At 39.8% G+C, this 144,179-nt stretch overlaps 1 protein-coding gene and 1 gene segment (V, D, J or C); one reads left to right on the top strand and one right to left on the bottom strand.

The window, feature by feature from the left end:
* Positions 1–35,095: 35,095 nt before the first annotated feature.
* On the bottom strand, positions 35,096–104,508 carry LOC113988477 (ephrin type-B receptor 5). 2 transcript variants are annotated; one of them, XM_027722128.2, is made up of 17 exons: positions 104,307–104,508; positions 85,399–85,617; positions 75,634–75,698; positions 72,231–72,927; positions 59,674–59,829; positions 57,262–57,600; positions 46,497–46,621; positions 45,274–45,436; positions 44,353–44,467; positions 41,556–41,611; positions 41,321–41,440; positions 40,682–40,929; positions 39,535–39,750; positions 38,592–38,741; positions 38,250–38,443; positions 36,858–37,013; positions 35,096–35,803 (listed from the first exon to the last, which is right to left on the bottom strand). In XM_027722128.2, exons 2-17 carry the CDS (start codon positions 85,490–85,492, stop codon positions 35,695–35,697), a joined length of 3,003 nt encoding a protein of 1,000 aa, XP_027577929.1. In that variant the 5' UTR covers positions 85,493–85,617; positions 104,307–104,508; the 3' UTR covers positions 35,096–35,694. The 2 variants fall into 2 exon arrangements, with proteins under 2 accessions (XP_027577929.1, XP_027577928.1); XM_027722127.2 differs by lacking the exon at positions 104,307–104,508 and adding an exon at positions 103,827–104,206.
* A 20,513-nt stretch (positions 104,509–125,021) lies between these two features.
* Positions 125,022–125,540, top strand: LOC113988489. The segment is given in 2 exon segments: positions 125,022–125,070; positions 125,161–125,540. Coding segments are annotated over 2 exon segments (429 nt in total).
* The last annotated feature ends 18,639 nt before the right edge of the window (positions 125,541–144,179 follow it).

Genomic DNA, 144,179 nt, shown 5'->3' with positions numbered 1-144,179 from the left:
TGTATAATGTATATAAAGTTATATTAGTCTTGGAGGAGGCATGACTTTCATAGGATGTTTATGCATAAGCAAGTGAAGGTCTGCCCTACATCACTGGTTGAACAGTTACTGAAGGACTTGAGTTCATACAGCCTTGGCTTGAAAATCCCAAAAAGGGAAACAACTTCTGTAGACAAGCCCAAGAGAGTGAGGGTGAGCTCCTGCTACAGACAGCTCAGCATTGCTAACTCCTAGCATTCATTCTTTCTCATCAAAGCAATAAAAATTATCTGAAGTATTTTCTTTATGAAAGGACAGCTTGAAGGAATCTGTTTAGCATCTCTTAAGTTTGTTCCAGAGCTGTGTGTATGATTTATTTTTCATTTGAGAAAACGTGAATCATTCCATCTGGAGATGTGGTTTTAATTATTCCAGTTCTTCTACTGATATGTGGTGTCCTCTTTGCCAATTTTCCTTTCCAGAAACTATTTCTTCTTCTGTTTGTCAGACAATACACAAGACAATAGACATTGTTTGACAATGTCTATTGTCTAGTAGAACAATGTTGGGGGGCTTCCAAACATTATCAAAAATACCCAGTACTTAGAAAGTAAAGGCACCAGTTACTCTTTCAAGCTACAACTCAAAAAGAATAGGTGGAAAAGAAAGGAGAGAATTGATGATTTGTTAGGTCCAACATTTCCCAGATTTGCTAGAATAGGGGTGCAAATTATTTTCATTAACATATATTGAAATCCTGGCACAGCAGAGATCCAAGTTAATGAGGATTAAAAGACATTCTGAAATTTCCATTTGTGGCTGAGGTTTTCCTCATCGGCATCCTTAGCCAACCCATGGCTAAAATGAGCAATGAAAGCTGAATCTTGTGAAAGTTGTTTCCCCAGCTTGGAGACTGACAGTACATATGTGAGAGAGAGATGTTTCCCAAAGACGTGTAGCAAATGTGACAGGAAACCCTAAAACATTGTGACATGAAAATGGATCCCATACATTGCACACATCAGACTTTGCCAGGTCTTTTTCTTTATGTTTTCTGCTTAAGGCATAAATAGAAGACAACAACAGTCCTCAATAACTGATCTGCCAGATGTAGTGTGAAGTATGGTTTTGGCTTAACCTTAAAAAGTCTTAAAGATAAAAGTAGAAGATAACGAGAATTGGAGGGGTTAAAGGCAGATGCACTATTTATGCTTTTTTCTACGAACTCAGTGACTCCAAAGAATGCAGAAGTGAAAAAATCCTGCATAGACTGAAGAAGGTAAAAGAAGAATATAGCTCTGATTTCTCATTACAGACAGAGGAGTGGCCACGGGGACATGGAGTGAAACAAAGAAAGCTAGAAAAACTATTGACTGTTGAGGGGGACAATGACTCCTGGCTGTACCCACAGTGCTTGTTAGGGACAGCAATTTCCTAACAGAAGATTAAAATAAAAAATGTTATCCTTTAGGTAAGCATGTAAAGGACTCTGAGCTTTGGTCTCTATTCATATCTGTGTGCCTGTCACTTTGTGAATATTCATGTATGCACGCTCAGGTGCATGAATTCACTTTCAGCTTCTGTAATAATACTTTCAGAACCTGTGAAAGGTGAATGTCAGTCTGGTGGCAGTCTTTTAGGGATACCTTTATATCTTGATGATGCTTTTAACTGAGTGGTGTCATATTAAAAGCTTTTTCTCGTAACAGCTGCCTATTTTACTTCATAAACTGTCAAATTACAGTTGACGGTTCCAGTACCTGTTCATATTGTGTTCATGTTAGTATTCAGACCTCCATGCTTCAAAGAGAAAAAATGTATGAGTGAGGCTTTTACTCTGAGGAAAATATGAATGCTGCAGAATAATAATGAATAAGTTGAACTGAAAAAAAAAAAGAAGAAATTAAATGCATTTGCTACATCAAATAAATTAGGACTCAGAATTGCAAAGTTAACTTTGGAGGTAAGTGTGGGAAGAAAGAAAGAATTAAATTCGTGTTTGTGTATATATATTGGAGGCTGCTGACTGCTCTGACTAAACCAATGACAAATGTAAAAAGTAAAAGCAGATTTTTCCTTTTTAAAAAAAGACCATTGGAAGGTATAATTTTAAATAAATATGCAGAAAGTCTACAGCTGTTGTTAGTGTAGGCAAACCTAATATATAGAATTGTCATGTCCTTTTTTTCAAAAAAACTGATGAAACCTACTGGTAGGGTCACATCAGAGCAAAATTTTCACTACAAAACCAAACTACCAGTCATCCCTCTTCTTCATGTGAAAATACAAGTAGCCTGGAATAAACTGTTTTACTTACCTTACCAAGGAAATGGTAGCTTAACTTGGTAAAGATATACTTTATAGCACTGAGTTTTCTCAATGCTCTGGAAAACATAATTATAAAGGCAAAACCAAGAACCACACTAAGTGATCAGCGTACAATTGGATTTGCATGAAAAGGATGATTAGTGCTTCATTTGTTATGAAGATCCTCATATTCAAAATCAACAGGGAACCTGGCTGTATTGACATTCAATGATGTTATTGAACTGTTGAATATGGTATCTAGAGATAGTGGTTGAATTCTTCAGAGAAGGATTTGTGAACATCTCATTCCTTACTTCATTGTTCTTCCTGGAATACTTTTTTTCATCAAGAAGAGTTTGCTAATTTGAGGTATTTTTTATTTCCGTGCTTTAAAAATGTCAGTAATCCAGTCAGGGAACAGGTCCATTATTATATAATTTTGAAAACCACAATTAAATACTTATTTTGATATCTGCCATACTTTACAAGGCTTTATTTTATAGGATGACTAAATGTGAAGAACAAAAAGCAAGATTGCTTGCCTCTTAGTCCTCAGGTTACATTTATAAAATAACATTTAATGTGGAGCTAGATATTTTTAATTTTGAAATAAAAAACTTGAATAAGAGATGGTACTACAGAAGAGTGGATTATACGTATGAAGTTCTGTGTACATGCCATTTTTAGGGTTCACTTCCCAAAGTTGAACTACACTTGAAAATGTCTGACCAAGAAAATAACAAAATCAGTCTCCTCAAATCCTCTTCGAATGAGCCGGGAGGGTGGTTGCAAAGATGATCAGAGGGTTGGAGCACCTCTCCTATGAAGACAGGCTGAGAGAACTTGGGTTGTTCATCCTGGAGAAGAGAAAGTTCCAGGGAGACTTCATTGCCTTTCAGTACTTAAAAAAGGCTTAAAATTAAGGGGGAGAGCGACTTTCTACACAGGCAGAGAGTGACAGGATGAGGGGAACAGTTTTTTAAACTAAAAGAGGAGAGATTTAGGTTAAACAACAGGAAGAAATTCTTTACTGTGAGGTTGATGAGGTACTGGAACAGGTTTCCCAGAGAGGCTGTGGATGCCCCATCTCTGGAAGTGTTCAGGGCCAGATTGGATGGAGTTTTGAACAACTGGTCCAGTGGAAGGTGTCTCTGCCCATGGCAAGGAGGTTGGAATTAGCTTGGAAGCTCTCTTCAAAACCAAACGTTCCTATGATTCTATGAAATACCAGATTTTTTTGCTCTTGGCTGTATTTATGAAGGGAAGGGAGAAAATGGAAATTCAAGAATGAATTTTCATCTAAAGTTAACTAACTAATGATAAAATCCTAATTGAGGGAAGGTTCTTGTTAATATTAATTTTAAGAGGTAGTACCATAGCCCACTTAGGCTTAATCTTGCGTTGCTAATTCCAGGGCAAACTATAATCTTCCCACATCCTGCAATAGTTCATCAACACAGCAAATTCAGTATGTAATTAATTGATACTCTGTCTGTGCCATGCACAATAACTCGTAAGCATTTTCTATATCTCTTGGTTACAGAGAGTTGCAAATACTAAGAACATAAAGCTAATTTACCATAGTAGTATTTGTGATTATCATTGGAGATTGGGAGCTAATTGGTCACGCTAAGACAAATAAAATTTAGTGTTACTGTTCCCCTTTTTTATGTGATGGAACTGAGATATAGATCTGAGCTGCTCAAGGAAATAATAGTATTTGGCAGCGTGGCTGCTGTCACATTAATGTCACTTTAATATGTAATGTAATGTCACTTTAATATATACCTAAGATAAATATAGTGGTATAGAAAGTAAAACATCTTTTCTTCAATCCATTCTACTGGATATATACAGTACATACCGAATGGGCTCAGATCAACTTCAGAGCATACAGCCATCCAGAGGAATGGTAGGCTGGAGAAATAGTCTGACAAGTCTCTGAAAAGTCCAACAAGGGGAAGTGCAACCTCCTGCACCTGGCGAGGAGCCATGCCATGTATCAATATATGCTGGGAGTCACTCAGCTGGGAAGCAGCTTGGCAGAAAAGGCCCTTGAGGTTCTGTTGGACACCAAGTTGACCTTGAGCCAGCAAAGTGCCCTTGCTGCAAAGAAGGTTGCTTTAGACAAAGTGTTACCAGCAGGTCAAGGGAGATGATCTTTCTCTTCTACTCAGCTCCGGTGAGGCCACACTTGGAGTTCCGTGTCCAGTTTTGGACCCCCAGTACAAAACAGACATGGACATACTGGAGAGAGTCCAGCAAAGGGACATGAAAATGATAAAGGAACAGGAGGATCCTTTGTATGAAGAGAGACTGAGAGAGCTGGGACTTTTTAGGCTGGGGAAGGGAAAGTTCTGGGGGGTATCCATCAATCTGTACAAATATCTGAAGGAAGGATGCAAAAAGGACAGAGCCAGGCCCTTTTCAGTGGTGCCCAGAGACAGGCCAAGAGGCAGCAGGCGCAATCTGGAACCCAGGAGGCCCTGTTTGAACTTCAGGAAACTGACATTTCTGAGTAAAGATAATGGGCCAACTCTTTCAAAGCACCTAAATGATCGATAGGGAGTGAGAGAGAGTATGTTCTGAGTGGGCAGGACAGGATTTTACCTCTCCTAGGCCTTTTCCTTGTCAAAAGTCAGGCCCTTGAAATTTAATCATTTTTCAAGGGACTATTCTTCAACTAAGAGGACTAAAACAAATTATGTTTGCCTGATATTTCTAACAAGTGCTCCTGAGAACACAAGCGTCACTGCTGTCCCTAAAGGAATGGCTGGTCACAACCATGAACAGAGCAGTGAAACATAACGAAGGTTTGCTGGTGTGAATGCATGTGTTCCTACCTAATCTGAACCTGATCTTACAAAGACCCACATGTGACAAACATGATAGGCAGCTACACATACTGAGTTACATAAGTTCCCCTCACCCCTTTAAAGCCATTCATCTGTTTGGACAAAGACAGATCTCTCATCCCGACTGTCTGCGAAGCAAGGAGGCAATAGAGGTTTATGTTCCTGGTCACTAAGGTTCTCACACTTGTCCATGTACATCTACCCCTGGCCGCAATTCCTTTGAAAGGAAGGCAGTGGTCTTCCATCGACAAGGGTGGTGAGACTCTCTAAGTTCACAGGGTGTATCCTCATGCAGTTCAGCAGATAGGGTGTACTCAGAGACCTGGTTCAAGCCAGCCTGCCAAACCTGCAGCAGATTACAGTCATTCCAACTCATACTTTACATATCAAAACTAGTTTTCTTTGATTTCTGGTCGTGATTAGAGTATGAAGCTGCCATCTCTGGTTTATGGTGACAGAAAGATGATACAGCCTGATTCCTGGGGCCTCACACTGGGTTTTTTTTCCCCAATCTATCATGATCAAATTTTCATTCAGGATTAGCAAGTATCTGCAGATATATTTTTGTAGGCGTAACAGAAATCTGCATTATAGAGATCTTATGGAGATAGTTCCTTTTCAGTCTCTCTGATGATAAACTTTTGGTTTAATGACTCAGAGGAAGAAGACCATCTTAAGACGGCTGAAGGGCATGGGCAGCTGCTATCCAGGACTGGGTTTTAAGTATATGCATGTGGGGTTACTTGTGGCAGAAAGAGGCACGAGAGAGAAGTTTGCCTTGAAATTAAAGCAGAAGAGCTTCAAGCGAACCTTCACATTCATTCTGCTATTGCAGACAGGGACAAAATATACCTCAGAGAGAAAGAAAGTGAAATTCAGAGGAGGTAAAATGGAGTCCCTGACAACTTTGGCACTTCTCTTGTAAATCTGCTGTTTCTTTTTGAAATTTATTCTTGAAAATAGATGCTGCAAGTCCTATGTGGAGTGTAAACAAGACTATTTGGGGAACACAGTAGACTTTCTACAGCTCCTGAAGAAAGCTACCTCTCTTTAAAGCAGGAAGTAGTTTGGGAGAGAGGTGTTTGCTTCCTTTCACTCAGCAACTCTCCAGCAGGCTGTCTCTGAAACTCAGCCAAGTTGTCTGCTTTAGCCAAGTGTTGCAACTCCCTGCCACTCTTCTGCACCAACATTTTCTACGGAAGCATGTTTCCCACTTGGCTAGTCTTATCCCAGGTGGAAAAAGGGAAGTGCCATTTACACATTAGAGGGAAAAAGAGATGGAGTTGATGATTTGAGCTCAGCTGAGAAGGGCACAGAACCATGGTAATGGTCCTGCCGAAGTATCATGGGTTGCTCTTCTGGCTCTGGAGCTCTTTTTTACACACCAGACAGGGTGAAAGAACTCAGGTTAGGTGCCTGGATGAAATCAACTTATTGCAGAGGAAAAAAGGTATGTCCAAGACTTGCTGTTCCTTTCTGCCTTTTGCTTCAGTTTTTTTGGGTTTGTTTTTTTTTTTCTTGTCTGGTGTCCCCACCTAGTGTTTTTCTGTTTTCTGCCCTGAACTCCTGCCCTAAACTTGCCCTAGAATTGCTGTTTCCAGGCAGCTTGGAAACAGTTCTTGCTTAACACCCATATTTCATTGGGTGTTAAAAAATGGGTATTCCAAAGATGCTAAAAACAAACCAAAGGACACTTCAACTCAATGGCATAGCTGATTTGACAGCTGAGAATTCAACAGCTCCAAATTGTGAGGGAAAGCACAATAGAGATCATAGGAATCTTTTGCCATCATTAATAGTGTGTGGTCTCGAGGGAACCATACTCTGAACTTTGGCTCAGTTGCAACCAGAAATTTTGTGTGTCACACCCATAATTATTATTACTTGTCTCTGACTCCTCTCTGCTGAAATGTTTGTGGAGAGGGAAAAAATTTTAAAGCATTTTAAAATTATGTGACTGTGGAGAAGAATAAAACAGAGGTTACAGGAATGTTCCACCATCCCCATGCAAGGTCCTAGGGGAAGAAAGTGAGCCAACGAGAAACTGTATTTCCCCTTCAGCGAGGCTGAATTTATGTGGACACAATAAGGTGAGGTTATGTGCTTTGACTGCCACTGAAAGCAGAAGTCTTCTCCCTGTGTCCAAAACAACCTACATCTACTCTATTACTTTCCTTTTGCCAGCACCAATGCTAATGCTGCTCTGCTGCAAGCTGAGGCAGAGATGTGAGCTTGTTGCAGAACAGAAACTTGAGAAAAATGTTTGTTTTCAGCTGGATGGGCTCTTGATGTGTTGTGAGCTGAACAAGAATTAACACTAGCACAAGGAAGTACAGGTGACTGCATACTTGAGGCAGAGATAAGAGTGAAGCTGAATCTTCCTGACTCTCCTGCTTCCCATCTCCAGTGCATCTGCATCCCAAGACACAACATACCAACTGTTGATGCACCTTGCTCTGCTTCCATGCTTTTGGTATCCTTCTTTTCTGATAGTGACACCCAGTGGGGGGGAGGGGGGAGGATAGCCAAATAGTCTGAAATTAGGCTGATGAAGGGACTACCAATTCAACACTGAACTGTGCTTGGTGAATGGTAGCAAACTAGTTCCTCTTGAGTTTTAGCTCTCTGAGAAGTATCTCATCCTTAATTGCAGAGAGCTACACATAACAATCATCACTGTGACTAATTTTCAGGATCCATAGAATAGGGACCATAGTATCAGTGTTACTGAAACAATATATAGGAAAGAGAGGGGATGACCAGTGTTACCTGGTGGTCTATAGTTGGATGGTCAGAATACAAGCAGAGGAAAAAAACTATTGTTAGGGTAAAAAATTTTCACAATGCTAACACAGTACTTGCTGTGGACCCTATTCTTGCAAGGTATTTGGGGAAACTGAGTACTGCCATGTGGGTGATTATTTCCTGTGGGTTGCCAAACAAGTGAATCACAGGACTGGCTTGATCAGTTACTTATTCTATTAAGTCTTAGGGTGTGCATACCGTAATTCTATTTGGCTTAATCATGTTCAAGGCTTGCACACAAGGAGCTCATGAACATAGAGGAGGCAGTAAAACTTGGTTTGAGAACTGAAGTCCAGACGGCCAGTAATTGCACAGTAACTAGAAGGTCAGCAACTGGAAACCTTTCCTCTTAGCCCTCTTGCTCTATTACCAATGTTCACTGCCACTGAATTAATGAACCTTTCAAAGCAAATAATGAAATTAATGGAATGTGTCTGAAAACAGGAAAGAGGTGAGATGTTAGAATACTTTCATTGTTAGCAACTTAATTTTTTAAACTTCGGCCTATTTAAGAGTAGGAAGAGAGTAACAATGAGAATATTATAATGCTTAGGGTGAGAAGTAGCCACAAACTGAATGAGAGAAGTGAACAGTTGCAGAGCCAACATCCTTCAGGAAGCTTGCTCCTGTCCCATCCTGTAAAGGAGTGACACAACTTTCTGCTGGAAAGTTCTGTTGAGCCTTGGTTATGGTATCTCAATAAATGAGGTGAATGTAAGAATGGGTGCAAAAACTTATTCAAAGTATAAAGCAAATGTGAATGTGAGACAGAGTTTAAATTGTTTGATTTAGAAAGACTAGAAAGTGGGAGGGTGTGCACATAGAGGGAAGATTTCCTAAAATCACGAATGAGAAAGAAGATGATGATCCTGTCCTTCTTATAATGAAAGAAATAAGAGAAGTTGTCAACTAAGACAAAATCTGCTTTTTGCAGGAAATAAATTTTACTTCTGGAACAGTAAATTTTCTACAAGGAAAAAAATTAAAGTGTAGAGAATCCAGAGGTTGAGTTTTTTCTTTGTTTTGTTTGGGATTTTCTGTAAGGTAGATTACATTCATACCATGTTTAGAAGCATAAATCTACTGTATGCAGTTGGAGATTCGAGAGACTTGTTCAACAGCATTCTCAAGTTGAAGCTCTACCAGGAAAGGGACAGTTAAATGTACTGCAGATTCTCCCATCATTGGTACTGGTATGCTAGTTCACAGGACACTGACCCCACCCCCCAACAGGCACACTTAAATGCCTTATATACTTGAGCATATACATAAGTTATATACATGAGTGGATCTGATCCTGATATAAGCATTTAAGAAGCCACTGTCATCTTTCTGCATCATACATGTCATTGGTCAAGTTCTCTGACAGAACACTGAGTGAATGAACTGCCATTGTGTCACAGTATGGCCAAGGCTATGCTACCCTACTTTTACAAAATAAAAAGGGAAATCATTACAAGCATCAGGTAACCCTGAAATTTAATTGTGGTGAATGGCCTTGGATAACTTGTATTACCTCTCCCCATTTTCAACCTTACAACCTGCAGGGTAGAGCTTCCATTTTGGTTAACTCATGTCTCCCAGTAGGCCTATGTTGATTAAAAACTTTGACTGTATCCTAAGGGGATACTGTAATTCTTGTCTGCATTAAAAATTGGACTAGGTTGATTTTCTCAAGGATTTTATTTATTTAAATTATTATATATATTTTGACTATACATTTTCCAATTATTGTATATCATTAGATTACACACATATCAGTAGAAAATGCACAATATATTTTTAACAATACATGTATTCCCGCTGTAGGAAAGGTCAAGTGCTATCAGTTCATGTTTCACGTTACACCGAAGTTGTTTATTCAGATAATCTAAAAAGCACCCCACTACCTAGCAGGAACTGGAATTTCATGTAGAACTGTCTGGGACATTCTTCTAGATGATTACACAGATAACATGCTGAGGAATGCAGCACTGCTAATAGAGTATTAGGAAAGTAGTCATTACCATAAATGACCGTATTTTTAAGAGTGACTTTTTCTAGCAGGTTTATCTAAAGGGTTATTATGTAACACAAACAGCCCACAGCCGTTGCATTTTTATGAGGTAAATCTGACTCTGTGACACTGTCTAAACCCATTGACCTCAGTTAGCCCATTCAAGTGGGTCCAAGAACAGATGACTTTTTGACCAACATTCACCTCTTCTGTTGTCTCATGAGGTTACACAAATAGTTTAGGGTTTTTTCATGTTTGAAATACAGCCTCATGTTCTTTTACATTAGAATAGAATACTATAATTCTAGTTGGAAGGGACCTACAGCAATCATATAGTCCAGCTGCCTGACCCCTTCAGGGCTGACCAAATTCAAGCCTGTTATTAAGGGCATTGTCCAAATGCCTCTTAGACACTGACAGCCTTGGGACAACCAGCTCCTCTCTAGGAAACCTGTTTCAGTGTCTGACAACTCTCTCAGTAAAGAAATGTTTCCTAACATCAACTCTAAAACTCCCCTGGTGCAGCTTTGAACTACTTCCATGTGTCCTATCACTGGATCTCAGGGAGAAGAGACCAGCACCTCCCACTCCACTTCCCCTCCTCAGGGAGCTTTAAAGAGCAAGGGGGTTGCCCCGCAGACTCCTTTACTCCAAACCAGACAAACACAGAGTATTCAGCTGCTCCTCACAGCATATGCCTTCCAGCCCTTCTACCAGCTTTGTTGCCCTCCTCTGCACGGATTCAAGTGGGGCACCCAGCACTCTGTGTGGGGCCACACCAATGCCGAGCACAGTGGGATGATCCCCTCTTCTGACCAGCCATGTCTGATGGTCCCCAGGACGTGATTTGCCCTCGGGGCTGCCCGGGCAAACACTGCTGACTCACACTGAGCTGCTGCCCAACAGCACCCCCAGGGCCCTCTCTGCAGTGCACTATCCAGCTACTCCTCTCCAGTTTATACTTGTGCCCGACATTAGCCCATTCCAGGTGCAGAATGTGGCGTTTGTTTCATGCCATTGGTGACTGCCCAATGCTCCAATCTATCCAGATCCCTCTGCAAGGCCTCTTATCCTTCCAAGGAATCAACAGCACCTCCCAGTTTGGTATCATCAAAAAACTTGCTAATGATGCACTCAACTTCTGCATTCAGATCAATCATTGATAAAAAGAATTGGCCTTAGAACTGAGCCCTAAAACACTGCTGGTAACCAGTCACCAGCTAGATGTAGCCCCTTTCACTAGAACCCTTTCAACCCTGTTGTCCAACCAGTTCCTTATGCAGTGCACGGTGTACCTGCTCTTCTCACAGCTGGACTTGTCCAGAAGGATACTGTGAGAAACAGTATTGAAAGCCTTACTAAAACCCAGAAAATCTACATTCACTCTCTTCCCTTCAACCACCATGCAGACAATATCATAGTAAAAAGATACCAAGTTGGACAGCACTTTCCCTTTTGTGAATACCTTGACTGTGTCTGATGATTTCATTGCTCTTTAAATGCCTTTCAATAACACCCAGTATGATCTCCATAATTTTCTGGGTACCGAGGTTAGACTAACAGGTCTGTAGTTTCCTGAGTCTTCACTTATGCCCTTCTTGTAAACTGGAATAATGTAGGTTAGCTTTCAGCTCCCACTCAGTAATGAATTCCCCAGACTCTTAAGGCCTTTGATAGGTTATTTCATCAGGTAAATGGACATGCATATTAAGTTCCATACTAGCTGTATTTTAGAAGAGAACTCTGGTCTAGGAAGAAAAGATCATGAGTTTTATTTGGAACTTTCCAAGCTTTAAATTTTCATGACCATAGTAGAGAAGCATTTGTAATTGCTTCTTAAAATTGTTTTCATCTAATAGATCTAAAATGTTGTACCATTATTTTAGTGGTTTTAAACTTAGACTGACCATAGGCTTTTGTAACCCAGTATATACCACCTCTGCTGACATGCTCTGCTATATAGTTCTGAAGAAGATAAAAGAGCCCTCACAGTTAATACCTTGAAAAATAATTTATTCACCTTTGCCTTTAATTTTGAAATAAAGGCTGTGTTTTCAAGGTTTACTTGATTGTCCCTAAAGAATTGCCCCAGATTTATTATTTTTAATAATATACTGACTATAACATGTTGGCAATTCTGATTCTGCTAAAAAGCAAGCAGATATGATCCATCTTGTCACTCGTTCCTTAGGAGCTGAAAAAATGAAGTGACAAATTGTCCATGAAATTAATTTGGCTACAATAGACACCAAAGTATGCGCTGCTTGGCATTATACCTGAAAGGCTCCTGGTGATGTAATGCTATTTTTTCTTACACTTCCAAAGCACAATATTTATTTGAATCTGGGAAAAAGATCTATGTTTTTCTGGGATAGAATACCTGTTACATAAGAGATTACTAAGACAGTAATTCTAATCAGGGTACAGATACTTCCTAAATTACATGTAGGTATGTCTGGAGAAGCAAGACAAGGAAAGGAGCCAGAGGGGAAAGACTATAGTTAGGTTTGCTTAATTTCTTGCCAACTAAGTCATCATAGCATATTCAGAGCGATAAATAGAAAGGCTAGCAGGAAATATTAATATATCAAGAAATTATAGGTTTTGATCAGAAGCAGATGTGCAGAAATTACTCAAAAGGGTTGTTAGCATCAACAAGTTGTTTAAGATACGTCATTATCAGTCAACATATTTCGAATTGAATAGTTTGAATTGTTCCTGATTAGAAGCTGTATGGACTTTGCAGGACCACTTTTTAGAGAACACCCACTACTACAAATAATGGCAGTGTTAGAGAACCACTTCTACTCTTTTTTGTTATGAAAATGGTGAAAGTCATTGCAATTGTAAAAACTATAAGTAAGATTTGTTATTCATCTAGAACAGCTGAACTATTTTTGATGGAGGTCTTCATTCAAAGGAAACTTCAGATACGTATTTAAACTATTTAAAAATATGTTTTGTTTATGTATTATTGTAGTGTATATTATGAACTCTGCAAGTTTTATAAAGTTCTGTTCTCTGAAAGGAAGCATAAATATAAAATATTTATATTTTATATAAATATTCCAGGACACTTGTAATTATTCTGTGAATTCTTAAAAGTATTCACAGAAATCCCATTTGAATTGTGACTGGGATGGATGCAAGGATTCTCTGCTAAACCCCCTGATGTTCTAGGGAATCAGGTTATCAAGAAGTCATGGCGTCACCAATGATCTCAGTGAAGCACAGAACATTCCCTAGCAGCAAAAATATCTGATAGTGTGGTGCTACTGGTATGTTTAAGATCTCTAGTAAGTTCTCTGAGGTAAGAGCCACATGATCCAGTTAAATTGCTCTTGAACCCTGTGACTTGCCTGGTGATCATGAAGAGCACTGGAGGTGTGCCTGTAGCATACTAGAAATCAAGTTCCTTTCTGTGTATAAGGCTAGACACAAACTAGAAGCTGTGGCTATTTGTTGCATCATTCTGTTCATGATACAAGATTACTGTCAGAAAGACAAGCTTATTTGAAAAGAGAACACATTATTTTCACAGTGTTTTCCATGTCAAATACCCAGGGTGCTTTTCAAGGGTTCCCCAAGTACCTGAGACATAAAAAGATGTGTTCTATCCAGAACTACAGAGTCCTATAATTGGTTCAGGCCTTGTCCAAATCCACTGTGCTGTGGCAAGTACCAAATCTTTTCCCAAGGACCTTGCTGAGTTTAGTGTTAGAGGATTGGTGATTCGGTACATAACGCGACTTAATCCCATTCCAGGATAACTTGGTCCTTGTAGACTTCACTGTCCTTCACTTGTGATCCTCCTTTTGCATGGAACAATAGCAGGACTGTGCTATGCCAGAGAAGAAAATGTAGGGCAAAAATTCTATAGAAGCAGAAAATTTTGGATTGCCATCAGGCAATCCACTGAGTTCAGACACCCCCCAATATCCAGAGCATGAATGAGATATACACCTTTGTGAAGTAACAAAATGTTGTTGTTTATGACCCATGTGCACAGTGTTTGCTGAACAGCATTGGAGCAATAAGATATCATAGATATAAAATACGATAGTGCTAGCTTCAGTTCTGTGCTGAGAGATGATCTGTAGCTGGGGATAATGATAGAGAATGGGAACAAATTAAGATAACTCCCATTAGTCTGCTTTTTTATCAGTCTGGAATTGCTGTATCCCTGGTCCGAGTCATAGGCAAAGAAGTGAAAATAGTGAATTGCTCCAGAAAAAGTTTCTATGCTGAACTCCTCTTCTACCCACAGCTCTTCAAACTTCTTTTCTGATTTGATTTCTAAGAATCAAGTCTAAAATAAACACTCCCAAAATAATTTTGAACTAATATCAAAATAGATTAAATAGCATTTTTATCATGCAAATTCTGATTCTGAAAACTGTGTGCCCTTGGGGTTGCAGAGGAATAATCTGGGCACTATGCGTGACCGGAAGCAGTTGATATTTAGAAATGCTGAAGTTCTAATAGATGCAATGGATATCTCTATAAATTTAGTCACATCATATGCCTTTTTATGTATGACTTTCCTCATGTGAAGATACTGTGATATTGTGTAGAAGGGATATACATTCTACTTTGTCACAATTATTTAACAAACATACCATCAAAGCAGTGTCTGTTCTAGTGATCACCTTCCTGTCTTCCAGCCTTCTTTCTGTCTTTCTTTTTCCAAAGAAGTTTTGCCACAGGCCCATGGAAATATTTTTCTATTAGCTACACAAAAGAGCATAAACAAACAGAACTTCAAACACATCAGTTCCATTGGTTGCCTTTGCCTTGGGTATAATTAAATAACTGAAATGACTCAAGCTCAATAAATGCCACTGGGTCTGTGTGTGTTTAAACTTTTCCAGACTCTGTTTCAAAACCTCTATAAAGTGCAAAGAAAAAGACCTAAAATACAGCTTAGTCTAAATAGCGACCTAACTAAAGTGAAAGAAACTAATCCTTTGAATTAATACAATAATTGACTACATATGGACGCAGATTACAGGGCTACAAATTGAGAGCAGACTAACTGCTGTTTTTTAGAATTAATTATTTTATTTTTATTTAGAATTAATTATTTTATTCCAGAGGGACAGAGAACCACTTCTATTCTGTTTTCAAACAGTGCAGAGTGGTGAATATGTGATGTGGGAGCATTGGCACTGAAAACCATTTTGGGGTAGTAGAGTACAAAGAAATCAACATGACAGTCAATGTGAAACTCTTGGTATGCATATTAAAAGTATTATGCAAGAGAAGGAATGTAAATTGTTAATTAATATGTAAATTGTTAATGCATCTGAAAAGTTAAAAAACTTGTTGAAGGGAATCCTAAGAATGAATCAATGATTGGAAAAACATGACTGGCACTGAAAAGCTTAAAAAGTACAGTTCATACAAGTACTGAAAAAAATAAAAATGAGAAGTGCCACTTTACAACTGTTAAGTGTCTTCATAAGGAGAAAATGCCACCTTGGCAACAGCTCTGTAAAGTACCTGAGAATGACGTAACAAGAAACAGTGGCTTAGAACTTAAGCCAATGTTAATTTTAAATGAAAGGACTGATATTATCTGTAACAGCAGCGTTTATTAACTGGGGAACAAAATTCCTCAACAAATGGTAAATTTTTAATCCTCAATACTTTCTGGAACACAGGTTCTATCTAGATGTCTTTACCCAAATCCCTGATACGTGGAGAGTTATAAGGATCTAAGATATTTGGAAGGCCAGCCTATGTGATTTTAGGGTTGCTTCTGGCCTGAAATTGTAGTAATCTCCTTAATTTGTAAGAAGCAGAGAACTCAAGCTCAGTATATGTGAGAACAGGGGTGGAGAGTAAGGATAGTGAGAAAAAAAGGAAGGTAGAAACAGATACACATAGCCAAGATCAGAACTTATCATGTACAAGTGTCACCTTCTGCCAAAATGGAAATAAAGTACATTTTGTGTTTGACTTTTTTCTTGTCTTTGACCTCTTGTCCTGGCTAAAGCCAGAGGTGGACAACAACCTATATTCCGAGGAGTTTGTCAATGCTGTGCTAGTCAGCTGGAGAACTATTAAGTCAGTAGGAAAAGTGCCTGTGCCTCATTAAACTGTTCCTTGTATGTTGAAGCTGAAACTGCTTTGCTCTTTGTGCTACCATTGCAGTGTATCCTCCCTTGTTTTATAAAACAGAGCACAATTCCTAGAAACATAGAATTATAAAATGTTAAGTGGTTGAAACGTACCTTAAAGATCACCCAGTCCCAACACTGCCAGGGTTGGGGCATCCACAACCTCCTTGGGCAACCTGTTCCAATGCCTCAGCAACCTCACCAACCAAGTAAAAAATTTCTTCCTAATATCTTACCTAAATTTCCCCTCTTTCAATTTGTACCATTGTCCTTTCACTACAGTTCCTATCAAAGAGTCCCTCTCCAGCTTCCCTGTAACCCCCTTCAGACACTGGAAGGTTGCTATGAGGTCTCCACTCAACCTTCTCTTCTCCAGGCTGAACAGCCCCAACTTTCTCAGTTTGTCTTCATAGCAGAGTTCATGTAACTCTAAACTAGATGTCTATGAGCCTTCTGTAATAGAAGACTCGTACCTTGGCCTCCATTTGCACAAGTGACAAAGATTAATGATCATGTAGAAATCGAGCTCTACACCTATTCTACAACTCTATAGATGAAATCTAACATTAATTCAGATGAAACCAAGATTTAGTTTTTTATCTGGTATGTTAACTCTGGTATGATCAAAGATTGTCAGTCATATGAGATGTTTTGCTTATCCTTTGTCTCTTTGAATTACTTATGTGCACCTTGCTGGCTTAAAAATAATTACATATGAAGTTACTTCCTATGATGTTGCACCAAATAGTGATGAACCTACATATTTAAAAGCTAATAAATCTAGTGAAGCATTTTGTGTCCTTATTTAGATAGTATATTGTGCAAAAAGTGGTTGCAAAGTACACAACTAGTTGAAATACACATCATCACAGGCTTCTGTCCTGACTGTTTCTGGGTATTGGCTAGTACTGTAATACCATCTTGAGTTGTAGTGACTGGGGCTAAGAGAGTTAGTATCTACTGTCTCATAACTCTTACACGCTTCTTTACTGCACATATTAAAGGTATTTGCCTCAAAAGTTATACAATTTAGGATTCTGGGCACAACTCTGTGTGACAGAGAGAGGCCACCCCGCTTTGTTGGAGAGTGGACTGACTACAGCAAGACCCACTTACGAAATAACTGTTACTCAGGATAAAGTGAAAGCTAACGTAAGATAAGATTTGCAATTTCTGATACATATTATTTGATTCATCTTCTCTTTTCTAGCAGTGTTACTTTGATGTGATCTGTACTGTGACTGGGGATGGGGTTCCATATCTATAGAGTACAAACCAAAAGAAGGCTGCTGCAGTACCAGAGCCCTGTGCTGTCCATGAGACCATAAACCTGTATTTTGAGCTGGTCACTAGTCACTCTTTCCTGAGAGAAACTCTCCATGCAAATATGTGAATAACAGCACTGGTATAAGGGAAAAAGATGGACTAAAGATAGGCTTTTTCATATTGCTTTAGAATTTCTCAATCAGCTTCTTTTTCTCAGTATTTTATAATTCTTCTAACTATTTTCTCATTTGCAAAGGTAAAATTCCATCTTTTCCTTCCTGTATTTCAAGGCCAAGGTGGCAGCTTTCTGAGTGGTTATCTGTTTCAGGGTTTTTTTTTAAGCAAGAGACTAAATGCTGCACCAGCTTTGATGTGTGGTAGACCAAAAATTAGAAAGACAATAGAACAAGAAAGTGTGAAGAAACTCCCTATGAGAAAGGTTTTATGTAGGAATGTTTGTGGTAGGTTAGTTGACTGGAATTTACTCAGTTTTTTGAGCAGGTTTTCTCACCTGTAGTGATGTCTGTGATGCCTTCATTGCATTTAAAGCTTGCTCAGGTAAATAAGATGGAAGACACAGTAGTGACATCAGTTTAAAACTCCCCAGTAGGATAACATTTTCGATTACTCAGAGAGAAAAATAGCTGTATTTACTGTCAGTTTAATGGTTCAGGTGTTTGGAAGTGCAGCACACACAGAGAAGAGATATGGAAGTCATAGGACTACACAGTCTGTATTCAGAGACAAGATGCATTTTGAAAATTGTTTGGTTTGTATCACCAAGAGGCAGAATTTGAATACTTCTGTGATGTGTAAGAAAGAGGGCTCATGTATCAGCTCCCTTCAGAAAAAGGCTCAAAACATTCATTCCTGGCCTTTGGCATCTTGAACAGGCCCACAGTCTCTTTTACTAGGGAATACAAAAGCCCAAGGATCTCACCTGGATCACAGCTGATTGCAAACAAATATATATTCAGCATCTATAATCAGGGAAGTAGGATTCTGGCACAAATTGGTGTAACTGATCTCTGAGGGATTGGCCCAGATACAAAAAGTTTCCTTTTTGTATAGAATCAGACTTCACTTTGTACCAGAAACAGACTAAGTAAATGTAAACTCTCTTAAGGGTGCCTCAGACCTCTGCTTTGAGCAGAAAAGTTTTAATTTCAGAATTGTCTGAATTTTTCTAATAGTCATAAATATATTCAGAATAAATTGTCACATAAAACAGCAAAGCTTTATATTCGCTAACACAGAACCATCTTAGGGTGAGAAAAATAAAAACCAGTTTATGTTGTGCTGTTATTACTTCTGAACCAGAACTCTGTTTCAAAGGAAAGTATCATTTCAGCAGGTATATAGGACATAGATATCAGAACTGTTCTATGTCCAAATACACGTTAAATAATTTTCTGTTTGACTGAGCCTTTTCAACAATTATTATCTTCATAGTCAGCTGATTTAACTTTCAGAAAAGCTGAACTCCTATGAATTCTGATGGAGAACTTAGCTATAGAGCAATAGATATCACCCATATGGAAGACTTTTTGCTAGTTAGATGGAGGACATCTGCTAACCATCACTTACCATATTGTGAGTCAATGGAGAGAAATCATGCAGTAAATGATGCTTACCATGATTAGTTTGAATCATCTGCCTCATTCCTCTCTGCTGCTCATCTATGTATGTGATTTTTTTTTAGTTACAGAACAATGTAACGTGTTTTGTTCAAGGGTGGCAGGATTTTTGTGGGGAAAGAGGAACCTCACTGAAAACTTTTTCAAGGAGTCCCTCTGTGTCTCAGATTGCAAATCATTATGTAGAGCAAGACATTATTTTCTCCCAAGCTGAATCACTATGTTCCAGATATTTTGGACGAAACTTACTCTAGCTATTAGTCCTCGTTTCATGTAAATGGCTTAACTCTGAGGAGCATGTAGGACTTTGTACTCTGGGCTCAGGAGCCAAAAGTGTGGCACAGTTCAAGAGAATGTAAATAAAACAGGCAGACAAAGAAGGGTGTATTTTAAAAAAAATATTTATTTCTATTACAAGAACTCTGTTAGCTGATAAAGTAGCATTTTCAAAATAACTAAATGAGACTCATTGTCTGAGCCAGGGTGCAGTCAAGCCTGGGAATGAGAACAAGGTATATAATTTTATGGACAAAATCCCTGACATTTAGGGGTAGCAGCTGCATTCCAAGGTTGTAAATCCGGTCTCATAAAGCCTGTACACTTTTTATACGTGGGCTCTGATAAACACCCAGGTGTCAATGGCTTAGCTAAAGATGAGAGTTTAGGTGGGGATTAGGTTGATGTTTGTAGCCACTTGAACCAAAACCTAGTTCAAATGGCTTGTATTTCATTGGGGTTGCCAATTATATATCTTCTCCAAACAGAGATATGCTGAGCAAGTATCTCAAGTTCAGGCAGAGATGAATTCCCTCAAGCCCTTCCTGTTCTCCACTCAGATCTCTGCTGCTGCCTTGTGTTCATTTATTCTCATTGCAGCAGAATGGTTAAGGCATCCTCACCGCCGAGCTGCCTGTGGTCCTAGAGTAAACCAGTAAGACTGAGAGTTTAAAGTTTAAATAAACATTTGAGGTAGTTGTTTGAGGTAGGCCTTTTTGTGCTGAGTTGTTCTAGGTATCTCTCAGTTCAGCACATTTTTTTTTAGTATTAGAAAAATAAAATAGACTGTTGTTCCTGTCTCAGACCAAATTCATTACATTTACTTTCAAAAAAATAAACCAACACCAACCCTAAATCTTGAGCCTTTACATGGGAACTGATATGAAGGATTGCTTTCTGGATGGTTAGGATATTTAGGTAGATTTATTAGTATTCAGGTCATTTTCAGTCATCTCATTTTTCACATGTGTCTTTGCATTTGTAGAAATTTATTTAAAAAGTTTTCCCATTTAGGCTAAAAAGCCATTGGCCCTGCCCACATGTGTTGCTTTGGATGTTTTTTCTCCCTCTTTAGCATGGAGGAGCCCATAGAGTCTTCCTGGCCCAGTGGGAAGAAAGAAATACAAGTTTTGTGCAAAGTAAGTGTATTTCTGTGAAATTCTCAAGTTCAATTTTTGTAGTCCTGAGAGGTTCACATACATCTGTCTATATCTGACACCTTTTCCATAGGCCATCAGATTTGCTGCCATTTCAGTGTTGGGCCTGTTTTCTCAGGGACAGTATTGCTAAGTCTTTGGGGGAAAAGAGGAGTAGAAGGGAAGGGAAGGGAATATACACCTACCCCTCCCCCCCCCAAAAAAATAAAAGAACTACAAAAAGAAACTGGTCAATATATGTATCCTGCTACTCTTGCCAAATCCATGCTGCTCGGCTCTGTGTCCTGGACAAAATTATGTGTTTATCTTTTGCAGGTCACTAACACACTTGTCAGAACTGTTGTTACCTAAATTATCAGCCAAGACAGTCCTTGCTGGATTGAGGCAGCTCTTTGAGTAAGAGATGGGTGAATGAAATGGCACCACTTCTGAGACCATCACTAAAGTACTGTGTAGCAAGCTACAGCTTTCCTACCACAGGGAGCAGATGCTCTGTTCAAATAAAAGCAAGTGGAGTTCTGTCCTTGTTTTAGTACTGTGACACTGTTACAGTATTTAAACAAACATACATGGAATGATACCCTCAAAATCTGGAAGGGCTATCTGAAAGTCAAACTGAAATCATAATTAGTGACCAACCTTCAGGCCTTAAGGATTGCTTTGAGGGTTAATAATGAAACAAAAAGAAGCTTTCATACTGGTATGTACTTCCAAGAGAAGTGACAAAACCTCATTGCTTGAGTCATCTTAATATGAATAATTGGTGACTAACACAATCAAACATGTCTGGGAAGAGTAAACCTAGTGAGGAATGAGCTGAGATTAATTCCAGTATTGAAAGGTAGGAAGGACACAAAAGGAGGGAGCTTCTCCCTGTTCTCTTCCTTTGTTGACTGGGACTTCCCTACAGATTAACAATAACATTTCAGAGCATGGAAGTCCCAGGCAAGTGATATTTTGCTACTCTTCATTATAATTGTAATCAAAATATATTTAATGCTTCTTTACTAAAATGATCAGGTTTTCACCATTTTCACATTTGGGCTTCTGTCACCTGAAGAAAAAAAAATCTGTAATAAAAGAACCTAATTTCATAATTCTGGGACGCTTCCACAGCCTTGTTACCAAAGTTCATCAGATCTGTACAAGTATCTAGCCTTACATGTGCATATCCAATCAGGTGATGAGCACCTACTTTAAAAATAATTTCAAATAATATATAATATATTTTACAGAACTTTGATTAACATTTTAAGTAAGGGATTTACTGCATCTTCACAGAATTTTAATGGTAGACTTTAAAAATTCATTTTAGGCATTTTAGTATCATGAACAACCTGCTGAGAATAAAAACAAGAGCATGTTAGGCACAGATGCAAACAATTTTAAGGCAAAGGTAAAAATATACAGTGACCTTATTCTTAAAAATAAAGCAAAAAAATTAGTTAGAGTGGCCCAAAAGAACAGAACAGAAGCCCAGAAGATTCAGGTACAATGGTAAGAGATCCTTCTGCACAAACAGAGCTCTGTAAGGCCACAAAACAGTCCCCTCAAGCATAGAAGCCCAAGCATTTGTAATCTAAACGATTTAGACTTCAGAAATGGCTAAAAGTGTGATTTTGGACTACCTAAAGTAGATCCTAATGAAATGACATTCCAGGATTTCATGTATATTTTCTCCTGAGAAAAATTATTACTTTAAGCTTGACTTTAGGCCATATTTATAATCAGCTGGTAGGGCTTTTTTTTTTTTTTCTATATATAGTTCAGAGTTAATCTGAGTTCATTCTTGACTCTCTCTAGGAGTAACAACTGACAGGAAGAGCACCAATTTTCTTGAGGCTCCTGCTAAACTGAAGAACATCTACATTGTCATCATTGACATTGCTGCCTATTTCTAACACTGAAGACATCATAGTCTGCATGGATAGACAGAAGCTGTAATGACTTCAGAATAGCCCTTTTTTCTATGAAGTACTCAGAAACCATGGAGAAACATATGAAGGGAACTTAGAAGTCTTGGTAGAAGGGTTTCTCCCATCTTTTTCTGGTACACTTGTGAAGGATCAGGACCTACTTTCCATAATGGATTTAGCGTAAATGATGAGCCCTAAATCTTTCAATGTTTCATTGACACTAACATCCAAATACACATACATGATACCTTTGTTTCCTTGTGCTGAAAGACAGCAAAACAGAGGTCCTGGATTGTAACTGCATATGTTTATATCACCCACTGGACTATTAAGGACTATTACAACCACTTAATTATCTTTTTAATAAATCAGCTATCTCACTGCTGGTAAAGATAACACCAGCACTACCTGGTGTTATGCAGAACCAGTGAATGCTGAACAAGTGCTAACTATCAATTCAGGCATACTCCAGTCCTTTTCTGTATCCTTTCAGCTCTTTCTTCTTTGGTTTCTGTACGGCACTTGGCAGATGCAGGTCAGAGAGACTGTCCTTTTTCCAATTTGGTTCTTCAGCCTTGTGTACCTGTGGTGCAATACCTGTTGGCAAGATTCTCTGTTACCCCAATCTTGCCCTTTCAGCATGTTTGTCAGTAACTGCAGGCTTTACTTCTCAATTTCTTAAGCACAGCCCACCCAATTAAAAGCAGGCAGAAGGGTTTTCATTTGCTCCCTTTGAAAAGCGTGATGCCGCATGTTGTTATTACATTTTCTTAGGGTATCGCTTTAATTTACTTAAGTTAACAAACTGATGAAGAAGTTTTTTTCTTTTTCTTTTTTTTTCATTTTGGCAAATAAACCTGGCTGGATCCATACAGGGAGAACCCCTGTGGCTCTCAGTATCAGAGATAATTACAACGGGCATGCAGCCAAGCTTTATTTTTCCTAAAAATTATTTATTTCTCTTAACAATGACATCTTTATCTTCAAACTTTCCAGAGGGGTCATTATGTATTGTATTCAGCTAAAGCTCCCATGCTGGGATGGAGCAAGATGAAAGGTTTGAATATTTAATTAGGATTCTTTTTTTACCCAGATTTCCTGGTTAGAGCAGAACGATGGGAATCAAAGAGACAGCTTTGTGTTCTCTCAGTGTATTTCCATCTGTCAGAAAGAAAGCATTTGGTTACTGAATTTTGTACTACGACAAGAATCACTGATCCAGTTTACTTGAGACTGGTTGATGAACTTGAAATGGGAACAGAAATCCAGAAATAATGCCAGGAATATGTGCGATTTCTGCATGGATCTCAGATGTCACATGCTAGAAAATGATTTGAAGGTAATTTGACACCTTGTACAAAGTCTGGTCAAGTGTAGTAAATGTGCAATAACCCTGGAATGCTGAATTACCACCTGAGTCAGAATTATACTTCCTTTGTGACACTTTCATCAGCTCTCTAGTAATTTAAAAGCTGAATTATCTTCTAGTTGTGCAAAATGTCTATAAAATGATCTATAAAAGGCAGATAATTTATATATATATATTGAGAGTTCTTAAGTGTCTGCTGTCTTGAGAACAAAAACCACTAACCAAGTCTGGTTTGCTGATGCAGCAAAACTCATTTCCTGTAACAAATGTATTTATTTTAAGACTATGAATAGGCAATTTTTATTGTTCCAGGCTCTGGCAGCCTCCCCTGCTCCAAGCCTTGAAGGGTAATGAGCCATTCAGAAACTTCTTGTAAAACCTGTGGTATTTTATCAGAGGGATAATATGCCTTCTTGTACTAGTCTAGACTGAAATATTTTTTTAGAGGAAAGCTTCTGGGGCCTGTATATTTGGATAATGGGCACAAGAATGTAGCTGTAGCAGAGAATAAACTTGCCAAGCTGGACTGGAAATGGCTGAATGGTGGGGATTCAGCACTGAGATGGTTAATTTATTCATATGTCTCTAGGTGCAGTGAGGGAGACAGCCTTGTAGGGCAAAGTGGATGCTGCCCAACTTTGATGGAGGCAGCCCCAGAGCTTGTTAATGAAACAACATCTGAGCTGTAAGCAGGTATAAATGCTGAGCTGAAAGGTATCAGGATACCCAAATGATAGAAAATGATCCAATAATGGTCCTGAACCATGTTAGAGATTCACTGAGGATCTCAAAGAGCTACCAAAAATTACCTACTAAAGGATGTTTTATTGTATTATCCCATGACTCAGTTTCTTGATACCTCTGGATACTCTGCTTTCACTCCAAGAGGTAAACTGTACCTACACTGTCTAAGAAACCTATGTACCTAAACTGTGTGCTTACGATAACTTAAAAAGACCATAAGTTAATTTCATCCTTGAAATGTAGCCCATTCTCAACTCTTTTTCACAATTTCTCATTCTGATTTGATTTGTCTGGATTGATAATTGAGAAAGATCACATTGTGATAACCTCTGCAGACATGTTTCAGTGCTGTGAGAAGCAATATGGATTCAGATGCTGCTGCTTTTCCTATCTGAAGCTCATTCTCACAGATGTTGCTACAGAGACATGCCAGAGGAAGCAATGTAAGCAGTCTCAGGGAGGAACCTCCTCTATCACGAACACAATCCCTGAGAGGAGAATGCATCCGAAGTTCTTGTACATCCATATAGCCCTCAGGAGCAGTAGTATTTTTTTTTTAAATTTTAAATTTAAATTTTAAATTTTAAATTTAAGGGTGAATATTACATTTTAGTCTGTGAATTTTTTGAAGAGGATATAATTTTTTAGAATGATTTCACAGCAACTCTGCGCATTGCATGAGAATTGCATCCTCCTGTTCCAGAAAAAGTCTGAAAAAAGTAGGGAATATAGTGATTTATGTGCAAAATCTAGCTATGGTCAATTTCCTATTTATGAACAAGATACTTCATTTCTCTGTGCCTCAGTTTCTCCATCTGTAAAATACAAATTATTTCAGAACCATAAACAAAGGTTGATGCAAAATTTGTTGAAGTAACAATTCCAAGTACTTGAGGTACTCACATAGAAGCTATCAGAGAAGTGTAAAAATATGAGTGGGAACAGAAGTTGAATAAACAAGGTGCTAAAACACTTTAATGAGAAATATTGACGGTGAATATTGTTCATTCTGAGTGCCAATTCATTTCACAGTTGTAGTACCTGCTTTTGGGTCAAAGTAAAATGAACACTGCACAGATGAGAAACTAGACCAGATCTTACAGTCCTTCTTACAGGACAAAATCCAGATTGTCTTCTACAAAGTCACTCCTAACAAGAAAATGAGATGAGAATCTTGAGAATTTCCTGAGACTTCAAAGAAATCCTACACTTCATCTCCCTTGTTCCATGGATACTCATTACTTATTCTCATGGAAATCTTTGAAAATCCTGTATTTTCCCAAGTATCTCTTGGTATATCTGTGGCTGTGTTGTGGATTTCTAATTGTTGAAGTGCTCCTGGCACATTTGATATGGTGTGATAGACAATAAGGAAATCATGTGTTGGAGGAGAGGCTGCTCCTCACAGTGCTGTGATGAAAGAAACCAGCAGTTTGGTGAAGGAGATAATGGAAAAAGGAGATGATGTCAAGAGAAGATCAGCACAGTGCCTTGTTGCATGAGAGAATCATCTTTTCACTGTACTGTTAATCTGAATTATCCCTGAAGAGCAGAAAATCTCTGCAGGACAGATGGAAAATAATGCAAATCCAAAACAATTGTTTTCATTTCCATATTTCATTTCTATTTTCATTTCTCCAAATTCTATACCTTGCACATTGTATTTCTTCTTTCTATAAAGTTGTGTTTTTCCCTCAAGATGCTACTGGGTTGAATTGTCATTTGATAAAAACTGGAATAGTGCAATAAATGCCTATAGTTAATTTATGTTAGACAATGATCTGGCCACCGTATTTGGTAATTGTCAATACCACAACCTATGAGTGTAAGGAAATAAGTTTAGATGAGAAATTTCCTACTACTTTTCATACTGACCCATCAATTCCTTCTCAGTGTCTGTGGTGTATATATATATATATATACCTGTGGTGTGTATATATATACATATGCATTATGCTTATATATGACTGTACTATGTGTATATTAGAATTTACTTAAATTTCTTTCCTGGTAATATCAAAATCTACTCCTACTGAAATTAACATCACAGATCTTTCCATCCCATTGAGTTTTCAACATTCTCCTTTAAAACTGTTACTGGTCCATTGTCTAATTTCAGATTAAGAAAGCATGAAAGCTTCCAAAAAAGGGTCACTTATCTCTCCATCTACATGCTTAATGAAAGCAACTTTTCAGACAGTTAGACATTTTTCAGATCAAATCTGCTACAGATGGTGGTCTAATCTTACTCTTGATTACTTCACTGTAAATATAGTGACATTTCATTGAAGGCATTTCAAATGAACTACTTTCATGAGGAAAAAAAAATCTGTTTAAATAGAACCATTATGAGGCTGATGAACTCCTTTACATCCTACTCACACTGTAAAATAAGATTGAAGTGGGACATAAGCCTTGCACTGCTTCTCTGTGCGTGAAGAACTGCTCTTACTTACATGATGAATGCTAAGTAGGTACATCCACTCAGGTTCCATTTTGCCCCGTTAATAGAGACTGTAAATAGGAGGTAAGATTATAAACAAGGATTAATATTAATATTTATTTCTCCCTTTGTTTGTCCTTTTTAATGTTTGCAAACAATTATTATCTTTGTTATGCTTCCACTTGCATTTCATCATATGAATAGTTCTTTTTCGTCATCCCCCAAAATCAAGAGGAAATTTCTCCTTTAACTCCTGCATCAAAATGTAACACTAAAAAAACCCCAACCCTGTTATAAATTATGCCTTTGGCTGTATGGCTTTGCAGAAAAGAGTCTGGGGGTCCTGATGGATCAGCTACATTAGGCAGAATGCTACCAGCAGGTCAAGGGAGGTGATTCTTCCCCTCTGCTCAGTTCTGATGAAGCAACACCTGGAGGCCTGTGCCCAGTTCTGGGCTTCCCAATACAAAAGCGACATGGAGCTGCTGCACAGAGTCCAACAAAAGGCCACTAAGGCAGTTTAGGGAGAGGAGATTCTTTCCTACGAGGTGAGGCTGAGAGAACTGCGACTGTTCTACATGTACAGAAATTTGAAGAGAGTGTTTAAAGAAGGCAGAGACAGCCTCTTTCAGTGGTGTCCAGTAGCAGAAAAAGAAGTAATCAGCACAAACTAAAATATATGAGGCTCCATCTGAACATTAGGAAATGTATTTTACTGTGAGGGTAATAAAGCACTGGAGCAGGTTGCCTAGAGAAGTTGGGATTTGCTGCATTTTCTGTTATTTTGAGGCTGTAGGTCCAAAGCAGTTTCTTACTTTTAAAATTCTTCATGGGTTTGCTTGTTGTTTGTATGTTCTTTCTGCCCAGTCTGGAAATTCTTCTTACTCTGTCTACCTTCTCCTCTGATGAACATAAATCTTTCATGTGCTCTGTCTTTACTCTCTGCTGTGACTCGATTCTTTTCAAAATCATTTTCTCTCTTTCTCAAGCAAAACCCCTAGATTCCTCTACTACTTTTGCCTTCAGCAAATAATTTTGGAATGTTGTTGTGGGAATTTCAAATGAAGTTGTGGTGTGTAAATGGAGACAATTTTTGGCACAGAGTCCTCCCCCTGGATCATTTGAATGGTGCTTTTCAACCTCAGGGTGAAAACTATTCAATCTAAGCCACTGGTACACTACAAACTTGAAGAAAATGAAATTAGTTCTCCAGTTTACATTCATTGGATTAGGAATAAATCTATACTTCTTTTTGCCTAATGCTGCCATCTAACCAGATGATTGAACAAGACAGAGGAGATCCAAGAATGATCCTTGATCTAGCTTGGTATGTTAAAAATGAAAAAGCAAGGGAGATTGATGACTGGGACATTACTTAAGAAATTAAGAGTAGTTCATTATTGTGGGATCTTGATTATAATGGATCAATTTGAAGAGAGGACTGGAAAGAGTTATTTTTTAATTCTATCACCAGATTAAAAGACTCAGTAATTCACATGGTTACATGCCCATGTGAATGGGATCACAGATCCCAGCTGATGTGTGGAAATAACATTGAATTGCTATGATGGAACACATACACCATAGTCTTGTGCAATCCCAACAGCCCAGTCAGAGTTATATAACAAATGACAGGATAATTTTACAGCATGACCATCCAGATCCACTAAAAGACTAGAACACCTAAATGCCCAAACCTGTGATCCACAGTTACTCTACTGAATCTATTTCAGCGAGAAGATGCAGTTGTTTAAGATTTTGTTGACTGATTTATTTTAGATCCTAGGATACCGCTGCTATGCTTGCCCATCAGATCACACATATGTGACTTAAAACCAATATATGGCATGTCGTAAAGCCTATCTTTGATAAGGCCATTAAGGAGACTAAAGTTCTGGATCAGTTTAGTTTTTAGGCATTTTATATTTGTACATTCTTACTTGCCATTAAAATAACACTAAGCAATAAGGCCCAGGATTTGTGACTTCTGCCCTTGGAGTTTCAGAAAATTGAAGTCATAGGTTCATTCTGTATTGTATTTAAGAAGGGCTTACAACCCAGGAATAGCTAGATGCCTGATTCTTCTGACAAGGTCCCGAACACGCAAAGGAAAACTGTGTTTAGGGAGGAAGTGGCAGACAGTGATATATTTTCCTTAATTAAGGTGGCTCTTGTGAGCATTTAGTTTGAGAATTGGATAGCAAGGTTCTCATAAAATTGATCTCATGTGGTCTAAACTTGACTTATGGACCATTTTATGGTCTATTAGATTGACAATACTAACTAAAGACTGCTTAGCATTGTAAAATGCCAATATATGTGATTCCACGATTATATAAAAATCTATTTTTTGAAAACTCTCACCCAGGGTTAGTCCTTGACAGCTGGGGGAAAAAGAGTGCACATTCTATCTACACGGAATGTGTTTCCTAAAAAAAAATTATATCAGAAGGATCAGAATGTCCTAGTAGTCAAAGAACTTAATTTTGAAAGGCTTACTATGATCTGTGGGTGAATATGTCAGTGTAAGAGGCTGGTTTCCTGTCCATGTATAGTAATAGTGAGACTGGTTTTGTCTGTTCTTGATATTCTCCTCTTAAAAAGGAAGCCAAAAATTGTGATGAAGAAGAGAACCATAGCAATGAAGGGAAAACTAAAAAAGATGTGTGACAGGGAGACATTTAAATATTTCAATTTTTTAGAGTATAAAGAAGCGAATATGTGACCCAATGATGGTGGAAAATGCAGAACTATCAGATCACAAACAGCTCTTTATCCCAATTGGGTAGTGTAAAGAAGTGTCAGGCAAACATCAATTAAAAATTATCATAGCCATGGGAAAAAACAGTACAACGTACCTTGTAGATTCATTATTCCTGAATTAATCAAGATGAGATGCCTTTCTAGCAATGATTCTTCAGTCAAGTGTAAGGTAAACTCACTAGTGGGTCAAGAGGTGAAATGTAATGTCCTTGAGGGTAAAGATCAATGTTCCCTCTTCTGCCTTAATTTCCATGGCAATATGGTCATGGCTTTTTGTGAAAAGACTTGGTCTTATTTCTAGTACTTTGTATAACCGGCAGATGATATTTGGAGGCCCCATGTTCAGACTCGGGTCCGCAAAAGGAGAGCTTATTCAGAGGATCCAAATTCAGGATATGAGTTCAGAAGAAGAGAAGACATTTAGTCTCCTACTTGGTAGGTCTGATAGACTGATCTTTTATTTTGCAATAATATTTTACCTGTCCAAAAAAATCCAACCATTGCTTCTCAGTACAAACTGCAGGCAACTCAGCTGTTGACTATTCTTACTGTAGTCCTCTTCATTGGGGAAACCCACACTTGTTTATCATGATAACTGTTATTATCGTTATTGGTATTAGTTTGCTCTTGTTATGAGTCCACAAAGATGACAGGTTAAAATAGCAACAGTTTTACAACATATAATAGAGACAGTAAGGTTATATTATAATTACTGTCCTTTTTAACAGAGCAACATGAATAGATCTATTTTTAAATAGCTTATTTCAGATAGTGCCTTCTCATTCATATCTGTCGAACTAGCTGATTTGTCTGAGTAAACCTGATTTTCTTATTTTTAATCTCCTGTTCACTTGCAGAGCTAGTACACTTCAAAGAGGACTAGAGTCTGCTCTCAGCAACAGAATTGTTTATAAATGACCAATCTGTTACAGATTGGGCAGTATAGGTTTGGTTAAAAGTTACCAAAATGCAGAGAGAGAGAGTTGTACAGATGCAACTAAAATTCTAGTATTAACCAGCAGCATGTATGATTTCTAGAGTCACTGTAAACTAGAAAAAAACCCCAACCTTACTTAGCATGGCCTGAATTTAAGGGATTAATTTTAAGAAGCAAACAGCTTTATCACTGTTAGCTAAGTACACTTGGTCTTGTATAAAAGATATAAATAACAGACCAAACTGTATTAACTAGTTGAGGCATAGATGCCAACCCATTGCACTCATACTTGTGACTTGCTTTTACAGCAGTTGACTAGAAGACATTACATTACATTACTCTGTTCATTCAAGGAAAAGAGATTATGGAAGAAACCAGAAAGAAATCTCGACATGTTTTCATGAATCTGCATGTTTCAACTGAGAATATTTCAAGAACAGAGTTTTCTTATCACCTGAACAAGGGAAATGAAATAGCTAAGCTCCAAGGCTTTTTGAGAGCAGCTCTGTATTTCAGCACACCAGGGGGAGTGATTCCTCTTTGAACACGCCCCAGTTACAGATCGGCAAGGTGATTTCTCATTAACTCAGTGCAGCCCTTTCAGTAACACTGAAGTGGAACAGCTTCATACACACAGCACGATGACCTTGAATGCCACAACAAAATGTAAATTCTGAGAGAGGTGCCATTTTTTCCACAGATTTGAAAAGTGAAGAATTAGACTAGTTTTTTAGTTGCACATGAGGTTTGCTCTTCCATACTGTCTTTTATTGATATCCAGAGATTCAAATTTACATGTGGTCTGCAATCCTTGGGATGCTCAGTACCCATGAATAGTTGCTAGCATGGAAAACGTGATCAGCTGATTTCATTGCTCTTCTAGCATCACCTGGTTTCAGGAAAAGGAAAGAACCCAGATCTCTGGGTTGAACCCAGATCTATTGCCTAGCTGCATCTGTATGTGTAAAAGTTATGTAGCTGACCGGTGAGAAAGCAAGCCAAAGGCAGAATGGATTCAATCTGGCTGCCTTCACTTAGAGTATCCCTCAGGTAGACTTGGCTGGAATTCCTGACCAAGGAAGATCCAGTGGTAGGGACAGTTCTATCCTTATTTGCTTATTAAAGGTGAGTTCTTTGGTGTTGCTCATCATTTCCCACCACACCCAGAGGTTTCATTCAACTTCATAACATATGAATTTTCTGGGACTAAAGAAGCTACAGCAGCTTCTTTCTTTCTCGATAGCCCTAAGTGCTGAATATATTTGTACTAAACAGACAGCCTCTTTCAGCATTTCTCTCCACAAAGCAGCTTATGCTCCCTAAATTAGCCTTAATATAGTGTTGTACTAAGTTTACATCCTTCAATTAAAAAAAAAACAAACACAAACAAACAAACAAAAAAACCCCAAACAGGGTCTGCAAGCCATTTCACCTGCATGTGCACTGAGGATACTCAGGTTCAAAACACAGAAATCCCTCTGTAAGTCAGACCATCATGGAACCTTTCCTCAACATCATTTCAGGTATGGATGCAAAAATCTTAGTTTACATGTTTGTCTTTGAACACTCTGGTGAGCAGGGCCTGTTTCTGAATAAACATGCCACGGCTTAGTGAGGCAGGGAGTGCACAGGCATGTAGCTCCTGGCTGAGAATTTCACTTGGCTGCCAAAGCGGCATAGGTGGGAACTTGCTTGCCCGATGTGCTCTTTGGCAGCACAATACATTAACTGACATACTGGTGTAGATCCAATTATCTGTCTGGGAGGCTCTCCAGCAACTGACACTAAAAAGGTAGGTTCAAGGAACCTCATCAGGAATAATTACAAAACAACTTGCCTTAAGGTGAAGTTTCTTCCTGTTTCCAGACAGTGAGAAGTTGATGTTCAAGCTATTAGTCTTAGCAATATATTCTTTTTAACTACAGGTATGACTCTTCTGAGCTTTCATTAAAAATACCTAATGCCCTCAAGAAGGTCTATGCATTGATCCTTGTGCATTTAATTTACTCATTATTCTTATGCACTGCATACTATAGAAATCATACAGAGTAAAGGCAGGCAATAACTTGTTAATCTCCCATTACTCCTCTGGCAAACAATATGGCTCTGTAAGACTTTTTGGCATTGTTTCTCACTGTTCTGGTGAAGGACAGATATCAGGTGCCTACGTGAGCCCCACTCCTTTCCCTCCTGATCCTTATCCCTACCCGTTGAGGGTGCTCATATACTATAGGACATCCCAGATGACTACGGAAACAGAATGTAGCATTTCTGTTTTCTGACAATTGAGAAAAGTAAGGTCAGGATATTTCTAATGCTTTTGCCATGACTGCCTTTCCTCCATGCTTGGAGAGTTGAGGAGTGACATGATGACAAACAACACAAGTTGCATTACAACATTAGAACCTTTGCATTCCAAGCTATGGAAGAAAATAAGCACTTGAAAATAAGGAACAGACTGGGAATAAAGAGAATGGAGAGACTTAGAGAAAAGAGTTATCCATTTGCACTCACTTTGTGATGCCAAGTCTGTCCCTGTGCAGTTCTAGCCACAGCCATGACACCTTGACACTTGACTTAGAACTATCATGGGGAGATTTCAAAATGCCTTAGAAGAGGAGGAAGAGGAGATCTATGACGGCCAATCACTACATGCCTTCCTTGGTATAGCAAGTAAATCCCTTTCCACTGACTGTGAAAACAACTTTGCAATACACTTCATATGCTAAAGTAAATGTTGTACTGCCTGAACTACCAGTGAGCAGGTTAATTCACTGCAGCTCCCCACAAGGGGCTACTAAACCTCATCGACAATAGAATAAGATTCAGACAAGGCTCCCATAGTGTATTTTCTGCATATAAATTTCCGCCACGCTGAAAAGAGGTCGTAGGATTTGAACTAGATTGCTAATTTCTCCACTGATCCTGGCCACCCAAGGCATGGAAAAGAAAGGCTGCCACGTTTCCCCAAATGGCACATAGAACTAGAATACACTCATATATAAAGATGCATATATGCACTGTTGTCCTCTGGTGAATATATATGGAAGGTGCTAGAGACCACAGATTCCCCTCAACATCTTGTGCTCAATATGCTTTCTGAAAAGGACAACACTTGTTCTGTCTCAGATGCCGTGGGTGGAGCTGACAGTCAGTCAGCATACATGGGACTGGATGTGTGAGTATTACAAGTTTACAGAAACCCCTTAAAAAGCACAGACTGAAATTTTCTAGGGTTGGACTCTAGTTTGATGTGCGGGTTTTTTTAAACCTTCACACTCTCTTTGTACTGCCATGAATGTTTTATTCATGTTTCCTTGTATTGTTTTTGCATTGACTTTTTTATATCTTGAAAGAATGCCCTGCTGTTTTCCCTCATCAGCTAAAAAAAATTAATTATAATGTTGCTCTAATGGCTTAACAAAGAGCCTGAACTGTGTTGGCTATTCTAGAGCAACTATTCTGGAGCACCTCCCATAATATTATTGGACTCTTCAATCACTATTAAATATGCCTTTAGATCGAAAGTCTTCAATTGCTGGGTTGACTGGGGGAATCCTTAAATCTGTACAGGAGTAGTATCTGAAGTAGTTGTGATATTCTAACCTTGACAGCTGGAGAAATACAGTAAGTTCATGACTAGTTCACAGTGAGCCAGCAGATGAGCACAGATTGGAACAGTCAGGGTTATTTCCTCTCTAGACACAAAAAAGGTACCGTCATTGGGGTCTTGTTTAACAGGGACATTTCTATTTCCCTTCCTATGTATTAATGAGGTAGCAAGTGTATAGTTTTCCCCAAGTGTATGAGTTTTCCTCTCAAGCTCAGCTTCATGTTTTCTTACTCCTGCATAGGGATAGACAGAGAGATATAGTCCTGAAACTCTGCCCCTTCTCAAAGCAGATCTTTCCTTAAGTCTGTCTGAAGGGGTATACAAGCTCTGCCATTCTGGTCACTCTCATGTACCTCTACCAAACAACATAGTCAATCTCAAGAACATTGTTAATGATTTTTAAGGACTGACGTGACTTGTGGGACTGATACCATTCCCTGATCACTCTTGACAAAAACTTGTGAAAGAGTTTCACTTTCCTTGTTCCAATTGTCTATTTAAAGTTCACTACCGCGGGTCTGCATTTTCTTCAAAACCAATATTCAAACAGCTGTGCCCAAGGGCCAAGGTGAGAAAAAGAAGTATTTTTCAAGAGCAAAGGGCTTTGGATTTGTCCCAGTCTTCAGTGTCTGTAAGGGGGTCAGAAGAGAACAAAATCCAAATTCTGGGTATTCAGGATTTCTGAGTATCGCAGCTTTCCTCATAAGAATGGGCTTGTGAGAACCAGAACCTATTTGTTTCCCTCTCCACTTGTAGATCCAGTAGGATGGGTTCTACAAATTCTTATTTATCCATTCTATTGCAGTCCCATAAATAGAGTTGTGTAGCACCAAGGATGGACTGTTCCTCACATAACCAGAAAAGATCAGTAATTTCTACCATGGAGCAGATCCAAGAACAGCATGTGAAATAGCACTGAATTTTGAACCCTTTACTCTCAACTTCTTTACCAGGTAATATGTTATTGCTTACCACATATTGTGCACCAGCTGGAACTTCAGTTCTGGACTGAGCTGGCATACCAAGTGATAGCCTCATGCTCCATCTGAATAATAATCTCTCAGACCATTCTTCTGAAAAAAATGCTAATATTTTTGCCTTTATTATGTCTTTGTAGCTTTGCTGGGCTCTTGGCCATAGACAAAGCCTTCTGATGACTTTGTAAAGTTGTCAGATACCTTTTGTTGGCAGAGAAGAGGCAACAGGTGCTTGTGATCTGTCCAAGTTATTATCCCATCTCCGTCCCATTTTATTATAACCTTCCCACCCCAAACCCATTCCCAATGTATGATGTCAGCCACATTTAATTGTCACCAGTCATTTAGCTCTGCTTTCAAATCATAGCAAGGCTTTGTTTTTGTTCATGGAACAGGACACGTAGCGTGCACTCTGGGTGCATTAAGTCTTCAAGTAGCACACTGACGATTTTTTCTTACAGTGAAAATCCCTCTGAATTCCCCCAGAACCTTTCCAGAGTTTGACACTAGTGGAATAAGGATGGTGTAAACATCACACTTCAACTGGTTCAAGTTGATTCAAATGGACTCGCATGAGCTGGATGCTGTTTAGAATCTTCTTTTGGTGACCGACGAGGGTGATGCCAATACGCTGGATATCTCTGCAAAAGAACAAAAGACATGGAAACTGCTAAAATAGGCTGCTTGTTCTGAATGGTCTCAGTCCATTTTGCTGTACATCCAAATCAATGCGTATGGATATATATGTGCGTATATCTGTATATTCTGAGAAACAGCTGACAAGGGTTCTGCTTTTGCTTGACAAACGTGTGTGGGTGGAGGGGGGCGTTGGCAGAACGTGGTAGGTACAAAAAGAAGCAGTGGAAGTGGGCCACAAAAAGGATCAGAGGATTGGAACTCCTCTCCTACGAAAAAAAAGGAGAGTTAGTGTTGTTCAGCCAGGAGAAGAGAAGGCTCCAGAAAGACCTTCTTGCAGCCTGTCAATATATAAAGGGGGCTTACAAGAAAGATGGAGAAAGACTTTTTACCAGGCCCTGCAGTGACAGGACAAGGCACAACAGTTTTAAACTGAAAAAGGGTAGTTTTAGAGAGACAAGAAAAGGGTAGTGAGACACTGAAACAGGTTGCCAGAAGAAGTTGTGGATGCCCCATCCCTGTAACTATTCAATGTCAGGTTGGACAAGGCTCTGAAAAGCATCATCTAATGAAAGGTGTTCCTGCTCATGGCAAGGGTCTTGGACTAGATAATCTTTAGAGGTCCCATCCAATCCAAACCATTTTATGATTCCAAGAATGTTCCTTTTCCTGGCTCCTGTCTTCTAAGTAACACTTCAGTCCAGTAGATGGTGTGGCTGATTCTACATATCTACTTAAAAGTGGTTATTACCTGTGGTAGCTGTCATGAACATTCTGATGTAACAGCTTCTCTGCAATACTGACAATATGTTTTCTAACGCACATTGGATCAGTACTAGTGCTTATAGAAACACACTACAAATGTATCATGGTACGGATGATGCCCAGAGGCCCTAGCAATATGTAAGAAACAGCAGCTACTTTGCTCTGGCTTCCCTCTCCTTTTTCACGTGTATGTATTCTCCACATAGCCCTTACTGAACATTTCTCAGACTACTTTCACTTTCTGCATGGAAAACTCAGTGTCTGGTATCTTTTGCTCTCTGTCCCACTACTTACTCTAGAGTCATGCGTGATATGACATCAAACGTCATCAGACCAGCTTGGTCAAAATTCTCCTTGTAACGGCCCATCTTGATAGCATCCAACCACTCATGGGCATTGCTGAGCGAAGGGAAATCTGGAGGACAGTTGCTCAGGAGAGGCTGAGATGGTCTGCAAAAGAGGTAGGTTCTAAAACCCAAGTTATCAACTTCAGCTGACCGCACTAGTAAAGTAAAAGATATGAGAGGAAGAGAACACAACCTCTGAAGAGTACAGAATGAAGAACAATGGCATTTGCTCTTCATGCCCTGATTCATAAAGTCCCACCATGATATGCTGTTTCTTGGCTACCTGTGTCCCTTTTTCTGCCTAAAAACAGTCAACCAACCCAAGAAATTGATCCTTCCCATTGCCCATACTCGCTCAGGCACATTCTCTTCTCGTTGCCCATAATCTTTCCACACTTTCTGGGTCTAGGTCTAGTAGCTGGGCAAAGAGCTTCAGTGATGAGGTTTCAGAAAGAAAGATGAGACCTTATATACCTTTTCAACTTTGTGACTAATTCTCCCTCTCCTAAATGCTTTCCTTGGATCAGACAGTAACCTATGAGAGAATGAGTGTGTTGTTTCAGCTCCAACACCCATCAGATAAAAGCATAGTAGTAAAAGGCCAAAGAAATGACTGTTCACACATGGTATTTGCTCTTTTCCCCATCATCTGAATCTGTCCTGAAGCTATAACACTTGCTGCTTTTAGTAAACCAGGAATCACTAGATACTTTCCCCCTCCCCCAGATGTGGAGTGCATTCCACAGAGACAAGATTTATAACCACAGGGAAAAACCCTCCAGGCCAGCAGGATGTAATTTTGTCATCAGCCCAGCAGTCATCTAACCTTGGCACCATTTATTCCGCCGAGATTTCTCCTTTGCTGACCTCCTGCCCCCTGTTCCATCATGTCGCAAAATGCAGTTGGGAAAATATGGGATGCAAGCTGCAGTTCTAATTATTATTTTCCGAAGAATTTCTTCTCTCCATAAGCTAAGGTCTTCTTTTCCTTCATCATCTCTTGTGGTCACACAGTATTGTGTGATCACAGAATACCTTATGCAACTGCACCCAGATTTGTCCCCTACCTTCATTCCCTAAGATCCCTCACTCACTCATCCTCAGTGCAACTCACTGAGATTTATCTCCTGTCACATTCAGCACTCACGACTCCTCATCACCCATTAAATGAATCAGGATACATATTTCTTCCAACCTGCTTTCTCTTTTTTTTTTCTTCTTTTTTGTTCCCAGTCTCAGATGGGAGGGTTGGAAAAAAAAAAAGATTTATTGTTTTCTGTTCCTCATGATGCCTATCAAGAGACAAGTCCTACTATTTTGCATTTAATCCTCATCTCACCTGCTGGTCCCAGTGCCAATGGCTTTCAGGGCAGATGGCTTGCGAATCATTTTATCTAGGGCACTGACAATCTGCTCAAACTTGGGTCTCTGAACCCGTTCCTTCTGCCAGCAGTCAAGCATCAGCAGGTGCAAAACAGTTGGGCAGTCTGGGGGTGGTGGCAGGCGATAGTCCTGGTCAATGGCATTAATTACCTGCAGAAAAAGAAGAACAAGGCTTTATCATGGCTGGGAAAATAAAAGACAAAAGACCTTCAGTGAGCTGGTGTGTATGATTTTTCTCTGCTTGAACTGATATAGAATAGAGAGGTGGATGTACATTCTCACCACTTCTAAAACTTACATCCTGATTGGACATGTCCCAGTAAGGTCTTTCACCATAGGACATCACCTCCCACATTACAATGCCATAGCTCCAGACATCACTGGAGGAGGTGAACTTGCGATATTGGATAGCTTCAGGGGCAGTCCAACGGATAGGGATTTTGCAGCCCTAGAAAGCAGACAGAAAGCAACCATAACATTAGTGAGATAAGGACTATTCGTGAAAATGACATCAGTGGAACAGCACAACACAACTCTGAGCATGGGGTAACAGTCCAGTTGATTCTGTCTTGTCGACATTGTTGGTTTAAATTCAAATCATGTTCCAGGTTTCAACCTTGTTTTACTGACAAATCTAGATGAAAAGAGAGAATCATGCCTCCTTTCTGCTACAAATACCATGATATTAACTTTCATACCTCTACTTTACAGCATTTGATTCTTCTGCATCCCCTTCATCTTCAACCCACCTGTTATACTCCCACCCTTTTTTAGTATGTGTAGAAATAGCCAGAACTTCATAGACAATAAGTTCATCTGATGGTTAGTTATAAGCCCATAAATATACTTAGGCCATTTATCTTTTCTGCAGGAAAAAAAGAACTCTTTCCTCAAAGGGGGGTGGTACAGGATTTCAATCTCTCTCTCAGTCCTTTATCCCTCCTGTAAAAAGCTAATGAATGGGGGAAGATAACAGCTACATCAGGCTATGAGGTTTGACCTATTCACCATCATGCCATGAAGAACAGCACCAAGACTTCACCTGGCAGAGTGAATCAGATATTGCTATCTTTGTGTTTTGCTGGTTTGGAACAAATCGCCCCAGAGACAGAAGGCTCTACTCCACTGTTCTCTATGGTCTCAAGATGGACTAAAAAGGGTACACCAAATCAAAGGGGAACACAGAAAATAACTATAGCTGTCAGCACTGCTGACTAATTCACACCATTGCAGTAACTCACCAGACCTCCAGTATAGGTGGGATTTGAAGCATCGTCCTCCAGAAAGCGGGACAACCCAAAGTCTGACACCTTGCATACCAGGTTACTGTTGACTAAGATGTTACGTGCTGCCAGGTCACGATGCACATAGTTCATGTCGGAAAGGTAGCGCATGCCAGCTGCAATCCCCCGTAGCATTCCTACCAGCTGTAACACACTGAACTGTCCCTCCTTCTGCTGCAAGTGATGAGGCAAACAGAAGCTTTTATGATCACAAAACACAAAGCCAACAGGGAAGATTAACAAAAAGCAAGGTAACAAGGTGGATTTATGAAGTTAGAGAACATAAATCTTAACTTCAGCCAAAATCTGAAGGTTCAGGGACAGCGAATAAGAAAGTGCTTAAAGTAATCAATCTCAAATGAAATCAGACACCAGTAGTTATCTTTTTCTGAAGGCAATTCTCCTCTTGTGGCCACATTCTCCTTTAACATCCTATGCCCAGTCGCACTAAGATGACTAAATGAATGGCAGTAGACAATTCTGCTCTTACTAACATCTTTACAATGGGCTCTATGCAGTTCTACACAGTGGGTTCACATACTCTTCAAAATGTACCTGCCAAAGCATTTGTGGTTGAATTAATGTATGAACCAGTAAAAAAGAGAAGTGAAGCACCTATACCAAAAAAATGCCTGCATTTTTGTTTCATTACTAGAAAAAGCATTGAAAACTATGAGTCTAAAAATAACTGCAAGATTCATTACTTCATCACAATGTTGAAACTTGAAAATATTCTGTGGAATAAAGTCTTATATACATTACTAGAAAGCCAAACTGGAACATGCACATAAGCAACCGAAAGGCTGTGTACAAAGATAAACAAGATAAACAATTTGGTACTGTTTACATTAATTATTGGAGTTTGAGAAGTCTAAAATACTGACAAAATGTTATATGATAGTTGAGCTTTTGAACTATTTTCACCATGATGGCCCAAAACCACTTACTCTGGTAACTTGCTATTATTTCTATTGCACCTGAAGAGGGTAATTGAGGACTTAAAGAGATAGGAGTGAAAAGGAAGAACAGGTAAAATTATCAGATCTGAGACTGGCACACAGCAATATGAAGAGGTAACGACTGTGGGAGACTCTGGTTGTGGTACCCTGAGGAAGGAATCCAGTGATCCATTCTCCATGAACTCTGTGACAATCATGACTGGTCGGCTCTTGGTGACCACACCCTCCAGGTGGATGACATTGGGATGCTCAAATTGCCCCATGATGCTGGCCTCGCTCAGGAACTCCCGTCGCTGTTCCTCTGTGTAACCTGACTTCAAGGTCTTAATAGCTACTGTGTATTCACGTTTCCCTGGGTGTTTTAGGCGCCCAAAGCACACCTCTCCAAACTCTCCTGTCAGGAAGGGAAGAAACACACCTCAAGTAAGGAAACAGCAATGAATTTTAGTCAGGTGTACTAAAGCATTCTACTGTGGATGACTTCAGGCACTGTTTGGAAATAGGGTTACTAGGACTGTTCAGATTAAGGTAAAGTTCTTGATGAAGATTGGAGACTACATATTCAGGGTTCAAATGAGGAATTCTCAGTTTTAGGGCGTTTTAAACCTGGTTTGGAGCCAGCATCTAAGGGTAAGTAGGTTAAGATGAATTTTGGTAAAAATACAGGTTAGCAATCCTGACACACTTGATGTACCACGGATCCGTGGGTCCATTTCAGCCCCGTAGTGTGCCAGGTCTCAAGGTGAACAAGAAGGCACTTTAAAATCTGGAGATTCTCACACTACCTGATCCAATGACCTCCTCAATCTTGATGAGGGACACATCAATCTCCTTGGCAAATTCTCGAATAGCTTCATTGGGATCTTCATAGGTTGAAGGATCAATATAATACTTCACTCCAAGTCCTGCAGCGGAGGAGACAGCCCAAAACATCACTAGAATAAAACCCTGAGACATATAGGTGTTAATGATTCCTGAAAAGAGACAGGCCCTTGCCTTCTGTTGCTCAAAACCACTTACCTCGTGCACCGATATACTGCTGCAGGCGGTCTGTGTATGGAGTCTCTCGCCTTTTACTGCAGGACATAAAGGAAAGGAAAGTCAAAACACACACAAGAGTCTCTCACAGGATGTCGGGGTAGGCTTCTCAATGCAAGACTCAGAGAACCCTTGAATTTAGGGGTACAAGATGGGTGTTAAGATCCTGTCCATCTCCAGGTAACCAGTACATGCTTGTTTTCTACGTGGTAGTTTTTACACCACTGTTTGCATCCCCACTTTAGATATGACAAATGAGAGGGCCTCCATCACTATCCTGAAAAAAAATATTACAGTTTAACATCACTGTCTTGGAAATTTTCTTTCTATTCAGGCTAAATTTGCATTTTAATTTCATCAAATTACAACAAATGATTCTTTTTGATAGTAATCTAAGACATCTCCTGTGATGCCTTTTAATTTCTTTGAAAACATTCTAAGAGCCATTTACTCTAATACTTAATTTGTATAGATTTCCCCCAATTGTTTTTCCTCCTGGACTCTTAACAGCATTTACGTTGGCTATTCTTTTCATAAGTATGGCACTCAAACACAACAACAAAGAGCCAGAGGGACAGAAATCTGTACCATGATGTTATTTTTGCATGTGCAGATCAAAATAGGTATTGTCTTTATTACTGTAATCTTTATTGCATATATGCAACTAATTTCCAGTAAGTATAGGTCCTTCTCAACACAGGCATTTCTCAGATTTCATTCTCCCTTTAAATGTGTGCAATTCAAGCATTTTTTCCCACACGATCTAATTATTTTCTAAGTTTCATCTTATTCTTTGTTTGCTCTAAATATATTTTCCAATTTCAAGCCACTTTCTTTGTTCCCAACAGCATTCATTTTTTCCTCAAAAATCTACAATTCATGCTAGTTTATAATCATCATATTAATTAGATGAGACTGTAAATCAAACTCTGTGTTATCCTGCAGTATCTCTGCTGTATGCATGGATTTGTGTCAACCCATATGTTTTGCTGTTTCAGCACAAGACCTTTTAGCTGCCGATTCAACTAGCATCTGAACACAGAGTATCATGAAACGTTATTTTTCCTTATGAACATAGCTAATTCTGTCATTCTAACAGATAACTGTATTATTCTTACTTGTCAGGCTTATCTCTTAAAATTCTGCTAAAATTTCAAAACCACAGACAATTCTACCTTCAAATTCTGTTCTGCCGTGCAAAGAAACTGGCTTTACTGGGGGCACACACCTAAGAGCTCTAACTCTGCTGTTGCACCTGAAAGTCAGGTCTACTTTAATGTTTTTTTATGGATTATCTAACATATTAGTGGTTTTCCATCTTAAAAAAACCCCAAAACAATTAGCTAAAATAGGTGTTTCACATTGCATATTGCCTGAAAAATGTGTATCAACACTTTATAAAAACAAGCTAAAGTTATAGCATTTGACTCTACATATGTTCAACTTTTTAAAGAACTACTCATTTCAAGTGGTGTTCCTCATTTCCTGCATCTTCAAACTTACTTTGCTTATAGAGGACAAATTGAAAATAGAAATTTGGTATCTCTGCTTCTTCTGAACAACTGTCTATTAACTGTACATTATCCTTTAAGTATAAATGGATCAATTTTTTATGATATTTCCTTATATGTATATTTACAGATACCCATTAATGTCTTTCCCCAACACAGTTTTGGTAGTATTAACTTATTCTGGGTTTAGTTTATTTTTTTTAGAAAAATATATGCTTTATTGAGTTGTGCACAAAATATCACATTTCCAGCTGTAACAAGAATTGATATTTTTAACAGTTCAAAGCTACAAAAGGAGGCAACAATTCAATTATAACAATATTTTATAATTTTTTTCTTTCTGGAAAGAAAAATATTAAAAGAGAGTATACACAGAAGGAGAAAACAAATGCGGAAAAGGGAAGACAACAAAAAAGAAATCATTAAAACTAGATGTCAATTTCTAAAGTTAAGTAGTTTATACATTTTTTAGGTCAGCAGAAAAAGCTAAAAAGTCCCTCTTGTGAAGAGGCACAGTAGAGCAAAGATACAGAATCCATTACTGACAATCTAGGGGATTAAGTTCAAACCTCAGTAAATTCAAGGAGCAGGTAATGACTGTTTCTTTTCTTCAAATAACAAAACCCCCATTGTTTACTTTTGTATCTCTACGAAAGCAGCAACCCTTACTTTTTTCTCTTTAAAATTTGTCCTTCTATTTTTGCTATAACCGATTATCTCTACAATTACTTATATGCCCTTTATTCTTTCCAAAATGGAAAGTGGTGTCTGTTTTCTTTAACCTATATTTTATGAGTTAGTGTTCCATGGAACCATAGGGGTTGTATAGATTTTACTCCTCAGCAAATGAGCCCTTGGTTCTTGGTGACAGGATATTTAGCACCCTCTAAAAAAATAGATCTGAATACTTATTCCACCACTCCTTCTCCACTACATTGTTTCATTCTCCACTTGCTTGCCTAAAATGCAATTTACAGTCCCTTCTTTACAGTGATACATTTAAATACCTTTTGAGCACCAGCTTTAAAATACTTTCCTTGTGTTCATATTGCTAACTAGCCAAATATCAGCTGAGTATGTGAGTGGTTTACCAAAGAGAGGCTTCTCAGATAGGAATAATGGGGCAGATCTTTCCTTAATTACAAAATGGCATCTCAAGGACATCTGGATAAATGTAGATCAGGCTGTTTCCCTTGGGACGGGGTTATGTTGCAGGGGTAAGAAAGTTCCACTGTCTGAAGTGCACATGAGCAGGTCAAGGAATTCACCTCTTGAAGATGATGGCAAGGATGGCAATGGCAGCAATTACCAAGAAGGCTAGACCACCGAGTGCTGACCCCACGATAAGCGGCAGTCGGTCCTGCACCATCTCCGAACGTTCCCCTAGAACGGAAGACACATGCATACACACACACAGATGCAGAGGACAGGAATTGTCAGAGTTTCCCTTCTACTCAGCTGGGTCTCACCCGTAATTCCATCCCTACCAGCCCTTTGGTTCCCAGTCACTGTGCATCTCCAGCGCCTTCCTTCCTACTTCTGAAAAACCAGTGCTCCTGAGTCCACTTTTCCATCCCCTGGTCCACTGACACCTAACTAGCCACTTAAGTATAGGCTAGCTCTACACCTGAGCTTTGATCCCACTGTCCCCTATCAATTTAGCTTGTATATGACATATATGAGTACCTTTGATCCATACAAACTGATTCCATACTGCTGGAAAGCAAGCTTCCTCATATATGCGTATGCCCCATCTATCTTTGTGTCCTATGCCCCACCTGTCTTTAAGACTTTCACAGAGCTTTCAGCTGTAAGATGTCTCACGAGACATCCCGTGTCACATGTAAGATGTCCAGCTGGAAGTCAAACTACAGCAGTGTATAGTGCTACGTACTGCAACATCTCCCTAAAGAGATCCCTAAAAAGATACTCTGCTCCTGCTGGTCAGAGGTACAGAGGCAACAAGGAACAGGACTGGGGAGTATGGCAGTAGTGTAAACAATACACTCTGATAGCATGAAGCTTCTTTGAGTGAACAAATCTGCATATGCAAATTAAGATATACAGAAATACAAGTTGAGCAGGAGTGTCTGGTAGCAGTCCTCCAGAGGATAAGCTACTACACTCAGGGACACACACAAGTGACAGGTGATCGTATACAGATCTGACTACAAAATGGTAGCACTTACCTCCTGTTAAAGTCTGGAAATACATCTTCCCACTGTATGGGCCATAGCCCACTGCTGTTCTAGCTCGTACTTGGAAGGCATAGATCTTGCCTGGGCTCAGACTTGATATGGTGGCCATGTTGGTTTCACTAGTTAAGGTGAATGAATTATCCTCATCTTCTGCCTGTGAATGTCAGTGACCAAAAAAGAATGTGAAACTTCTGCCCTCGCTGCTCGCTCTCCTCATCAAGGCATGATAGCTTCCACATCAGCCCAATATTCTCTGAACCTGTTACAGAGCCTCCCAACCACAGCTGCTATTCCAGACCTTACTTTCCCACACACTACTCATTCCTCACTGCTGCTTTTCATTCCCTTAGGCCTGGGTTTCTGCTAAAGACTCCCTAGGCTCTGCTAAAGACTTTCAATCTAAACGAGAGTGAGAGAGAAAACTACCTGGTCCTGTGATTTGCTTTCTACAAACTCCAAACTCATGTATTCTCCTAGGAGAATCCAGAGTAAGAACATGTGTAATGCTGTATCCAGGAAGATGCTAGACATCACAAATAGCAGTCCCTTTTACCACTAGAAAAACAGTAGCCCCGCACAATCCTGCAAAAATATTTATGTGAAAGATCAAGAATATGGAATGGGAGCTTGTCTGAATAGCCCCACATACCTCTTCCCCTCAAATCAGACAGATTAGGAGTCACAAAACATGTGAATGGAGGACAACTCTGTATTTGCCACCCTGCAATTCCAGCATACAAAGAGGTAACTGGTATTTACCACTTAGTGAATGAAAAAGTGCATTCCTCCTCAAAAATTTTCTTAGAGACATCTGCCCAGGCATAAATGGGGACACAAGACTTCCCTCACAAACATGACAGACTTTTGCAGTCAGTCCAATTCCAATAAACACATTTAGAAAATTGAGTTCCTTCTGCTGTTACCTGTGTCAGCTGGTGCTAAACTTATTGTTAGCCACAGTTTTTAAGCTTAAGCAAGTGTCTTCTATTTGTTTTAATTTGGAATGTCCATAGATGTTTCCAAGTTGGGAAATGCACATGGACTGATGTCAGATGAAGCATGTATTACTTCTAGTAATAATTCTGCTACAGTTTGTTCTTTCCTCCTCTGTTCTTTCCTCCACCTTGTTCATTCTGATCCAGGGGTGCATCTCCCAGACAGAAGATTTCTCTGTTCTCTATAGAACAATCAGCACGGTATCACTTTCTACTCACCTTATCAAAGTAGCGTAGCTGGTAATCCAGGATTACTCCATTGGGCTGGTCTGGCTGAGGCCATGACAGTGTGATGCTATTGGTAGTACGACTCACCTGATGCATCATAGGGACTGCAGAGGGGACTGAAATAAAAGAGAGAAAGGAGAGATTGCAAAGGGACAAGCTTAACAGTGAACTATGATTGAATATTCATTATGATGAATTAATAAGTTAGGTCAGCTTTTCCTTTAATTTCCCATAATTTGCATTATGAAGTGCTTTGTAGAATAACCAGAAGAAATCTGGCACAATACTACTCTGCTGGGAGATACAGTCATTGACAACACGGACAGAAAGAAAATGAAGAAATCCACATCCAACTGATCATGCACAGGAGCTAAATTATCTGTATTGTAGCTGGAATGTAATCTTCAAACTCGCAATTTTTACATCAAGCTGAGAAGATGTTCAGTGCCATTGCCTTGTTTTAAGATCACACTTGGACAAAGAATGTGATAGTGGTCAGAACAGAAGCAGGGCACACTACCTCCCTTCTGCTTCTCCCCCAGATTCTTTGCCTGGGGGAAAAAATCAAGTATGGTCTACTGGAGCAACGGAGGCCTTTCACTATCAGATCATTGCTGCAAACCAGAAGACAGAGGCAGATGAGACCACTGCCACATTAAGGAACAGACTTTGGAGCATGTCTCAGTTCAGTTGCAGACCCCAGAGAATGAAAGCACTTCATTTTCATAGCTTGGTATGCAGCCTTGTGTTCAGACCAGCTCCTGGATCTCAGACCAATCTCCGCCAGGACTGTTGCCTAGATGTCAAAACTTTTACTGTATTTGAGACTCTCAGTCCTTCTGGGGGGCATAGGAATACAGAAGTCCAGTCTGAATGGGCTTCTAACTATCACTGCTGCCTGAGACCACCACCTCAAGGTCACTGTTAAGTGTGCCATGTGTAGAAACGTCACATACAGTTTTTTCTGTCTGTTCTTAAATAGTTTGCCAGTGTTCTTTCTCTTGGTAAACACACCAGCCTGGAATACTACCTAGATGAAGTTGTTAGCTCCCTTGATTACATTACGATATTAAGCACTTACAGCCAAGGAACGATATTAATTACTGGGGGAAAATGTCAACTTCCCTTTATGTAGAAAGCAAGGGTCTGGACATAACAAACATAAATGAGGGATTTAAAAGCATGAATCTGAATCAGAAAGCAAACAAGAACTTTCGTCTACCAATTTTAGAAAACTTTTGATTCGTTATTCTCAAAGTCTCAAGTTCAGTTCAAGACTTTGAGAGTTGTGTAATTGCCATTAATTCTCTCTAACCTGGAACTCATTAAATCAGTAGGCAGGAAACACAATTCTATCTTGAAGATAATATGAGTAACAATTTCAAATACTGTTAATGGAACCAAGATTAGATTACAATGAGAAACAATACAAGGGACTACCTGGAGTAGTTTTACTTTTCATTTTTTTATCTTCTTAGAGGCACCACTCATATGTTCTGAAGACACCAGAGGTTCAGAACACCTATTTAATGGCAGGTCCTCTCCTAAGTAGTTAGCTCTTCAAAAAAATGTCCTCAGAGTAGGAAGGGAGATGAATGCCTGTTAAAGCCACTTGCATGTGAAGCTTCCTGGAGAATGGAATTTCACTTCTACCAAAACCATCCATGAATCCACGTGCACACACATGCATACTCCCCAGTTTCATGCAAAAGCTAAAAGAATGTGAGTTGCATCTTAGGAAGAGTTTTTCAAGCAAAAATTCCAGGATAATTGTAAGAGGATCTTTCAGCCTGTCGGCTGTCTGTCCACAAAGCTCTTCTCAAGTTTTGCTTTCTCTCTGAAAGCAAAAATGTCATGTTGCCAAGAAATCTCAAGCAGAGCAGCTAGGGAATCCTCATTTTCCTAATGGATGCAAAATTTTCAGCAATGTTTAAATTTTCCAGAAAAAGAATACCAATGAAAAGCTGCCACCTAACTCCACTGGTTTTACAAAACAAAAACCATAAACTTCCTTGATGTGAGGAATGAAGCAGAGACATTTGGTAAATGAGCAAAACCTGCAGAAAAGCATTTTCTTCCCTCATTAATTGTGAGAAAGATAAAAGAAATGTTTTTAATAACAAGATAAAATTATTCAGAAAAACATAATTCAGTGTTCTTCAAGCAGCTCAGGCAAGTGGGAACTAATTTAAAAATGTAAATGAAACAAAAATGTAAGAGTATAAACAATAAAATGCTTTCTCTTCTCCTTACTCCTTTTATTTTTTTACCATTGCTTGTGTTTCAAACAAGACTGCACAACTAGTTCACCTGAGGTAACTGGTCAGTTAACAGTCGATCAAGACAGATTCTGCTACATTTTAATGTTACAGAAAGTTTAACTCCCTTAACATAAAGCACACACCAGCAGAGGAGCAAATGTAAATACACAGCTACGCTGTCAGGGAAGAGCCCACTTCCTTCTAGTTTTGGATGAAGATTTTGCAGATTGAGCAGAGTTAAATCTCCCCTCAATTCCTCTCCTTACGCCCTCCAACAGTTAATTCTTCCCGTCCTTATCATTCCTTCCTGATCCCCAATTTTTCCCCTACCTGGAAGAAATAATCAAAGTCAACTAGCAACATTTGACCTGCATTTTAGCAAAAAACATATCCATTCTGACACGAATACGTGCTATGAATTTTCAGCTACCCATCAACAGGCTATCTTCTGCCAGCAGTAAAGAGACTCAAGCTGGCACTGCGCATAGTACATTTAGGCACAGTAAAATCTGCAACAGAGCAATGATGTTAAATGGCACTCCCCTCAGACAGGCAGCATGCATAAGCAGGTTATAACTAGTTGAACTAGACATACTGGGAAACATAACAAAAAATCACACAAGTGTATCTTTTGACCATGTGCCACAGCCTTCTAGAATCATCCTGCTGTATAGGTATGTCCATCACTCAGGGTAATCAGATGGTGGTGGTGGGGATGACCAGGATAATGTAGTCTGTTGTATTAAAAAATACTAATTTCAGTGATATGTACCTAATAAGCAGACACCACTTAAGGAAAAAGCCAGTAAAAATTCTCAGAAATAAAATCAGATATGAATCAAGGCAAGGCAGGTTGTTTTTAATCTGCGTCTCTGAGACAGAGTTCAGATTTTGATACGTGTGCCTCCCTTTTAAGGACAAAAATTACAAAACACTGGCCAGGGAGCTCTCCCATCACTTCAAGTAAAAGAGATGATCAAGATTTCTCCATTGAAAAATTTTATACTAACGTGATGTGAATATTAATACTAAGGTGATGTGAGATGTGAACATAATTGTTGGTGGACTAAGTACCTATTTCCTGTCAGAAGTGTATTATAAAGTTACTGTCCCAGTGTTAATACAATAAGAAATACAAATTTCAAGGCTTTATATCTATAGACATTCAAACTACCCTACCTGTGCTGCCACAGAAGTGCTAGATGAGTATTTTCCTTTGTATGCATGCCAACTATAAAAATGTTTATAACATAACCTTGCTTTCAAAGCTTTGTTTTGTGTACACAACTGTGTCCAGTTCTATGTCGATTTGTCACTTTTATTCATTTTGTTCTTTTCACATGGAGTTTATACACATTGACATGTTAGGTCCCTGTCTAATGACAGCTGAAATCACAGGGCCTGATTCAATCCAGTGTGGGCAGTTGTATTAAATGATCATTGTAGGTGACTTCCAACTATTCTATTATTTCTATTCTATTCTATTCTATTCTATTCTATTCTACTCTACTCTATCCTATTTACTGAGACAAAAAAACATGCTGTGAGATCAGACTTCTAATTAAGACTGAAAAAGCAATGCTTTTTGTATACTATTTATAAAATAGCAAATGTATGGAAATTTCTTTCACATATAGATCTAGTTAAAGCTGTAAAGCAGTCCAAACACCAATTAAATTCAACTCCCAGGTTCTATATTCTGTGAGTTGTCAGTTGCAACTCTTCTACATTGTGGGACAAATTTTTTCCTGGTATCAGTGGATATAGTGGATTTAAGATAGTTTGAGTACCTTGAAAATGCTACATTCCCTGAGTTACTAATGTTTGACAAGTTTCAGTTGTTTTCTAATAAAGGTGATGTCCTCGGCTGTGGTACCTGCTTAGACCAGCAACACATGCCTGCAAGACTAAAATCTTATCTCAATCAACAGAGTAGGTAAGGAAGGAAGGTGAAGGAAGTGCAGACTCTTGTAACAGTACATGGAGATCCCTACTCATGTAGAGCACAGCCAAGTGCCATTCTCAGTAGACGACGAACATCTCTGGCACGTGACATTCAGTCCATATTCCATGCAGATACTTCAGGAGAGCAGATGTGACCCCTGCACGGAGAAGTCCCACAGCATAAGGTCAGGGAGGAAAGAGTGGGTCCAAAAAAGCTAGTTCATATGCATGGGTTACCTCTTCCACGTGCAAAAGCAAATCATCCCAACAAGCAGGAATTCAGGCAAAAAATGCCAGGAGGCCTGCATGTTTGAACAAGGAGTTCCTAGCTAAACTCAAACACAAAAAAGGAAGGATACAGAAGCATGGAAGCATGGACAGGTAGCCTGGGAAGAACAGAGAGGCACTGTCCAAACATGTGGACACACGGCTAGGAAAGCCAAAGCCTACCTGGAATCACATCTGGCTACCGAGGTCAAAAGCCAGAAGGGTTTCTCTAGGTACAGAAGTGGCTAAAGGAAGACCAGAGAAAAGGTGGGCCTACTGCTGGGTGGCATGGGGGTCCTGGTGACACAGGATATCTTCTTCACATCAGTCTTTACCAGCAAGACTGGCCTTTAGGAACGCCAGGTCCTGCAGACCTGGGGGAAGGCTGAAGCAAGGAAGACCTTCTTCCTCATACCAGATCAGGTGACTAAATATTTACACAAACTGTATAATTTCATGGGTCCCGGTCAGATACATCCATCGGGGAGCTGGCTGATGTCATTTTGAGGCCACTCTTGATAATCTCTGAATCATCATGGTGACTGTGACAGGCGCCTGAGGACTAGTGGAAAACAAATGTCATTCCTCTTCTCAACAAAGGGAAGAAGGAGGCAGCTAATCCTTACCTTCGCCCCTGGGAAGATGGAACAACTAATCCTGGATACCTTTCTGGGCACACAAAGGACAAGAAAGTAATTGTGAGCAGCCAGCATGGATTCTCAGAAGGAAACTCAGGCTTGATCAACCTTCTAGGATGAAATTTCTGGCTTGGTAGAGGAGGGGAGAGCAGTGGATAGTGACTTTCTTGATATTAGGAAGGCCTTCCACACTGTTTCCCATGATATCCTCATGGAGAATACAGTATGGGCTTTAAGAACTGTCTCCCATAGTGTCCTTACAGATAACCCAAACTTGATGAAGTGTGGGCTGGATAAGCAGACAGTGAGGTTATTTGAAAACTTCCTGAACAACTGAGCCCAGACCAGTGGAAGGAAGTGACAGAGCAATGGATCAGGCAAACCAGAGTTGTTGTTGACTCTCCAACCTTGGTGATATTTCAAAAGTGTTCTGGATGTGGTCATGGGCAATTTGCTTGAGGTGACCCTGATAAGCAGAGCGGTTGCAGAATATGTTCTCCAGAGGTCTCTTCCAAGCTTGTCCATTTTCTGATTCTTTCCAGGTAGTTATGCATCTTCTTCCCCTTCCTTCTCACCCCATAATCTTCTGCAAGTGCACAGTTTGATCAACCTCAGCTATGCCTCTAATGTTCTCTAATATGCCTCTATATTCTCTAACAGTAGCCCCAAATCTACCACTTTCACATTCTTGTTTCTCCTTTGTTACCGCTTCAGGTATCCTATTTTCCTCATATTCTAAGCAAATGACATGAAGATCCTAGCTTTGTTCCACACAGCTTCCCACATATCATCTTCAAGGAAGATCAATCTGAATACAACATGGAAACTCCCTTCTTTATGTGTTTATTATCTTATCTTTATTTTGAAAATGTCCTATGTCTTTTGTACACATTTCATTTTAGCTCTGACCCTTTCTCTAAATACCTGAAAATACTTTAAAAGTATCTTGGATTGTCTTCTGTCGTAACCCTGTACTTTACTTCCTATGGAGGAAGAGTGCTTTAGAAGGGCTAATTAGTTACTTTCACTTCTCTTATCTCTATTGTTAATACTTTTTATGTATGCATTCCATTCATATTTAATAAAGAGGAAAAAAATCCTTTAGGACAAAAGGTGCCATGTTTTACTTTGTACCTTCTATTTATTCTTGCTCAAAAGGTTTCTGTCTTCACTCAAACAGTGGCTAACACCTGAATTGTGAAAACAAGCACATTTTTTCTCTGCTCATGCTGCAGAGATCAGGCATAGTAAAGAGAGAAACTGGAATAGCTTCTTTTTGTGGAGTGACCACAGAAATTGTTATTCATTCCCAGTCATAGCTGGGCAAATCTGCTGAAGATGGCTAAGTTGACAAATGTCATTAATGTCACTAAGGGGAAAATTAAACCTTAAAAGAGTATTTTTGTCGTTCTATGTGGACAGAAAATGAAAAAGTTAAATTCTTAGGGACCTTTGGTGAATGCTGAGGGTTAGCAATTATATCATAACTAAGCAAATAGCTTATTACTTTGAAGAACAATGTAGTTCGTTCAGAGGACAATGAGCACTTACATTCCACTTGCTTTACCTGCTGGTTTTAGCCTGGCAAAACACAGTATGTGTTTTGACAGCTCTCTTCTTATTCCTTTCTTGTTTTGAACAAGAAAATACCTTGCCTGTGTCTCTGCTCTTGCCAACTAAGTCTACTATATTCCTTTGGCTCTCTTTGGAAAAGCAAACATCTTCCAGTAATTCATCCACTTCCCTTCATAATCTCATAATCACACTTGGCATAAAATTCTTTTCCTCTTCTCATACCATGTCACCTGAAAATCTTCTTTCAGGTCCTCTTAAATTTTCTGGCACTTCCCATAACTGTCCTTGTCCTCATTCAGCCTCTTACACAAACCTTCAGACTGTCTTAGCACTCATTTCTGCAGTGCTAAGATTTTTGGTATGGCCAGGTCCCACTGCTCTGATTCCAACTGATGCAAAAGGCTGCTACATTTCTTTTCACAGGTACAAGGCAACCTGGTCAAACAATCTTTACCCTCACACACCTCCATTAGCTCTCATAATCTCTCAATTCAGTTAAAAAGCAGTCCACTTGCTTTTAAAAGTCTGTATTGATTTGCTCCAACATTTGAGTCTCTGCTGTCTTTCTCTTTTCCTCTTCTTTCTAGTAATGTAACAACTGCCTGAATGAATAAGTTCAGTAGCATGTCTCTGGCAACAGACATTACTACATGCTTCAGTGCAAGGAGCAAGAAAAAAAATGGACAGATAGTTAAAGCTGTGCACAGAGAAAGTTTCTTTGCAGTCCTTTAAATGAAAACCTGACTTCTGTCCTGAGACATTAGAACAGATATTTGTTTACCCTGATAAGTACACTTGAAGATATTAGAATAATGAATAAAATTGTAGTCTTTTTTTTTTAATAATGTGATTGGAGTTTAAGTTCTTTGCATTCTTTGTGTCAGGTTCCCACCTGTGAAGAAGTGTAACTTCATTAGAATTACATAATACCCTTTCCTCATGTAGTTCCTGCTATTTAGAACATCCTTCCAACATTTTTCTACATATCCTGACACTTCTTCAGGTATTCACCCTCAGCACTTCAAACCTGAGCTGAAAGCAATTCCTGTCTCTTGTCTCATCTCCTTACAGTTCTTCTGGTAATTAGTAGATCATACTTGCATGTCCAAACAGGTTTTCTTATTACTATCCAAACAGGTTTCAGGTTAAGGTTGTCTTATTATAGTAAAGGACATTTTTCAGTGCCAGCCCTTCTTATTCTGATTCCAGACACATAGTCACTGAAGAATAGGAACACCATAATCAGTCTGCCACAGAAAATGTGATTGTGTAACCAAAAGATCCCATTGCACTTTGAAGAAGGGCCTGAAGACTCTGAGGGGTAAAAAACTCTTAGACAAACAGTTTTGGAGACAAAGATGAAGCGTGAATAGGTATCATGGGAAAAGAAAAAGTATATATGTTCCAGCACAGAATATTGCCTAAGATACCTCTAGGGGGGCAGGTATATTTCTTGGATCAGCAATGGAAGAAGCAAGAGAACTCTGACTGATGTATGAGTAAGCAGCATATTCAGAAACTGCAAGGATTGGAGGGTCTTTTTTTCATCATCTTTAATTCAATGGAGAGAAAATTTTTGCTATGGCCCTTTATTCTGAAACCATATCTTTCTCCAGTTTGCTTTTTTTGGCACCCTTCATGCTTTGCTGTACCTTTTTGGTTTCTTTCTGCATGTAAGGTCCTGAAATTTCCATCTCTGCTTATATAACAATAATAGGAATCATAATAATTGTTATAATAACACAACAACCACAAGCATTGCTAAAGTGAAAAGCTGCTGAAGGGATCAAAAGGAAGGGGTATGGTTGAGACAGTCCACGTGATGGAGGAAGCAGGGCCTTGTTAGTATGAGCTGTCACCACAAATCAAGGGCAGCTCATCTCAAGCTCACTCCTAACAATCCTGAGAAAGAGGAAGGAAAAAAACCCTGCAACCAAACACAAAAAAGAAGCCACTCAGTACACATGGCTGTTTAAGAAAGTTGGTCTCCCTTGAAACTGCTTCAGCACAAAAGAGAGGTAACTTAGAAACACCCACATACCCAAGACACCCAGAGACACCGAGAGATAACTGGAGGAATAGGAGTGGTCAGAAAAATCAAACAGAAGAAAAAGAAGAGTATAGGTTTGGTGATTCCAGGAAGGAGAAGGAAGTAGATGCTCAATTAAATTATCTCTGATATAGATGAAGACGGTTGAGATGAGAAGTATGAAGAAAGGGAATTCTGTAGGATGTTAATAGAACACCCACCTGTCTCCAGGAAAAGCCAAAGGAACTGCCTGGAATTACCATACAAATTACCCAGCCACATTTTACTGTAAACAAAAACTGATCACCCACTTGCAGCCAGCCTCTTAAGGGGACCAGGCATCCTATAGATGCTCTGCTACTCAGTGTCAGGTAACACTTCAAAGGGAAGAAACAGATGTTGTCAATCCCCTGGCATCCCCAAACAGTAGGAAATTACTTGGGGTGTATATATATTCCCTTTCTTTCTATATCATGGAAGCAGAAATTATAAGATGTGATTTAACCAAGATCATGATGCCATATCTGGTATCACAGCACTTCTCTTGAGATTTATCAAAACCCTTGTTTTGCAGGGGTTTCCACATGACACTCTGGAATCTCATTTGGGATTTGTTTCAGTTTAACATTTAAACAACTCTAAATGTTTGCAGACATTTTCTGTCACTCAGTTCAAAATGTTCCCCCTCTTTCTCCTCCTCATCACATTACTCCTCATTATATCCTCTTAAACAAGCTGTGTACAATTCCTCTCCATATTAGCTTATACATTCCTGTAAAAAACAACATATGCCCAGTCACTTAATGTTGACATTTAGCAGAACTCTATGCCTGTACATATGTAGCTCTCTCCAGCTCCAGTCCCTGTAGATGGTATTTACAGACTCTGACTGCCCACACAAGTCATTAGTAGCTTGGTTTAGTCATCCCCATGGTTTAGTTCCTAGTTACAAGGATCACAACATCTTTGAATATAACTGTACAACACATTTTGATATTTCTACCATGCAAAAAGCAAAACAAAAAAAAGTTTCTTATTAACAGGAGAATAGTATTCCAAGACCACGTATCAGAACAGGAAAGTTGAAAAGGCAAGAACAAGGGAGAAAAAAATACATGCACTGCAGAAGAGCACAGAGCAATTTCAATAAAACAGGAATGGTGATTCTGCTTCTGGATTTTTTGTCAAAACTCCATTTAATGGTTCTCTAGGTATTGTAAAACTGTAGTTTTCAGATTCTTTTATGACCCACCGGACCACACACTATTAACACATGCCATCCCAGGAACGTGTACATTTAGGTGATGAGAAAATATCATTGTATACATTCTTTCTTGTCATACAGCACTTCTCTGTAAATTTTAACTGTACCTTCATCTTTAGACAGTACTTATCAATTTTCCACCTCCTTATTTTGATATGCAGAAAGGCAAAAGTGGATGGATTTGATGAAACAATCAATACTTCTTGTTAAAGTGCAGTAGAGTATGACTGAAATGAGGAGAATGAAAGGTGGTATACAGAAACAAGAGAGAATGGAAAACTAGAGTACCTCAAAACACAAAGACAAAAAAGAAATGTGAACAGGTGAAAAATGCTAGAAAGTCTGACTGAAGAATAAGAAGATGAAATGGAGAAGAGTAGGAGACAGAGAAGATGAAGAGAAATGAAGAAATGCCTACTAACACCTGCTCTGGCAAGCTGATGCTCACAAAATCCTTGTCAAACCGTGGCAGTATCCCTTCTCCTGCACAATCAAACAACATTCTTTGTCTGATGTACAGAGCTACATCTCCCATTGGCTTCTTCTCCAGGGCAGCTTTTTCCTTAATAATCACATCAGCTGCTATACTCATTTTTCTGCCAAGAGGGAAGAATGGAAAGCCCATTGAGAGAAGGAAGGAATGAGAAGGGCAGAAGTGAAACTGTGAAGCTAGCAGAGCACAATAAGAAAGGGCAAAACACACAAGTAAAAAGACAAAGCAAAGCAAGTGAGAGGCAGAAGTAGAAATTTTGGGACTTAGACACAGGAGTCTCCTCACCTGACTGGCTGGTGCTAACATTGATGGTGGCATAGTGAGGTGCTTCTGAACTCAATTCAGTCACCAAGTTGACAGCCTGGATCTCAAAGGTGTACTGCACACGGGCCAGGAGGTTGGAGACTTGCACGCGGCTTTCTGTCAGGCCCACTTGGCGCGGTTCAAACTGAACACTGTCCCCACAGCGCACGCACGGCCCTGAGGACCCTGCTGGGCACACTTTGCAGATGACATTGAAGAAAACATCCTTGCGGCCACCCAGGTCCCTCGGGAGGCGCCAGGTCAGGAGCACGTTGGAGCCAACAATTTCATAGCTAAGGTCACGAGGAGCAGAGGGGATGCCTAGAAGAAAGAATGAAAGATCAAAACCCCGTGAAGGAATGGGAAAGAGGTGGGGGAGGGGAGAAGACAAAGCAAGGGGAAAAGAACAGAAGAACAAATTGCTTTTTATTCTCCTTCTTACTCTTCTCTAGTTGTTTCTTTGAATAAGGCTAAGAAAAACATATTCTTTGCTACATCAAGCACACACATAAACAAAGGGACAACTTTATGATCACATTTTAGAGAAATAAAATTATAAACAGGAGTCTTTGTTTCAAGGGTGTGACTTTTTCATTTCCCTAAAAGAACATTGTTTAGGGAAATGTAAATCCTTTGAAATTTTACACAAGTTTAGTAAATATATATCTCTCCTTTGGCACCTAATATCTCTGAACTCTCTCAGACTTCAGTTAGCCTGTTCCATCTATTACAGGAACTGGACAACAGTTTCCCTGGGATTATTCCTGATGCCAGCCACATTCCTCAATGGCAATGGGGGTAAACTCTGACAGCTGAAAAACTGCCTATTCTGTGCATCCAACACTTCTCCTGCAATCACAGTGAAGAGAAGAAGGAAAATGCAGAGAGTCAGAAGAAGGTATGGGGATGACAATGGGACAGAACACTGCAGCTAAAATGTGAAAAGTCCAGAGAGGTAAAATAGGCAGCATTATTGCACTGCTAAACCTGGGTGCAGACACAAAGCAAGAGGGGAAGGGCAGGGACACAGAGGCTCAGTGACGGGGAGGGGCAAGGAAAACATTATTTACAGAACATTTCCCTCTGAAGGCTGCAATGAAATCCAAGAATCCTCCTTCTCACCACTACTCTGTAGTCAAGAAATATTGATGAAAAAGCAAAACATTTGCCCTGTCTAACACTGAACAATGTAAAGGATGTCATCCTCTATTAGTACAAGTGGATGAGGTCTTTGGGGGACATCTCTCTGGCTGCAATTTAGTTCATTGCTGGAGCATTTGAGTATTTCCAATAGCTATATTTCCCATGTTGTTAAAAATATAAATTATGTTGGAAAATTGCACACAGAAGACTGTCACATAATGTATTACTGAAAGATGAAGTATTTGTACATCAAGAAATGTCAGAATTATGTTTTCTTTTTTGATCTTAACTGGGCCCACTCAACATTTGCACTGTGGTATAGTATTTAATTGCATGATCATGCACTAGTTTCCCCTGAGCATTCTTACCACAGTCAATCCAAAGGATAGACAACTGCCCAGGAAAAAATAATCCCTGCGAATTACAGACTGCTTGATGCTGGCTGCTGAAGGTGGATTCTGTGCAGTACAGGAAGCAAGGGATTACAGAAAAAAACCCACAATCACATTTCCTAATTTCTGAGTATTTAACTTTAGAGCCATACAGTGTTTCTCTGTCACTTCTACAAAGTTCAAGGGTGATGCTTGATACATTATTTAAGCTATATTTTTGAGTGTTGATAGGTACCTTTATTTAATTTTCTGCATCTACTTGTTCTTTCTTGACCTATTAATAAATGACTGAAAAATGTCATAATTGATGAGAGCCACTGAGAAGCTAATGGAAAAACAATCTATATTTCTATAAATAAAATTCACAGAATTTGAATTTTGTGCAGTTAATATGGTCTTCACACTTTGAATGAAACAGGGAAGAAAATATTGGTTAACTCCTTCAATGAATACCTCGTGTATGAAATGAGTTTAGCATTTCATGAGAAATTAGTATGCCATTTTATCATGAAAAGCTGTACCTTATGCATACTTGCAATGGACTTATTTGATTGCATGAGTCATCTACAATTTGACATTTTTTAATTTCTGAAATCTAGTATTGCAACACTCCAGTATTCTCAAAACACAGTTTCACCAATGTATCAGCATTGTAAAAAGCATGTACGAACACTTCTGCTTTGTCATCTACATGCAGTGAGTGGATATACCCTGTAGTAAACTGCAGGAGCAATGAGAAGTTTTGGATTATTCCAGAGGTCTTGAGGAGAGGTGAATTGCAACTCCCCTGAATCATCTGGGCACATCCTCTCTCACTAACTGCCCTTCTTGCTTTCAAATACTTTGTCCAAATACTTACCAGTGCAGGGAGCATCAGAATTGTCTGAAGCAGATCGATAATAGCGGTTCTGACACACACATTCACGGGAACCTGGCAGTGGAGCGTGGCTGTGGGCAGGGCATAGATGGCAGGGGTCATCTCCCACAGACACTTTAAAGAAACCAAGTGGACAGGCTAAGAGGAGGAAAATGAGAGAGACAAAAGCAGGAGAATCATTAATTCAGATTTCAGAAACATTGCAATTTTATTACATTTAACTTCTGCTGCTTCTGCAGGTAGAAGTCATTACATAGAGTAGCTACTACTGGTTTTGATGCTTTATGGAGCACGTATTATTCAAGCTGCAATTTCAAACCAGTTTATTCCATATAAGTGCTTGAACTGATTCACTGGCAGATGAAAGAGATCCAGTCCAGAGACAGCTTTGGCCATCTGAAATAATTGTCTTCTCATTACTCATTCAAAGACCTTTAAAATTGGAGAAGCCAAAGAGCACAGTCATGTGATTGTCTGGAAATATCATACAGTTACATGTATTACCCACACCCACTTTCCCCCACCCAACACACCTATAATAATTGCTTAAACTAATATACACTACCATGGCGGATTTTACATCAAAACAAAGGGCAGACACTAAGATTGGCAGTCCTACTGTTTTCCTGTAGGTCTGAAAACTTCCCAGTAATGGATAAAAGCATCTTAATTAGTCAAATTTTATCTGCAAATGCATAGAAACATGTATATGCAACAAGCTGAAACAAGGATGGAAATCCATCCTACAGAGAAAGAAAATATAAAAATAATAACATAACAATATGGGAGTATGGTACACTCTAGGTTTGGCAAAGATGCTATGCTGAATTACCTAATAGGAGGTGCTGGGAGCTTACACTGATGTGCTAGGATACAGTTTTTACCATTTTATCTAGGTTTTATGCAAGTTTTCTAAAGTTGATTTTCTATAAATAGATCTATACATAGATCTATAAATAGATCCAGCTCTTTTAGATTTTATGGACTAATAAGCTAGGTGAAAGTTCATTTTCAGACTGACATTTGGCTAGTTAACTTCACAATAAAGAGCATTTACAAGGAATGGGACACTTTCAGATAGACCTCAGCTGAGCATTTGATGTCAAAACACACAAAGGACACCCTCAAGAGAGCAAACTGCTCTAGTGGTTACCAGAAGCAGAATATTCCCAAGGATTGTGGATAGCAAGAAATTATCTGAAAAAAAAAAAACATGTCAGAGAAGAATATTGTATACAGGTGTTATATGAAAGTAGGATCATATGTGTTCAATTCCCTTTGCAGTTACGGGCACAGTCCAGACATAACAGCCCATAACATCTGTGGAGTCCCATCAGCTTTATACCTCTTCTTCAGCATATTACTTCATCTTCTCTCTCAAAATTCTTCTTGGCTGCAGAGCAACCTCCATATGTACAGTGATAAGAGTGGTAAGTCCTGAAACAGGTCAGACTGTAAAAGGGACTTCAATAACTCTGAATGATAGCTATTAAATAGGAGAACACTGGTTCTTCCCAGCACTCAAAAACTGACAAAATTTGGTGTGTGATGCATTGCTATATGGAAAGGAAAAGGGAAGAAGAGACTGGAATTTTTTCATATGATGCATGATGGTAAGAAAAGAGCAACTGCCTTTGCCTTCAGGCCTGTATCCGGCAGAAAATCAAATAATTCTTATATGGAAAGATATGTCCATATGTTCCGATAAACAAAAAAAATAAGTAAGATTTTGTCCACTTTATGAATTATACCCCTTTCCCTCAGTTTAAGACTCTGCTAACAGCCACGAACATAGAATATAATTTTTCACACTAATTGGTAAATGCACCTGTACTGAAACTATGAGTACTATGAATTGGAAGTTCTCATTCAACTCACTGCAGCATCATTCAACCAAAATTTACCACTTTCAGGGATCTTTATTTATTTCAAATTTGAGAATGCTGAACTGAATGTGAATTTTTTTTCTTACAAGTAATTTTATCTTATCTGTTTTTTCTTGCATTGAACTCCTTCTCAAGCTTTTTTCAAGGCTTAGAACTAATGGCACATTCATTCCACTTGTCAAGGTAGACACTGTAGAAGGTTTCTTTTCTTTCATTCAGTACTACAGCCTGATATCAAGTGGGACAACAACCTTGCTGCTGGTCACAGTAGTAAAAATGAATAGGTAATGGTAATATCTGTCATCTATGTGATGCTAGAAGGAAATCTGTAGAGGACACGGACCTTACCCCTGCAGTGCAAAACCACATTTACTCTACAAGGGCAGCGCTAAGAGAATTCAGGTAGATTCATATTTAGCCCAATTGCAAATCATATGAAAAGCCAGCAAAGCCGTGAATTTGCCTGGTATTTAGTAAATAGAATTTATTTAAAAATAAACACATTGTGTTAGAAATAAACAAATATTTATTTTTACACAGTTCTTTGAAGTCTACCAGCAACTTGCTCTTGAGCCTGGGTATGCAGGGATGAGGTCTGCAGGGATGGCTCACTATTGATGAGTTAGACAAAGATAGTAAGCAAAAGTGCAATGTTGTAGGTTTTATGTAAAGGAACAAACATGTAGCACTACTATCTCAGTAAAGAAAGTCAGTTTATATAAGGTAGAACAAGTCTGTTGCTTAAAAGGCTGTGCAAGATTTCATCAGTGCTATGGGCAGTCACTTCAAGTGGCCATAAGCATTCAAAAGCTGCTTATAAAAACCAACCAAGCAACACACAGAGAAAGAAAACAACAAGGATATGGTGTCAGCTAATGGATAACAATGTTATCCTCATGATATGAGTATATCCTCGTATCACTGACACAGTACACTACTATAGAGACAGCACTTTGGAATAGGTATGTATAACAAATACTAGAGATCAAACACCTACATCTGTTCTTTCTTATTTGCTTCACAAAATCTAATTTCATCAACTATGCACTGTGCTTGACATTATATGCATGAACTATGTGCAAAGGTATGTTATTGCTGTCTCCCTAGAACTGCCCAGTGTGCTGTCACACTTAGGTGATTTCTTGCTACCTATGAGCTCTCTTACTCATTGAGGCAGCATCTATTTTTGAATGAAGTTCTGGAACTGTAAAAGTCAGTGAATGAGGAATTGTTTATTTATGCTGAAGAGATATGACAACCTGAAAACAGGTGACTTTACAGTAAATTACAGGTTACAAGAATACACGAACTACAGTAGCAGGCTTCTGAGAAAAACTTCCAGTATGAGCAGCAGACAAAAAAGAAGGAAAAAAAAAAGGCCTAACCACATTTAAGAAGGAACCTGGCCTGTTTCTGAAGTGATTTGGTGATACAGGTACCATTTAGAGCAAAGTATCAGACAATGTACACATTTCCAATGTCTCCACACCCAACGCTCCCTTGTCCTGTATTCAACTTCAGCAGAGTGTGAAGCAGACACATAGGCTCTTCTATAGTAAGCACTCCACTACAGCTCAGTAAACTGAACAAATAAAACTTCATTGTAGCTGTTTCACCAAAACCCCACAAATTTTAGTAATGTCTTATCTGGTAGTCTGGAGGAGATTTATGTCTTGGCTACACCAGCATGTCTCAGAGGGCTTTAGATGCTTACTTGTGAAAAACTGAATGGAGCTGAGAGCTGACAGCTGGAATTAGCCTCCCATTCAGAGGCATTGATCCCCAAGGGGGACTTCAACCACCCTAATATCTGCTGGAGGAGGAACACAGCAGGGCATAAGTGATCCAGGAAGTTTTGGAACACATCAGCAACTACTTCCTGACCCAAGGAATAGAGGAGGCAATGAGAGAGGTGCTCCCTGGACCTTATGCTCACAAACAAGGAAGGGCTCATTGCTGATATGAAGGCTGAAGGCAGTCTGGTCTTCACTGACCATGAGATGGTGGAGTTCAAGATCCTGAGGTCAGTGAGTAAAGCAAAAAGTGAGCTCAACATGTTGAACTCTGGGAGAGCAGATGATCATCCCTTGGTGATCTGGAGGAGTCCCAGAAGGTCTATGAGGAAAGAGTGGGTCCAAAAAAGCTAGTTCATATGCATGGGTTAACTCTTCCACGTGCAAAAGCAAATCATCCCAACAAGCAGGAATTCAGGCAAAAAACGCCAGGAGGCCTGCATGTTTGAACAAGGAGTTCCTAGCTAAACTCAAACACAAAAAAGGAAGGATACAGAAGCATGGAAGCATGGACAGGTAGCCTGGGAAGAACAGAGAGGCACTGTCCAAACATGTGGACACACGGCTAGGAAAGCCAAAGCCTACCTGGAATCACATCTGGCTACCGAGGTCAAAAGCCAGAAGGGTTTCTCTAGGTACAGAAGTGGCTAAAGGAAGACCAGAGAAAAGGTGGGCCTACTGCTGGGTGGCATGGGGGTCCTGGTGACACAGGATATCTTCTTCACATCAGTCTTTACCAGTAAGACTGGCCTTTAGGAACACCAGGTCCTGCAGACCTGGGGGAAGGCTGAAGCAAGGAAGACCTTCTTCCTCATACCAGATCAGGTGACTAAATATTTACACAAACTGTATAATTCAGATGCATGTCTCTCTGAACACATGGAAACACTTTTTACCATGAGGGTGACTGAGCACTGGAGCAGGTTACCCAGAGGGGTTGTACAGTCTCCCTTCTTGGGGAAATTCAAAATTAGCCTGGACCTATTCCTGGGCAACCTGCTAGAGGTGACTCTGCTTGGGCAGGGAGGGGTTAAGGTGTGCTCTAGAGATCTCTTCCAAGTTCAGCTATTCTGTGATTTTCCTTAAACACATGCCAATTAAAATGTGTGGATAGAACCCTGTGGCCTTGGCTGCCTCACTGCCAGATCATTCACCACATTTGTGATTGTAGGTGGACAGGGAATAATGAATGGAAAGTTCTTGACACTAGGCTACATCTCATTTCAGATGTTCAGAAGTGAAATGAGAATAGGATTGTCAGGTTCCCTCTGAGGGAGGAATCTGAGAAAAGACTTTGAACAAGATAGAGAAAAGTGTAAAAAAAAAGCAATAAGAAAGAGGATTCCCCTTCCTGGTTCCACTCGCATTGCAGAAATGGCAGCTGAAGAACTATGGAGTGGAATACTGAGCAATTTAGGAGGAACGATCTCTCCACAGTGACTATTTTTTTATTGTCTAGTGAAAAAATAATTACTACATAAACCTATAATCTCACGCTGTTATTTCCAGGAGGGATGGCAGATAGAGAGAAATGATCATGCTTTGAAACTCTCGTTCTGCCCCTGGGTATTTCTATTTCCAGAAGAAAAACAGCAAAATGAAATCATACAGCATATTGCAAGCAAAGCTGATTTACAGTAATTAAGTATGATTCACATCTCTCTCACCTTCCTAATGAATATATAGCTATAAAAAAATACTATGACTTAAAATTTGTTGTTACTTATACTTTACAACTGCAGTTTTGGCCAAAAAGGCTGGACTGAATACAGTAGACACTATAACCGGCCTCCAGCTAAAAGAAGCTCAAGAATGGCCTCCAAGAGCAGGCACTGCAGCTATCACAAACTTTCTGCTTCCATCTAAACCCTGCCTCTGCATCCAGTCACAGACACGTTTATATTCATGAGCACCTTTCTCTCTTTTCAAAATTGTCTAAGATAGGCTAGCTCACAGCACTCAGGACCTTAGCCCACAGATAGCAATAGTAATTGTTCCCATGACATGGAGTTTTTCCTGGCATTGCCTCAGTCCAGTCACTATAAATAGTCAGGTCAAGTCAGGAGGAAAGAGAAAAAAATTCCCTGGCAATTTAAATAGGCAAAAGCCACTTCCCTTTATTCAAGCAGCCACAGTGAGCCTAGGGCCGTCTTTACACACACAGACAGAATCCATCTCTCATTTGTTTCTGAAGGATCTTACCTTACATTCCCTTCTTACTGCAGATCATGGCATCAGGGCCACTTGCTCTGGTCTTACAACATCTGCAGATGACTGTTGTGCTCACTGGAGATAGTTACAGCAAATATCCAAGCTGAAGCAAGTCCACCACCACTAGAACTCACATGTTTTGCCTTAGTGAACATTACCACTTCAGGAGAAAGACCCAGAGAAAGCCTGAACAAGAGCAGCTTCTCCTGAAACACCTCCACTGTGTGCTTGCAGAACAACTTCACACAAAACACCAACACCAGCCAAGCCACTGAAGGCCTTGTCATCAGCGACAGTACGACTTATCACCCCCCAGGCACCAGGACTTTCCAAGAAAACACAGATCTAGCTCTCATTGATTCACAATATCCAATGCAAGGACAGAGGGTTGCAGAGCTAGCACCTCAGGGGGCAGAGCAAGCTGCCACTTCCCATCAAGTCAAGGCTACTATGAACGGAGAAGGCAGAGTTCAGAGTGCGCAAGCGCTTTTCCTTCAGCTTGTCTCAGTTGTTTTTCATATCTTGGCACAGTGTCAGAATGCCACAGTAGTTCAGCTGGGCACAGCTCATCTCAGACATTGACCCAGTTTTCCTCAGCTACAACACTCGCCCCTGCGTTGCCTGTGTTTGCCTGACTGCTCACTGGAGACAAGTTCCACCCGGGAGGCCAGAGGAGCAGTTTCTGACAGACTTCTATAACAAATATCAAAACCAGCAGAGAAAAGTGCTGGAATCACAGAGTGGCATGGGGGAAGAGGAGTAAAGAAAATGAAAATCAGGAGAGGACAGACCAAAACCAAAGAAGTTAAGAAAGAGAAAAATGCATTGGAAAGCTCACTTGGACAGTAAGGTTGGAGAGGAAATATTCTGAGAACTAAACAAAATGCAGCAAGGGGAGAAGGACCAAGAAGAGTAATTGGGAACTTCAACAGAGCTTTATGTACTCCTAGTAGTGGTTTTAGGGAATGTCATAAAGATGAAACTGACTTTTTGTACACAGATATGATTTGGAACTGAAGTGGGACACAGGAAGACATTTAGAAAAGCATAAAATTGCTCTCTTCTTTACTGAGACAAGTGATCTGTTTCTTATATGGGAGTTGTGCTCCCAGGTGTACTGTGGGGCAGCAAGAATAAATACTAGATGAGAGAGTATTGAAAATGAAGAGTGTCAAAGCTGGCATTGGAGTCAAAGTGGGAAGGATGAATGGACATAGCTGAATTTGCGGCCTAGGGAAAACTGGATGTGCAGAGCTACAGAGGGCCTCAAATGAGAATGACTCCAAACAAGGAATGGAGTTTGGTACTCAGAGGGCAGGATGATGGAAAGGAGTTAATACTGATAATAATAAAACTGATAATACTGTAGAAATATGATGTAGACATTTAGACATTACATCTGTCATAAAGCAAGATAGACAGCATAATTAGCATGCAGAAGACACACCAGAAAAGAAAACATTCAGTATTTTTTAGATAAAACACTGCTTTTTTCCCTCACCCAGAAATAAGTCTATGACTAGCTCATGGTGATAGGAAGCAAATTCTCACTGGGCCAGGCTGTTACTGTGCATCTTGCATCCTATTCTGAGAGAGATGGGATCAGACAGAGGTAGAAGCAAGTCATGGTGAAGCAATAGCGCCCTGGGTTGATCTAGTTTCATTATTGCTACAGCTGCTTGGGTGGGGAAGAGACATTGGAAAATAAAAGACACATAAGGAGAGAAAAGTGTGGATTTTGAGTTGTAAAAGAAAGCATCAAATCAACTGAGATAAAATAAATGAAGTGACTAAGAACGCTTTCCTGCTGAACTGTTGATAGGAAATCAGTTGAGTAAGGGATTTTTTAGTTAAAAGAGGCAGAGCTAAAGCAATTACTAGCTAATTATATATGGGAGGACTGCCAGGGAATGGGTTGCGTGAAGCAAAAAAAGGCAAAAACAAGAGAGGAAAGATTTGGGCAGGGTAAGGATGAAATATGAGTCTAGAGCAAGCACTTGATACAAGAAAAGCAGCAAACTACTTGAAAAGCACCAAAATGTATGTGTATGTAGCAGAAAAACTGATGAAAGGAGCAATATGGAAGGGGAAAAAAAAGAAAAAAGAAAAAGGTAATCTAGCTCAAGGCACCGAACACTATTGTCAACTGTGAGTTTACCTTGAAATTAAAGCTCTTACTCGGGAGAGCCTAACACACTGGTTTTTTTTCATTTTGAAGAAGAGCAGGCTGCGGGGTGGGAACTTACAGCTGGCATCAGCCACCTAATGGGAGGATATGAAAAAGGGGTAGGTACGAGGTGGTAGAACATGAGATACACACAAGCTGTAATAACCTCTTATTACATCTTACTAAAATCTCCTTCTACATAGGAAAAAGTAATTTCACCACAGGTGTTGTCAAACACTGGAACAGTTGCCCAGGGACATTGTGTAATATTGATCTTTAGGAATAATGAAAGCTAGATTAGAATAGGCCTTGAGTGACATAACCCAATTTGGTCCTGCTTTGAGCAGGGGTTGGAGAAGATCACTTCCACAGGTCCCTGCAATGTAAATTATGCTGTGGTTTTAAAGGAAGCATCTTTTAAGTGATTAAAATTTGAGAAAAGCTTATTGTGCTTTTTTCTTTGCTAATAGTATGTGCATATTTTTACCAGACTACTGAAGCTTTTGCTTTAACATAAATCTTAACATTTTCTTAGCCTTGTACACTGAAAGAAGTTTATCCAGGCTGGTCAGAAAGGGCATCTTTCAATACTAAAAAAATAAACATGAAATACTCTTCCCAAATGAGAAGTCAAACAGCTGTGTGCACAGTTGCTAGCTCCCGTAGTTATCGGTAATAGAGATGTGATTCCTTCTACAACCAGAAGGGACTACATATAGCCATAGGACACGGGCAATTTTACGGAATCCTTACAGCTACTATAGATGACAGGCAGACCTTTAGCTTGCTTAATACCCTTAGGGAAAGAAGAGAGAAGAAGCAGGCAGGTGGATGGCTAACCTCTCTCGCTCCTCCTCCTCAGCCAGACATAGGGAGAAAATTGGATTAGAAAGATGGTGGGCAGAGGTAAAGAAGTTATAAAGACACGGAGTTTGTTTACCAATTACTATCACAGGCAAAACAGACTTGGCTCGGGGAAATTTAATTTAATTTATTGCTGATTAACATAGATTTGGATAATGAGAAAACAAAAACAAACATTGAAACAACACCTTTCCTCCTCCCTGTCCCAAGCTCAACTTAACTCTTTCCACTCCAAACTTGTTCCCTCCTCCTCTCTCTGGCTGCTGTTTTCTGTCTCCAGTTAAATATATTTGTACAGAGGTGCCACAGATATGGCCAATCAGCTCAGCTCTGTCCTGAGCTCTGTCCTTCTTCATTCAGAAGTCAGCTTAGCACTTTATCTAGCAGGCATTTCTCTTCTTTTTGTCAACACTGCAATTTCTGAAGTATTTTTAAAATGTCTCAGTCATGAATTCTAAATATTATTTTCAAAAGCATGTGGTAACTTAAATCCTATATGACTTTTAACAGCAATGATAAGCAGCAGGCAGCGTATCCCAAGAAACACATTATTTAATTGTTTGTGGAGATGGATTCGGGAACAACTGTTTTCAGTAACGAATATGCGAATCGGAGAGAAGGCTTGGGAGAACAGCCAATCAATCCAGAATTTTGGGAACCAGTAGCCTAGGATAGCCTAATCACACAGAACATTCTGCTTCCAGCCTTCTATGAGGAAAAACACAAGGTGCAGAAAACCGTGCCAGGCAAGGTTGCCTGTGTGTATATATCTACCCAAAGAAAAGGAGATTAGGTCCCAACCTTCTTTTTTTTCTCTTCAAACTGCCGTTCTCCTTTCTGACCGTTCAGCATGAGAAGTCCGCTCAGATAAGGTCAAAAGTGAATCCCACACAGAGCACATCCCACATCACCCAGAGGGCTTACTAAAGATTGTTGGTTCGCTCTTCTTTTCTATCTAGTTGGAGAAATTTGCCATATAGTAAAATACAGCAGGCAGTCTCATAAAACTAATAAAAGAAAGCATCTTAACTTATGATAGGGGGCAGGGGGAAAAAACAAGGGCTTTCTATCTTTCTCCTCAGAATGGCTCTTGGCAGATTCTTTGTTCTAAATAAAGAGGTAACAGCTGGTCCAGGAAGGACTCCACAGGCTTGCATATGGTGAGGGGGAAGGCAATGCCCACACACTCTTCTACAAAAGTGTAAGAAGGAAACTTGCTTCTCCTTCCTATCCTTGGTTGATTCTTCAGTCTTATTAAGAAGAGCTCCCTGCAGTATCATCAGCAGAAATCTGCCCTTGGGCTATTGCTTTTGTTCTGCATTTCATCTACAACACTGTAGCAGCTCTGTATCATGGCATACTTCTGTTCTTAGGAAGGGAGAACATACATATAGAGGGGAAGTGCTGGAAAGGACTCCACACAAAGAAACACCAAGCAAGGGGACAAATTACATGAACTGAATGTGGCTCCATTCAGACAGGACAGCAACATATTGTTAGCAGGAGAAGAGATCAGGAACAAACACTGATTGAGCCAGAGGAGTTAACAGGAAACATGAGCAGAAAAAAAATACCCTCTAACATTAAGATTCATTATTTGGTTGTCTTTAGCTGCTCTAACCTGCTCATGGAATCTTAGGAAGTAATTGATGGGAATGGAGTTTTGTAGCTTGATAGACTGTCATTGTTTCAGTTATTCCTTATAGTGTTTATCATTTTCATCTTTCTCCAGCTTTTATGATAATGAGGCTGCAAGGGAGTATCAGCTTTCACTGAATGGTATGGAAAACAGAAGATAGATTTTTTAAAATTTTATCTACCAAGCCTAATTCCGTTATTTTTTGAGTGCTTAAGACTATCTGATACTAAATTATTGACTGGCAGTTTATCTAAACTGTGAACTAGTCATGTTACTGATGCAGACAGCAGAACTAGTGCCATACAGAGCTGCTCTATGTCTGCCTGAGCTTACCATCTCAGGAGCAGCACTATAGGAATGTAGTAACATTTCTTTCAGGATGAGCAGGATAAAAAGGCACACACATTTTAATTATTCTCACAGTTTAAACAAATGAAAAGCACTTACCAATTTTAATTGCTTTATAAGTCTCCAGCACAATGACCTGTATTTTAATAAAGCTATTTTACATGACCCAAATCACTTCATGAAGCACGAATGTAAATATCATATTGACAACCATTAATTATCTGTTGCATTTGCACTTGGTGTTAACCAGGATATTTGTACACCTAATGTTTGACTCGAACTCTTATTTGAATAAATTATAATACAACTTTAAAATTGTGTCTGCAGCCAAAACTTGTTTCCACATTACATTTATTTTTTAGATTAGTAAGGGTGGTGCAGCAACACTTTATATTGCTGAGAGATTTTGAGTAGATGCATATTAAAACAAAGGAAGCATGAGAGGAATGTTCTACAAAAAATTACATAACCAACATAAGCAGTTTCCTCTAATGGACAGTCTTAAGCTTGAGATAGGAATACAGTCATGACATTAGACTGGGTGTTCAGGCTTGGCCAGATTTTGGCCCAGTATCACTTCTGGGCGATACATAATTTATTCTATTTCCTCCAATAAACACAGAAAATACCATGGGACCTCGGGCAGAGAGTACATTACTGGTAATGATAATACCATTATGACTATTTTTTCTTGTCAGGTCAGCCCTGCTACATGTTTCCTGTCCCATGACCAGGCTGCTGCTATTTCCTTTTTTTTTTTTTTTTTTTAATTCCTAGTTCCAACAGTACTAGCAAAAGGGCCAAAACTAGCTAGGACAGTAGAGTGTATTAGCTCTGAGCTCAGCTCTGTTCCATGTGGCATGTTTCTTCTAACACTGTTGCCTCTTGGTAAAGAAGTGGAGTTTGGGTAGGTCTGGCTAGTGACAACTCCTGGTAATTTTGTATAAGTAGCCTAACAGGCTGCCTCTTGTGGCAGCTTGAACTAAGGTCTGAGTGGAGTTTTCAACCATGTTGTTATCACCAAGAAGTGGTGTCCCAGCTTTAGTCAGGACAAGGTAATTTCTGCAGTAGCTGGGAGGGGGTGTGGCTGAGGGGGCATGACCAGGACCCAGATGTTATTCTGTACCACCTAGGGTCATTGCCCGGGGCAGTGGGACAGGACTCTCTCTTCTGAGGAGAAGGGTGTTCTTTCTGGTCCGCAGAAAACGTGGCAGAGAAAAGCTGACTGGTATTTGTATATTGTCATGGACTTTCCATGTAAATAATTTCTTTGTCTTATACCTTTTCTTATTAATATTGTTGCTGTTACTGTTCATTTTCTTATCTCATTGCTGTTTTCAGTAAGTTGCTCTAACCTCAAACGGTGATCTTTGCCTTTTGTGCTTTCAGTCTGAGGGAGACCGGGAGCAAGAGGCAGCATGGTTTTAGCCAGAGCACTAAATTGAAGAATACCACTTCTAAACCCCTCCAGCTCCAGTCTGAGGTGCTAAAACTGTCAGAAGAGACTGCTAGTAGGCGTTCACTGTAAGAAATGGTTTAACCTCCTAGCTCTGTGAACTTTTCACTAGTACCAAATACAGAGAACCAACAAAAAAGGGGCTGCCTAAAGGGTGGAAAAAAGGTTCTCTCACCTTGGCAAGCTCGTTCATCATCAACAGGCTGGTAGCCAGCCTTGCAGGTACATCGTCCAATGGCCACCATCCACTCCCCTTCTCCATTGCAGTGCAACCGAACACTTGAAGACCCAGTCGTGCTTGTCTCTTCAGCATTTGGCACACACGTCCCTGGTGACTCCACCAGCGAGGTCCTCTCCCCTCCTGCAAACGTTTCAGGAAAGGAGGCAAATCCTTTCACCACAGCTGGGCACTTGTAGAAAAAGACTTGGACTGCCACCAGGGACATGCAGGCTCCTGAGTCCTGGAAGGCCAGGTAGAAGCCATGCTTGGTAAGTGGTCCAAAGCTACGTACTTTAACATTCATCTTTACCACCTTCCCAGTGCTGTCCACCTGGGAAAAGCTTTCATCAGCTGCAATAGTATCCACTTTGGTCCAGGGGCCCTCACGCCACTCTGGCAGGTCCTGAGAGGCTATGTCAGCCTCCGACTGGTGATAGTAGAGTGTGAAAGTCTCCTTGCAAGAAGAGGCCACAGTGCGCATGCTGGCACAGTCTCTCACTGAGAAACGGAGGCGGACGTGGACTCGGTGGGCTCCACGTCGCTCTATGAAGTGAGTACGCAACCAATTGTTCTGACCTGGTTCAGCCACATTACAGACTTGAAAGGTCCGGATCAGGCGCTTCTTGTCATCCAGGACACTTACCTCATCCCACTACAATGGAAATAGGGGAAAGAAAAGAAAAAAGAAACTGTAAAAAAAAACAAGATTCAGTGTTCAACTGCATCAAAAATATGGGACAGGTCTTTGTCTTCCCCTTCCTTCTCCTTGCCAGTCTTGTCTATGACAAGACTTGAATCTGCTGATGCCATGTGCAGCACAGCACTCTACACAGGACAAAGCATGACCCTGTAAAGAAGAGTGGTCAAAGTTTTGAAGTAAGAACTGTTGTGACAGAAAACATAATTAATACAAACTTGTCACATGGCATTCAGAATCTTAAAATGAGAGTCACTTTCTTCCCTCCTATTTCCCCATGTCTTATCTCCAGAGACAAGACGCACAACACAAGCAAATGAGACAGAGCAACAAGACACTGTTCTTTGGAAAGCACACTGAAGTAGAAGTCCCTTCTACCCAGCTTTACCACAGTTGGAGCTATCCTCTGACATCTCCTATGCACACAAGCCATTCTGCATGACCACTACAGGGGTAGGCCCAGATCTGGTTTGTGCCAGGAGGAAGGCACAAAGGAAGGATAGGGAGGGGTTACTGTACCGAAAGCGGGTTACTGTACAAAGCTGTAAAAGAAACCCCTCCTTACCCTCTTAACTAGCTTTATATAATAGGTACAAGGTTCTGAGTATGACAGAGGAAGTGCACAGTGAGACAGAAGAGAAGGGACCCGGTCAAGCATTCTCGTGAAGATCTGACCAACAAACTGTACCAAAAAGAAAAATTGGCAACTTGTGGTCATTAGTGACACTGTCCTGCGTGAAACAGAAGCACCCATTTGCAGATCAGAACATCTTTTTAGGCAAGTTTGCTGCCTCCCTGGGGCCTAGTTTAGGGCTGTCACTAGATGATGGAAGAGCTTAGTACAGCCTTCAGACTATTATTCACTCCTGCTTTTTCACAGGGGTACTAGTAATGTCCCAACAAAAAGTACAAAGTTGATCAACAGAGATTTTAGGGCCTTGGGAAGAATGCAAAAAAATTCAGGAGCACAGGTAGTGTTTTTCCCAATCCTCTTAGTAACAGTGAGACACTTTGGAAGAAACAAGTGATCCCAAGATATCAATACCTGGCTTCAGGACTGGTGCTTCTGCCAAAATGCTTGGTTTTGTAACCATTGAGGAATCTTTGAGACACAAGGTATGCTGGGACCTGACAGGATCCACTGTCCCAACAGGTGAAAGGTATCTTTGCTCATAAACTGGACAGACTGATTGAGAGAGATTTAATCTAGAATTGATGAAGGAAGGGCATATCAACAGGAGAGCTGGAGGTAAACCAAGAATTGGCATGGCATAGCCTGGGGATAGCAGTGCTAGTGGAAATACGTATGCTGCTCCCGGGAGCATGGAGGGCTCAGGAGCACAACTGAAATGTTTGTACATCAATGCACACAGTATGAATTATGGAATCATGGAACATCTGAGTTGGAAGGGACCCACAAGGATCATAGAGTCCAACTCCTAGCTCTGCCACAGTGTTCCTTGGACTCAATTCTAGAACCAGTTCTGTGCAAGGTATTTATCGATGACCTGGATGCAGGAGTTGAACGCACCATTGCCAAGTTTACTGTCAAGACTAACCTGGCAAGTGCTGTTAACTTTCTGGAGGGACAAAAGAGCTCACAGAGGGATCTGGATAGATTAGAGCATTAGGCAGTCATCCATGGCATGAAACTTAACAAGAACAAACGCCAGATGCTGCACCTGGGATGGAGTAACTCTGCACACAAGTATAAAGTGGGAGAGGAGTGGCTGGAGAGTGCCCTGCAGAGCGCCCTGGGGGTGCTGGTGGCATCAGCTCAATGTGAGTCAGCAGTGTGTGCCAGGGCAGCCCCGAGGGCAAACCACATCCTGGGGAGCATCAAACATGGCATCACCAGCTGGTCAGAAGAGGGGATTATCCCACTGTGCTCAGCATTGGTGTGGCCTCACACGGAGTGCTGGGTGCAGTTCTGAGCCCCACCATTTCAGAGGGGTGTGAAGGTCCTGAAATGAGTTCAGAGGAGGGCAAAAAAAGCTGGTGGATGGCTGAAAGGCATATGCTGTGGTGAGCAGCTGAGGGTTCTGGGTTTGTCTAGCTTGTAAAAAAGGAGGCCGAGTGGCAATCCCCTTGCCATCTGCAGCTTCCTGAGGAGGGGAAATGGAGAGGGAGGAGCTGATCCCTTCTCCCTGGAGTCCAGTGATAGGATGCATGGGAATGGTTCAAAGCTGCCTTAGGGGAGATTTAGAATTGACATTAGGAAACACTTCTTTACCGAGAGGGTGGTCAGACACTAAAACAGGCTCCCTAGGGAGGCGGTCAATACTCCAAGCCTGTCAGCATTTGACGATGCTTGTAATAACATGCTTTAACTTTTGATCAGCCCTGAAGTGGCAGCTGGAGTAGGTGATTGTTGTAGGTACCTTCCAACTGAAATATTCTATTCTATTCTATCAGGACAGAGGGATAATTATTTATATTAGGACAGTGGAATGTAGACAGTAAGGAGGTGACAATAGTATCCCACCCAGTATCCTCCTCTCTTAACCATCTGGCTTTGCACAACACATTGTGTTCAAATTGCTCATATGTACAAAATCCATGAACAAAGTCTCATTGCTTCCAGTTTCCCTTTCTTCATCAGATGCATGCACGTCTTCCCAGCAGAGGCACAGTCAAGAAGAGGACAAGGGAAATGCTTACCCCATCAGAAGGGTGTGTGGTCCAGCCAATCTCTGAGGTCTCTTGAGTTGTATCCAGAAGTATTTCTGTTTATATTTAAAAAAATTAAATAAAAAGAGTATTTTGTGCTATTACAAGTCAGACTAAAATCTTATCTGTTCCTCACAAGATTGTCTTGTAGAGGGCTTCCATACACCAAAAATACACATTAATGTTTTGAGATTAAATATGACAGTTATGTCCATACTAGTAAATTAAGATGGGCCAAGATGGGAGTAGAGGCACTGGGTACATAATCATGCTAAGTTATGATTAGCAAGTTGCTTGGCAATGTTCTGACCAGACTTTCCCAGGCAAAGTGTAAGCACACTGACAGAATGGAGCAGAGTCATCATAATGACCAGTATACGGAAGGCCACTCTCTTTTTGGAAAGGGAAAGGTGGGACAGAGAGATGAGTTACATGAATACATGCCGGTCTCCTTAGGACTAGGGTTGCCTGTTTCATTGGCAGGTGTAAATGTGGACACAAGGCCAAGACACGTTTGTTTCCAGTTCGGGAACAAAATTTCTTTTGGAGTTTAGGATGATGACCCAGTTGATCCTGTAATGGATTCACTTTGTTCTGGATCTGGGCATTACATTGCAAGCCTGTGTAGGAGTCCCAGTTTTATCAGAAAAATTAGTATTAAAAAGTCTGTTGCATTATCCTGCTCAGGAGTAGGGTACATGCAGAGCTTCACAGGCCAAGTTTATTCCCACAAGTGGTCTGCATTTCCATTGTAATTGAATCTACTACCGGAGGCAGATACTAGCCTTGACTGTTCTTGGACTTGTTATTCTCTATTTGGGTACAAAGAAATACAGAAGAAATTGTAACAGTGCAAACTATAAACGTATCATTCTCCAAATTACTATGTCAAGGTCTGAGACCACCCTGGAAGTTACTAGTATGGAAGCACGCGCACTATACTGCGTACATTTATAGTGAGGACACAGAAGAAGAACAAGACTCCCTTGAATAGATACTTATACGTGTTGATAAACACTGTATAAATCAGTTGCTTTTTCTTTAATTATGGAAAGTTTTATTTGTTTATTTTGACTTTCCTATTTCCATATTGTTACTTTAAAAAAGCAGAACCTTACAAAACAGATCAAAAAAGCCAACCCAGAACCCAACAGCAACAGCCAGTTTATTTACAAATAGGATTCATTGTTCCTATTCCCTTTCTAAAAGTTTATAGATATGACTGTTCCATGTTTTATGCAGGAGAGAGATTCTCAATGGTTTCTATTTCCAGTTTATGGACTGCTGATGTCACTATCCATACCAATGCACCTGGGGATTCATTCCACATTAATCATCAGAAAGGAAAGACTAGGCTCATCCTAAAGCAGACATGATCAAGTGAGCAAGTTTATGCAGATCTCAGCCTTCATCAATGTCCCTGAACTATGTTACCTATATTCCTACAGGAGACCTTATATTCTTAGACCTTCCCGAAGAGCTGATTCCTTGATTCAAAAGCAGTGCAAAATACCTGGGCAGGCTTGCGAAAACTGGAAGGAGCTTACTGGTTAAGCACAACCTCATTAAAATTGTCTAACAGACCTCGAGAAATGCTGAGCAGCTCAGTACTCAAGGGTAACTTGGCTCAGATGGTTACTCTGAGCAGCAGAACCTCTGCAAAAGGCCTATGCCTCCCTGAGGCACAGGCTTCCCTAGGCTGTCCTGGCAGCAGAGGAACTTGGCATTCCCCCACACCCATTATGGTCTCAATTCCATGGTCTGGCGTAGGGGTTGCACTGCATCATGTCATTACTTTGCCACTGGGTTCCCAGACATTGCCTTGAAATAATATACAAGGTAATTTTTCAACACAGAAAGAAGTTTTTTTTCTAATCGGGTCTGAGTCTCCCATTTACCAAAGTATAATGCCTCTGCCCCAAGGAAACTAGAAGAAAATAAAATACAGAGAAGTTAATCAGGGCACAGAAAGTCAGATAAAAAGTGAGAAAGGAAAGAAGAAGAAAGAAAATAGAGAAGACTTGCTCAGCAGACTGCTTGCCATGTCAAGCATATTCTCCAGATAGCTTCTCACCAGTGAGCAAGGTAATATTTATCAAGCACAGAAGTATTTCACAGGTAAACAGAAACAGGCAGCCTGAAGCAGACAGAACTGTCCCTCTCACAGTGAATATTTTAAGTCAGAAAGCATTAGGAAAATAAGAAAAGTACACAAGAACTTTGTGTGCATAAATCTCATTTCACAACCTGCAGTCCAACGTCCCTCACTATTTTTCTTCTCTTTCTCCCTCTCCTACTGGCTCCATGCCTTGAATCAGATCCCCAGTCACACTAGCTGCAGGTACACTCACAAATCTAACAAGCTGTTAAACTGCTCTCTAATTCTGAGGACAACAGGCACAGTATGGTTCATGTTCACATGGCTAAGAATTCCAACTTCCAAAGAAGTGCATGGTTACATCCAATCATCTCTGAGGAACGGTCCTTGGTCCACTCTACCTTCTGACTTACGTGTAGACACTGTTTATGATAAGATCAATTGGCATGGGCCAAACACATGGATGTGCTAATAATTTAACACTATGAATGTGTACAGGTACAAGCCTTCAATCTGCCACTTTACTAGTACAGATGACTGATGTAGCATTTCAGATCCTCAGTGTGTTCAGTATTCTGCTACTCTTCAGTGTAGATATAAATGATCTGTTCAGCTGAATTCGCCAATTTGGAAAAAAAATGGCTTTCACACTTTCTATCTTGCTCAAAATCAAGGATCTTGCAAGATCAGGTTAGACCCAGGCTCAGTCCAGTTCCTGATACTGCTAGAGGCAACACTGATTGAGGTCATCTCAGAGTATCAATGGAACAATATTACATTCTACATTAAAAATGAGTAATAAGCAAGATATCTGAGCAAACTGGAGGCTTTTAAACACATGAAATGATGACAATTCTTTTTTGACTTCTGCTTTAATTTCAGTTTTGAAGAATGATATTCCAATTTCATATTATGAGTTATTTTAGTTCAAAGAAGAGAAAAATAACTGATGAGAGATTCTCCTGTATTTCTCTTCCCTAAACTAAAAAGATCATCTTTTACAGAAGAGTCAAATGGGTTCATTACAGTCTCTGTAAAACAAAATTTTAAACTAGTTAAACTCTCATTTAAGTATCCTTTGTTCTTGCAGGCCTGAAAGAGTGAAATAAAAATCCCCAATACTTAAGCTAGTACTAGTCTATACTCACGCCACAAACCAATCTCTTGGGCCACATTATAATATAATGTCAATATCAAGATCAACTGGGCAGAGTGTGGAAATTGCTACTACAGATCAGGATGTTCAGAATAGGCATTTTAATGATTTTAAGATTTTGGATAGCCTGCACCTTCAAGTAAGACTATTTAGTGCTTGTGTTACAAGCAAAATGTTCTCCTGATGTAAGAGGATGACAATTCACCTAAGGATCATTGACCCTTAGACAACCTTCATGAAGGCTTTCTAAATTGAAGAATACTTCTCCTCAGTGTCTTAACAGTGCAGTGGTGCAAGAGCGAATTATACAACCCAAGCCTGCCCAAACTATAGCCACTGACAAGAAAGTTGATCCTGAGAAGACAGCAAAAGAATCTCTTCGCCTCATCCTGCTCCCCTTTCTGAGTGGTCAGGTTGAAGGTCTGTTAGTGGGAAATATATATGCATTTCTATACAATACAGATCCATGCAATAACTGTCCTTAAACATTTAGCCTTCAGTAGCTGACCTCTGGATCTGCGGTCTCTATGTATGCTGACACCTGAAGCTTGCAGCCCTACTCCTTTTGCTATTATTCCAGACAGCCTCACTCACTGATACATCCCTTCACACACACACACAGAGGTATGCTGTGGATCCTCTACTAACTGGTTTTAAGCATGCAGCCTATCCAGTAGCTAGACATGGATTCTTGTTCTCCTGGGTTGCCGACACTTGGACTTGTGAGCCTCCAAGGTCTGCAGCCAGTTGCTGTAGTGCTACCCCACTCCAGAGAACCCTACTTACATGTACAAACACATGCACAGGCACACATACTATGAATCTCTCCATTAATTGGTCTTAGACACTCAGCCTACCCAGGAGCTGGCCTTTGGATCATCTTGTCTCCAGTTGCACTGATATACACAATATATAGACAGGACTCTCAAAGAACCTCCAGAATTTATGGTGACCTGGACCTCCTGATTCCCTCAGTAGACAGCCCCCTCCATCTGTCTCACTCACAGAGATGTGCACATACAAACGAGTGTTTCATTCATCTTCTAGACTCTCTGGCCTTTCCCTGGCTTCTCAACTCACTTACTCTACTAACAAGCTAGTCTGGCTTGATATAGAGATTGCAGACTCACTAACAAAAGCTCATCTGTGGTCCAACCTGAGTTCCTAGCACTTGATTTTCATCCATTCAAGGCTCTCCAGCTTCTGGTAGCACTAACTCATGGGCCACTACGATCTGTGGTTCAACTCCAGTTGCTGGTATATAAATGTCCATGTACACACATACAGCTGCAGACTGTTTACACAACTGGCCCCTTATGTCTACTTTCACACACATAATCCTCCCCAAAACCACCTTGATCCTTCCCTTTCCCCATCTATGATTCCTCTCCTAAACAACCCACAATAAGTTTTGTAGAAGCCCTAAATGCTCTTCCTTACTTCCCCTAATAAATACCATGCTATTCCCCCGCTGGCAGTAACCGCCTTCAATCTCCACGGTGTTCCAGAGAGCACTTCCATTGACTTAATTTAATGCTTTCCATTCCCACTCCATGGGCTGATCACACTCCTGTGATAGCCCTGTAAGAAGCTGGGTCACAGTGCTTATTTCTCTATTAGGTTATTCAGGTTCCCCTGCCTTTCATTGTTCCTCTGTGCTCCTTTGAGCATGTGGAGAGGACTCTTTTATCAGAAGCCTTTTATCACTCAACTGAACAAATATTTTTATGCATGGGGTTCTATCACCTGGAGACAGAATACAGTCAAACCTTTGGGAAGCCTTAAATACACTAGAACTTCTTCCAAAACTAAACAGCTATTGTGGTGAAGTAAAATCAATGGCCAGTGACATATGCAACTGTAACAACTATTCTATTTTTCAAAAATTAGTTGATGAAATAAGTAAAAAACCAAAAAAAAAAATAGTAAGAAAATCCTACTTGTTCATGAACTACCCAAAGATTGATATTATTTTTAACAAAAACTATCTTTTTTAAAGTCAAGCTATGACTTAACACAAAAAAACAAGTTGCAGGTTATAAAATATGTCTCCTAATATAAGAGAATACATACAAACCCAACCTATATGAGACAAAGGAATTTTATTTTTTCTTGGATAAATCTATATTTTGAAATAATTCTGCAATCAATGATCTTGTATTACTTCTGCACTCCTATACAATTAATTTTTAAAAAGCTATTTGGAGCCAATGGGACATGTGTTTAGTAAGTTCCATGAAGTATATATTATTTAACTACTTGCTATGTCAGAGCAAAATGCTGATACTATCAGAACATCAAAGTTGTCATCTGAAAGAAGGAATTCTCACACCCCAACCAGGAGTTATGTGCCATCTGTGAAAGAGAGAAATCACAGCCAAATGGTCTAGGATATGGAAATACACAGCTTTTTGTAACACAGATTTTAAGCTTTATGAATGACTGTGTATTTTTCTCTTTACCTGCCCTTTTCTTTGATAAAGTTCTAAGGAAACTGCCAGGACTAGCATGTTGTGCTACTTCATCTACTGATGTCAGAAAACGCAGACATCGGGAAATTTAAAAAAAAAAAAGTTTCACCTTTGCATATGAAATCAAATTAAATTACTATCTACAACTTTTCTAGTGATAAAATATAATGTGTATTCTTCTGCAGCTTAAGATGTTCATTCTGCAAACACCCACTACTGAGTCTAGAAATTGGATCCAACTGCCACTGCCATCAAACTGGCTACTCTTGATGACAGTGTGACTTCTGGTGTTTATCTATGTTTTCCTGCTTACTTTTTTGCATAGACATTAAAAAGTGAGTTTATGTCTTCCAAAGTTTCACTGAAGCATATATTTTAAGTCCCAGATACCCTACACTACAAGAATGCCATCCTTTCTCCTTGAAGGTTTAATTAGCTTTGAATATAAACAGTGTTAGTTGCAGCATGAATAGTCTCTACTGTCCTACTGGCCTCTGAGCAGCAAGGGCTAGCCTGCAGTTTGGGAATAGATCCATCACAGGACTATGGTACATGCCTGGGAATGTGGATGTCCTAGCACAGGGAACACACAGGAATCTACTCTGGAAGAAAACAAATCAAACAGAGCTGCTGAGACCGACCAAAAGGATAACCCCCTGTCTGTTTCCCGCTTACAAACAAGCTCCACATCCAATCAAGTCTCCTTCACCTTCTGCATGTCTTCAACAGGATATTCCTCTGGGAAAGCCCTGGGCTTTCCAAGCGTGCAGCAAAGATTTTGGCATGCAGGTGAGTGCCAGGAAAGAACTTGGAAGAAAACGTTTGCTAGGATTTTAATAACTCATGTGAATCACAAGTAGCCAAAGTAAATTAACACTAATTTAAACCCTTTTTTGTATATACTAAACTGTATACAATAAAACAAAAGACAAATGTATTTTTTTCTCTGAAAATTCCTTTCGAGGAAAGTATAGTTTTCCTCCACTTCAAAGGCAAGCCAATTTAAGCAATCAATACATTATTTTCAACAGCCCAAGATGACAACCAGTTAATAGAAAAGACAGGGGAAAAAATGAAGTAAGAATGTCTGACTTCACTAACTTTTTCTTTCATGTTCCCTTTTGCCAAGGAGACACTTTCAATGCAAAGAGGTTCTACCAAGGCAGAATAATTTTTCTCTCTCTATCTTGCACTTCTGGAAGATAGTTAGAAAAGTTGTCCAGCCATTCTGCAGGCTGGAGAGCTTGTAAAATAAATGCAGTCACTTACATGCAGAACACATCTTTCCTTTGGAACATATTTCATAAGTTCTGCAAAATGAACTCTGCTTGTGTTTATAGCTGTAAACATTTATAACTCATTCAAAGCAAACCCAATATTCCACATAAAATTCATCTCAGCGCCCTAGTAAGAGCTATTTCATTAACAAGTTATCACTAGCTCTCACCTGTCTTGACTGCAGCCTATCAGGCATTCTTAAATTCTATGCTTCACTAACTTTTACAATCAGAAAAGTTAACCTAAAATGTTAACTTAAATGTTAAGTGATAAATTGCAATTACATACATATATAGATTTTCAAAGAAATAAAATTTCTGTGTAAGTGTCTTTGAGAAAAGGGAAAAATACATTACTTCACCCAGTATGTAGTTCAAAAATTATGCTCTCCAAACTAAATCCTCAAAAACTTTTGCAGAACCATAAACATTGGGAAATGTAATCTTAATGAAAACTTTCATGCAATCTTGTCTCATTTTATAAAGCTAAAATAACAAGTTTACAAATGTCTTCTGTTTGCAAAGTAGTTTTCCTTCATGTTTCCCATGCAGGTTTTTTTTCTACTGTGAAAATCATGTCTGGAAAACTTTGCACAGACATGCTCATTCCTGTTGAAATCAGTGTGTCCAAATACTAGAGCTGTATCAAATAAATTCAGCCTAATGATTCCTTTTTATGCATTAAACCCAACAACAACAACAAAAACATTTTCAGTTGCTTACAAGAATTTCTTTACTTCTGAGTCATGAAGGAGTCTGAAGTTCGACTAGGTCCTGTAAAAGCATGCTGCCTTCCATTTATCAAAAGTATTCTGCATAAAAAGTATTTGCTCTTTTCATACTGCATATAAAGATGGTTTGAATAGTTTGACTACTTCTCTTCCCCCCTCTACAGCTTCTCCTTCTTTTCTAAATTATTTATAGCAAGGTTTATAAAATTTCAAACAGTTTAGTTTGAGGAAAAAAAGTGATTTACATTCAGACTGTGAAATCTAACTCAAATGCCTGAGAAACACTTGGAAGAAAAATTACCTTGACTGATTTTCCCACTCAATTTTCTTCAGTTAGAGGTGAGACATATTTTAGACACCATCTAAAACTTCTAACAAACATTACAAAAACTAAAGACCACACTGGATATTCCCTATATTTTTCAACTAAAATCTGAAACCTGAAGTTCAGGTTTCTACTCTATATAATAATGAGTCAACAAATCAGCCATGGGCTTTTTTTCTTCCTTATGGACAATCCTGTACTAAAGTAAAGCTTTCTACATAGTTATCATCAGACTTTCCTCCCCTACTGCATAATTTTTCTTTGACTTTTGACCACAACAAAAATACTTACCTCTGAGATGCAAATCAGCTTTGGAGTGCAAACCTAGGACCATGCAGCACGGTCACAATGAAGGTGCTGACTCCCCTGACTCTGAATTGAGAGTTAAAAATCAGCTCATGGGAATCTTTACTACTTCATCTCCATAGGTAAAATTTTAAATTTTACTGTTGTATTTTAATCCAAGCAATTTAACTACGTGATCTGTGAAGCTGTATCACACGGTGCTTTCTCAACTCTTTTATCTCTACAAACTTACAGGAGTGAGTACAGAATTAAAAAAATGCCAGTTCCTACAGGCATCACTGAGTTGCTTCATATTTGCAGAGAGAATTAACATTTTCTCCCCCTTTTCTATCTCAGTTCCTTTACCAGTTACACAAGGAATTACACAGTACTTTGTAAGATAATTTTAAAATCAGTAATTAACAGAATTTCAGAGATTTAAGAATTTGTATTGTAATCTTATATCAATTATTTTGTCTCTAAACTCCTCCCCCACTCCACTCCCCTCCTATTAAGAGAAGGGATGCTTTAACAAGCTTTCCTCTTTTTATTAGACCTCACACTATTCTCTTTTCCTATCCTCTAGGTCTTTCCTTGTCTTCCTTTGATTCCTCCTCTCCTTTTTCAGAGGCTTTTAGAAATGCAAGAGATGAACATTCATCACAAAGCAGTACAGTTCATTGAGCACATGTAGCTGCAAGGATATTTCTTGGAACAAACAAGAGGACTGTTTACAATACCTCTGCCCTTCTCTAAGTCTCTTCCACAGCTTTCATCTTACCTCCTGCTCTCATCGCCCTCCCTCCTACCATCTATTCTTTCTTCTAGCGTTTTCTTGGCCTTCCTTTTCTGCCCACCTTTTCCCTACACTGCCTTCACTGCTCTCTCCCTCCTCTCCTCTACTGGCTGAATGTGAACTGCCTTTTCTTGTTAATGTAAAACATTCTCTCCATATCTATTATTTGAGGCAAGTTGTTCAAATGCGAGAAAAAGACTTGATTTCAGCCCACTGTATGCTGCCTTCTAGAACAGCCTAAACATTCAGAGATTGTTTCACAAAACAAACACGGTGCAAGAACAGGAACATAAGAATCAAATATATGCAAAGCATAAACAAGGAGCTTATTTCCTGAGAAAAAAAATTATTCTTTGAGGCTGTCATTTCTGAGACAGTTAGTAGTGATGTTCATTAATGGTCCTTCATAAAAGGGTTTGCCTGTCCCACTAGAAACAATACTAAAACTTTTACATCTCAAGAGATAGTCATCAACCATCAAACAGAAAGACATGTCCTCAATGCTCATGTGCACTAGGATAAGTATACTGGAGAGCACACTTTTCTTATTTATTCTTTTTTTTAATCTCTACAGAAAACTTCATTAAGTTGTTGCAATATATAGCATCTGTTCTTACCTTCTAGTGAGGTGACTAGATGAAAGCAGCAGACCATCCAGATCCAACCCATTCCCGCCACTCTTCTTGCACTGATGCCACCATTAGAATCCATGAAGATTCTCTGTGAATACCACCATCTTTAACAAACACACACCACTCCCTTGAAACAGTCAAAGATTTCTTGGAGTGTTTTAATATCTTCCCAAATCAAAGCACAGAGGCCTTCACACAGAAATACTGTTTAAGGAAAAACAGAAGATGGAAACAGAAATCAGGCCACAATAATACAAAACTGACAGTTTTTATACATCCACTCCATCACTTAATACTTCCAAGATACAAGTGAAACAGAGTAGCACAGACTCAGCATTTACCACGAACCCGGCCCTCAAGACTACAGTCAGTCGCAGGTGTTCTGCACACTGCCCGTACAGATTTTGAGACATTCATGGCATCAGGAAAGTGGGTTCCCACATCAGTGTTAATCTGTACCACAGTATAGGCTGTGCTCCTACTTAAGTTCTGACCCTTCACATCTCCAGCAATGTATCTTAGAAGGCGTGCATTCCATTTCCCCTGCATGTTTTTCAAACTCTGTCTCATTTTGCCTTTTCAGGACTCTGCAGGGCAGTAGCTATGACAGGAGAGTTTTTGCCAACACAAATCCGCATGGCTGACACACTTGTAACTGTGTATCAGATGTAGGCATTTGTCCCTTTAAGCATACGACTGCACATTACTGAAGCTGGACAGTATTTTTCCCATTGATATGTTGTACATGAGGAAGTGAACATTGTGATATTTAAGGTCAAATAGGGAGACTGTTACAGCCAGAAAAAGCAGAAAAAGTCCAAGTTTATCATCTTAAGTGGGAAAAAAATTGAAACAAAACTCTACCACCAGCATTAAGAATCTGACACGCAGGCTTATCTCAGAAAAGGAGCAGCATGTGGTCTAATCTAGCATTGCATGAGATCAATCCAGCACAATAATTTTGCTAAGCAAGGTAATTTTGGCTCCATCTGACCAATTCTCAGCCCACCAGAGAAATATCACAATAATATGTAGGTTGCATGCAAAAAGCCAGTATGTTTTGTTTCTTCAGGTGCTCTTTGCGCAGAGCATTGAAAATACTTCAATGTCTTCAGTGAGACAGTGAAGCGTAGCTAAGGAGAAAGAAAAATGTCTCAGGCAATATAGAGAAATGGCTCAATAACTTGGCTGAAACAGCAGAGGGAAGAGTTGTAATTAAAAGGGGCAGCCTCAGTGCAATTATCTGAAAACCTTGCAATGTGGGATTTGAGCAAGTTTGGCATTAGCAGAGGAAAAAGTAGCCTGGGGAGCATGCAAAAAGGCAGTGGAGTGCAATTTGATTTGCTTTCCTGGAGAAGGGGAGAAATTGCTGAACAGGATGGAATAGTTCTCTCTTACACTGCCCCCAATAAGAACCTAGAACACCAAATACAGTTGAACTCTGGGCATTACTAAAATGTAAGGAAACTAAAGAAACCTCAGCAGGAGGCAAAACGTGTGATTCATGACTTATAATAAAAGAGAAAAATAAAATCACTTAAGTATAACAGAGGAATAATGAAGATAGAATAATATACAGGTACTGCATATTAGTTAATGCATGCACCATGATGTATCACAGAAGAAAAACACCACTGCATGTAAGTGTAAAAAGGAGAAAATTTCAGGTTGAATGATCAGAAGGCACTTCTTTACAGAAAGAACTATCCAAGCACATAGCAGTGTTCTCCTGGAACAGGGCTGAAGACTGTCGCCTGAGCCACAAAAATCAAGACTGGGTACACCAGAACCAAGCCTGCATGACTATTCTATATGGAGACATAAATACTCACCATTTGTACTGCCAGTCAATCTGAAACATTATAATATCTAAAAGCTTTTTTATTAGGCCAGTAAAATCCTGAGAGATGGGGACTTTTAAACGTTCACTTTGAAGGCAAATAAATGCAGAAACTGAGGTCAAATAAACTGAACACAACCTTGATTTCAGTCAACGGGACTGCATTCATTTACAGAAGGTTTGAAGACGGCTCACAACCCAGATTTTCTCATGTCACATAACTAATGAGTGGCAGAGCAGAAGACAGAACCCAAATATGCTCTGGCTGCTGAATTTCAGGTAAAAGTACTGAAATTACCACAGATATAACTAAAAAAAATCCCTTGTACACAAAAACAGACACAGTTTCTGGCTTCAAGGAAATCGATTTTTCTGCTTCCTTCCTGACCTGCATCTCTCTCTTACAACATCTGTTTGGCTTACTCTGGTCAACTCTGTATCCCAGCAAAGTTGCGTGGCTCTTCATGAGGAATCATACAGCCGTTGTTTGGATTAGACTAGAATTTATTTTTCCCTGAAATAAATTGTGGTTAAATGAAAAAGCTGGTTATGATTTAGTAGTTAAAAATAGGTGAGTTTGCCTTTTTTTTTTCTTTCTTTTTATTTTTTTATTTATTTTATTCTGCCTCTTCCACACCTCAATGAAAAATGCTTACTCCACAACGAAGGAGAGAGAAAACATTATGGAAGCATTTAAGGGAGAGTAGGAGGGAAGCACTAGCCTCTCTGAATTAAAGAGTACCAAGCCCCTAAATTGCTAACCACTGCCCTGCCCTTCCCCCTAGCACCTGATGTGTATAGAATCTGACTACACCCAAAGACGCTCATCTTTCATTCTTCAGTTCTCCTACTATTTCTTCCCTACACCAAACTACGTAAACAGAAACCTCAAACCATCTCAACTTTTAAACCACCCTCTTCTCTTGTCCACACAAGCACCTTTTCATGGCCTTCTTAGCAATTTACTTTTTCCAAAACTGCTTTCAGAGAGATTACTTCTTCTTGCTATGGAATCCACTATTCCCCATTCTCGCCCAAATCCAACTGCAAAGTAATACAGCTTGTCACAACGGGATTCTTAAAAAAACTTCCTTAAATACCCCTTCTCATCCTCTCTCTCTTCCAACTACATGAACTTGCTGGTCACGTACCATCTGTCAATCCTCTTACGCTAACTCTTCATAAAGGATTCTAAACCACTTTTAGGCATATATTTCCTTAGGTAGTGGAATTATCTCAATCTCCTTGGAAGTCCTGAAAATCCTAAAACATCTGAAAAGCATGACAGCTCCTGAGGATCCCAATGTCTTTTAATGATTCAGCTCTATAAAACTGTGAAGATCCCAAGCAGTCAGAAAAGACGAGTCACTTTTGCTTTAGTAGGAAGTCTCCAGGTTATCTGCTTACATTATTCACCAGTACTATAATGGCTGTTTACTTTGGCACTATCTCTGTGCCACTGTACCCGGATTACCAAAATTTATGTTCAAGATCCCAATAAGAGAGATGAATACAATCATTACCGGTATTTTCAAGAATATTGGTTTCTTAGTGGAACAACCAGAGAGAAGAAGAGTTCTTTGGGAAGCTTGTCAAGATGAGTTTTGAACATTGCCAAGGATGGAGATTCCTCAGCCTCTTTAGGCATCTGTACCAGCGCTAAACTGATTTTTTTTTGTTATTATTTTTTCATAGGGGATTTTTTTCTTCCTTATATACAGTCAGAATCTCCCTTGCTCTATTCCATTGTTTATTTCAACAGCTCTTGCCTAGCATCTCAAAGCTTCTTATACCCAAAACGGCAAACACAAACGATTTCAGCTGGAAAGCCTCGAATGTGAAACATAATATGCCTGGCTTAACTGGCATTGTTTAAGGTCTGTTTCTTCTTGCCAGACAGAACCCGTGCTGTAATTTCTCACTTTTTCTGAACTCAGTCTTGAAGTGGGAACACTTTAGTACAATCTCCAGGCAAATGATGCTCAGTGCTACAGAACAGATAGCAATAGTGCTCCCATATGTAATAAACCAATTGACATTATTACAGTTCCGAGCTCGTGGGATTTCTCTCACAAAGGGGGCTGCTGTGTGCCCATGCTCTATCAAAACTCTGGCAAAGTATTTAACGTAGTCAGTACCTCTGAGGCAGTTTCCTTATGCAAATAAAGGGTTCCCTCAAAGTTCAAGCACCTGAAGAGCCATGGGCACTAGTGTTGCTTAAACAGGCCAGCGTTAATTCAAAAGTCTCTTATATCAGTACATGTGCTTTTATTAGAAAGGTATCGGATTTGCTCCTAGGTCTGTGTAGTCATTTATTTTAGAGTACCCCAATGGTATGTGTCTTGAGTCTCGACGGAGGTGGTCATACACGTGACAAACCTAAGATGGCTCTCCTTAAAATGGACAGATTTTTTTTTCTTCTGGGCTTGCATGGCACTCTGAGACTGATCAAGGACAGTCACAACTATATAAACTGTGTTAATTCTGTTCTGCTGGACCTAAGCTTTAAAGAAAATACCTTGTTTTCTAATCCTTTTGATTCTATCCACAAATCTTTAGAGAGACCTTCACTGAAGCATGTTCTAGCTTAGTATGCAGACAATATGTAGTCACAGATGAGAAAGTAATGCACATTGACCCTATTCCCCTCTGACAGATACCCTGTGCAGAACCTGACATCAAACAGCATTAGACATGCATCTGAACCATGCACCTGGTCTAGCTTCTGCAAGAGGAATTCAGGCATACCTTTAGGATTAAGAAAAAAGCTTGGATTGTTCAGGCACTGCACAAGCCTCTTGAGAAAATACAAGGGCCTGACAGATTCTTCTTCTCCATTAATGAAATGTAGCTGTTTCTTTGAGTTTTGTGAAATTAGAGCAAACCAGAGGCGTCAAGAAGAACTATCAGTACCATAGCCCTAATCTCTACAGAAGACCTACGGGCAGTTCAAATATTCTGTTTCTTAAAAGCTGATAGGAGATCGATCCACTGCAGAGAGGATGCTCCATCCTGAACTACTTTGTAAAAATCCCAACTCTAATATTGGTTCAAATACTTTATTCCCAGGAGGCATGGAGGCAAATGGAAACAATGGACATGTCAACACAATGTAAAAATTGTCAGTTCTTAATCAAGAGTTCCCGACAGCCTTCCTTATTGGAAGAACACTTGTGTTTTTGAATGTGCAGTCAAGCGAATAAAAATTCTGCACGCTTTAGTGCAAACTACATTTCAAAACACAAGCTAACACTGAAGCAGACCAATGTCCACCTAACCCAAGTTTACTCTGTGCCACCAGTGCCAGGAAGAGCTACATGGAGATGGCTTGCAAGCCTGGCCTCTACGTGATCCACTCCCCCTACTATTTCTCCAGTATTCACAAATATAAGACAAGGGTTACTAGAAAATATCCCTCAATACATGCCCATTAGTATCTCTTTAGGAAATTATCCAATCCCTATTTTGAACTTGCAATAGATTTGGAAATATATATATCCTCGTGCAACAAAGTATTTTTATGTATTTAAAATTTTTCTACTAATAGAAGTTGAAGTAGTAACAATGCCAATTTTTTTTAAGCTTTCAATTCTTCTTAACTGTCCCAAGATCTTTTCCAAATCATCTTGTTTCCTCCCACTGAACAATGCTTCTTCCTCATTCATTGTTAACTGACTCCTCTAAGCTTATCTCACAGTAGAAATCATTATATGGGTACAACTTCCCTCTGCGACATTCGATTCCACATATTTCCCCCATATTTGTCATACTTCTTCATACAATGCACCTCAAAAATACTTCGGGGCAGAGAAAATGCTGTACCTTTGCAAGCACAGTCTTCCCTCCTGTGACTCATATTAGCTTAATATTATCTCTGAGTAAGAAGCATTAAGAAGATAAATGAGCACAACATCTGGGAGAGTCAATAAACTACTATTCCAATTGATTTGTGCTGCACACAGATTCATCACATTGAATCTGTGTATAGAAAGTGGAATTAATACTTCTCATTCATGATAAATAGGGAACCATGACAGTGTTATACATCAAGAAAGAGGCCTTCCCCCCTCCTTTATTGCCCCCAGTGTTCTCCCACTATAATTGCTCCTTTGCCACTGAGATACCCTTGCAGCTATGGTCACACATCTCAGGAGGCTAAATCTCACAATGCTGTTGTGAAAAGCTGTCATTCAATGCCTGTCCAACACTTTGAGCATTACATAATACTGCCTACCTTCTTCCTCAGACAATAATTACAATAACTGCTATTCACAGAAATCTTTCTACAGCCCAAACAGGAAATGAATGGGGAGAGAGCAACACATAATTTATTGCTCTGGGATTTAATATTATGAAGTTAATGTGTTTTCTTCAAAAAAATCTATCACTGGGACATATATAGCAGCACAGAGAAATGTTCAATTAAATAAATAAATCATCTTGATAGTTGCTGTATATCCTTTTATTTTATGTTACTATTTGAGATTATTTTTAATTACTGCAAAATACTTTAAAAATATCTGAGAGGAAAGCAGAATTGGTAACAAAATCCTTGTGGATTTTTTATGGTCTGTTCAGTTTATTAATGTAATTTTGAGAGAAAGGCTCAAGGTGAAATATATAACTAAGCTTAAAGAAATTCTTCTTCAACAGTGTACTTCATAAAATATTTCCTCTAGTTGGCTTGATCATTTGCTTCCTACAGATTATCTAAATAGAGCTGTGTCTTTTGGGATTTCTTAAGTTTACAATGACAATCCAAAGGTTAATTTTGAATGTTCTCCAAAGAAAAGCATTTATTTCCTTGTTTACCATGGAAACACCAGGAGGCTTGAAGCTGATCTTCCATGCTCTGATTATACATTTCCTAGTGGGATCCAAATTAAGAACTTCCATAGGGAAAGTTTCCTCTTAAAGGGAAGTAAGAGACACTTCTTTTCATGAATTTTTATTAAACCCTTGAGGCTCAAATAGGGAACCCAAATTAGAAGCATAATCACTCAAATGACCTCTACAGTCAGTGGACTCAGCTGAATCATATTCAGTAGGTAACTAAGACCTGCACTAATTAAAAAAAGGGAGCTATGGACAGCTGAACAGCTCCCTCCAGATGACTCCCTAGGTGCAGCCTAAAGGTATCTGGGGAGATTCTGAGCCTCCGTGCTGCCTTCCAACTCACACAGGTGGCCACATTTGCATTTCTTTAGATAACTACCATGCTTTCCCTCAAATCTCATTTCTCTGCCACAACACATACTTGGCTGGAGTAGGCTCGCAGCATTGCTTGTGACTCTAGTCTTTCTTCCTAACCAAAATTCATTCACAGCTGCCCTGTGTTTCCATAGACTCTCTCAATGACTTCACATTATGTTTCTGCTATGCCCAACAAAGATGGACACTGATCTCTTGAAATTATAGCAATTAGAAAAAATATTCAAATTAAAGATACAGAATCTTCCTTCCATCTATTAGATACTTAAATTATATGTATATTAAGTACAACTAAGTTCCTGAATAAAATCTCTTCCCAACTCACAAGATTTCACTTCATTGACAATTTATAGAGAGTTGTGTACTTTTCAAAGAAACACTGGTCATTATACTCAAGTTTCTAACATTAACACCTAGAAGCAAAATTCCAGCTCTAGAATATTAATAACATTAAAGAATAAAATATGTCAAGAAACTAATTGTTGTGTTTGTTATCCATCACTTTCCTGACAGAAACTCTCCTAAAAAATAACAGGAATTGGAGTGATACAGAAATCACTCCCTTTTTATTTCCATACAGTAAATAAAGGAGACTACGCAAAGAAGAGGGAGGAAAAGAATTAGCAGCTGTCCATCACATTTCTCTTCCTTGATTGAAAGAGAAGATGACAACTGTACCTGCTGGGTAGAGTTTCACTGAGCTGTTATCAATTTTACTCTAATTTCTCAGGATACTTCTCTCAGTATAACTGTGCACAGATCCTTGCAATGCACTTTCATCTGTGTGGAAATAAACATGGTGTTTTCAACGTCAAGTATGACTTACCTTTGTAAGAAAGAAAAAAGGACGACATAAGGCTTCAGAGATAAAAAAATGCGCAATTCACAAGCTCTAGGGCACAGCAGCAAACCTTTCTCAAGCACTGTGTAAAATGTTGCATTCTAAGCACAGGATTTTATGATTACGGTACTAGACTTAAGTATCTGAAGATCACCACATTATTAACTTCTAGGTAAAAATAATCTGTGGTAGTAAAAATCCTTTGAAAAGTGATATTTCCTTTTCTGGTATAACTGGCAATAACTAAGTTTAAACAAACACTTCAAATTTCAAATTTTATGACAGAACAAGTTTGAAAACAACAAGGAAAAAGATGCATACTATTTTGACATTAAAAAAGGGAAAGGAAATGAAACTTTCACAAACAGTTTTTAAACAAAGAATGTGTGACTGTCCCGGTTTCAGCTGGGATAGAGTTAAATTTCTTCTTAGTAGCTGGCACAGAGCTGTGTTTTGGATTCAGTATGAGAATACTGTTAATAACACAGATATTTTAGTTGTTGCTAAGTAGAGCTTACTCTAAATCAAGAACTTTTCAATTTCCCATGCTCTGCCAGCGGGGAGATGCACAAGAAACTGGGAGGGAGCATGGCCAGGACAGCTGACCCGAACTGGCCAAAGGGATATTCCATACCATGGAACATCATGTTCAGTGTATAAACAGGGGAGAGTTGGCTGGGAGCCACCGATCACTACTCAGGGACAGGCTGGGCATTGGTCAGCGGGTGGTGAGCGTATTGTACATCACTTCTTTTTCTTGGATTTTATGCCTCTCTCCCCCTCTCCTTCTCTTCTTCATCATCATGGTCATCATCACCATTATTACTGTTATTATTTTATTCTAATTATTAAACTGTTCCTAATGTTTTTATCTAAATCCATGGGTTTTACCTTTTTCCAATTCTCTTCCCCATCGCGCTGGGGGGTGGGGAGCAAGCAAGCAGCTGTGCAGTACTTAGTTGCCAGCTGGGGTTAAACCATGACAGTGACGTAAAGAGTATGTCCCTAAAATCATTTTCTCATCTACACAGCAATGCTGATAGTGCTTCTTTTTCAAGTGAAATTTAAGTTATTATATACCAAGTTCTGATTGCAGATGGATGGAAAGTGATAAAGAACTCAAGCACAGTGTTTGCAATGGCCAGACAAGCAACGCCACAAATCAGACAAATAACCTTGACATTTGCTGAACAAGTCTGCTATTGCATCTGCAAATCTGCACAGACAAACCAAACACAGAGCTGCAAAAGAGCCTTTAAGGCACTGTCAGGATGCTGGAAAAGAAATCATGGGCCTGCAGGGTTGAGCAGGGGAAAAGTAAGAGGGGCTTGCAAAACTAAGATATGGATAAGCTTAAGAAAAGGAATGTTTTATACTAATGCTGTTTCCCATTTTAAATTAAGAATGCAGCCTTACATGGTATGTCTAGAAATATATGAATCAAGATCTATGCACAAACATTTAAAAGACACAATGAAGGGAAAAAACCCCAACAAACCAAAAATAGTTTTCTTAAACTGTTCTTTGTGGACCAATTTGCAAAGTCCTTTAGTAAGGATTAATATTTTCTTCAGCTGCAGTAAAGAATCTTCATTTTTTGTAAAAATATGCTTACTGTCCTCTTCTCTGCTTTTTCCTTCATAAGGGTTTTACAGTAAGAAATATTTAGCAAATCTCTTCGCATTAACAGTATCCAAGGCTATGTTGTATATGGGGAGATAGTGGCAGCAATGACAGCCAGTTCAAAGATAATGTTCCTCTTCCATGGGAATTCCCAGCATTTTGAAATTGCCTTTCATTCCATGAGAGAAACTATCATTTCAAAACAGATTACAGAAAGAACTAATAATATTAAAGCATCTTAATTTAAGTGCAGCTCTTTTTATTAACCTCCTTTCTGGCTTCAATGAGGCAACTTGGGTTTTCAGAGAATGTGCTTCATAATTTAAGGGTTAATTAAAACTACCTTTTTCCATTTTAATCAGTTTCACAGCCTTGGGCTGTCATAGAGCTTGGTTCACAAATTGTTGGCTTCATGCTTTTGCAGATAGAGGCTACTTTTAGAACTATTTAATTAGTAGCATTATTTCTCATCATTGCTTTTATACCTGTTAAGAGAAGCAAGACTACTTCTTTGTAAAACAACAAGGCAGAAAAGCGCCGAAGCATAATCACTTTACTGACTTGTGAACTGCCTTTATCTTGCTGTCCAAACCTTCTCAGTCCCACTGCATGCAGTTGTTTACTAGGTAGCCTCCATTCAGTCACACCCTCACAAAATTGCAAATGCCAGGTTTTGAGTTCATAAGGTTGCCCTAACAGAGGCCTATAACATAACATATTCCCTGAATGGAAGTGGGAATAAAAAACTATCTTCAGTCAAGCTGATCCCCTTACGTTTTACTAACTGCACCAACAGGCTATACAATACACAAGCCCTAGCTCCAACACATAAATTAGAACGTTTGATGTGGAAATGCAGCACAAAACTAGGAAGCTGTGAAGGAGAGAGAAAATGGCTCAGAGAAGAGTTCTACCACACAGTTTTCATCTCTATATGACCACGGTTTGCCTAGACGGGAATTCTGTCTGTTCTACTATTAGTTTGAGTCTCCTGCTCCCATTAGGCTCTGAAACACTACAAAATAATCCTACACTGCCCCAGTCAGAACTCCCCAGAGCTGTACACCAACACTAACCGCGGTCTGTCTACAACCATTTTTGCAGGAGGCATTACTGAACTCTGCAGTAACAAGCAACTAGGGAGGTACCTTGGCAGCAATCTCTCAAGGCACAGTAAGAACACAGAGAAAGGGACTATGAGACTTAAAACTAATTTTGGAAAAACTTTGAGAAAATAGACAGTTTCTTCAGTTTTGCTCTCTTCAGTTTCAGTCTCCAAATCCATAATGCTCAGTTGCTTCTCCTCATCCTACCATGGTCTCATTGTTAAAAGGATTGAACTGAGCAACAAGAACAGACACTACAAGGGTCCTGTTGAACTTCAGAAACATCTCACCTGGTCTTTAACACTAAGTTTCTTTTAAATTTTGTCAACAACGTCTAGATATTTATTTAATGATTCATGCTAGTTCAATGCTTAGACCAGGCTCTCACTTTGGTTTTCGAAATTGGGTTGCCCAAAATTGGCTCTCGTCTACAAGACAATCGAGAGAGAAACAAAGCAGAAATGGTAGCTTGAAGAAAAGAAGTGAGATTGAGGTTGCAAAGAAGCAAGAGATGACCTGAACAGGAATGACTGTTTGGAACAATTACCTGAGTTCAGTGAAGCATCACAAGGAGCCCATGTGTAGCAAAAGCAGGTTAGAGCCCCACCAAAAATTTGAACTTGCCACTGGCAGAGCCTGAAGAGCAGCCAATTTCATTCTCAGGTCCTTCCCTCCTCCTCCATCCTGCATTTCCAGTTCGATGTTTCCACCCTCAGGAAATGGGAACATTATGTACCACTAATACTTCAGCAGAACAGAAATAGTCTTAAGAGGAAATGGGAAGGCCAAGCAGGTTATAGTAGAAAGATATTTCAGGCTCATAGCATCTCTTTCTAACGCATGTTTGTATTATTTTTCGTGATAGAGATGAAAGCAATAACACATAAATCTCAGAGTTCATCCTGCCTTCTCTGCGTCTCAAAGGCTTATTTATACTTCAGTGTGGATGCTGGGGCTCACTGCTCTTGTTACAACCATGTCCAACCTCAAAAACAAAGGATTACATTTAAAACGGAGCGAGTACAATACACCACTTCCTTTCTTTGGACACCAACCAGTCTTGGTTGTAACACAGCAGATCCAAGATGTATTTTCTGTCAGGAAGACACTCCTTCCCCCACTTGCTGGTGAGACTGTAATAATAGAAATGAAAAGAGTGGGGCAGATATCTTTATCTAGACAACATCTGGCCTACAGTCCCAGTCAACTGTAGGATTTTTGTCTGTATATTTCTTTAAGCTTTCCTAGTTATTTTTTTTAATGACATCAGCAATAGGACTTCCATGACTTTCTACAATCTACTTGGACCTTTGCTGGAAGAAAACATACCCTAATACTGAACCTGAAATTATCTACTTTGGGCAACTTGAACCATCCCTTTTACTTCGGCTGTGTTGTCTAGGATCCTGTCAATAGTCTCCCAAGTACTATAACCACTCCAGAGCAATCCCTTTTCAGTCATCATTAAGCTAGTTCTTTTTAATAGCATTTTAAAAATTCCATATAGTCTCCTGATCACTTCTGTTGGTCTTCACTGAGCTCCCAGCTCATCAGCGCTGTGACAGAGAAATTCGCACAATCAAATACAAATAGACTATGTGCATTTACATCAGGGATTGTCCAATTTCAACACCACAGGTTCAGAGACACTAAAGAAAATACAGTAGAAAACACCAGGCTGACCTGCTATGATCTGGAGGATGGGGAACTAAGCTGTTTTCAAAAGAATCATCACCATTTTAAAATAACTTTCTGAGCTTTTAGGGCAAGTTACCCTTTCCAACTCTGAGTTCTATACACATAACTCTTTATAACGCTGTTAGATACAGTGGGCTGGTACAGACCACCAGCTAAGAGAAGCAAGACAGGTATAACAAACCAACAAGTCTTTTATAACCATTTCAATTATGGTTGTCCAGTAGGTGTTAATTTATCAGACAGAATAAGACTTATTTTAGTGTAATTATTTTAAAGAATTGATCATTTTTATTTTTAATCTGTTTCCAAAGTCATATTTGCTTTCCTTACACTCTGTCATCACACACACTCTTTTGGGGGTAATTCATTAGGCATAATCAAAAGAATCTACTTAGGAAACAATTTTTAAGTTATTCTCTTCAGTTAACAGTGATTTATTTACTAATTTGATTTCATAGAATCATAGAATCATGGAATGGTTTGGGTTGAAAGAGACCTTAAAGATCATCTAGTTCCAACCCCCCTCCCATGGGCAGGGACACCTTCCACTGGACCAGGTTGCTGAAAGCCCCATCCAGCCTCGCCTTAAACACTTCCAGGGATGGGGCATCCACAGCTTCTCCGGGCAAGCTGTTCCAGTGCCTCACCACTCTCTGAGTAAAGAATTTATTCCTAATATCTAACCCAAACCTATCCTCCTTCAGTTTAAAGCCTTACATATCCTGGTCAAAAGTCCCTCTCCAGCTCCCTTGTATCTCTTTTAGGTACTGGAAGGCCACAATAATGACTCTCCAGAGCCTTCTCTTCTCCATCTGAACAATCTGAGCTTTCTCAGGCTGTCTTCATAGAACAAGTGCTCCAGCCTTCTTCTTGGCTTCCCCTGGGATGGCCCTCCCTTCATGGCCCTCCATCTTCTACCCAAAGTTAGTGCTTAGTGCTTGCAAGAACCTGCAGCTTCCTGAGACCACCTAGAGTCCCTTCTAATTCCAGACTGGTAAAATTATCCATGAGAAACACACAACTGTCAACACAATTCTTCCAGTCAGAGTTAAGAGGACTTTTGACTAAAACAAGGAGCACAAATCATGCATCATTCCTCTTACGTTATTTCACTAAATGTGTTTCTGGTAGTCAGCCAGGGGCCCTGAGCAAGAAGGTAGCTACAGTAAGGCTCAAAATGAAAACTAATTACTCTTCAGCACCTGACTCCACATACGTGTCCCAGCAGAACACACCACCAAGGCACATGCAAACTAAGAAAATTCCCTCTGTCAAGAATCTATCTCTCTCCTAGATTTTAAGAGACCACTGACTTATAGTCAAGTCACCAGAATTTGTTCTCAAATCATCTTGTAGTGCTCCTTTATGTATTTCTAACATGCCTAGATACTGGAAGAGGAGAAGGCTACTAAGATCCTCTCTGCATTCGTAATAAAATGAACATTCCTCAACAGAACTCTTCCACTCCTGATACCATAGTGATGGCAGTGGTAACTGCTGGTATGGTACCCCCCTTATGAAGAACTCATGCACCACCCGGGATTAGCAAACTCACTGAAAAGTGAAAATGTCAGTACATATTCACATTCTCTTGCTGCTGGCACCAGCTGAAAGCCTACTGACATTAGCAAGGGAAGAGACCATCTGGGAGACAACTGCAGGCAAACATCCCAATCCAGCTGTGCTTCCAGCAGCTTCTTCCTGGCTCAAACCCAAGCAGGAATAATTTCAAACATCTTCCTGGTGCAGAAAGCATTCCAGATTCTGTGTACTGGAATCAAATTGATCCTAGCTGTGAGTGAAACTTAACATTTGGAAATTCAAACAGTTATATAAACAGTCCAATTTCAACTTCCAAATTGAAATTATTCAAAACCTGCCCAGAAATCTCCACAATACTGTCCCTCTTGTGACATCCCACTCTCTTTCTAAAGAATAGTTAGGAAGATAAGAGAGTTCTGCCAAGGAACTTTGCTTCCATTTGTAGACATCCTCAGGATCTGAGAGAACCTGTGGTAAGCCTGATGCTAAAGGCCTCCACACAGGCGTCTGTATCCTACACACTGCCTCTGAAGTGGTCAGCTGGGCCAAACAGATTCATATCATGTGAGTGTTTTGCAGTAAGTGGGAGAGAGATCAGGTCATCTAGGGAGCTTTGAAAGCTTTACAGTAACTTGAAGAAACATCAGTATGCTAAAACAGAAATGTTACAAAGAGTCAGTAGTCCTCAGTCTCCAGCTTCTAGGGTTTAATTACATGATTTAGACACACTGGATATTTTCCAGAGACATGGCACAGAGCAAAAAACTGCACTTGGAAACTGCAGAATCAGCAGAGGAATCATTTACTTGGCAAGCTTAAGTAGACAGAAAAAAAAAGCCTCTCTAAAAATGAAGTCATATATGTTTCAATATGCAGGTCTGGGCTGGCGAGAATTTCCATCCTAAGGTGAATCAAGACCTTAAGGACTCAGCCTTTATATGTAAGGCTATAGTTTTCAAATGGGATAGGCTGTGTTCTTATTGTATCCAGCATCTTCTCTCTTTCCAGGACAGCACTTTTTCTCTCCTCTTTACCCATTGCTGTGTGCACATATGAGCATGCGCATGCACACGTGCATATGGGAGTGGGGGTGTGCATGTGAAACATTCGAACAAAAATTTTCTTGACAAGCAAGCCTGAGTAGCAGAATGCACAGGGGCCTCTGAAGGCATGGAAAACTGAAACCAGTGACTAGAAGAGCTTTTTTCAGAAGTGGTCTCAAGAACAATCTTCAAGTAGGACTTCTGTGACAGAAGCATCAGCCATAGTGACTTTTTAAGAGGCAATACAGTGCCTTCAGTGGGTCAGTACCTCCATAAAGAACACAGTTCTTAATTTTTTTTAAATACAACATATGTTAACAGTACACTTCAAATAAAATTCTACTCCTGGTGGCAGAGGAATATTTCTTGAAAGCACAACATGCCTCTAAGAACAAAGTACTAGTGTAGTGTACTTTGTTAAGTTTGAAGCTCCTTGTGAAGGTGAAAAGAGTGACAACATGAAATGGAATTTTCTTACTCGGATTTGCTGGTCACATGTTAGAGTGCCATGGATGACATGAGTAATTAAGGAGTTTTTATCCTTTTGGGGGTCTGTTTACACAACACAGACAACACTGGAGACAGAGAGCTAGTTTGTTGCTGTGCAACATCTACAGAATTATTTACAGAATAATAATGCTAAACTTGTGCACACTGCAGAAGTCTATGACACCGCATGGTTGCCAAAAAGAGCAAATATGGGGAGAAGAGGGATGTTTGGCCCAAGTCATGCTCAGCCCAAGACTTAACACACAGAAGCTAAATTATTAAGGTTGCAAAGAGTTGGAAAACCACTGAATGTGTGGAGTCAGTAGCTGGAAGAAATACTTTAACTCTATTGCTTTAAGATGATACAAAACTCTCTAACAAAACATAATTTTTTATTTTTTTTAAACAGTAAGATATAACACTAATATAATATTAAAGCAGGTTTAAGAAAAAAATGACAAAATAATTACAATATTTATACGAGGTTGATCAGTTTCCCCATAAAGTTTTAATCAGCTTTTCACAGAAATTAGTCTTTTAGCTTCTGGAAAAAAAGAATTACATGTTTATGACCAAGAACAGCCAATCTGGAACATTCTTAATAAACACATTTTCATGATAGCACCCTTTTTGGGGGATACTGACCTTTTCTTTTGGTGGCTAAACCGCACTATAAAGCTCTAACTTGACCATACACACCACTTTGTACTTCTTCCATATTCTACTGTTTGTGTGTGCAGTAAACATGTGCAATGTGGCCACAGAAATAAGAATTAAAAATAAACTTTGCAACCTTAAATGTGCTCCAAAAGTACTTTGTAGTCATCTGTAGGGACTTTAGGATAACCTCTGCACTGCTGAGGGATAATGAATGAAACACAAGGAAAGAAAGTATTAGGGAGAGTGGATCTATAAAGGGGAGCATTCCTGAAGCCAGAGGAAAAGCATGCATAAATTTTGTAACTGTGCAGGTATCCAGGGAAGGAGAGTTGACCACAAAACCATTTTATCTTAATGGAGGCACACAAGATAAGGGGTGAGAAATTATACTTATCTCTTACATGATTCTCTGCATATGGCAAATACAATATCAAAGGGCACAAAGAGGGATGTGAATTTGTACAGGCATAAAGAAGACAATTCTCAATGGACTGAGGGATCAGCTCCCTTGTCGGACACATCTGCTGGAAGCCTATGGGAGCGTACTGAAGAATAAGCAGCTGTCTCCTTGGAGCCACCACCTCCCTTCCCCCAAAAAAGGATTTACACTGTGTCATTGGTCAGCCCGCAAGTAAAATACGGAAGGAGAAGAGAGTAACGGCCTTGGGCAAAAAAAAAGACAGGAGGCATTGCTCCCACAACCCTCTCCAAAAAGTCTCTATAACCCAAGCTGTTCTTGCCACAGATAACAGCTTGGAAGAGCTGAGAACCTCAGAACAATGCAAGAAGACATGCCCTTCTGCAGGGTTTCTGTGGTTAAATTAGAGAGAGATACAATCCTAGTTCATACAATCTCCAACATCCCACAGTAATGGTCTTTCAAAATACATGGCCATGTAAACAATTCTGAGCAGCTCAGTGTAAGTGCAAGAAAGTCAAATAGGAGGGAACTCAGAAGACAGGAAAAAAATATTTAGGCTAAGACAACATACATGGAAAAGGCAGTAAAGAAAGGAAAGGATGCAATTACATGCAGTTATCTGAAGCCTGGAAAAACACTAGCAAAATAAACTGAAGTAGTGGCAAGGTGTTGAATTTATGGAATGAACTTCTAGACAGAAACAGACAGTATTTTCTTTCAGCACCGAGATGGGGTAACATCAATGGAAAAGGATTATTAGATTGTGGATTATCTTTTCACTTCCTTCTCCCAAAGGAACCTCAGCACTGGAATTATTTCAAACTGGGAATAAAAAAATAACTAAAAATAGTCAATAAATCTTGTATTAATGGCTTAGGGCAGGTGGATCAGCTGTGACTAAACAAGAAGTGCACCCACATCCAGTTTCATGTTTGTGATTAGAACCTACATAACAAGGAAAAAGGGAGCCTCCCTCCATCCCAACTGAAGCTGCAAATGTGTTTCTGTATCAGATGCATCTGGTGGCAGCAACTCTGCTTGACTTTGTTGTTTCCATTTGCCCTCTCACTCTCATTCCTCATGAAACTGCATAACTTGGTACTCTGATAGTGATGGATGACCCTTGGGACATTTGCTTCCACGTCTTTACTCTGACTTTTAGAACTTGTAGGAGAGGCAGGTGATATTCACCCTTCTTCCCAACCGAGTGAGTGTAATTGCAAGAGAAATTTCAGAGTAAGTGAAATCATCTCAGTAGATCCACAAAAGGCAAATTTAAAATTACCCATCACAACAGCCCCTCCCACATTCACAGATTTATTTAGCTTGAGTAGTAGTAACTTGCATCATCTCCTTGAAAAATAGGTTAACATGGTTTTTCTCTGCCACAAGCACTCATACAGCCATCTGTCCCCCAAAAGAGCACTGAACAACCCTACCCACAGACAAGGCCACACAACCATGAGAATCGGGAACCTACACCAGCATCCATCCAGCCCTACTTCAGAGACTTCAAAGGCAGCAATTCCTTATGGCTCTTCAGAGAGCTAGAGGGAGAGGGAAACAACGGGCATGGGAGCACACCAAAAGCACCATGCATCTGTGGAACGTGTCTGCGTGTGATAGTAATTTCCGTGAGCAGAGAAGCCGACCCGATTCCCCACATCTGTCCTCTCCGTGCCCACAGACGGCACCTGACAGCAGAGGTGCGCTTGGGGGAGGGTCACAGTAACGCAGCCTTTCAACAGCATACACCAGAAGAGGAGAAAAAACCCCACACAATCTGAGGAGTTTTAATCCCTCTCGAAGTAGTACTCGTTTGTTCTGTGTCTGCCCCTCCCTCGGATGGCAGAGACCGGAGAGTGTACCCGCGACCACGGCCCGCTCCGGTCGGGCTCACAATGCCCGTCCCCGCCGGCCCGATCGTCCGCCACGGTACCTTGTGCAGGACTCCAGCAACACCCCTTTCACTTCCCAGCATTACTCGAGCAGTTTTCGCAGGAGCCCTTCCCGATAGAGCCGTGCCGACCGGCCTCCCGGCATCAGAAAAGTTGGACAAAGACCATTTTTCATCGCGCGAGTTGCACCATCCCGACGGGCCAGCGCAAGCTCCGCCGCTTTGTCCCCCGGCCCCAGGCACAGCCTCTGGCTCTCGGTCGATGCCTTTCAACAAGTCGGATGCTCGCCAGCAGTCCCGATACTTGCGCTACTCTCCAAGCCCTTCTCCGGGAACGTCCTCTCCCCGCCCAGGATCTCCCTCCTGCAGGAGTCTCTCTTCCTCTCTCTTCCCAGGATATGCCTTGTCCCTTTCTCCGGGCTCCTCTCTCTCTCTCTCTCTCCCTCTCTCTCTTTCTCTCCCCCCTGCCTCCCTCCCCTCTTCGCCGTGCCCCTCCTCCATTCTCTCTCCGCCCCCCCCGACCTGCTTTCCTTCGCAGAGGCCCAGAGACGGCAAAAGGGGGTGGGGGCGCTGCGAGACCCCGCGCTCCGGGGCGGCTCCAGCCACTCCTGTCACTTCCGCGGCCATCGCCATCCTCTCTCCCGCACAGCCCCGTCGGCTCCCTCGTCCCCCGCCGCCTCAGGCTGCCTCCCCTCCGCCGCCCGCCCCTCGCAGCCGCTCGGCTGGGCGGGCCCCTGGGCGGCACCGGGTTCCCTCCGCGATGCCGGGCTGTGCTGCTCGGGCTCCCTCCCGCTCCCCCACCCGGTCTCTTCCAGAGGGGGGTTTTCCAAGTGGGTCTTCCCTCGCCGCAGCATCAAGGTTGCGGCCGGGCGCCCTCTGGGGATCTCGAGCGTGGCTGCAATTGCGCCTGCCCCAGCCCCTGCCCAAGCCCCGGCCCCCGCCCCTGCCCCTGCCAGGTTCAGGTCAGGAGGGACAGATTGGCCGTACAGGACTGATCCTTGGCCAGTCTGTCTTGACACTGTTGAAGTTCATGTTACTATGTAGCGTCTCCTGCTGTTCGCGGCAACCCCGCCTCAAGTTAAAGCGTATGTGCTTACTTGTGTTCTACCTCCAATGCTCTCCCTCTACTCAGCCCCAGTGAGGCGCATCTGGAGTGCTTTGTCCAGTTCTGGGCTCCTCAAAACAAGAGAGAGACAAGGGGCTGCTGCTGTGAGTCCAACAGAGGAAAGGCTGAGGAAGATGGGACTGTTTAGCACCTATAAGAGTTGTCTGAGAGAGGGGACCTTACCAATGTCTATAAGTATCTGCAGGGAGGGTATTAAGAGGAATGAGCCAGGCTCTTCACGGTGGTGCCAAGAAATAGGACATGAGGCAACAAGCAGAAACTGATGCACAGGAACTTCCTCCTGAATGTGAGGAAGAACTTCTTTGCTGTGTGGGTGACTGCACACTGGAACAGGTTGCCCAGAGAGTTTATAGAGTCTCCCTCGTTGGAGATATTCCATAACCATCCGGACACAACCCTGTGCAATGTGCTCTAGGATAACCCTACTTAGGCAGTGATGACCTCACCAATCTTATCCATTTTGTGATTCTGTGAAATGTCACAGAGGCTAGGTGCTTGTTTGATTCTAGGTACTAACAAACCTCAATCATTGGGATGAATCAACCAATTCTCCCAAAGCAGAATTCTCCCAAAGGAGAACCTCAGCTTCCAATGTAGAAACAAAGGACTGGAAGCATCTGTCTGGGTCTCTCCATTCTCACTCTGCAAATGTCACTGGGCTGAACACAGAGAAATGCTAGAGGATGAGGCATGCTGCAACAGCCTCTGCATGTACCTACCATTCACTGAGTTATACAGGTAAGTGGCAGAAAATGAGGAAGGGTGCAGTGAGCTACAGTGTAAGCACAGTGTGCATTAAGGACTGAATGAAAAATATATCAAAACTCAGTGGCTTACAATTCACAAATAACTTGATAACACAGAGCAGAGTTTTGGGCTTCTGCTGACAAAGTGACTTCCTTTGGTTTGAGGTACGAGCTTCACATTATATACCATAGAAAGTGACTGTGATTCCCTTCCACATAGGACACTGGTACACATACAAAACGACAAAGCACATTAGACACCCCACTGCATGGTAAAATATATAAAGTTCTGCTTAAAAGAAGTACCGTCAGCAGATAGTGGCACATCTCAACATTCAAAAAGCTAGGGCTAGTTTCCATACAGCACAGACTTCTCTAGCAGTTCTGTATATATGCAGAATAACACAAATACCTACGTCTTCCCAGACAGCATAGTTTCTTTCTTAATCCTCTCTGTGGGGGTTTCTAGACACCAATTACAACAGACTTCTTTCCTTCCAACTTCCCTCCCCTCCTTTCTCCCATCTGATTCTAAAACAAATTTTCTTCAGGAGAAACTGCAGGTATTCAGCTTCTCTTGGAATCTGGTCCTTACTCAGTAGGGTAGTAAATTTTTGCACATGTTTTCCTTTCTTCCTCGTTTTTGTACTATGAGATGCATCTGGCCCCTAGAAAGGAGCAGTGGGACTGTACCATTGCACTGGGGTCGGGAAAGAGGTTAACAAGCTGCTTTGTTCAATAGCTGCAGAAACACTTCCTCCCCTTTATGGTAACGGAATATTCCCCCCAAAACCTCCTCCTCCCCCTTCTTGTGGAATGAAAGCCAAGCATGAGCAAACTGCTACACTGAATAGGGAAGTCTGGGAAAAGTTCCTGTGCACGTGTGCACATGCAACATCCAAACAGTGTTTAAAACCTCACCTGGTGAAAGGCGAGCTGACAGTCATTTTTTTACAAGGGATTAATTTTATGGCAGTGTTTAAATGTTCTTTCTTCAATGTGGCAGGATTTTGCAATGCTGCGGCATTTATATATTTTAAAAAAGTTTTCAGTTTCTGAAATCTCCCTCTGCTGGGCAGATTATTACACCCTACCAGAAAAACTCATCCCTCTCAATATGAAAAGAATCACAGCCAGCATGACAGAAACAGAGAAGCAAAAGCTCTCAATCCAAAACTACCATGGGTAGATCACGTTCTCAGGACAATCTTAAATGTGACAAACCCGGCATTCCTCATACAACAGTGTGGCTGCATGATATAGAGCTGTGATCTCCAAAGTGGGGTGCATGCACCCCAAGGGGTATGCAAGACAACCCATTGGGGTGCAGGAGGAAAATATTAGAACTTCAGTGGTATATAATTTATACATAAGTAAACATATGTATATTGGGGGTGTATGCTAAAGCCCTTTAACAAGAGGGGTACGTGATCAAAAAACTTTGGAGACCACTGATATAGACAATTGTATACTTCAAATTACATAGACATACATTCATTTTATAGACACGTGATTCCACAAAATATTGAGTTTCAAATATCCAGACGCACAAACAGATCTTGCAATATTTGAAGAAAAGAAGAAGGTGCAGTTATTAAAAAGATGGTCTGGACAGCAAAGCATAATTCATTTCTTAAATACTCTCTTCACTGTGTGAAACATGTTAGGTCTTGAAGAGAAAAGAATTGGAATGTGCAGGGCAGACCACACAAACCAAAGAGAAGAAAACCACCCATGAGAGAATAGCTGAGGAGGATAAAAGGGAGGGGTTGGGTTAAGACAGGGGGAATAGAGTTTCAAAGGAAAAAGAGAGTAAAAGGAGGGTAAGAGTGAGAGAGGTGGGAGACAGAGGTAGAGAAAGAAAGATACTCACAGAGTGACTATAAAAGACAGACAAGGAAAGAAAGGGATGTGGAGAAGAAAGGGAGGAGTTGGCAACAGCAAATAGAATAGCAGGCAGAGGAAAGAATAAGAAGGGTACTATTTATACATGAGAGGACATGTTTGACAAGCAGTTTTGAAACAGAACTATTCAGCGGATAAAATCTTCAAGAAGATTTTTTCAAGGGCAGATTTATCACTGCAACTGTCTGAAATAGCATATTTTCCTTTACAGATTTCTGGAAAATGATCATACATCAGTAAATTAAAACCTTGTGATATCCTCTGGATACCATATCTTATGGAATTGTTTTGTTTGGTGATGTGTTTGGTGAAGTAAAAAATTATTTTCTCCCTAAGAAAGACCAGCAGAGAAAGAGGAGAAGCTTATGTAAAATTCATAAGAAATAACTGAATATAATTTGGGGAAGCACAAAGTTGCAAAAGGAATGAGGGGCAGCCCAAAATAGAGTGTGAAAAACCAGACCTTTACAGTCTCCACACTGGTGCTTGGCAACCATTAGTATTCACCCCTGCTTAGAGCTTTGTTTCCTGAGCTTTAATGAAAATAAATCTAAACCAGAAAGGGGAAAAAAACCTATCTTCATTGGATAACTATGCATTCCCTCATATTTTTAATTATTATTTTTATTAAGTATGTGTATCAGTTGTTATGAAAATTACCTTCCTTGACTATTATATATCAACCAGTCTTTATAATATGACAGTGTATTTATTTTGTAAATATGTATTATTTCACATTATACACTGTATTGTCATAAAGTTCTGAAATTTTACTGAAGACATTAGTATTGTTCCTGCTTAAGTAAAAGAAACTAAAGGGTGGCCTAGTCCTGGAAATAAGGACTTTGCTTCTTGGAAGCTTGCTTTGTCCATGAAGGATAAAGAATACCTGTGGACAACCAACACAACACCACTGTCCTAGACCACATCTTCGAAACCTTCCCAGCATCACCTGGCATCATAGGTAAGTAACTATAACAAGACTGACTCCAGGGATGTCTGCATCAATAGATAAGCATTAAGAATTCTGCAAAAAATGTAGATGGTTTGCAGAGATTTACTGTGATTAATAATCAGTAGTGTGCGTGTTAGTGATTAGTCAAATCATGTAGTACCTGAATGTTTGAAGGGTATAAGAATTGTGTGTAAAACCACATTCGGGTTGGCCCAATTTGGCTGAGACACCTCATGCACATGAATTAATATTTACCCTTGTAATTTTATGCTTTGCATCCTAACCTCTCTCCTCAGTTGGCACGGGCCAGTTGCAAATTTTTGCAACAATCTCAAAGGTGAAGAAACAGCTAGACTTGTGCCAGTTCACTGGAGCTACAACCTAAATGGTTTTTTATCTATCCATTTTCTAGCATTCTCTCTATGTAAGCCAAGCATTTTAACACACTCATCACACAGATTGAGAGCCAGTGTTCATGATGCTAACATCCAGGAGGAAAACCAGTCATTTGTGCTGTGGACCAGGATTTGGGGAAATTTAATAAGATAAGTAGCTGCCTAGGAATCCATGACTGGGTTTACAACAAGCCTAGTTCCATGCTGGGACTGGACACTGTTTAGTCAATTCCATGCAGACCTGCAATCCAGCTGTGTAAGTTCAATACTGTCTACTAGGTTTTTACCTGAATGCCCAGACATAGTAAATTAATTTGTAGCTTACTGGGACATGAGACACTACAGGGTTTCTGAAGCTGCCAAAGGGGGAAAAAATAAGATTCATGAGCCCTACAGCCATGGCTCAGGAACAGAAATGTGCAGTGAGAAAGATGTGTATTTGTCTTGTGTATGTTGTTACTAAAGTCCTCTGAACTCCCTAGAAAGTATGAATGTATAGGTATATCTCTTATAAAGGTAGTGAAGTTGTGAACTTGTATGTGTTGCAAAATTCTCTCTTCTATCAAGTGCCCTGTCTATCTGCTGATCCATGTTGATCCATGTTCCAAGCTTCACTCACTTCCACTGAAGGTGTGCATGGAATTTCTAATTTCTGCTCGTGAAAACCAGGAACTTCAAACTCCTGTTGGAATAGCACAGGCAAAGTACCACTGTATTTTTTTCAGTATTGTCTGTTTAACTTGGAAGGGAGGTGAAAATAAGTTGCAATTATCCCACTGTTTTGTTACTTCTATAAGAATGTTTGAAAGTACTCCATACTTAAATCAGATCTGTGCTAGATTCAGGTGACTGTTGCTCATCTGAAGAATGACTCTAGGAAGCTGCATAAGATTTCAAAAAGCTCTGCTTTTACAGAGCTTATACTCTAGTGGAAAAAAAAATGGACAAACAGTTACGTAGATGGAAAGGGAAGTTGCATTTCCTAAGTGTCCTGGGATTTAAGCAAAATTGCCCTGCTGAAAAGGTCACATAACATGGAACTTTTTCTTGGAAGCCCAATAGAAAAATAAGGACATTAAGTTACTGGCCTTGAAAGGCAGAGAGGTGAAGGCTAAACATCCTCAGGAAGCTGAAAGGATTGGAGCCGAGGTTTTGTAGGAGAACGTAAGGTACCCACGGTCTTTTTCAAACTGGGCGGCTTGCGCCACCCTATGTCCAAGTCTGCCAGTAAGGTCTCTCAGCCTGCGCAAACTCATAGCAAGGGGTTATATAAAAGACTGCCGTTGCTGTTTAGCTCTTGGCTGAAAAATGAGTAGGGAAGGAGAACTACAAATTTAGTTCGGAATAAAATGATTTATTTTCTTTCTGAGGGAAAAAGAATGTGGGAAGTGTTAAAACAATTTTGTTTCGCCTGAAACCCCATTTAGCTTAATTATTTCAGGAGTTCTTCAGAGAAGGAAATGAATGGCTAGATACATAAAGCTGCTAGCAGAAGTGTTTCGTGAACAGAACCGGTCTGTAATCTGGCAGTTCCTGGGTCCCAATCTGTTGCCTGGGTGCCAGTTTCTTCCCCAGAGAATGTTTAATTACTTGTAAGATATGGAAACATCTCAACAGGAAAATTAATTTCTCCCATCACTCATTCCATCTCCCATGCACAAACTGGCATGCTCAGGAATCCGGTGGTAGCAACATATTTGTAGAAAACAGTTCAAAAGCACTGTACTGCAAAATGGGAACTTGCTACTAAGGCTGTTATCCCACAGACATTTCAACCCCAAGAGAATATGAGCCTTTACAGAGATAGAAAACCTTACACTCTTTTTTCTCTGCCCTGAGCTGTATTTTCTCATCACTTTCCTTGTACTACCAGCAAAGATTTGTGCAGTGATCCGGATCAAGGAATTGATCTCTCTGAAAACTAATTCATCAAAAATTATATGTAAAATTTTGGAGTACATGTAGGAGACTTTATGGGGCTGAATAAACACTACAGTTAGAAGATGGATGGGAAGGCAAAATGTGTGCAGGTTGGAGAGGGACAGTTAAGGTCACCCCTTTCAGCAGCAACCTAGTTGATACGTTTTAAGTGGACATGTGCCAGTCCCCAGAGTATAGGCCTTTAAAGCTGAGTATCCCATAATAGGGATGTGTTTTCATTACCACTTGCTCTTGAAGTCTGTGCATTAAACTGTTCCTTTCCTACCAAAAATAAAACTGAAAAAAGAAAGTAAGAAAATCCATAAGAAACTATGAAGGAAAATAAAGCTAAACCTGAAAATGCCTCCAGAAATGGTTGACATGTCATTGTTCCATAAATATGGAAAACACTGAGGGTGTGGATGTGTGAAATCACACGGGTTTAGCCGCAGTCTAACAGGAAAAGAGTAAAACCCCTATGCATGAGGCAGCACTCCTGCAGAAGGTGAGTAATTACTTTGAAGGTAACAGTAGCAACAAACTGCTGCTTCTGTTCATCATGTTGAGGAGTGACCCATTATAGTCACCTCAGCTCTCTTGCTTATCACCCTGAATCATAGAATTATAGAATCACAGAGTATCTTGACGTTGGAAGGGACCCATAAGGGTCACTGAGTCCAACTCCCTGCTCCTCACAGGACTACCTAAAACTAAACCATATCACTAAGTGCTCCTTGAACTCCAAGCTTGGTGCCAAAACCACATCCCTGGGGATCCTGTTCCAGTGACTCACCAGGGAGGTCCCAGGTGACTGAAGGTTGACAAATCTGATACCTATTCACAAGAAGGGACAGAAGGAAGATCCAGGGAACTACAGACCTGTCAGCCTGACCTGCATGCCAGAGAAGGTCACGGAGCAGGTCATCCTGAGTGCCATCACATGGCAAGTGCAGGGCAATCAGGGGATCAGGCCTAACAGAGGTTGATTGCTTATGACTCCTCACTCGCTGCTTCTCAGAGACAGTGTTCTGTGGCGCAAACCCCCTTTTTACCAGGAGGAAAGAACCACGAGGTGTCCTCTCTGGATTCCAGTGACGAAAAGTAATTTATTCGAACTCCTGCGGGCTTTTAAGAACTCCGGGGAAGGGTTTAGAAAGAGGAATGTGACTGGGTAAAGGTTCGGGGGAAAGGGAGTGGCTTGAGGACTCTGCTAGCCAATGGGGGATACAGGAGGACCAAAGTCCGATAACAAGCCAGGGATTGGGGAGAGATGGATGAGACAATCAATAATGCTTGTGCAGGGGCGGGGACTGGTTCGGAGAGGGAAGGCAACATGGTGCTGTGCAGGGAGACCGCATGGGTAAAGGGAATTACAAAATTCAGGGGAGAACGGTACAATAAAAATGCAAGCAATCGGTGTCTTTCCACTCCGTCTGATCCCGGAGAGCTGCCACTGTGATGAATCTGCTCCTAAAGGCATTCTTTCCAGGACTCGTAATCTCTGTGTTCTCCCACACAGGTCCAGCCAGGAGGGCTTCATGAAAGGCAGGTCTTGCTTGACACCATTTAGTGTCAATTTAGTAAAGCCTTGACACCATTTCCCACAGCATTGTTCTGGAAAAACTGGCTGCTTATGGCTTGGGATAGGTGTATTAAAATGTGGCTGGAGAGAGTGGTGGTGAATGGAGCTAAATCCAACTAGTGGTCAGTCACTAGTGGGGTTCCACAGACCTCCCCCCAGTATTGGGGCCAGTCCTGTTTAATATCTTTACTGATGATCTAGACAAGGGGATCTAATGTATCCTCAGTAAGAATGCAGCCAACACCAAGCTGAGTGGGACTGTTGATCTGCTGGAGGGCAGGAAGGCTCTGCAGAGGGATCTGAATAAACTGGATCAATGGTTCAACAAGGCCAAGTGCCGGGTCCTGCACTTGGATCACAACATGCACCACTACAGGCTTAGGACAGAGCAACATGACCCAGCATAAAAGAACCTGGGACTATCAGTCAGCAGCCAGCTGAACATGAGCTGGCAATGTGCCCAGGTGACCAAGAAGATCAGTGGCATCCTGGATCATATCAAAAATAGTTTTGCCAGTAGATTCAGGGCACTGATCATTCCCCTCCCATCCCCACTGCTGAGACTGCACCTCGAGTCCTGTGTCTAGTTTTGGGCCCCTCACTACAAGAAAGACATTGAGATGCTGGAGCATGTCCAGAGAAGGGCAAGAAAGCTGGTGATGGGTCTGGAGCACAAGTGGTATGAAGAGTGGCTGAGGGAGCTGGTGTTGTTTAGACTGGAGAAAAGGAGGCTCAGAGACCTTATCACTTTCTACAACTACCTGAAAGGAGGTTGTAGCCAGGTGGAGGTCAGTCTTTTCTCCCAGGCAACAAGTGATAGAACAAGAGGAAGCAGCCTCAAGTTTTGCCATGGGAGGTTTAGATTGGAAAGTAGGAAAGATTTGTTCACCAAAATGGTTATCAAGCATTGGAACAGGCTGCTCAATGAAGTGATTGAGTCACCATCCCTGGAGGCATTTTAAAGATCTGTAATTGTGGCAGTTAGGGACATGGTTTAGTGGTAGACTTGGCAGTGTTGGCTTTATGGTTGGATTCGATGATCTTAAAGGTCTTTTCCAGCCTTAATGATTCTATACTTTCCTTGTGTTCCTACCACTGGTCATCAGTGAGACATCAGCACCTCCCATTCTATTCACCTCATTTTTTAAGCGGAACAAACTGAGTGACCTCTTGCTTTGGAGACCTTTCATCGTCTTAGTCACCCTCTTGACATGTTCTAATAATGTGATGTTCCTCTTACATCGCGGCGCCCTAAACTGCATACAAGACTCAAAGTGAGGCCACACCAATGCAGAGCAGAGCAGAACAATCACCTCCCTCAATCAGCTGGTGATGCTTTGCCTGATGCCCTCCAGGACACAGTCAGCCCTCCTGGCTGCCAGGGCACTGCTGACTCATATTCAACTTGCCATGAACTTAAACCCCCATATCCCTTACCACAGGGCTCTTCAGCCTCTCATCCCCCAATTTGCATGGATTAGAATCCAGGAGGTAAAGAGAGGGGACTAAGATTTTTGAAAAAGATATGAAAAAGAAATGAAGAAGAACATGGAGAAGGGAGTGTAACTTCGAACCAGACCTCAGGACAATAGAACTAGTGGAGGTGTTTGAGAGTACTGCACCGAAGTCTACACACAGGGGTTCAGAGGCTAAAGATAGGATGTGGAGGATTCTAGTATTTCTCTAGTTCTTTCGAGAAAACATGGAATTCTAGGTCACTATGGGTGTAAAATCACACAAAGCTTGCAATTTAGAAGTAACTTTCTAGAACTGCGCCTTTGGGACCGGGAGACTCCACTTTGTGTTTCCGTGGCCGACAGTGCCACCCGGTGGGCAGAGTTGGTACTGTTGGCTAACAGAACACGCTGTCTGACATCCAACCATCCCAGCACAAGCTGAACGCATGGGATCGGCCCCCACTGACCTCCACTTGATGTCTCACGAGCGCCCTTTATTAGAAGCAGAGATATAAAAGCATTGTGTACAAAAATTTTAGAAATTCCATAGAAAAAACCCCCAAAGCTTGGAAAAGTACTAACCCTCTTTGTTTATGGGTGTTCACTAGCACTGCACAGTTCAGGGTACTGAACTCGGTAGAGAGAGAATTTTGAAACTACCTACCTTATCTCCAGCATTGCAGGGATACTCATGAATTCTAAGTGACTGTGATTAATCATTAATCATTAACTACTACTCTGATGGGCTTTTCTTTGCCACAGAAATTGTCTTGAAGCTCTCTGTTTAAAGTCAGCCTTATCCTAGTGACACAGTGTGATGCTGCATTGTGGAAAATTAAGTTAGTTTTTAAGTCTTTTTTATTATTATTTGTCTATGATTTCCTCTGTGATGCGTGTTGAACTCTACTCTTTCAGCCAAGACAGTCAGGGTCCTCATGCACCAATAAGCCTTAATTGTCCTGGACAACCTCACCTGCACCCTCCAACAATGCAGTTTCTGCCCATTGCCCCAGGAACTGTATTTAAGCTGAAATGTAGACTCACATTCCCTGTCTAAGCTATGTTGTGGGCAGCTCTTTACCTTTGTTGTTGGTAAGATGGCTCAGCTGCACCTCTGCTCTGCAGATCCCGCTTTCCATTTGTTGTTAGAAAAAGCAGAAAAAGCTCTAGTGATCTTCTATGGACCATATTTACAAATTATCTGTCCTCACTGTTGACAGTCACCTGCTGGGCCATCTAAAGACTTTGTCTCCTACTTAGTGACCACTGTATTGATGCATGAAGGTTTTTGGGAGCATCTTAAAGGCCAGCTTGAGCTCTTTGTCACTGATATAAGGCTATGCTACTTTGGCAAAATGCAGATATTTTTCTCACATCCTGTTAGCATTGCAAAGACCATAATTCAGTCCTGGTACAGACAAGAGTGGGGAGATGTCATCCTAAAAATACAGTAGGTTTTATAGAAAATGTCATGGAACTACTTCTACAAGGTCTATCAGTGAGAGTCAGGCTTCTGAGTATCATGTGTTATTAGTCTCACCTGCACATCTTCAATAAGTTCCAAAGTGCCAGGCAGGAGGAAAAATTGGCATGGCTGTAATCTTAACTTTAATGCAGGTTTCATATTTCCTTTACTTTTTAAAATGCCATTAATTTATTAAAAAATATACTATGCTTAAATTTCTTGTTATGACTCAACAAAGCAAAGATAGAAACTGTAATGCTGCTGATACAGAACCATGCACTGCAGCTCACTTCCTGCATAAAAGGAGTAAGAGTTTTGACAATGTACAGTCAAGTGAACAATAAAGAGCTGCAGAAAAGGAAGGAAAAATTATGAACTTGTTGCTGTGCTTCAGATTAAGATCGGACAGGCCATCCAAATAAAAAAGTAAATATGATTTGTGCATGCAAAATATATAGTACAGTTGTTGCATCCTTACAGTTGATTTTGTGCCTGCTCAGAGAGGAAGACATAGCAAACAGCTTGTCTGGGCACAAAAGGCAGATGAGCAAGAGGACACTCCTAAAACAGCTAATATAGCCTACTTTCAAGGAGGTGCTTTCTGGTTTCACATTCAACAAGATAAACATGGATGTGGCTGAAAGATTTCTGTCACTGCAACACTTTGCATCCTTGACTAAGTATTCTCTGGCTCAGAGAAAAAAAAAAAAAAACCTTCAAGAAAAGGCTACAACTTCAGATAAATGCAAGACTGTTTTTGAGGGTCAGTTTTTAGACCATGGTCTGTAAAGAAAGTAAATCTATTTTGTCCACAGTAACATGGGTTTGCTTTTTTACCATAAATAAACTAGTCTAATGTCTTGTCTTCCACCTCAGTGCCCTAGGGACAGGCCTTATTCCCAAATTATCTTTCTTTTACTTTCTACAAATCCATTTTTTCTCTCATTCCCATTTATCCTAAAACACAGACTGTGTCCAACTGCCTGCCTTAAAAGGAGTCTATGATAGTCTAGTATTTCTATCTACTGACTTTCTGTCATGCCCTTGATATGAAGTGCATTTTAATGAACTGATGAAACTCTTCATTTTCCTGGACTTTGAGTTACTGCCTGAGCAAGACCAAATCAATAATTGTTTTGAGCAAACCATTTAAGAGGAGAGGTAGTTGCCACACGCAAAGAGGCTCTTGACTGACTGTTAAAGAACTGACTGCCTAGTCAGTTCGGGGTATCGGCATCAGATATTCAAGTTCACATGTAAAGAAGAACAGAAATTAATGTGAAAAATTAATGTTTAATGTAGATTTATCTCTTCTCTTGAAGATGGAATATAACTCATAAAAGGAATACTCCAGGAAAATGTGACTAATTTGATACCCAGTTTTTCAGTAATTTTCTGGTAAAATGATTCTGTGGAATCTGAATGCTGAAAAAAATTTAATAAAAAAAGTATTAATTTCTGATTTTCCAGGAAGTTGAAAAGATAATTGAAGAGGGAGGACCAGAAATAAGTTAAAGGAGGGAAAGTAAGAGCCACAGCATGTCCAAATAACAAATCCAAAGGAACAAGTTAATGGAGATTGGAAAAAGAAAGGTTTTGTAGGGAAAAATAAAATCAAGGCGACAGATCGAACATCTGGCTTCAAAGTCCCTGATAGCTCTTGCTGACATCAGTGCTGTTGCAGGACAGGAAAATGCTGACGTGGTTGTTATTGTTGTTCCTCCTTACAGCTGTTGAATGTAAGAACAGAACGGAGCTGGCAGGACCAAGAGGTGTGTCTTTTTTTTTCTCCTTCCTTCTTTCAGATGTGCACTCTCAGAACTTCCACTAGCTTCCATGTTTCATTTTTCATCTCCAGGGATTATCAGTCCCACTTCTTGGAAAGCTAAAGTGGAAATGCTTTTATGAACTAGCAGTTAGCCCATGAGGAAGCCTTCCCAGCTCTGGCAGTTTGTGCTGCTCCAGATAGTGCAAGTATCCTGCACAAACATGTCATGGCTAGTTGTCAGAACAGTCAGCTTACAGTGAGCACAGTGAGTTTTACCAGTAATGACACAAGAGCTGTGTTACTGGTGCCTGGAGCTTCATGCTGAACAAAGCTACCTGGCACTTCCTACCCTCGCTGATGGTAAGGGCCTCAGATTGCTTCTTGATAAATACAGGCTATTTACCTTTTGTTAGTCCTGGAAGTTGAATTGAAAAAGAATCCCTCATTACTAAAGTCTTCTTGGACAGTTGTATTTCAGATCACGAGTACAATTACTCCCAAGTTCCAATGAAATTCTAAGTTAATCAAAAGGCTTTTTATTGACTTTTATCAATATCTCTGATAATTTTTGTTCATTTTTTTATCCTTATTTTACATATAAAAATGGGATTCACTGGAAAATATAAAACTGCCTTCTCCTTGAGAGCGTTCTTTAAGATCTGCATTTTCAGAGTGTATGGAATGTGGTTCATCCACCTCAGTCTAAGGAATGCTGATCAGTGAGAAATCCACAAAAAGGTGAGTCCTCAAGTGTGTTCATGCCCTAGGGGAAGGGGAAATAGGATCAGCTCACAGTCAGCTTAATTATGTGTGGGAGGGGCAATTTCTTTAGACTCATCCTGCTTATATTTATGCAGTGTTTTGGCTAAGGCCTCAGGTGTGCTGGGACCAATGCCATTACATCAGTGTGAGAACACTACACAGGTAGGACAGGTGCCCAGAAAGAGGTCATGAATGGCCATTATATGGCCATTGTCACCTGCAGATTGGTGGCTCCTGCAGCCATCTTCTTTGTCTGGCAGTTTCTTCAGAATCTGCTGACTGTTGAAAATGGTGTAGACCAAACTTCCAAGCTGGAAGATGTAAAACCACCAGCTTATGCAAAAAGCAGATACAACAGCAGATGCATTGCTGAGACTTTCATGCTTCCCAGTTTGATACAGGGGATGTCCACACTATGATGGAAGAGGAAGGATGAACACTCTCGCCATTGGTTACATTACTAAAATTTGTTGTAATATTAGTTTTTACAACATTAAGCATGTGGGGATTTTTTCTTGTAAGTGCACAAATTAATGATTATGAGTTCTAAGTTATGAAACCTTATGATTTGAATGGTGAATACGTGAATTCATGTGATAGACTAGTCTAGGCAAAAGGGGATTGAGCCCCTGTTTGTCCTATTGGTCGTATGTCTTAATAAGCTCATGAAATAAAGTTTAAATCACAGGGTATTTTATCCTGTAAATTTGGGAGATCCAAATGGACCATGACAAGGCATATGATTTGATAGCTCCTCAAAACGTGGAGTATATCCTAATGCTGCTCCATGTGCATTCTTTGCTAGACATCTTGATGTCATCTTTTCTTGATATCTTCCCTAATGTCAAGGAAAACAAAAGGGTAAATGATACATAAGGACTTGTTTTAAGGACAGAAGAATGTTGAAGATTTTCATGTAGGAAAAACTTTGTTTTCTGCTTTCTTTTAGATTATCTTGATACAAGTTTAACTATAGTGAATAATATGAATAGGAAAACCTCTTTTAATCCTACTGTTGACAGGAATTCAGCCTAGTTGTTCATAAATCATCTTATGCAACTGCAGAAATAAGACATTCATTGATTTTAAGTCTTTTATATTATTTGTCAATTTGACATATATTTGTTGCCAGCTTTATTTCATGGAGTTGGGTTGAGAGAAAATTGTGTTGTCACATTTTGCATGTACATCAATATAAGTTCATTCCTATAACCACACTGGGCCCGAAACTCTTTTTTAGCTTCACTAAACAATTTCAAAAGCTTGTAAAAATGTAAGAAAGATTGTTCTGTGGATTCAAGTATATTTGTAACAGTCAATAGTGTTAAAGCAATGGAGAAGCCCACATACATCTTAATGACGGAACTTTATTAACATTTATTTAAAATACTTTATCTTTCTCTATGAAAAAGTCAAGATGCTCAAGTTTTCAAATGGAGAAATAAAGTTTATTTGTACTTTAGCTTGTGAGATTTTTTTTCTTGCAAGAAGTACTCCAATTACCAACAGAATATCAAACATCACCATAAATAAGGGTGTTTATGGACTCAACTCTTATTTATGGTTCCCTTCTTCTTTGCCAGAGTAGAAGTGTTTTCAAGTGAGTGTGACTAACTGTATGAGTTCTTTTCTTAGAGCGTGATAAGAATTATGAAATATAATAGGGTTTGTGTACATTGTTGCACAGCAAAAGTGGCCTGATAAACAGATTATGCTCATCAAACTGCAAAAGAAGTTATTAATGTCACTCAGATCCAGCCAACTTTCCCCTCCATGTTTAACTGTTTGCAGCTTCTGGTCACTTTCAGCCCATATGTAATAACATTATTGGAATAATCTGAACGGTGCAAAAATGGATAGTTGTGACAGATATAGAAATAGTTGCATTCTTTCTCAACCACAATCTGAGTGTGCATACCAAATAAATAACTTTATCTGTTAATTAAAACTACTTTAAATATTGTTGGTTTATACCTCTATCTTGTAGTATCATCAGACAAAAAGATTTCTTCCTTCTCCCATACAGTCCTGCTAGCCTCATAGAATGCAAGCTGTGTTCCTTAGTCCTGCCAGTGTGTGACCCTCACTTTATTCACTGCCTGACTATATGTTACTTGTATATTGTTTGCAAAGTCAAATACTTTGTGTTTAATTATTTTTTTTTATCATATGGGTAAGACTGGGAGCAAAGAAATTAATTTCCTCTGGTGGTCATATGTGAGATTTTGTACAGAGGTACCAGAAAGCAAACTCTGCTCTTAAATACTTTTATCACCATTGATAAAATACAGTTTCAGACTGGTTTTAAGGTTTTGCTGACTTGTCTTCTTTCCTTAGTTTTTTGGTAAACTGTCAAATACTTAATAAGCAGTATCTTCTTCCCAAGAATGAGCGGCAGACAGCATCCTTTAGGTTTTCTTTGCAGCTGTACTGTAAAGCATGCTTCTTCACTTACATGAGAATTTAGACATCTATAGCTTTTGCTTCCTCTGCAAAGTCTTTTATTGACTTCAGTGACAGCAAATTTACTCAAAATCAATAGCTTGAATGTTAAGCATTGCTTAGGTGAAGGGAAAGCAGATATACTTGCTGGATTTCACTCTGTAGCACTGCAAGTTGACTAAACATTCTTTCCTTGACTTTCTGTTCTGTTTATTTAAGCCTCCATCTAGCTCTCGTCTGAATGAGGCAATACATCTGTCTCCTGTCTGCTATTTCCAGTTTTGTCTTTTCTCTCACCAAAGTAGTTGCATTGTTGATAGACAAGAGGACTTATCCTTATGCCAACCTTTCCTTGTACCATCTGAATCCTAATGGTGTCCGTTCTCCCACTGGTTGTCCTTTTTAAAGCAGACACAAGCTGGTCTTTTAGCAGAACCAAAGGATGAATAGGCCTGCAACATCCTTGATGCTGGTAGTTAAAATAGAAGGCATTAAAATGTAATAGGAGCTGAGATCAGCTGCCTGAGGAGTCATCTGTCCTGCAGGACAGGATTTCAGGGCTTCTAAGTAGTGTGATACGAAAGACTAAACCTGGATGAATCGGAGAACATGGTGTATTCTAGTTTTCGTTGCCGAACTGAAGGAGGCTATAAGTGTAATACCTCTCATTCTGTGTGTTTGAAATAATAGAGGGTAGGATTTGTAGGATGAGGTTGTGTAGTTCATCAGACCAGTTGAGTGGGTGGGGAAGTCTGAGAGTTTCTTGTGTTCTTAAACACTTACAAGATGACAAAAAGTAGTAATCCAAAGATCTGATAATGGAAATTTTAAATGGTTGGTTCGTTATCTGGAGACCAACAAAACTACAGCCTTACCACAGCTGAGAGGTTTGACAGGCCTAAATGCAAAAGGACTGTGTATAGGCACAGAAAACATGTTTAGAAATGATGAATTTTAATTGAGTGAGAAGAGAAAAAGTAAGATGAGAAAAGGGGAAAATGGAAGTAATCTGCAAGAGTGTTATATGGGAATTACAGAGCACAATAGGGATAAGCAGAAGGATATCACAAATGGCAGGGGGAGATAGAAAGTCTGAAACAGTGCTTGATTTAACTAATCTGTAGCTTTTACCTACCTGGAGGAAGGCCAATTATCTGATATCAGTGATGTTGAAAGAAAGAAAGATACCTGGGTAGCTATTGCTTCTTCTTTTTATCATGATATTCACTAAATACATGAGCAGAAATGATCTGCTATGCATGAGAAAACCTTTCCTCTCTTCCCTCCCCCCCCCCCCCCCCCCCTTCCCTTTTCTTCTTTTCTTTTGCAGGTAGATTCTCTGATTCTCCACCAGGAGGAGCACAGAGACAATCTTGCATATTCTAGTTCCAACAACCAGTTCGGTGAGTGTTTTAGTGCAGGCAACAAAAGAAGTGGAAGTTTACACTGAGCATAAAACCACTTTATCAGAAAAAACCCCATAGGGATGCATTACTGTGCCAGGAGCCTTCAGTATGATCAAGCACATGCAGGTCCTGCAACAAAGAAAAAATAATCTCCTTTACTCTGGAGTGTGAGTGGCTGAATAGATTAAGTTTCAGTCAGTAGGCCAGTTTCTTTCCCTTCCACCGTCACCAATGGATGTTTCTTGGGGTACACAGCCCATTCCCTAATTTTGTTATATCTTCAGTAAGAATTTAGAATTGGTTCAAATGAAAAAAAGAAACCATCCAGAAAAAATGAGATTGAAATTCTAGGCCTGAGTAGGAGGGGGATAGTACCAAATCTACATTGCCAGTAGCGTTACTGTGATGGCAACAGTCTTGTGCTGTGCTGAAACTTCCAGTACTCTCATTGAGCAAGAAACACATAAGGTTCTGAAACAGAGACACCATCAAGGGATCTCCCGAAAGCAAACCTATAACTCAGCCCTAAATAATAGTAGCATTCAAAATTCTATCAATGAAGTGTGCTAAGAAATTCCTGATTTATGAGATAAATAATTTTGCAACATCTCTTGATGTTATGAAACAGATGAAACCCGTGCTGAAACCCACACTGAAATCCTTCATTATGTAACTTATCCTCACTAGAAGAGTTATCTGAAACTCAATTGACCAGAAAGGAGGTTATGGAACATGCAAATGATATTAAATGCCATTATCAGATCTCTTTCAAATAAAAATACTGTGACAGCACAAGTCTGAAACAGCTGGCTTACAGACAGGAGCGTGTATTTTCTCATGTAAAATGTTCTTGATACCCATGATGGGAAGATGGCAAATGTAACACTAATTTTTAAACATATTTGACATATATAGGAAAAAAAGGGCATGTCTTCTACATTTTATCTTGGCTTTTTTCCTCACAGGGTAATAGTTAGGAGATTCAAACAATTTTTTTCTGGAAAAAAAAAGTTATATTTTTTGTAAATTTTTGTAATTGTATGTGTAATATTGTAATTTTTTCCTGAAGGATGTATTTGTATTTACTGGACCAATTCTCATCATGTTTCATTCTTGTAAATATTAACATTGCTACTAATACCTTTTTTCCCACACCTTGCAATTTCAGAGTCACACAAAAATCAAAAAATGACTAGCTAAAAGGATAATCCTGGCATTTGTTGAGAACTGTGCAGCTGTGGGACATGACTACATATGAGTTCATATGTATCCTTGGTACGTAGGGCATACAATATCTGAACTTGCTGGTCCAGTTTCGTATAATAACCTGTTGGGATGCAGCAGCATTTAGTGGTCTGGTTCTACCGACAGTAGGGCTGCATTTTTTCAAAGCATTTGATTTATATACTCTCACTTTAGTTTTTTTGTGTTCGTGGATGCCAAAGCCACAAAGCCCATGACCCCGACATTCATTCCCACTGAGAAGAAAGTAAGTCTATCACAGCGTTGAGCTGATGATTGCCCACGTCGTGTTGCGCTCAGAGTGGCAGTAAGACATTTTGATGCTTTATTTTTGCAACTTCATTAGGAAGACCAAACTCTCTCCAAACAAGCTCACTGTCAGGAGTAGGTGATGAGGTCTCTCCCTCCAACTCCCCGCACCTAGTAATCCTCAAACTAATATACCTAACTGGACTAGGTTTTATTCCTCCCCTTGCTTCCTTTGAGCTTGACTTAACCACTGGTGTGTAAAAGGATGTTGTGAATGAGATTTTCCACTTGAAATTTTTTCTCTTTGTATTAAATATTTAAATATTTATTGATCAGACACTGAATCTGTTCCATGTGAAAAGTCTAAGCTATAAATTTATACTTTTTATAGAGTAGAAAAACAGTAATCATTAATCTCTTGGTGATACCCTACAACACAGTGCACTACAGAGTTGGTTTGTCTGGATTCAGATGCCCTCTTGAAAAAACAAAAATATGTGATTTGAATCTAGATATTGTCCTTGAACATTTTACCTGTGATATTGCTGTAAACCCCTTCTCTGCACACTGTCCCACATAAACCCAGAGGAAAACTCTATATGTTCTGTGTGAAAAGGGATTTCTCCTTCCAGCCCATTTACCTGGATCTTAGGGCAACTTTTACAGCATGTCTAGTTAGATACTTCATCAGCTACTTCACACACTAGTTCCCCTCCTCATCAGCATTATGCTGACTTTGTGAAATCCCATTCTCAATACCAGCTCGGAGATCTTTCTCCTACAGATAAAGAATCTGTGTACTTCTGAGTCAATACATTGAATTCAGCATTTCACAGTCTCCAGTTTCATGACAGACATATGTATCTCTGGTACAATAGTTCCAGTTCCTTTTCCATGAAGTTCTGCCAGCGCAAAAATAAAGAACTGTGGAAAATATAGCCCCTAAGGATCACCGTAAACACCCACTCATTCCACCAGATGGTATCCTTTCACTTAAATAAGAAAGAATAGTTTCAGTAGCACAGACCTGAGGTTGCTTAATATTAGCATTGGTCTCTGGGCCCACATTTCAAAACCGTAGATGGCAAATATGACAACTCTGTCAGTTCCCACTGTGCATTCAAAATATCGTGCTAGGACAGTGATGAGTCTTCTTAACATAGGTTAAAAGATTGTGCCGGAATCAGTGGTATCACTCCGGATCCTGGAAAATGCATTTATAATTAGTACAGGTACTGCCAGACAACCAGTGGACAAAAGGTCGCTAGATATTTGCTTCAGGAATAACCCAAATTTCCTTCACTTTTACTGTATGCTAAGGCTACAACAGGTTCCCATATAAATTCCCAAAATAATATCATGCATGCTTGTTCTAACAGGCAGAAAAGGAAGAAAAATAATTAAGGTCTGAGCATATGTATTGTATTTTTCCAGGAAGAAAAATTCCAGGACTAACCAATACAAAAATAAAAGTACTTTATTTGATTGCACTAAACATTTTTTGGTTTATTCTGGAAACAAAATATCAAAAGCTAAAATAAAACATAGAGTGGTAAATAAAAAGACTGTTGCCATATATGACAATATCCTGTCTGATAGAATAAGAAAATCTTCCCGCTGAGTCAGTCTGAAACTTTCTGTGTGTTGTCAACACCTGCACAAACAAGTGTTTGCTTGAAATTTCTTGCAGGAAGGAGCTTGTTTTCAGCATAGATGCAGCTGTTACAGAGATCTCTGCTATTGGTTTAAGAGAAGCATGTGAAACAGACCTATATAAGTCCCTTACAGGGGGAGGTTCACTGACTACCAAGGCAGAAATGAGGATGTGGACTGCTTGGTGTGTGGCCATGTACTTCTTTGGAGCAAGTAAGGAACTGGTAGAGCCATACCTGCTCTGCTGCTAGGATAATGTAGCTTACTTGTTTTACTGTTTTTTTGTTTTGCTCTTTCTTATAGGAGCTAAAATCATCCAAACCTCAAGTCTTGTGCTGAGAGAAGATGAGAAAACTACTCTGAAATGCAGTCAAAATGATAATCACAATAGTATGTTCTGGTATATGCAGCAGCCAGGGAAGGGGCTGCAATTGATCTATTATTCCTATGGTGCAAATGATAAAAAAGAGGGTGACATTCCCGAAGGATTCCAAGCTAACCGGCCAAACCTTGCAGATTTCAGTTTGGATATTTTATCTGTGAAGATGAACAATTCAGCTGTCTATTTCTGCGCCAGCAGTTTGGACACAACACTTCAAAGTCACTTACTCTCTTTACATAAACCTCTCTCCTTTCAGAACTTTCCCTCCACTCTCAGCACAGGAAAAGGGTGTGTAGGCTAATAACCTATTCACAAACAATGTGTTGCCAAGAAGTTGGAACAAGAATAGGTAGAAATAAGACTTAGGTAGAATAGGTACATGAAGTGTAGGCTAATTGCTGAACTCCTCTGATCAACCATTTATCCCCAATCTCATCAGGACAATCAATAAAATTGGTTAATCAAATGCAGACATAAAATAAAGGAAATAGAAACTGCAATCTACACAGCCACAAATTATCATCCCCTAAGTCATTTTCTTACCTGACACAGAACAATTACTTCATATATAGAAGTCTGAAATACTTTGTAGATAGTGACTTCTATGGACACTCATTTCTTCCTGAAGATTATCAAGTAGTGAAAACCATAAAGTTTTTCACTGTGCTTGGAAATGTTAGCCTAATCACAACAAAACTGTAGAATTACCATTGTCAGCAGTGATGAGAAGGAGCCTGAAAAAAAGATGGTGCAAGAATAGAAGCTAAACAGAACTAATATGCAACAGATTGGATTGAAGTCACCAAAGAGGAGCCATTACCATGGCCTGCAAGTGCACTAACGCAGTCCTAAAAAGTTATATGTATATGGAGCATATAAAGTGGAAAGGGAGATGGTCAAAGTAGTAAGCAACTTAGAATGAATTTTTTATTTACTACATAATCTCATCCTGATTGATTACTTCAGGCTTGCCATGAAGAGTCTTGTGTCTCACATAAAAAACCTTACAAAAAGACTTTCCATCACCAGCATTCTCTCAGGTAGTGTCATTGATGCAGTAGGAGTAGTCATAGCCTGAGGTACTCTTTGGTGTAAGCTTTCCCTGATGACAATATAACAAATTGTTCTAAATTGTCCTAAACCAAAAAAGCACTAAGCAAGGTTCTTGTGATGTATAAAAGTTACCTGCATAATTTGCTAGTTCTGCAGTAAAGAAGAATAATGATGTGTTTCCAGTTTTGGAAAGGTTTAAATAAAAGGTGTAGAATGGGAACATTCCCACACAGCATCCACAATAACATTATTCTTATCAATCTGAATTATGTCAAATTATATTGCAAATGTTGTAGAGCAAAGGAGTATTATGATATACGAAGGAAAACCATACTGACCTTCAAGGGAAATTTTCAACTTGTGATTATTGTGCAGCATTTCTTCATTGGGAAGGGAATTATTGGGTTAGAGGTACATCCCTGGAGAAAAGGTGGAAGAACCTTTATTTGAGCCCTTTAAATATCAACTGACTGACTAGAGGGCAACTTCACAGAAAAGCAATTGAACATGAATAAGCAGTAAATCCTTTCAGCAATGAAAGGTAATTGTATGTTTGGTTGTGCTAGCAAGAATGCAGTTAGCATGTTGAAGCACTTTTGAGACTGTATTTGTAATACTACCTCTATTGTCCATATACATCCCTGCCCCAACACAACAGAGATATCAAAAATTTTGGAGCCCAGCAGAGGGTCAGTCACTAAGATGATCAAGGACTTGGAGCAGAAACATAAGAAGAGAGGTTGATGGAATAAATTTTGTTCATTATGGAGAGAAGGCGGCTAAAAGATGACTAATTGCATGACTCCAAACAGAGTTTGGAGTCTTAGAGGGGAACAGTGGAAGCAAGTGGAAACAAGCTGCAGCAAGATAAACTCTGATGAGGCATAGCAAAAACCACTTTGTCTTGATGATGTTTCAGCACTGGAATAGGTTTCTAGGAGACCTTGTCAAATCTCTGTCCTTGAAGACACTCAGAGATCACCTGGATAGAGCTCTGAGGAACATGATCTAGCACTGGAGTTAGCACTGTTTTGAACAGGAATTTGGATTGAAGAGACCTCCAGAAGTCCCCTCCCATCAAAATGTTTCTACAAATTTATGATTATCTTGCTTTGCTGATTTGAGATGCCTAGAAAAAGCGTGAGGGTTTTTTTAATTTGTAAAAGTAAATCGGCACCTCCCCCAAACCCACAAATCTTCAAGTTTTTTGTATGTTGCACAACAGAAAAGCAGCTGCACATACAGGACCCCATCTGCAGACTTGAGTAACAAGAAGACTATGTGATAACTTGAGACAAAAAAACCAACAGCTTTTGTAAGGCCCCTTATGTGTCACTGTTTCTGTCCAACCGTAAAATGGTGAACAGAAAACCACATCCTGTGCCTGATCCTGAGAGGCTGGGGTGGTGTTGTGGTAAGGGAGGCTGATGTGTTATCAAAATGGGGGTTTTTTGAGTAAATGTCAAACCGCATCCTGTTTTGCTAAAATTCAACTGCTGTTCCCTTAAAGAGATATATTCAAACACATTTTGGCACATAACCTGCTCTCATTCCGAGGTACCAGTTTCTGCTGAGGCCTTCAGAGACATTTTCCCCTGCTGCTGACTCTATACTAGACCAAAACTCCATTCAGGCTCTCCACTTTATGCCTCCTACTCCTTCTGCCTTTCTATTGCATTCTCAAATATTCTGCTTCCAAAGCTCCCCAAGCACTCCTCTACTTTGGTCTGCATTATTCCTACATCTGTTTAGGAAAACAGCAGTGCCTGCCAGCAAAAACAAACACAGGACACATTGAGGCAGATATACAGAAGTCATATCTCTCTTTGCATACACAGGTGTATATGTAGACAAACAAATTCCCTGTCAAGAGGGGAAAACATGAAGGGTTTGAATTTCTATTGAAGATACTGCAGTCCAAAAAAAAAATAGAAGAAAAAAAAAAAAGAAGATATTATTTAAGCCCAGATGTGTATCAGCCCCTCTTTTAAAGTGCTCTGTTTGCACAATCATTTGTGTAATAGAGGGGGTGTGTGGGAATGAGAATTACATGGCTTATAGCAAGCTTGGAGAAGAACAAGATTGGATTCCTGTGCTTGGTCTCAATTTCCAGGGACTGACAGATATGAGTTCAGTGTAGGAATATTTTTTTATTACAGAATCGTAAAGGAAGTCTCTGCTATTTGCCATATTTTTTTCCTACATAGAACTGTTTAGTTGTGTCACTCCTTCAAAATGTAGCTTGTCTGCTCCAAAACACCTATCCTCAAGTTTGTCCTTCATTCACTTTGACCAAATTCTGCCATAACCACTATGCAAATCTATGTGTGAGGTCAAGATTGATCTGTGTTTTTTTGACAGGCTTGATCAATGCAGCCATTTCCACCAAATGTCCTTAGAAATTATATTCATTCTAATGTGTTCCAGACTGAGATGGAATAATTTTTTAATATTGCATTCTGCTGTGCTCTAGTCTGTTCTAACTTCATAGAACATGAATAATAAGGCATCTTGGGAAAAGAACTCATAATCTGAATCCAAAGACTTCTCTTTGTTTATCTTTGTCACACTCCCTGAAATGTGCCCCTTGCACAGCCTTCTCATGAGTCCCACTTGCTGAGAACTGTTACTTTTCTTTCTTCTCCAAAATACTGGACATTGGCACAGGACAGCCTCATAGGGTAATATCAAAACTACTCACACCTATCCTGGGTTAATGTTCAGTGATAATCATGTTGAATCATTAATTTTTTTTTTTTCAGAATAATAGCCAAATGATAGCATAAAAGCAGCCCTCATTTTTCTGTTAGTAGTAAAGCATTTTAGTGTCTGGTGCTGTAGTTTGACATCAATATCCTCACAATTTTTAGGAATCATTATACATACTGCAATATCCAGTCTCTTTCATTTGAATCCACTCTTTATTTTCTTTCCCTCCAGCCTCCACACCTTTTGGCAGTTCCTCATGAATACATTTTACATCCTTCCTAGTCCTTCTGCCTTTTCCTTTCATGGACATACATTCAATTTGGATAGAACAGTGGGAGATAGACTGCAAAAATAGGAGGGAATCATAATGATTAGCTCATTCCATAAGCAAAGACTTGGCCAGTCACACAGTTCATTTCTTCTGGAGGACAGCCAGTAGACTGAGCACAGTCTCTGGGAGTTCTTCATTGTAGAAGTGGCATATATTCTTCCAGAATGCACTTATCCGACTTGAGGTCTCTTCTTCTTTGGTCTTGTCTCAACCTTCTCATTCCCTTCTCAACCATTAAGGTTGCCTGCTTGCTAGCTTTCTTCACAGTTTTATTAATCTGTTATTTTTAACACTAAAATGTCTTATTCATAGGGCAAATTCAGTAATTGGTGAATTTGTCACCTTCTTCTTCACAGTCCTTTCTGTCTCCTTATTTCTTAACCTGTCTTTCCTGAAGTGTCATCTTTAGCCTTCTTAGTGAAGTTCTGCTGACTTCTTTTTTTTTCCTTACCTAGAACAGTGAGACTTGTTCCTTATTCACAGTATGTTATTACTGCTGACCTTCATATGAAATTTGCCTGAAAAGCTTGTTCAATCTTTCTATTTCCTAATCTACCATACCCAGAATAGCCACTCCTGAAATACTCCCCGCCCCTGAAAAGAGCTGAGCCCCTGGAGATGTAGTATGCTACTTCACTTAAGTAATGTCTACTGTGTTGAAATACTAGGACCACTGGAAAGATCCTGTTTATCCTTCCCTTGCAGTCCTTCACTTTCATTACTTTCTTTTCTTTCAAGCTTAAAAAAAATAAATTTTCATTTAATCTGTTTTGACGTTAAGCATCCTCTTTGCCACGACCATACAAATATTACTTTTAGGCATAGAATTTAGCAAAACATTGACTGCTAAACATCGCAGACAATGACTTTTCTTTTTTTAGGCAAGTTGTCATATATCCTACCTTTTTGCAGTCCAGCAGACTGAAGTATAATCACATAGCCTGACATTTGCCCTCACTCCTTACTTAATTCTGCAGAATTTAGAATCACCTAATGGTACATCCCTTACCCATGGACATTCCTTCCTGTAATGCATGTAACAATTGGGTGTCTAACTCACAAACTCTGTTGTCTCCTCTCCCATAATTAATGTTCTTCTTGCCTCAAGTGAGGAAGGACACAAAACTTTTCAAGTACTTTTCAAGGCTTATCATAGCCACCAGAAAGCTTTTCTACTGTATACATTTCATGTGAGATGTTGTTTCAGATATGAAAAGGCTGGCTCCCACAGGAAGCTCAGTACCTCTGGCATGTGCTAACAAAAATGTTTGTCAAGGAAGGTGCAAGAAAAGCTGAGATGCACTCAGCTTTGCTGTCAGCCTTTGCTTCTTACTCAGAGTAGTCACTGCGGTCTGTTGTTTGAATTTGAGAGAGAAACAGTAAGAAAATAATGGTGTATATCTGTTGTAACAGTTAAGGTTTTGAAGGGTCAAGGACGAAGAAGCCTCCATTAACTCCTTGGTTCCCTCTCTCATCACCTTCCCATCTTCCGTGATCTAAGAGACTTTGGGCATGGAAATTCACCAAATGCGAGGAGTATGGAGTTGTTTATTTTCTGTTCACAGGACCCTGGAATACTGTCTTGTGCCAACAGATAATGTTCCCCTATTCCATGCCCCACTTCTGAGCTTCCTTTGTTTTATTTCAAACACACTTGGTAAATAACACTTTATTAATCATAATAGTCAGCTTGGTTTCTCCTCCAAATTGCAGTGGTTCTGTATAAGCATAGATAAAAATTATTGCCTAAATTTGTAAAAGCTTACAGATAGGTGTCCAAATGGTCAAGATTATTTCTTTGTGCTTAGTTTGTGTAATGGAGAAATCAACTCAAATTTCCTTCTTAATAGTGAAGCAAACGCTAAGACTTTTTGAGAATTATTGAGGGACAATTAAATTGTTTGGTTGAGGATAACAAAAAGTGTTTCATAGAATCATAAATTCACAGAATTGTTTGGGTTGGAAGGGACCTTAAAGATCATCTAGTTCCAAACCCCCTGCCATGGGCAGGGACACCTTCCACTAGACCAGGTTGTCCACATCTTGTGAATGTGAGACCCATAAACACATTTTTGAAAAAAGTATTTTCAGGAAACAGTTCTCCATTTTGTTTGAAATAGCCATAAGACTACATAAATAATTTCTGTAATCATTTTTCAATATAGTATTTTCTCTTGTTTTGAAGTGGTTAGAGGAGATTAAAGGAGTTACAAGTACAGAGCAGGAAAAATAACTCCATTTTATAGGATTATACCCATCTATCCTCTAGCACTTAGATATAACTTTTTTTCCTTTAATGACATTAAAAAAGATATGCCACCTTCTTCTCAAACCTGTCATCAGATTCTTTTGAAACAAACACATTAACTGTCAGGCAACCTTTAATCTATTCACAAAATTTTTCTTCACTAACACAATGAGTGTGGTGCCATCACCAAGCTAATCTCAAGTAAGAACACAGTGAGAGAGAAAGCAGCTACCATGCCTCTCCTGAGAGAGTGTCACTTTTCTTCTGGTTAGAGTTCTGTTTCCTTATGCATCTGTTTTGGCTAGAAATTAGCCACTGGAGTGTGCAAGCCTCTAAAGCCTGCAGCCTTGCTCCAGTTGTTGGCACACAGTCTAAGTGCTGGATGAGTCGTCTTCTGTTCCCATAACAGATAAATTATTCCTATAAAGATTGTCAGTGAATGAGCTTTAATATGAGTTCCTTATGACACCACTCATCACTGAAAGTTGTGTGGTAGGACATTATTACTACAGAAGATCAAATTAAAAAACAACTCATGTTTTTTCAATGGAAAAGAAGCTAAAAATTTATTCCTAAATCAAGGATCTGAGTTCTTAGCCTCTGAGCATTAAGAAGGTGCTAGTTTTAAACATATGGGACAATACAATATGATAATATATGATATGGAAGCACAGGAAAAATCCAGCACTGAGTACAACAAAGTGGAGAACAGGAGTGGGACAAAGAATCATCAAAAAATGTTTAGAAGTTCTTAGAAGCATAGATCCTTTGCTATGGAAAGGTAGAGGGTATAACTTGTGTTTCTGCTGACGTGATGAAGAGGGGTCTTCATTCATTCTTTATACAACTTGCCACCCACCTAATTGAAAACAAAACAGAATAAAAAATATTTAAAAAAAAAGGTTAATAATAACAACAACCACAACCACCGAGCAAAAGAGACAAATATAGGAGTTGGTTGGATGACCATGCCCAGAGAGTTACCATCAATGGTTCAATGTCCAAGTGGTAACCAGTAATGAATGGTTTCCCTCAAGGGCCTGTACTGGGACCAACACCATTTAATACCTTCATCAATGTGTCATTGATACCGGGATCGAGTGCACCCTCAGCAAGTTCACAGATGACACCAAGCTGAGTGGAAGTTGATATGCTTGAGGGAATCAGAGTTGTCATCCAGAGGGACCTGGACAGACTTAAAGAGTGGGCCCATGTGAACCCTGCAGCCACCAGGATCAGTAGAGACTGGAGGATGAATGGCTTGAGAGCAGCCCTGTGGTAAAGGAATTTGGGATACTGGTGGATGAAAAATTGTATGTCACCCAGCTGTGTGTACTCGCAATCCGAACAGCCAACCATATGCTGGGCTACATCAAAAGCCCAGTCTGGCCAGCAGGTCAAGGGAAGTGATTCTGCCCCTTTGCTCTGCTCTCACATGACCCCACTGACCCCACCTGGAGTACTGTGTCCATCTCTGGACATGTTAAAGCAGATCCAGAGGAGTGTCACAAAAAATTGTCAGGGGGTTTGTATGAAGACAGACTGAGAGAACAACCCCATCTTCAGAAGGGAGAAGAGAAACCTCTGGGGAGATGTTCTTGAGGTCTTTCAGTATACAAGAGGACTTTTAAGAATAACAGTGACGTTTTACCAAGGCCTCCAGTGTCAGGACAAGAAGCACTGGTTTTAAACGGATACAAGGTAGCTTTAGATTAAAGGATGAAATTTGTTATCGTAAGGATGGTGAGACAGTGGGACAGGTTGCCCAGAAAGGCTAGGTTCAAGGCTAGGTTGGACATGGCTTTAAAAAATCTGGTCTAGGGACGGATGTTGCTGTCCACGGCAGGGGGGTTGGAACTAGATGATCTTTAAAGGTTCTTTTTGGCCTAAACCATCCTGTGATTCTATGATTGTGATCCAGTAAAATACACATCCGCTCCCTCTGGTATCCTTGGAAAAGGTCCAAAAATATAATTGAGATTGTGTTCATACTTGCCCTCAACTCTGCCAGGTCACTTTTCAAATACATCTTCCTGTCCTGCTTTTAAAGGGACAAGTGCTGAGGCTTCCCCTGCTCTCACTGGGTACATCTTTCAGTCATATGAGAAACTTACTAATAAAAAGTATTTTCTGGCAGTTCAACTTCTCCCATTTGTTCAGATTTATCCCACAATTCTTTGTAAATTTTTGTAAATATTTGTTCAGATTTATCCTCTGTATCACTTCAAAAAACCTGCTTGTTATTTTCACTGCAGGCATAAGTCCCTTTTTAATGGTTACAGAAAAGTATGATATATCTCATATTTCCCTTCTTTACTTTCTACAGAATTTGTCCTTAAGTCTCATCTTTTTCATGTGTTTAAAGAGTATTTTGAGAAGGAATTTCTCTGCTAGATAGCGTTGATTTTATCGGAGTTCTGGAAAAACAGGAATAGAAAACTCATCTCTCCTGATTTTTCAAACTAGACTGCACAGAGCCTGGCAGATCACATGCAGAAAAACCACAGGTCTGAGGATGGATCCAGCCTGCATCCACTGATCCTTGACTAGTGAGTAAGCTCAGCCTTCAAGTGGCACACTAGCTTACCTTGGTTCTCCACAACAGACTGCTCACCAAAACTGCATAGATCAAGGCTTTGCCACAGAGAATGAGGTAAGTGAGCTTCACAGAATTTCCATACCGCAAGTACGAGTCTGCAAAGAAAGCATCATTTATGTATTGAATTGTCATCATCACAAGATACTAGATCTAATGTAGTTTTAATCAAATATGAACCCTTGAAACCTAGAGCCAAATGAATGTTTCTGTTGACACCAGATAGCAGGTGATGGGAAAGAACATAGTGATCCAAAGAACCAAAAGAGAAAGCAAACCGAGGAAAGAACAGAGATTGGCTTTATGCTAAGAATGTACTGTGTTGCCACTCCTACTGAAAAACCAGGCTGTTCATCTGAATTCCCTCTTAGGAACACAAAATAAGCCAAATCACAAGATAGAGATTTTTTTTCTCTCATTACTGTCAGTGGCCTTATGAGTGCTGCTGACATATCAGGAGAGTTTTACACAGCCCAGAATAACATGGTATCTAGCAGTTTATTCTTATAGATTTTTCGCTCTTAAGGAGTTAAGGTATTGAGATACCACCTCAATGTTGGTTCAGCCTTAAGATTCCTGAAACATTAAAGAAGTTAGTGAAAAACAGGAGTGAGTAAATACGTATACATAAAGGAAAGAAATGTAATCTGTAATCTGGATATCGTCTCTATATAACTCCAGTTTGGAGGGGGATGTGACTTGCCATCAGAAGTATGTCGAATTTTATATAGGAAATATTCAGAATTTTGGATTCTCAATCTTCATGTCATAATTGCTTGGATACGTAGGAATCATTTCTTTCATGACTGAGCAAGAATCTTCCCAACAGAAAGCAGTGTTAAGGACAGGAGGAGATAATAAAGAGCAAATTACACTGTACAGGAAGGTTCCAGTACTTCTCCTGTGTTTTCAAAAGGGAACTATAAGGAAGAGCTAAAACTCAACACCATCGCTACATACAGTATGCACAAACAACCTTCTCAAAGTCTTTTCTTCCTTTTTTCTTTTTTTTTTTTAAATCTAACATACAAATCACTTAGATGAGAAAGCAGAAGCTATTCATGTGGTAGAAATCTTACACACCTTGTACTTAGTGTCAGTAAAACTGGAATTCAAATACGTACAGATATTTGCCTGTGAGAAGACACACATACCTTCTGTAACTGCACAACCTGAAAGACAAAAATAAACTGAAAGTCATGTTTATTTTCAAATCAAACAGACCATAAATTTTAGAAGTTTCAGTTTACAAAATACTGCCTAATTCATTATAATTCATTAGTTCAATAAATTCATTATACTATAATATTTTATTATACTATATGTTTTACTATACTACAGAGATTTCTCAGTGAAAAGCTGAAGAAACTATAAATATATAATGCTAATGTAGATAGAGAGGCCCAGGAATATGAAGAGACATATGCTAATACCTACATATTTAGATATATATTTTGCCATAACAACACCCTGGATAGAAGTTTTACATAGATGTGTTTCATATCATAGCACACACACTTTTGATTTGTGATTTCTAGTTTGTACAGCATGGTGATACACATTTTTTACTCACCAGCATCACCAGAGATAACTTTGTGTACGGATTCCTCTTTTCCATTCTGAAAAAAATTGGCAACACACTCAAAATGATTCAAAGGGTTGAACCATTCCCAGGCTGGGATCCTCAGTCGGCTGGTCAGCGAGTAGGTACTCCCATTCTGTGTGGAGAATTCGTCTGTCCCCACTCCTTTTGTCCTTTTAACATCATTTACCATCCAGACCAGAGTCAGGTGGTCAGGGTAGAAACCAGAGGCCAGGCACACCAGTGTGGCCTTGTTCTTCTGTTGGATTTCCTGCTTTGATGGGTAAAAGATGGCCACAGATGGAGGTATGATTTCCTTATTCTTCTCTGAAACAGAAAGCAATATGGCCCAGAGCCTCCATTACTCTATTCAATCAGAAACTCCTTAAAATTGTACTGTGTTTGTGTTATGTTACTCCTGATATACCTGGTCCTGTAACAACTGTCTATTAGAGAACTAATATCTATTAGATATTGGACACCAGGAAACTGAAAACATTTGTTTTCCTTTAATACACAGAAATATAAAAGGTCTGGCTACAGAAATGCATGAGTATTTGAATTTCTAGTATTACCTCTGTCAGAAGAATAAGAGAGTTGGAAAGAAGCTGAGCAAAGAGGTGGGCAGAAGAGTACCCAGTTATGGTGTAAGGGCTGTATTTGTAGTATTGTATTAATAGATAAGGGAGCCTGTTCTAAGGCACAAGCATCTTCAAGTGACTGAGCTACATTCCTGAAGATGTAGCTAAGACATGATGGTCATTGCAGTGTTCAGAATTATACTGTCATGTGGTACCCTCCTTGGACCCCCTATCTAAGAGGTGACTTGAAAGGAAAGAGTTAATCTTTCTCACTGTCTGAAGTGAACGTTTGAGGTAGGTAATATGAATCAGCCTGGGACAAGTTTTGCTTTGGGTCTTAACTTGTCATCCTATTTTAAGACTAATAAATATCTCTTCATGCAATTTTTTGTTTAGGTTATCTTAGGTATGAGAAGCCCTCATCCTAGACTACACATCTTCACAAAATGATGCCAGATTCTATACACTACAAACCAAAAGTTGTCTCACGTCTTATAGTGTTTAATACCTACATGTAAGGCTAATGGGAACAGATTTTAGTCAAAAGGATGTACAAGGCAGCAATGAGAAGTTACTCAGAAGCTAGCCACTGATGCTAAAAGCCATTTTTTCCCCGATATACTGAGTAGAGTGCCTTTTTTACTCATCTAGTATGATAAACCCAACAGGTCTGCAGAATGCTTGTGGAAACAGAAAGGCAGAGAGAACTATGGAGCCAAAGAGAAAACTATTGCTGTTCTTTCAGTGTAAAGGCACCCTAAATTGTAGATGTCCTTCCTGATCATTCTCTCCTTTGTAGAGTAAGAGACTTAGCAGAATTAGCAGAAATTTATATCTTCATAGATCTCGACTCCTAAGCACCAGTGTTTGCTTTCAAATGTTAGCCTTAACTGTATCTAGATATTAATAGAGATAATTCCCTAGAAGATTTGGCACTGCTCTGCTTTGCTTTCACTGGATATGAGGTTGATCACTTTTACTGCCCCCATTTAGCACTTGGCTTTATAACTTTTCTTCCTATCCTAAAAGTATCTCCGACAAGTTCATTGACTCATAGCCTACATGGCTAATGAGCGAAGAGATGGAAACAACACAAAAGAAAAAATGAGAGCGATTGAACAGACCAATAAAAGACAAAGAGGAAAGCAGGTGAAAAAGGCAGAGAGAAAGAATGATAAAACTACTGGAAAGACAAAGAAAGCCAGAAAATGAGCATGTTTTACATGGAATAAGGAGACTCGTAAAAGCAAGAACGAAGGCAACCAGAAAAAAGTGTTATCAACAGCCCATTGTGTTCTCATCTTCCACGCTGTTCATGGTAGACACTGGCACAAAGCTTAATCACTTCCATGCGTAAACTCATGCATTCCCAGTCACACAGTTTTCATCCACCTAAGAGAAAAAGTACTGCAGTTCCTCCATTCCCATCATGGCAAGGTCAGTTTCATAATTCCTTGTTCTCTTTCACTCCTACTCTCATTTTAAAATCATCTGTGTATATGCTGCATATCATTAATACAAGGGAAATTTTCAAGTGTCCTCCACATTGAGTACTCGGGTTAATCACAGCTACTTACCTATAACTCTGAGCACAGTGCCAGCTCCAAAGGTAAGTAGCCCAGTTACACGGCTGCACACAATCAGGCTGTAAGTCTCAGTGCCGTTATGCTTTTCCTGTTCCTTAAAAAGGTACTGTTTAAAGGAACAGGTACCAGCGTGTATTTCTACAGTTTGCTATCAGACAGGAAAGGTTACTTTGCCCTGTGATTCCAAAATGCCTTGATAATAAGGTGATAATAAATTCTTGATAATAATGCCTTGATAATAAGGTGATAATAAATTCTTTCCTGGGAGGGGAGAAGACACAGACAGCAAATCTAGAAAAGGAGAAGGAAGAGAGGAGAAAAGTGTCCTGAGAGAATCAGAAGCTGTGAAAAGGACTGTTAGCAGATGCCAGTGTCCCAGAGCAATGTTAGGCAGCCTGCCAACCATCTATGGAGAGGCAAGCAAAGTGCCAGCAATGTTACTCTTTTCCTGCCTAATTCAGCACACCGGAGAATCCGAACTCTACCTCTGAAGCATTGCTTTGGATTGTTACATAGATGAACTGCAAAAACCTGCAGATCGAAGAAGCATTTTTCATTCTCAGCCTCTCTAATGTTTTCTTGGAGAATGGCAGGAAACAGAATTATTTATTCCTTTGATGCTCCCAGAAATGAAAGACAAAGGCTACAGACACAAAGATCTCAAAATTTGCCTGCAAATCCTACACGTCCATAATAGTGTATCTCATTTTAATAAGCAACCAATAAAGCATTAATCCTGTTCTCATAGCCGTATGAAAAATTATTATAGATCATTATTCTGCTTTTAATTAAGAGCGCTCTTGTACCCTAAACCAGTATCACACATATCACAGAGATCTGACTTCTGACTTACCTATGACTGTGAGTTTTGTCCCACTGCCAAAGTACAGTCTTTCATTATTCACACTGTTTTGTGGCTGCAGAAAAACCTCTCCTCTACTCTCAGTCCTCTTAGCCTAACCTGCGGACTAATCCTCCCCTCATGTGGTAGCAGCAAAAGAAGAAACACAAAGTACAGCAATCTATGGTCCCTAAAAACAAAGGTCTGTAAGGGAACACCACCACATCTGAGAGTTTAACCAGCTGAGGTCAATATCAGAAATACTGCATCCAGAGTCCTTTTGCTTTGGGCTTCCGTGAATCAGTTGTCAACGCTTTCACCATTTCTTTAGAGGATATTTATCCCTTTATCTAGGTGTAATATTAAAAAATATTTTCCATATGCAAAAAGAATAATTTGCTTATTCTCAACTAAACAGCCTCATTTCCTTAATTTCCTCATTTTTTTTCAACATCATGAATACCCCTCATTTGTAAAATAAATGCCTTTTTTTTTCACTTGCAAAATACTTTTAATATATAGTACACGATCCTGGTCCACTCTCCCAATTGTAGCAGTTCCTAAACACGCCTCCCTTTCTCCTTCCCAGGAAAGAAGTGTCCGCTTTTATTCTTTCTGCTCTCTTAGTGATGATTATTCAAGTTAGCCGCATAATTGTCTATGATCAATGAGGGATAGGTGTATTCATTTTCATCAATTCAGGCACCTCAGATACATATTGGATTTTGAAAAATGATCTGATCACTGAGTTTTTTCCTATAGAAACTGATTTTTATCATTTGTAATCAATTTATTCCGTAGTGGCACAATGTGGTACAAAAGTCTCCAGGAGCAGTACAGTGAGAAGAAGAGATCACCATCAGCTATCAGTCTTAGAAACAACTTTGTTTTCCTCTGGATTGGAGAATCCAAATCCATAAATGTGGCCCAGAAAGAAACATTCCCTGGGAGCTTCTTCTATTTGAAAAGAAACATATATTCTGTTCCTGTGGTTTTCAGTGGTTGTTTATCATCTATTCTGAAATAGAAAGACCATTGTCCTTAATGATCTTTTATCACCACCCTGATGAGCCTGTTTAGTGGAAAGAAACTTGCTGTGCTGTGGAGAGTTACTTTCTATGACAACAAGGAATTAAACAGCTGCAGAGAGCTCTTAGTATTGCTTATTATAAAGTCAAGTATTTATTTGTGCCTTCTGTTTTATCAACCAAAAATGCAGAACATTTGTTTTTCACAGTAATCTGAGATAACACATGCTTTAGTTTACCCTGAAAAGATCCAAAGTAATTTAAACTTGTATAGCCTTGATTTTGTTTTCTAGAACTGTTCAAAGTGTAACTGTAAGTCAGTTCTTTCTAGACAGACAAATAGCTTTTCACTGACTTTTCCTTAGTCATCTGTAGCCCCAGGAGAACTAGCATTACAGATAATAGTTATACTTTTGGGGAAATAAGGATTTTTGCATATGTTGATTTATTAAGGCAATTTTTTTAACCCATTCCTTATCCTAATTCTTTATATGGACAGCTTTTATTCACTGACATGCGTTAATTTAGTTATCCAAAATGAAACTTGTGTCCTTACCTAGAGTACTAAACTTAGTCTCTTTTCCAAAGTAGACTGGTTTACCAGCACATCAGGAGCACACCAGTTTAATAATGAAAGGGAGAACAATGATGAAGTTCTCTAAAGAGAAGTGAATTGAAAGAGAAAACAAAAATTTCTTACCTATTACTGTAAGTTTCGTGCCATCGCCAAAAATCATATTACCGTAATTCACAGTGACAAACTGTTGTATCGTAAGCTAAGAAAAGGGAAGCACTGCAGTTGAGTTACTATAAGCAGAAACTTAAGCGATCATTAGTGTATTTGGAATTCCAAAGGTTCACTCAATCTCTGGCTGAAGGAATTTGACAGAAAATTAAGAAATTGAAAGAGAAAACAAAAATTTCTTACCTATTACTGTAAGTTTTGTGCCATCGCCGAAAAACAATTTATTAGTATTCACAGTGACAAAGTGCTGTATCATAAGCTAAGAAAAGGGATGCACTGCAGTTGACTCACTAGAAGCTTAAGCAATCATTACTTTATTTGAAATCCCAAAGGTCACTCAATTTCTGTCTGAAGGGGTTTGACAGAAAACCATTTTGAAATCTACTGTATAATCTGTAGCATTCATAAAAGCATTTGCCAGAGTTTTTTGATACTTATTGTCTACATTTCACCTCACGTTGTTTTTGCAATGTTTCTCAGATCTCCATGTTACGCCATTGATATTACCTGTTATTCTCATTTTGCAGATCTCAAAAACATGCAGATGTACCCAAAGGCTGCCATTGACTAGAAACAGAATTCCTCTACAACCAGAGCTCCCTCACTCTCCATTTTGTGCTCTGAGCATTGTGAAGGCTTCCTTTCTGTGCCTTGTGGAGTTAATAATCAAATAATACTTGTTTTGTCGTTTTCATAGGCAAATGTAGGTAGTTTGCCTTTGGCACCGAACTAAAGCAAATACATTTGTTTTCTCTTCCATGACAGGTCAATCATCTTGAATAGACTTTCAGGATCCCATTCAGTTTTCTCAAACATTAAAATAATCCACAGAAGGAGAGTCCAGAATAATCACTTGACTGGTCTCAGACAAACCCTTGATACCCATTAGGAAGAACTGATGTGAGGCAGTGTGGAGAAGGATTAGAGAAAACCTTTGTTCTCACAGGCGTGAGTCAGTCAGTGGACACTGGAGGCTTATTTAAGAGAGAAAACTCCAATACACTTCATATGGCGTCTCTACTACATGACAGAATTCCTTTTCTAGCACTTGCATCACATTAATAAAGAACCATTTTGTCGTCTATTGCAAACATTGGCGCATCAGAAAAAAGTACTAATTTCTGCTTTGCATACTCTGAAAAGCTTTAGGTGCACCTGCAGTCAATTTGGTTTGCTGAAAATTATTTCAATGTCTCAGAATTTCTTAGCTTGCTTCCCAGAGAGGGCAGGCTCAGTTCTCACATGATGAAAGTCCTAGCATACTAGGTCTGTCAAGAAAAACCAAGGCAGAACATGCCCACTCTGCTGCAGAATTCTCTGCTGCTGCCTCAACACGCTCTTCCACAAGGCTTATGCGCGTATAGGTTTTTGTAAAGGTCTCCTGGGGAATGTATCATCGTGTACCCCTGTCCCCACAACGATACAACCTCGTACAAAAACAATCCCACCTATGACTCCACCCTCCCATTTTTGTCAATCAGTCACCATGAAAGATTGCCATAAGAACTAGTGCTGGTTTTAACCGAGGTGGAGTTAAATTTTTTCACGGTGGCTAGTGCGGGGTTGTGTTTTGGATTTGTGCCAGAAGCACTGTTGATAAGATGGAAATGTTTTTGTTGTTGCTGAGCAGTGCAAACACAAAATTCAAGTCCTTTTCTGCTTCTTATATTGCCACTCTGTCAAGGAGGCTGGGAGTGCATGGGAAGCTGGGAGGAGAGACAGTGGGGACAGCTGACTCCAGCTGATCCAAGGGATGTTCCGTATCATAGGGTGTCATACTGAGTATATAAAGCGAGGTGGGGGAAGAATAAGAAGGAAGAGGGGGATGATTGGAGTGATGGCCTTTGTTGTCCCAAGTCATGGTTATGCATGGTGGAGTCCTGCTGTCCTAGGAATGACTGAACACCTCCTTGACCATGGGAAGTGATGAATGAATGCCTTCTTTTGTTTTCCTTGTGTGCACGGCTTTTGCTTTACCTATTAAACTCGCTTTATCTCAATCCACGAATTTTTTACTTCTACTCTTCCAATTCTCTTCCTGGTCCTGATGGTGGGGGAGTGAACAACCAGCTGTGTGGTGCTTAGTTACTGGCTGGGGTTAAACCATGACAGAACCACAGGCCACATCCTTCCTTTGCCACTGCTGTTTCTGTGTGATAGTCCAATTACCTCTTAGTGTATCCTTTATCCCTGAATTTAAAATCCCAACTTTTTTCTTATAGTCAAAAAGGTAATACTTTATTTTCTTTTATGGATTTGTTTTAAATGCAGTTATTTTTCACTTGGTAACATCATGACAATGTTCATGCTGCTTTCCTTTCCACTCTTGCTCTCTTCTTGCCCCAGGGGGACAAAGAGACTTCAGACCCACAATAACTGCTCTGCAATGAGAGTGGTTTGCTTACTACAGGCTGGTGTTTTTGTTTGTAGCCTGGTCTTGATTGAGAGCATCCTCTGTGGTCTGTGCTGCACTTGTCACAGCTGCTCTGAAAGGGAGAGGACTAGGATGCTGAGCTCTTAAACTTGTGTTCCTCTGATTGCCCTTATACAGGAAGCAGAAGCACAAGCTCCTCCCAGAGCCTGTGATTCTTCCTCTGAAAAGGCTTCGTCTGGGTGTAAGAGTGAGCCTTAATTTTGCAGACTGTCTGAAGGGTGTGGGAACTGATGGTGACAGTTAACTGGCTACTTTTGTCTCCCTCCCTAACACAAAAATGGCCCAATCTTCTCACACAAAACGTTAACACGTAGTTGTAGTAAACGTTGTTCATATTGCTCTTTAATAGCTTCACTTGAGTCTCTCTGATACAAAAAATAGACTGTAAAGCCTATTTACAGGACACAATAATTCAAAACAAGATTATTCTACTAGGAAAATCACAAATTATTTTCTGATCTTTTCAGATATCACAGAAAAACCCATAATTTCTGATACAGCCTGTTCAGCTGGGAACAGTTGTCAGCGTCCCAGGGAAAGGAACAAAAAACATAGACTAAGCTGAAACATTTAGGACCAAGACATAGGACTATGGAAGGCAAGGTATTGGACTAGTCATCTTGGAATGCCCCTAGGTTATTCTCTCTTCTATCACAGGAAAATGGGTGCTTAAGTCACTAATTATGGAAGTGACAAAGGTATTTGTCTGTTTATGTTGAATTCTTTTAAAAAATATATTTAGGATTGTATTTGTCTGTCACTGCTTAAATAATAACACTAATAGTGGGATATTATTTGCCTGCCTTGCTCTTAGTCTGCTCTGATCTCAACACTATTTATTCAGGGTCTAAACCCATTCTGTCTTCATGTCCAGTCTACTGCTCCATTAGTGTCCTCACTGTCACTAACAGACTCTATCTCACACGTGTCCCTGATTTAAAAAGAAGGAAATCACCTGTCTATTAGTTTTGAAGGAGTATGTGGTGCTAACAGCTCCTCAGGTCATGTTCATTAGGCAATTTCCAAGACATGCCAGCAGAGACCAGCCTTGTCCCACTTTAATGTTCCTCTGTAACCTTCCAAAAGCAAAGGCCTTTCAGGCCATGAATTCAAATGAGTGAGAGCGAGGAAAGAAAGGAAAGACAGTTCCTTGATTTTCATTTCCATGTCTTTCATAAGAGGCTCATGGGCCATGCTGTGTAAGGC

This window comes from Pipra filicauda, unplaced genomic scaffold (genome assembly GCF_003945595.2).
Source record: "Pipra filicauda isolate LSUMZ 115617 unplaced genomic scaffold, ASM394559v2 scaffold234_size1211729_pilon, whole genome shotgun sequence".
Taxonomy (NCBI): Eukaryota; Metazoa; Chordata; class Aves; order Passeriformes; family Pipridae; genus Pipra; species Pipra filicauda.
Note: the sequence above shows the minus strand (reverse complement) of the source record. Positions and strands in the feature narration are given on the sequence as shown.

Excerpts from the sequence above, each read along its gene's own strand:
- LOC113988477 (XM_027722128.2), bottom strand. The coding sequence starts at position 85,492 with ATGGATTCTAATGGTGGCATCAGTGCAAGAAGAGTGGCGGGAATGGGT. Across the intron at positions 72,928-75,633 it reads CCACACACCCTTCTGATGGG|TGGGATGAGGTAAGTGTCCT; the intron begins GTAAGCATTTCC and ends TTTCCATTGTAG. Across the intron at positions 41,441-41,555 it reads GCAGTATATCGGTGCACGAG|GACTTGGAGTGAAGTATTAT; the intron begins GTAAGTGGTTTT and ends CCTCCGCTGCAG.